The 144179-nt window shown below is 43.6% G+C and overlaps 2 protein-coding genes across 2 annotated transcripts; one reads left to right on the top strand and one right to left on the bottom strand.

The window, feature by feature from the left end:
- Window positions 1-38011: 38011 nt before the first annotated feature.
- On the top strand, window positions 38012-85214 carry HDGFL3 (HDGF like 3). Its single transcript, XM_088472842.1, has 8 exons — window positions 38012-38447; window positions 49671-49747; window positions 61515-61653; window positions 65360-65371; window positions 66803-66961; window positions 76266-76409; window positions 82227-82313; window positions 83661-85214. The coding sequence occupies exons 1-7, from the start codon at window positions 38364-38366 to the stop codon at window positions 82284-82286; spliced, it is 675 nt and encodes a 224-aa protein (XP_088328968.1). The 5' UTR covers window positions 38012-38363; the 3' UTR covers window positions 82287-82313; window positions 83661-85214.
- Window positions 85215-101040: 15826 nt separating this feature from the next.
- Window positions 101041-132683, bottom strand: TM6SF1 (transmembrane 6 superfamily member 1). Its single transcript, XM_088472993.1, has 10 exons — window positions 132410-132683; window positions 130346-130449; window positions 126956-127053; window positions 122594-122697; window positions 119595-119677; window positions 118978-119099; window positions 116354-116458; window positions 108839-108931; window positions 104536-104655; window positions 101041-101246 (listed from the first exon to the last, which is right to left on the bottom strand). The coding sequence occupies exons 1-10, from the start codon at window positions 132499-132501 to the stop codon at window positions 101055-101057; spliced, it is 1113 nt and encodes a 370-aa protein (XP_088329119.1). The 5' UTR covers window positions 132502-132683; the 3' UTR covers window positions 101041-101054.
- Between the last annotated feature and the right edge of the window lie 11496 nt (window positions 132684-144179).

The raw sequence follows: 144179 nt of genomic DNA, 5'->3' as shown, positions 1-144179 counted from the left end.
CATATCACAAATTCTGGTAACTACTACAATGTAGAGAACTATAGAAACCATGAACCACAAAAAAAATGCGAATAGATCATTTTAAGAAGAGAGTACATGTCATTATACTGTATTTCTGTGTGGGTATCCAAGGCGAGCAGGCATATTTGAATTGGGTCAATGCAGACCCCATGGTGCTGTCATTCAATTCTAGCAGAGGTCTGTGTTTACAACCTTTTATGCAGACATCAAAGAAATCGGCTGTCAGAAGCGGAGTGCTAGTGATCTGCAGACTAAATCTACCTCTGACAGCATTTTTCTTTTCAGTAGTTATCTGATTTGGAATTATGCACACAGTTTTACAGGAGATGTCGCCAAATGAATAGGCTTAGAGGCAACTCCTACAGATCTGCCATGTAGCTATGAAGTGCTGCCCCTGTAATACAGGGCAATGTGAGGTCAGGAAAGGGGAAGCAAGGAATAGAAATTCTGTAATTACTACAGAAAAGTTCTGCCCCTAGAAGCTATGAAGTTCAAATGATCTAATTATTATAAAGCAACATATTCCAGAGTTCTGTACAATATAGGAAGTACAAATACAATTGCATGTAAAAAGCAAACAACAAGTGTAGAAGAAGTATTTGCCCCTAATCCACAGGTACAGTGAAAGGTGATATCACATGAGAGGAGAGATGGAGACTGACAGGGAACAGGAGATATTAGTTGGTCAGGCACAGGCTAGGTTTAGGGTTCATATAACCAGATGTCCAATGTCACATTCTTCTACATATACCAACCATCGGTTAACTTCTTGTGAACACAGATGTTTGTGGTAATTGCTTAAGATCATTTTAGTTGTGTCCCTGCATTTTATACACTGAGTGGCCACAATGTTATGATCACCAGGCACATTTATGCAAAGTAGCTATTCCATGCACGATGCTGACTTAGGCTGCATATGACCGGAAAGGCTAAGTTATGCAGAGAATAATGACGTGTGTTCATTCATGAAATAATAGGTAAAAAGCACAGTCTGACAGAATTTTAATATGGAATGATTGTTGCATAATTGCCCACAATCCTGGAAGTACCAGGAGACTCCCAAATTTGGGGGAGACACTACTGGCTCCCGGTAAAGTGGGCAAATCCCCTGCACCCCGCCATCCATCTGTGAAGTGGGCGGGATGCGGGTGATGATGACGTGTTTTGCTACGATTTGCCTTGTCCTCAGCAATAAAAAGACATTAATAATGACAAACCATTACAGGGGAGGGAGGGGGGGGGGGCTTGGCCGGGATGACGTGATCTGCCTTGTTGTGCCTCATTCTGCCCACACAAAGCAAGGAAAACTGGCAAACCAATCAAGTGGGCGGGGCTGTGATGATATGTATAGCAGTGCTCCGCCTCCATCCACCCACTCCTGCCAGCAGACAAAAAGCTGGGTCTGAGCAAAAGGCCTGTGGTCATAAACAGCTACTGGATGCTCGAGCAGAACGGAGCGTGACCAGACTTGTTCTGCCCCACAGATGAGCGACAGTGCAAATCACAGATAATCTGAATAAGTGACCAATTCAGGTGGCCTCTCAATGACCAGGGCACCGCATGTTACATCCTGTGGGCTACAGAAGCAGAAGGTCTGTCCATACGTCCATACACCATTGCTATCTTCTGGGGTGATGAATCATGTTCTTAATTTCACCATGCAGTAATATTCATTGGCGGGCTGGTCCAGGGAGCAGGGTGCCATGTGACCCCCGGGCCGCAGCACCATGCGAGCCGCGGGCCGCCTGTGTCTGTGTGACACAGCTGCTCCGTGCGTGTAGTGCTGACTGGACGGAGTTCGGTCAGCGCTACACAGTTACAAACACAGAGCCGCCGGCTCCGGCAGCTGTGTGTTTGTTTTGAGTGGCAGCCAATGAGAGTCTGTCAGACTCTCACTGACTGCCGCTGCTCCCACTGCAGGAGCCGCTCCATCTTCCGGCTCCTGCAGTGGGTAATGGGAGAGACGTCATGACGTCTCTCCCATAATGCAGAGTGGCCCGGCCCGGGAGGACAGACGGAGGAGCGGATGGTGGCGGCGGGAGCGGGGATTCAGGTAAGTGGGTTTTTTTATTGTTTATTACATGTGTGTGTGTGCGTGTACTGTGGGAGGGGGGGGACACTACTGGGGGCACTACTGGGTGCATTACAAGGGGGGGATTACTACTGGGGGCACTACAAAGGGGAGAGCACTACTGGGGGCACTACAAGGTGGGGACTACTACTGTGGGCACTACAAGGGGGAGAGCACTACTGGGGGCACTACAAGGGGGATTACTACTGGGGGCACAACAAGGGGGGACTACTACTGGGGGCACTACAAGGGGGAGAGCACTACTGGGGGCACTACAAGGGGGGGACTACTACTGGGGGCACTGCATAGGGGGTACCACTACTGGGGGCACTATATAAGGGGCTTACTACTGGGGGCACAAGGGGCACTGCACAGGGGGGACCACTATTCAGGACACTATATAAGAAGCTTACTACTGGGGGTACAAGGGGCACTGCACAGGGGGGACCACTACTGGGGGTACTGTATAAGGGGCACTGCATAGGAGGATCACTACTGGTGGCCTGTATAAGGGGGTCCTCTCCTGGGGCACAGGGGGCCCTGCATATGGCACCACTACAGGGGGCTGCCCCATATCTTTATTTTTACTGTACATTAATTCCATATGGACCCGCTTCCTACCTGGAACACTTGGGGGGGGGGGTGCCTAAGCACGCTCCGGGCACCCTGGCTACAGGCTACTCCTTTGCCAGGGCCACCTGCATGCATTTGCCCCCCAGGCTAAAAGTTGCCCCTGCTAATGATCCTAATAATTTGGCCGCTCAGTATATATCAGTAAGTCATGTAACTTGCTGATATACACTTGAGTCATGGCTTGTCATGTGATGAGATTTATTCAGACCGATGGATGCCTGACCATTCACTTTTGGCAGATTAAATAAATGGATGAGAAGTTAAATTTATACAGCTGAAAACCTGTCTATACATTTTAGCCACACCTCAAAAAGGATAGATTCGATATGCTTAACTGGGTAAGTTTTTAAAAAGATATACAGAATGGGAGTTACTCAAATCAATACAATGGTCTATCATACGTGCGTGTTAGGGAGGTGTTTAAGGGGTTTAATCTAGACTATAAAAGAAAGAAAATGTGCCCAGCACGCCATAATGGACCAGCAAAAGAGACTTAAGCTGGGTACACCTTAGACCAAGTGTACCCAGCCAATCTATCATGCGCGACGGACCCGGAGGGGGTGCCAGCATCGGCAAGTGCATACATGGGGTAGCAGGGGCTATGGTGCTTTCAGTAGCATGGCATCTGTAGCTACATCCTCAGATCTTTCTGCATGTACAAGAGATCTGAGAATGCGACAGATGACCTGCGGGAGGGCACATCAGCATCGTGCGTACACACTGGATGATATGAACGATTTGTCGTTCTGATACCTCAGAATCAGCCAAAATGCTCAAGATATCATCTAGTGTGTAGGGGCCTTTACACTCTACATGATAACTGGACTGTCTTGCTGACGTCAGGATAGTTGAGAGGTATTATATATAATTATGTTAGTTTTAGGGGGAGGGCAGGGTCGGAACAAGCAGCCGTGCAGCCAGGGCCCACCTGAATGCCAGCTGCATTATATTGAGTCAGACTGGCTCATTATACGCCACCTGCCTCTATGCTGAGGGCTGTAGCAAAGAACGAGGATGCCTGGATGCAGTTGGAGGAGAGGAGCAGGGGTGCAGCTACGGGGGGTAGTGTGTGTGTGAATGGAAGCCTCGACCGCGGCATCATTTTAAAATGAAGGGTGATGACATCGATCATCACCCCTCACATCGGCGTTGCTGCAGCTGTGTCTCTGCTTTCCGCTGTGAATGCTGGGAGGAGGGACAGGAGCTGTCTGAAGCTGCTGTGAGGAGACTTATGCTGGGTACACACTGGCAGATATATTGTTGGGTACACACTGGCAGATATATTGGCCGATCAATTGATCGGCCAATATATATTGTGTGCGTTGGCCAGTGAGTGCCAGTAATATGTCTGTGAACGACATCGTTCACAGACATATCGCGTCAACTGTGCTGCACATCTGATGACCAATATATCTGCAGACATATCTGTCCATCGTGCTGTGTGTATGGGCCGTCAGTCGACCGCCAGTTCCCTTGGAGCAGAGGACACGGGGAGGGGGGCGCCACACGGCCAGTGGGACCCGCAGACAGATGACAGATGATGGTTGTTCAGTGTGTATGAACAACCATCATCTGCAGATATATCTGTTAGATGTGTACCCAGCTTTACGCCAGAGCCAGTGAGGACAAGCCAGGCACCTGCCAGCACAGTATGTTTTAAAATAAAAATGTAAATTCGTGGCACACTCATTCGTATGAAATAAGACGGATCTCTGCATACAACCAACTCGGCATAGCCCACAATTATGCCTACATGCCCACAACATACCCTCACTCAACTTAGCTTATGTACGAATGCCCCATTACTATCCAGTTACACCCTTTCAACTGGAAGCGGAGATGCGACTCATTTGCGTACGGCCCAGAGTCACCGGTGTTTGCTCATAGTGGTGTATGCTCGGCCACAGAGCATGCGCAATCCTAAAAGTAGCCAGGTCTGACCGCAAAACAGACTTCAGTGCAACTCAGCATTAGCCCTATGTTATCTGCATGCTACTAGTTCTCCAGCATCTCCTTTCTGCTTCCATGGCCACCATGAGACATAGTTGAAGGCAGCATGATGTTTGGGACTTGGAAATGCCAGGTTGAGAATTTGGAACATTAATGGGTATCTTAACGCGTTTCGGACAACCACGTCCTTCATCAGAAGCATGGTGAGCTCTGTCACTAATGGCCTTAAATACCCTTAATACATTGAAGTCCCTCCCACTCAGCTAGCGTCAATTCTTGCCAATCCATGGGATTGTGTATACAGGAAGTGACATCATTCAGCTTCCTGAACCCCCATTCCGGATCACATGCGTTCCGCGAAACCAGAAGTGGTCATTGCGGGTTCTCTCATGAGTTCCAAAGACCGGAAGTGGTCATCAATGATTTTATCATGCATTTCAAAAGCCGGAAATGAAGGGTCTCCATTCAAATGCGCATTTTCTTCTCATGGAAGTAATCTCATCTAGTCTCCTGAGTCCATTTTATACAGTGCAGTGCCCAAAGTTCACATATAAATAAATACAGAAATATGCAATAGAATTAAAAGATGGGATAAATACTGTATGTAGTGTACATACATAAAATGATCATGGTCTTTCTTAAAAGAGGATTCATATATATAAAAAAATAATTCATATATATAAAAAAGATATAAAAAAATCATATATAAAAAAATTCATATACTGTATATATAAAAAATTCATAAAAACCACTTAAGCTCAAAATCCCCATTTATTCCATTTGGTACTAATGTATTGAGTTTATGATTCAGACATTTCTGACTTCGATAACCTGACCTCCACATCATTCGATCTCCAACTTGGAGAAATTTGTTGAATACCGAAATTTTTTTTAAAATAACAAGCATTTGAATCATGTACAATTTCAAAATGGGAGGAAACCGTATGCGTTTCCAGTCCTTTTTTTATGTAATACACATGTTCTGCCAGCCTCACTTTTAAAGTTGTACTGGTTTTATCCACATATGTTAACCCACATATACATTGTATTGCATATATAAAAAAAATTGAATTACAAGTAATAAAGTCATTTATGGGATGACTTTTACCATTGGACTGGAATTCCTTCATTTTGAGAGGATCCTTAACAGTTTTACACATCAAGCACATACCACATCGATGAAATCCCTTACGTCTTATACTTTTTATTTGGTTCAATGGAACTCCTCACTAATTTATCCTTTAGCAAGGGGGCATTCTTATAAATAAATGATGGGTTGATGAGTATTTTCCTCCTATTACAGGGTTCTCTCTCAAAATTTTCCAATGGGTTTGGCAGGCCAGGACCCCTGTAATCTGTAGTTTTGTTAGTTTTTCTCCTCAATTGCTTTGGTGAAATCAGCTTCCAACTAGAAGCCAATCCACCATGTCACATGAAATGTCAAAGAAAGCACAAATTACTTCTAGCCAGTGCCATTATCAGCAATACCAGTAACATCTAGCCTGGGAGTATGCGCTAAACTATCCACCATATTGGGGTGGGGACTGCTCTACACTAGTCTTTAGAATTGGGCAGAGATGTTAGTCTGAAGTGTGAGAGGATGTTTGCATGGTCATGTCTCTCAAGCTTTAGTGGAACGCTTCATGCACATCTCTAAATATCTCCAAATTTTGACTCCAACCCAAACTTTGTGTCCTTCACACTCATGTAAGGCGCATCTGTGTCCTATTCTGCATCTGTTCACATTTGCACGAAAACATTACTAATATGGTTGGCCCCATCCCGTCTATCCAACAGCAAACCGGGAAGTTTTGGAATAGTACAGATCTGCATGGCCACTGGTGTGTGTACTGTGCATCCACTTTTCTGGGCATGTGCAGAGCAATTTCATGCAAAATATTCCAAATTACATAGGGCCTGATTCAGCAAGGATTGCAACTCGCAATAACGATTACGCACACAGTTCAACTGCGGTAGTATGCCAATCCACTGAGATTTACCTTACACACGTCCATTACGCAGTGTTTAGCAAGAAACCATCGCTACCATCGAGTACTCTCGCAGCCTCATACACACTTGTACAAGCTCTGACATAACTCAGAAATTGCTAACTTCATCGCACGCCATGAGTACGGCATTGCAGTGGCTAATTTATGCACGCCCCTGCAACGGCATTTAAACGCCCTGGCACACCTGCTTTTTGCTCACCCCCCCATCACCTCCCACAAACGGCACTTCCTGGCAATCACTCTGCGATGGGTCCTTGTAGTCATTGTGATCGCAGTCTCGATCACAGTGGCCGGTTCACGCACGTACAGAGTACACAACAATCGTCTGATTGCGTGCGTAATCGCAGCTGCAATCGGTAGTGAATCAGACCCATAGCACTGAGTTCCTGAGGAAGCCAGAGCTGACGAAACGCATTATAATGTCCTGCAGCTTAAGCGTTTGTCACCATACTGTAAATCTGTTCCAGTCACAAACTCCCACTTTCCACCAGGAATTTTGATGAAATTTGTGATATGCTATGATCACATGTTATTGAAGTACAGTGTTTTAATCCCGTGTGTGTATATGTATATGCACAACTATATATATATATATATATATATATATATATATATATACTAGTATGCCTGTGGTGAACATTTCGCCAATATGAACCCAGAACATACGTACGGATTTAGGGAATTTTTTTATTGTAACATTTTGCCGATTTGTAAGTGCAATGATATATTTGGCCATGGACCCTGAAGCAAAATGGACCATTTCCAGAGGGTATTGCAAGCTGAGCCCCTATAGATGCAAATGATAATGCGCTGTTACTCAGCCTCACCGTTTCCCAGCAGCTGCTGGGAGCTCTTGTGGAAAGCAGAGAAAAGAGGTGTTACTTTTGAGGCGCAAACCCGGTGCTGATTGGCTGGGAGTTGCGAGCCTGGAATCGACTTGTTGGAGAAAGTAGGTGAGGGAAATGCGCCCCCTACGGCAGCAGCCTCACGTGTTGTGACGCCTGCATGCCCTACCTCAACCTCATTATGTAATAGCTACATCATGCAGTGAGGTGGCCAATCAGGAGCCGACCTGGGCAGAACGTAAACAGTGTCCGCACATAGCTGGGGAGCAGGTCCATGTGACAGCACAGACCACCAGTAGTGCGTGAGAACAGCAGCCAGCAGCGGTCACCCCCTATCCCGCTTCCCCGGGTCACTGTGCCGGCTCTGTGTTCTGGTAGATTTCTTGACATTTTCAGGTTAGCTATACCAAAGCATTTCTTATGGTTATTGGCGTTTTATTTTTTTTTCATCCGATATTATTGATTTATTCCAAATTCTGTAATTATTTGCTGATTGAATCTGTCGCGAAAGAATCACATATATCTTAATTAGTCTTTGAGATTTTCAAATTCAAAGAGCGTTACGGACAAAGGGACTAAAGGCCTGATTCAGAGCCGAACGCTCTGACCAGAGCGCTCGCTCTGAATCAGTGCCCTCCTCCATGAAAATGGAGCGGCCTCCTGGCTGCTCGCATAGCTGTGGGTGACCACCCACAGCATATTCGGGCATCCATGATGATGGTCACGATGGTCTTGACTATCGCGACCATCGGGCTTGCGACGGAGACCCTGCGGTAGGGTCTCGCTGCCGAAAGCCCAGGAGTGATTTTGGCTCTATCAGAGCCAAAATCACTCCCACTGACATCACTAGTGATGTCAGTGGGGCCGGCTTCAGACGGTAGGCGTTCCCATGGGAACGCTTCCGTCTGGCAGGCACGCCCCCCCACCAAAGGGAGCGTGCTGTCAATCAACATCGACAGCACGCCCCCTTTGGTGCGAGACCCGGAGCGATGGAGAGCCCGTCACTCGCCGGGTCTCGCGCATGCGCACGACGGAGCTCCCTCCGTCGTGCGCATGCGCAGTGGGGGAACATCGACCCGCTTGCGAGCGTCCTGCGCTCGCGAGCGGGTCTGAATGACCTCCTAAGCAAATTATATATATATATATATATATACACACATATATATATATGATAATATATAGTTGTTCATGTCCTCTGTACTAAAGATATTGTTCCATTTACATTGTGGTATCATGGCTCCACCTGTTGGTAGTATGATAGAACCTCTCATGGAGAATACAATTAGCAGTTTTCATAAGTAACAATGATTCAGGAAGATGCTACTTTTCTTCTACCTTGCGATGTTCCACTCACATTTGTCACAGTTTGTGTGCATTATAATAGTGACCTTGTTTTTATGGCTGTTTCTAGACAAAGTGGTGCCCAGGGAACACGAATTTCCTTTCGTGCCCCAATTCCGCCCACTCCCCCCACACACACTCTCACTGCTCTAATAGCCTCACACGCTGCCACCATAGCCTCAAACATACACACACACTGCCCCTATAGCCTCAGACAACACACTGCTCCCATAGCCTCAGACACACTTTTCTGTAGCCTCACACACACGCTGCCCTAACTAGCCTCGCACACACTCACTCCCACATAACCTCACACACACATTGCCTCCATAGCCTCACACATGCTTCCCCATAGCCTCAGACACACACACACACACACTGATCCCATAGCTCACACACTCTCACTATCCCATAGCCTTACACACATTCACACTGTCCCATAGCCTCACACACACTCGCAGCCCCATAGCCTCATACACTCACTGCCCCATAGCCTCACACACACGCTGCCCCCATAGCTTCACACACACATTGCCCCCATAGCCTCACACATGCTTCCCCATAGCCTCAGACACACACACACACACACACCTCCCATAGCTCACACACTCTCACTATCCCATAGCCTTACACACATTCACACTGTCCCATAGCCTCACACACATGCAGCCCCATAGCCTCACACACACTCGCAGCCCCATAGCCTCACACACACTCACAGCCCCATAGCCTCACACACACTTGCAGCCCCATAACCTCACATACACTGCCCCATAGCCTCACACACTCACAGCCCCGTAGCCTCACACACACTCACAGCCCCGTAGCCTCACACACACTCGCAGCCCCATAACCTCACATACACTGCCCTATAGCCTCACACACTCACAGCCCCGTAGCCTCACACACACTCACAGCCCCATAGCTTCACACACACTCGCAGCCCCATAACCTCACATACACTGCCCTATAGCCTCACACACTCACAGCCCCGTAGCCTCACACACACTCGCAGCCCCATAACCTCACATACACTGCCCTATAGCCTCACACACTCACAGCCCCATAGCCTCACACACACTCACAGCCCCATAGCTTCACACACACACTCGCAGCCCCATAACCTCACATACACTGCTCCATAGCCTCACACACATGCAGTCCCATAGCCTCACATACATGCAGCCCCATAGCCTCACACACACTCGCAGCCCCATAGCCTCACACACACACTGCCCCATAGCCTCACACACATGCAGCCCCATAGCCTCACACACATGCAGCCCCATAGCCTCACACACACTCGCTGCCCCATAGCCTCACACACACAGCAGAGAGGATGGCTGGTGATCACTGACAATGACGCCATTGGCACAGCGCCAATTCTGGGGGCATCTGAGCTGGAAGATGAGCCCAGCGTAATCCAGGTCAGAGGTTTATCCAGCATCTGGGGCACCGGGCTGTACCTTACCAAGCTATGGCGCCCCAGGTGATGGCTCTTGTCAGCTGTAACTTCAGCTGCTCCTGATGGTTTTTTTAGTAATTTCTAGATGAATGTGAAAAGTCCAATTCATTTGCTAAAATCTGTGAAGTGTTCTAAAGAGGACAAATTGAGAAATTTCCCACAGCAACCAATCAGCTTATATCTCTCATTTTATAGAATGTACTTGATGAATGATAGATAGAAGCTGATTGGTTGCTATGGGTAACTTCTCTACTCTTTAAAAAGTTTGTTACATCGCCCTCAAATATCCTAAAAACAGTCTGCACCTGAGAAGGTGGCGAGACATTTTATGCAGTATCAACTTTTTGGAAGAAACACCCCAGAACTTATTCGGAGCATGTAAACTGCAACTGCTGTAGTTTTTTCTTTTCCAATAGTAATAAATCACAGATATAATTGTCACTTGGTACGATGGTATGTCCTTTCATTATTATGGGCTCTCTTTATCATCTTAGCGAAAAGTCTAATACTTTGGGGCATATTCAATTCCCGGCGAAAAGTCCCGTACTTTTCACATGCTGGACTTTTCGCCTACTTCGCCTGTTTTGAATGGGAAAAAGTATTGCGCGCGTGCCCGCTTTTCGCCGTATTCAATTACAAATCGCCGAAAACGGGAGCCGGGAAAACTGTAACATACGAAAAGTACTGTCAGATTTGGGGAAATGAGCCTGACACCCCCCAAAAGATGCACTGACATTGGGGATCACTATAGAATAGGCCTGCTGAAGGTATTTGGGGTACTCCAATGCTCTCAATAGCTGCTATTTCGCATCTTTGCATAAGTGGTGAAGAATAGCATTTAGCAGTTTTTTAGGCTCAAAATAAGTAGTCCCAGCAAATCTGGGGAACCTGAAAATGGGTGCTGGCATATTATTACATTTCTAAAAACTTTAAAAATCCACCTTCTGCAAGCACCTGCAAACACCTGGGGCATACTTGGGGACCCCTCTGGAATCTATTTCGATAGTTTTTAAGTTTGTCCCCCAACTTTGGACTATTTCCGGCCCCAAAACGAAAGTACTTTTTTTGGGTGATCTAAAGACTTTTAAAATTTTTTTTAACGCTTTACCTTTGGGGGACTGTACCAAGAGTGCAGGGGGGTTCCCGCAGCTTTGCACCCCAAAACCCCAATTCTGCACTTTTCTTCAACACCTATTCATAGGCGAAACTTTTTCACAGGTCCCATTGTTTTGAGTTTCCGCACCGGCGGAAAGTCTTTGGAATTGAATACAGAGGAAACTTTTCGCATGGCAAAATGACTTATCGTGACTAATTGAATATGGCCCTTTATTGCTACGATAAAAATTGCCATAATTTTATCGCCATTAAAGGTATTAATAAGAGCAAAAATATCCAGAGCAATAAGAATTAACTTTTGATCTGAAGACCTTAGAGCCAACCCTGAGCATAGGCCATATAGTTAAATGCCTAAGGTACCATTGCTCCATGGGGCTCTTCTAGCTGACACAGCAGCCCTGCCCCGAGTCGTCCAGCACACACTAACAGGAGGAACCATCAGCAGATGTGAGTTCTCAGCAGCCGCGTTACAGTCAGTGCTTTTTTCTGCATTTTCACAATGCACAGAAAGCACAAAAGCAGCGCTGCTGGAAGAGGTCACATCTGCCGGCAGCTCCTCCGTACATCACTTCACCAGTGGATCTCTCTAGATTCTCATAGAGGCCAGGATGTACTAATAATGCGTTGGAGGTTGCGGTCACATCGCATCACTTACGACGCAATGTTGCCGCAGCTCCGCTTACCGCATGTGGCATGTTATCTATGGGGTCTATTCATGGAGCTGAGAAAAGTCCAGCTTTGTGTTAAACATGGAGAACTGTTTGTCTCTTCTCCAGTGGTGCACTTGCTCTGTGCCTAAATCGCGTCACCATACCAGGGACGAAACTAGGATTTTTATCACCCGGGGCAGGACAGTAATTTGGCGCCCCACCCCCCTACAAAAACAAACAAACAAAGAGCATGCAGACATAGTACATGTTTATTTTCTGTCCTGATATTAGTTACTATGTTTAGGGATGGGCACACTGCACTGACTAGTTCACGGTGATATTGTTTATTTCAGCTGCCTGCCGGAGGGAGAGATGCCGCAAGGGTTTACTATGGTAACTGGATGTGACCAGGAATTGATGTCACTCAGACTGCGCCACAGGACGGGCGTGCACGCCGCTCTCACCTCCGGAGACAGCTTAACCTGTACACAAGTTGATATAAGGTAAGCACAGTGTATATAACATTTTTACTGCTGTAACCTTGAGAACGTGACTCTGCGCAGTCCCGAAACGTTGGCACATGCTTTTTGCATAACATTTCTATTAAAAGCCTGGAGTGACCCATGTGGTTTGTGCTTTCATTAGTCCTAACCAGAGGCCCACGTGACCGGCAGCGCTATGCAGACTGATGGCGGCACCATCACCCACTGCTCACACCAATGTCACTGTGTGCCCTGTGCACAGACTGCTATTTAGCCTGTCCTATTCACCCACCACTCACACCAATGTCACTGTGTGCCCTGTGCACAGACTGCTATGTAGCCTGTACTATTCAAATGAATGCAGGCCCAAAGCACCTCTTACTGGCCACACATATGGTCTGTTTATTAGAGTTACGCAAATATTAATATTACACATCACTGCATATCACAGGGATTTTTAAAGTGGTTTTTTTTTCTCACCTCTTTATCAATCTAGGGCTCCAGGGCCACTGTGAAAATCCTTAGTTTTTTCAGTCTCAAAAGCAATTTAACAATTGGGGCACCAGCTAAAATGGTGCCTACAGAATGAAATTGGTCAGGGCCAGCTTTGGGAAACCCCATTCAGCGGTGCTGAGCAGGCATGAAACTGAGTGGTCTTCTTTGAATTACGGTAGATTTAAAAGGGAAATAATACGTAATGCAAAACAAGCCAGATTTTGCATTTACTATTATTGCCCTTTAAACTATGGCAGGCAAAATCTGTAATAATCGAGGGTTTTGAAAAAGCACTGCTTAGTAAATATACACCAGGGTCATTCCACGTCAATTCAACCAGGTGCTTCCACCACCCTTCTCAGATTTCTACGAACATTTTTAGTTGAGAGGATGTAAAAAAAACACTGTTTCTGCCAAATATCTCGACTGTCTGACTGTTAGTTTCTGAAATATAGATTTTTCAATTTATTAAACTATTTACTCATCGCAGCTTATTTATTCAGTTTATTTGAAGTATCACGGTTGTTTATTAAGGAATCAGCACAGAGCCGGCCCTAGCCAATTTGGTGCCCTAGGCAAAATTCTGGATGGTGCCCCCTAGCAGGTCATCCCACCAAAAATCTTAGTGTTTATACGTGAACACATAACTACAGACACAAGCACACATAGGTAAGGGCAGAGGAACATATAGCTACGGACACAGGAGTACATGGATATAGGCACACATGAGTATGGGCAGAGACATACATGGGTACGGGCAGAAGCACACGTGGGTACAGGGAGAGGAACACATGACTACAGACACAGACTACAGACACAAGCACACGTGGGTACAGGAACATTTAGCTACAGATACAGGCACACGTGGGTATGGGCAGAGACACACATGGGTACAGGCAGAGACACACATGGGTACGGGTAGAGGCACACATGGGTACAGGCAGAGGAACACAGCTACAGACACAGGCATAAGTGGGTACGGGCAGAGGAACATATAGCTACAGGCAGGTACACGTGAGTATGGGCTGTGGCACACATGGGTACGGGCAGAGGAATGACATACCTACGGACACAGGCACACATGGGTACAGGCAGTGGCACAGATGGCTAAGCAAAGACACATATGGGTACAGATACAGACACACATGAGTAGGTACAGATGGAGACCAGTGCAAATACAAAATCTGTGATAAAGAGTGAAGAGAGAGAGGCAGTGGGTGACACACGGAGGGGGGGGGGTAGGGTCAGGGAGTGGTGGGCACAGACCGTTGGTTAGACAGACAAGCATGCAAGAGTCAGGTGTGGGCTCAGCTGTGGATGAACAGATCAGGGCAGTTGGGCTCATGTGTGGGCGGGCTGGACTTGAAGCAGACGGGGACATCTGGTGACTGGTACCTCTTTAGAGCCATATTCAATTACAGGCGAAGTTTTCGCCTGTCCGACTGTTCGCTTCATTCGCCTGTTTCAGAGGCGAATTTATTCCGTGCTCGTCCCCGCTTTTCGCCTAATTCAATTGCAAAACAGGCAAACACGGAAACAGGCGAATACGGAACAGGTGAAAAGTATTGAAAGAATTGGGGAAATCAGTCTGTACCCCAGAAAAAGATGCACTAACATAGGGAATCAGTATAGCTGTGTACTAATAGCCCTAATAAAGCTATTTTGTGTACTTAAGTTGTGTAAATTGCTTGCTATTAGCGTTTTTGTAAAAGTGGTGAAGAATGGTATAAAGCTGTAGTTTTTGGAGAAAATAAGAATTCCTGTCAAATTTGGGGTGCTTGAAAATGGGTGCAAGCATGTTTTTATGTCTCTAAAGTGAACTTTTAAAAAACTTGAAAAATACACCTGCTGCATGCACCTGCAATCCCAAAAACACCTGACCCATACTTGTGGACCCCCAAGAAGTCTTTTTCGCTACTTTAATGTTTATCCCCCCACTTTTTAAATTTACACCCCAAAAATGATATGTATTTTTTGGGGTGTTCTTAGGTTTTAGTTTCTGTTTTTTTTGCGTATTTGTCCTTTGGGGGGCTGCCCCAAGGGGTCTGAGTTGTTTCCCCACGTTTGCACCCCAAAATAAAGATTTTGCATTTCTTTTCACCAGCTATTGATTGGAGAATCATTTTTGGAGAATTGTTTCCACTTAGGCGAAATTGTCCTGGAATTGAATTTGGCAAATTTTTTTTTAGGCGAATTTTTCACAAAAAAACAGGCGAATATGGCTTTTCGCCTCTAATTGAATTCCCCTCTTAGTTGCTAATCACGCCCCTTCCTGTACTGAGCACTGCGGTCCTGTCAGTGCACAATCAGATTTCAGAAAGCAGGGCAGGCAGATAAGTGGAAATCAGTCACTTTGACTTCCATGCCTGTTATTCAGTCCAGCGGCCAGCCAACTTAAGAGAGCAGAGAAGGAGTCCATGGCTCTACTGCATAAGGAGGAGCTGCGGTTGTGTTTGAAGTCATACTCAAATCGAGTGCTGACTGTGTTCTTTATTCTTAAACATTTCAAGGTGAAGGTTGATGGACTCGGCGCTGAGCAGCAGCAGCTGCATGACCGCTGGCCGCTCCCCTCTTCACACTGACTGTATGCGCGACATCACGTCTGCGTACTACAAGCAGCTTGCAGAGCTCAAGGAGGTGGAGCTGCTCAGCCTCCGAGCATGCTGCTCAAGCTGCTAAACAATTTTTCCCGGGGGAGGGGCTGCCAGTAGCAGCAGGGGAAACAGCCACCTGGCAGACCCACTATTTGAAGTATTAAAAAAAAATCCCCGAAAACGACAGCCTCGGTATCATCCCCCCCCCAGCGGGCAATGTAGAGGAAGGAGGAGTGGAACGCAATGTGGCCTGTGCTGTGTGGCTGAGGTGGAGTGTGTCACCGCACAGAGTGCAGAGTGCTGTGCTCCGCCTCCAGCCTTCAAGAAATGGCCGGCGGTGCTTTGAGCGGAGCGAAATGGCAGACAAGGGGGCTATGGCTCAGCTGACAACAGTCACCTGACTGCCTATCTGGCTGACTGCTGCGCTGCCCGATCAGAGCCAAGCTCCGTTCGCGGCAGCGGGGGGAGGCAGGGATGCAGAGCCGTAGATGCCCCTAGGCATTCCAGTCGCCCTAGGCATTTGCTTAGAATGCCTATGCCTAGGGCCGGCTCTGAATTAGCACAAAATGTGGACCCCTAAGGTAACTTTTCCTCCCAAATCCAAAAATCCAAACCAAACTACTTTATCTGCCTTACGTTTCGAGTTACGGCAAAAATGCAAGATTTTGGAATAGAAGTAAAACCGCTAGATATCCCAATTTTTTTTAGCTGCTTAACAAAGGTATACATAACTACCACAAAATATCAGCATGGTACTATAGACTTCATTTAGAGTCTCTCGCTAGATGCGATCGCTCGCCCCCAGCATATGCAAATTTGTCAAAGTGACGCCATGGGAAGCGATCGCTCGCCAAAGCATAAGCACACCCACCATGTCTTAGCGAGCGGCCAGCGTACGCCCAATCACACAGGCAGAGCCGCCCACCAGCACACATCATCTCCAGGAAGTGTATTAAAACATTGGTACATCGAGGACAATCGAAAGCGATTGCAGCGCTTGTGGTTGCCTTACCCTCCCGCAAGCACTGTGAGGACTTCAGTGTAAAAAACAGGCATGTGACGTGTACTATGAAGCTACGTGTTAATTATGCATGCCACTAAAACGGCGTTGAAACATTCAGGCACGCCTGCTTTCGCACCTCCACTCCCCTGTTATTAGTGTCCTGCCCCTGTTACCACCCACAAATGGCCTCTCATGTCACTCATTTCACTGGGCTGTCTTTGCTGGGCGAGCGAGCGGCCTGCGATCGCACAGAGTAGTTCGCGCACATGCAGAACGAAGCATGCGCGTACGCAAACCGTCGGGCCACTTGCGAGCGCTAGCAAGAGACTCTGAATGAGGTCCTATGTTTCATAGTGGAGAAAAAATATGATGAAGTAGACATTCGATTACTGTTGCACCACATACATAATCTGCACAAGAAACCATGCTGTTAAAAACCATACTAAAATAGTGCACAAAACTGAGAAAGAAACTGATGCGAAGGGGATTCCTTTTCCAAACTGAAACTATCCAGAGAAAGAGAGAGACAGACAGAAATATAGTCAATCAGGGCAGCTGCTCCTCCAAAGAGTACATTTGGTAATCTTTTAAATACTGACTGCCATTTTACTATCTACTCAAAGACCACTGGATTACATAACTGGGACCACTGTACAGATGAAGAAAACAAACTTTTGATTCTGAGAGCTGAAGTTTCACGTGTAGTAACCAGTGGGTGAACCTGTCTGCTACCATCATGAAAATGTACTGCTGTTAAAGTATGAATAATTTCATAAAAGCTACTGTAATCCTTTCTTGTCTCACAAAAAAGGAGCCAAAAAAAGCTTAAGAGTTGTGTCACTGAAATTGGTCAAAGAACATGGTGAGTGTCAACTTTATGCTGTTATAAAGCAAGGACAGAAACTTTGCCTAAAATGCAGAAGGTAACTGTCACACTTTAAAGAACATACAGACATAGATATGCCAACAGAAGCAGTTGAATCCCCAGTGAAGAGTTTACTAAACCTGCAGAAACACATGAGCTGCAGAAACAGATGAGCTGAATGAAAGTGTTACAAAGCTTGGTTGTACACCAGTGATATTAATGGGGTAAAGAGAAGACATCGGGAGGCATACGCTAAAAGAAAGAAAGGCAAGTAATGCGATTCAAGAGAGGCTTACACAAATATTGAATAGAAAATAAAGAATATACAACACCCTAGTGCACTTGGGTAAAGCTGCCTTAGGTGAAAACACGTGGGTTACCTTATAACCCAAAGGTAGTGAATACAAACTGTAAAATGTGTAAAAACCTAGTGGAGCTAAACTCTTAATATAAGAAATAAAAACAGTACACTTCTCTCATGATGGTCAATGTCAATGAAAATTCATATATATGGAGAACACATGGCATACTGGCAGAACCTGAAAAATATAGAGGAAAGCCCTTCCTGTACAAATCGTTCATCAGGTACAGCAGTTTTACAAGATGATGAATATTCTCAGATGTGCCCTGGAAACAAAGAGTTTGCTTCTATAAAAGTTCCAGGAGGAAAAAGAATTCACAAACAGAAAAGGCTACTCCTAGTAAACTTGAAAAGCTTGACTGTTTTCCAGACATTCGAATTGGATTGTCTAAAGCTGCGTATCCACTTGCCGACTATGGAAAGAAAGTACGATTACGACATCATAATCGTACAGTCATTCCTGATCCCCTGTAGTGCCTACACTGAACGATATGTCGTTCAGTGTAAGCATCCTTCCTCATCCCTGAACATGGCTAATCTGTTGTTATCGGCAGATTGACCGTCATGTTCAGGTGATGATTGATGTCGGAAATGACCAGCGGGAGCGCGTTTCCGACAGTATAGTGCACGATTAATGAGCGATTGAACAATTACAATGTCGTAATCGTTCAACGCTCATTAAAATCGCCTAATGGATACGCGGCTTGAGTTTTGTTCATGGTGTGTTAGCGTTGCTGCAAGAGGTATGCATTCAGTGTGTGTTTGCGAAACTTACCAAAACTTTAAATTATTGGTTGCTGCTCTACCACTGAAGATGGACTACGAAGACCTAACTGAAATCCTTGGATTGGAAGCACTTCAGAAAATAGTTGAAAAACTTTTTAAAGATAGTAGCATGGATGATGATGATTATAAGCAGTGGGTCCACACTGACCAAAGTAAATTGGTTACGATCACTAGTACTGTGGAACAAATTTGTAAATTATTTGTAGTGCTGTTGATGATGCAACAGCCCATCTGTACACAGCAAAGTCCAAGGCTGAATGCCTACACCAGCTGAAGGAAACCTTACAACCAGAAACAGAAGCTATTGTGTTACTAGAATTTGCTGAAAATTATTCATTCGTGTGTCAGGTTGCAATTCAAAGATTCCACTAGGTCACTTAACAAGCAACACTTCACTCATTTGCTGTATATTTTAGGCAAGATGATTATGACACTTTAAACTGTGTGAGTCTGTGCGTTATAAGTGATACCCTTGACCATGTAGCCATAACTGTGCCTGCCTTCATTACAGTAGTTATGAAACACTAAGGAGAACTATTACCAAAACTGGAGGATGTTCACTACTTTAGTGATGGTGCTAGTGCACAATACAAAAACTGCAAAAACTTTTTGAACTAATGCTTTAATAAGGATGACTTCAACATTCAAGCAGAATGGATTTTTGTTGCCACATTTCATGGGAAGAGTCCATGTGACGGCATTGGAGGGACAGTTAAACGTCTAGCCACCTGCACCAGTCTGCAAGCAGTGGAAACCGATCACATCTTAACACTTTTGGACCTGTACATGAAAATGTACATGGCATAAGTGAAATACAATACTGCAAAACCAATCTGCATAGCCGTATAGAAACCACAAAGACTGTGGCAGGAAAACTTACTCATCACAGATTTCGGCCTATTAGTAATGATGAGCTACACATATACCACTTTTCATCAGACGACATGAAGACAGCAGGAACCACAGTTAGTGTCACTATGGCCATAGTCACAAAAAATGTAGACAAAAGTGATCTGCAACAAGGAACATACATAGCAGCAGTGTATGATGGAATCGGTATGTAATGCCTCCGGATCTATTCCCGGCAGACCAAATACCGACACCGGAAGCCTGATTAGTGAAGATCCTGACTAGGGCTGGTAAGCACCCAAACCCTCCCCTCTCCCCCCTAACCCTCCCTTAGTGGTTCCTAACTTCCCCAGATTATTGCTACAAAATAGTAGTGCCTTTTTCAGGGCATCACCACTTAATTCACATAGATATTTTTTTCATCACCTTTCCATTTGTTTGTTTATTATTTATGTAATTTTAATTATTTCTTATTATATTAACACTTATTGATTATCTTGACACATCTATACTTTACACTTCACTATCACCTTTCTTCCATTTTTCGTGTGATGCCCTGGGAGTGGTCCTTGGCTGGGTTAATTTGGGCTGCTCTGCGCCTTGGATGTGAACCCCTTAATGTTAGGGACGCCGGTATAGAGGAGCCTTGACATTGGCCCGGCGCTTAATCACATATTTGCAAATGTATGCAACCAATACCTCTGAATTTCTATTATCATGTAGGATTCAAGTATTTTTGCAAATATTGCTGCAGTGTGCTGGAGGGAATCTTCTTTACTCTGTGGTTCAGTATAAACCCTGCCCTTTACAAGCACCTGAGCAATATCATTAAGCTTATGTGAGCGACCACCATACTCTCTATGTATTGAAGGTCGACATGCAGTAGGTCGACAGGGACTGAAGGTCAACAGGGTCTGAAGGTCGACAAACTAAAGGTCGACTAGTAACAAGGTCGACATGTACTGAAGTCGACATGGTCATTATGTCGACACTCCTATAGTCAACATGCAATTGATTGACACTGTATTTTTTTTATTGTTAGGGTTAGGCACTTACTTTGACGGTTAGGGTTAGACACTTACTCCGATGGTTAGGGTTAGGCACTTACTACGATGGTTAGGGTTAGGCACTTACCCCAACTGTTAGGGCTAGGTACTTACCCCGACGGTTATGGTTAGGCACTTACTCCGATGGTTAGGGTTAGGCACTTACTATGATGGTTAGGGTTAGGCACTTACCCCAACTGTTAGGGCTAGGTACTTACCCCGACGGTTAGGGTTAGACACTTACTCCGATGGTATGGGTTAGGCACTTACTACGATGGTTAGGGTTAGGCACTTACCCGGACTGTTAGGGCTAGGTACTTACCCCGACGGTTATGGTTAGGCACTTACTCCGAAGGTTAGCGTTAGGCACTTACCCGGATGGTTAGGGTTACTCACATACTCTGATGGTTAGGGTTAGCACTTACCCCGATGGTTAGGGTTAGGCACTTACTCAGACGGTTAGGGTTAGGTACTTACCCCGACGGTTAGGGTTAGGCACTTACCCCGATGGTTAGGCACTTACCCTGACGGTTAGGGTTAGGCACTTTCTCCGACAGTTAGAGTTAGGCACTTACCCTCACAGTTAGGGTTAGGCACTTACCCCGACGGTTAGGATTAGGCACTTACCCTGACGGTTAGGGTTAGGCACTTACTCCGACGATTAGGCTTAGGCACCTACTCCGATGGTTAGGGTTAGGCACTTACTCCGACGGTTAGGGTTAGGCACCAGGAGGGAGGTTTAGGGTTAGGCACCAAGAGGAGGGTTAGGATTAAAGATTATGTCGACACTCATATAGTCAACATGCAATTGATTGACACTATTTTTTTTATTTTTAGGGTTAGGCACTTACTCTCACGGTTAGGGTTAGACACTTACTCCATTGGTTAGGGTTAGGCACTTACTCCGATGGTTAGGGTTAGGCACTTACCCCAACTGTTAGGGCTAGGTACTTACCCCGACGGTTATGGTTAGGCACTTACTCCGACGGTTAGGGTTACTCACTTACTCCGACGGTTAGGGTTAGCACTTACCCCGATGGTTAGGGTTAGGCACTTACTCCGACGGTTAGGGTTAGGTACTTACCCCAACGGTTAGGGTTAGGCACTTACCCCAACGGTTAGGGTTAGGCACTTACTCAGACGGTTAGGGTTAGGCACTTACCCCGACAGTTAGGGTTAGACACTTTCTCCGACAGTTAGAGTTAGGCACTTACCCTGACGGTTAGGGTTAGGCACTTACTCCGACAGTTAGGCTTAGGCACTTACTCCGATGGTTAGGGTTAGGCACTTACTCCGATGGTTAGGGTTAGGCACTTAGGGTTAGGCACCAGGAGGGAGGTTTAGGGTTAGGCACCAAGAGGAGGGTTAGGATTAAAGATTAAGGAAAACAAAAACATGTGTCGACCATTTGCATGTCGACTATATGAGTGTTGACCTAATGACCCTATCAACCTTCAGTACATGTCGACCTTGTTACTAGTCTACCTTCAGTCCCTGTCGACCTACAATCCTAGTCGACCTTCAGTACCTGTCGACTTATTGCCTGTCAACCTTCAGTACCTGTCGACCTATTGTCTGTCGACCTTCAGTACATGTCGACCTTCAGTCCCTGTCTATCTATTGCCTGTCTATCTTCCATTGTCTACCTAAACATTGTCTATCTAGACAATGTAGATCTAATGATCCACACCCGGCAGTATACACTGTCTGCTGACACTTTAAAAAAAATTACAGACCGTTACAACATGTTCCAAACAAGGGGAAAGTAATGTTGATTGTCGACTCAACTTCATTTATGTTTAAAGCTGCATAAACACGTATCGATTTTGTAACCAACGATTATCTGTCAGATTACCTATCAGATTTTCTGTTAGATTTTTCCTTGAAAAGTGAATGATTTTTTGAAGTGTAATGAATGATTTATACAACAATGAACGAAAAATGTTCCTTCCATTAATGAAAATCATTATGTTGGACAGTCTAAAATGAACTTCAAACTACAAATGGGAGCGCACTTGAACGATTTTCGTTCATCATTATAACTCAGAAACTGAACGTTTTTTTGAACGATAACGACGTTGTTATAGTTAAATCGTTAAAAAAATCGTTACGTGTGTACGCACCTTAAGTTTTTACATTTCATTTCACTTGTGGTTCTGTGTGGAGACCTGGAAAACAAGCACTGTTAGTGCTCCCTGAGGAATGAGTTTGGGAAATACTGAGCTAGGCAAACTGAATTGCTGCTGTACAACGAAAGCAAAACAACATTACACAGATTAGTCAGAGGAAGGAGTCTTCATAAATCTCAGAGTAATGTGATAACCTTATTTAGCATTCAAAACTAGAGAAAGGTGGCTATAATTACAACTTATTGTTAAACAAAGCCCCATATAGTATAACTTTCTTAACAAATAAACAAAAAAATATTATGTGTTATTCATTGACATTCTTGAACTGCTATGAAATATCCACCAAATAACAGAATTTGCAAGCAATATGTGTAGAGCAATCAATTTAATCAACTTGTGCAATAAATTCATGGTTAAATAATGTAGGGGTCTATGTACTAAGCTTTGGATAAAATTAAAGTGGGTGGAGATAAAGTACCAACCAATTAGCTCCTAATTTTTCAAACACAGCCTGTAAAGTGACAGTTAGGAGCTGATTGGTTGGTACTTTATCTCCATCCACTTTATCTCTCAAATATAAAAAAAAAATGACATAGGGTCCCCCCCTCCTAAAGCTTAACCAGCCCCAGACTTGCCAGCCTGTCCTGGCTTCTAAGATTACGGGGAACAAATTGGGTAGTGTTCCCACGTAATTTAGAAACCAACACCAGGCTGCAGGGACAGTCCTGATTTTAAATATAGGGGGAAAAAATTGCGTAGGGTCCCCCCTATATTTAAAACTAGCACCAGACCCAAAACAGCTGGGCTGTAATGCCACAGCCCGGAGACCCTTTCACCGGGGCTCCGGGTCCAAAGCATTAGCAGCCCAAGCCGGTCAGGCCAAGCCGGGAATCTCAGGGGAGGTGGGGACCCCCCAAAAAAGGGGTCACCCCTTTCCCTTAACCGCAGTTTGGTCTGAAGCCTGGGGCTCTTCCCCACACCCCTGGAGCGTTGGGTACGGGGGTAATAAAGTGGGGAAATTTAAGTAAACTATTGTATTTTACAGCGGGACTACAGGTGCCAGCATGCCTGCCCTTTGGAACTTGTAGAACTACAAGTGCCAGCAGACAGGCGGCACCTGTACCCCCACTGTAAAATAAATAGATAAATAAACACAAAACACACACACAGTGATTAGTAAAACTTTATTACACACACCTACCCATTCACACATACTTACCTATACCAGATTGCAGACTGCATGCTGGTCTCCGCAGTAATCCATGGCCTTTGTAAAACAAATAAACGAACTTACCACACCACGCACCGGGTATCAGTTCCAACGGGAACTGTCAGTAGCCGGAGCCAATCAGCAGCCGCTCTACAGTCAGTGCGGCCGCTGATTGGCTGGCGGGACTTGCAAACCACGTGCAGTCCCGTCAGCTGGCATTCGGGAGGTATCAGTATGTGTGGCAACACAGATACTGATACCCGTTGCGTGGTGCCGTAAGTTCGTCTTTTTGTTTTACAAAGGCCATGGATTACTGCGGAGACCAGCGCCAGGATATAGGTGAGTATGAAATCTTTTTTGCAGTGCCAGTCAACACGGATTATACTGGAGAAGGTGACAGAAACATCTGGTATAGGTAAGTATGTGTGAATGGGTAGGTGGGCAGCACAGACGGTGTAATGGTTAGCGTTACTGCCTCACAGCACTGAGGTCATGGGTTCGATTCCTACTACAGCCCTGTGTGAGTTTGTATATTCTCCCTGTGCTTGCGTCGGTTTCCTCCGGGTACTGCGGTTTCCTCCCACACTCCAAAAATATACTGGTAGGTTAATTGGCTCTCCTCAAAATTGACCATAGTGTGTATGTTTGCTAGCATGTGGTAGGGAATATAGATTGTAAGCTCCACTGGGGCAAGGACAGATGTGAATGGTAAAATATTCTCTGTAAAGCGCTGCGGAATATGTGTGCTATATAAACTGGTAAATAATAAATAAATAAAGTTATACTTTGCACGGTTTGTGTTCATTTAACTCCCTTAACCCTAGGCTTCAGACCAAGTCTGGGGTTAAGGGAGAGGGGGCACCTCTTTTTTGGGGTGTCCCCACCTCCCCTGAGATTCCTGGCTTAGGCTGCTAATGCTTTGGACCCGGAGCCCCGGTGAAAGGGTCTCTGGGCTGTGGCATTACAGCCCAGCCGTTTTGGGTCTGGTGCTGGTTTTAAATATAGGGGGGACTCTACGCAATTTTTCCCCCCTATATTTAAAATCAGGACTGTCCCTGCAGCCTGGTGTTGGTTTCTAAATTACCGGGGAACCATACACAATTTGTTCCCCGTAATCTTAAGCTTTTGGGGGGGGCTATGTCATTTTTTTTAACCACTTTTAACCCTTTTTTTAAAGGTACAACACAAGCAGCTTACACATATCTCACTGATATGTTCAGGCTGCTTGCTCTGGAGAGTTTTGCAGAGAGAAGACACTGCAATCTCGAGTGAGTCATCTCCTGCAAAACCTGCTACTCAGGGGAGAAATCTCGTTCTGCTTCACCGTCGGCCATCTCACTCTCAGATAAACTTCCTTCTTTGGAAATGTGAGAGTCTCAGGAGCTTCAAATCACCCGAGTTTAGGTGAAGCTAATCGAGTTGAAAAAAAAAGCAAACTCTCCCAGACTCGATTCTTAGTAAATTTACCCCTTAGTCTGGAGATCACCCCCTGTGTCCTGTGCGGCAGCTGAGCTATGGACAGGCTGCCAGGTGCAGGGGGGTGGAGCCGGTGAGGGAGCCTGTCATAACAGGAGCTGTGAAGCTGATGGGGAGCCGAGGTACTCACCCTGCCAGAAATGGGGCAGCTATGGTCAGGTTGTCAGCGGCCATAGCGGCAGTGGAGTCTCTGAGGCTCCTAAGTTGGTTGTCAGCGGCGGGTGGTGATTAGAAACGTGGCGCCAGTGTGAGGTATGGAGGCCAGGACAGTTTTTCATAGGTGGCTAAGATACTAACTTCTTCCCAGAGGCAGTTTTAGTCACAGAGCAGGGACTGACAGGGAGACACTGCACAGCTGGCAGGAGGCGGGCTGAGGCAAAGCTGATCAGTGGTGATGCTGTGACAGCTGAGCTGACAGGAGGCGGGTGCTGCTGCACAGTGGCTGCTCTGCCTGATATCACAGCGTCAGCAGTGGTGAGCACTGTTAATGTAAAACTCTTAATAACACCATACCAGTTACTGAGTCTAAGGGGGTCATTCAGACCCTGTTGCAAGCACCGATGTGCTCGCAACCGGGTCGATGGGTAGCCCTGCGCATGCGCAGCGGCCGCACTGCGCTTGCACAAGCCCTGGAGCGAGAGAGGAACTCTCTCGCTCCGGAGCTCGCTACAAAAGGGGCAGCTGTCAATGTTGATCGACAGCTCACCCCTTTTTGTAGGCGGGCCGGGGGGTGGTTTCCAAAACGTAGGCGTTAAGGAACGCCTACCGTTTTGTGGGCGGCCGCACTGACATCATCAGGGATGTCAGTGGGGAGCTTCCTGCTCCATCAGAGCAGAAAGCTCCCTGGGGCTTGCGAGTGCCCAGACCCAATCTTAGGGTCTAGTCGCAAGCCCCGATGGTCACGATAGTGATCACCATCACGACCATCACCCTGGTCGCTAGCTAAGCTGTGGGTGGTAACCCACAGTTTAGCTTGCGACCAGGAGGCCGCACCAAAAAAAAAAGAAGTGCCCGCCCTCATTCAGAGAGCGCGATCGTTTCTTGCGACCGCCTCTGAATGAGGTCCTAAGTGCCAACCGTTTGGGAGGAATATATATCTATATAACTGGGTATTGGAACTAAGGTCCTGATTCAGGGCCGCTCGCACGATGTGTATGCAAATTGTGTAAGCAGTGCTACCGCACAGCAATGCATTAGCACACCCAGTATTTCTTAGAGCGCGATCACATAGAGTATGCAGACACCCACCAGCTTGTCTTAAGACGCCCAATTGTACACGTCATGTCTAGGAAGTGTATGCAACCATCGGTACATCGGATGCTATAGCAGCGCTTGAGGTTGACCGTACCCTGCCGCAAGCACTTCAGTGTAAAAACAAGCCAGGTGATGTGTGCTATGATGCTGTCTTTTAAATATTACCACCTACAAACGGCTTCCCCTGTCACTCACTCTGCTGGGCTGTCTTTGCACAGCGAGTGAATGCATTGTGAACTTTCACTAAGGTATGCGCATTGCGATGCATGCGCACAATGCATACAACTCCATACCATCGGCAGTAGCGAGAGTATGCATCTTAGCAAGCGGGTCTGAATGAGCTCCTGAGTTCACTGAAGCGCATGTGCAGAACGGGTTATATGTGATCACACGCAGTACTCCCACAGGCTGTGGCTTTTGGGGATGGTGATATAGAGCAATCCACCCATGTATTTGGGAAGTGCAGAGGAAAAGGGTCTGCGTCTTCTAACACAGATTTCCTGGTCCAGGCTAAACAGTTTTGGTGGTCATTCTGATGATCAATGCTGCCAACATGGCAATGCAACACTCAGGTCACAGATGCTGGCAGGAGGCATCTTTTTCCTATAAACGCCTACTGCCAGCATTAACATATTTACACATCGCTGCTGTGTTCAGCGTCCATCTATGATTCATCCCCACTAGTATTTTCTGTGCACCAATAAACTTTTTTTTGTGTGTTTCCAGACTTTACTGTTTATCTTTTTGTTTGAATTAACAAGTTTTTCCTTTAGTTTCATCTCAGGTTTATTGGGTCATCTAGGGTGCATGCAGATTATAACTGCCATGCACATTAAAGTTCAAGATGAACAGCAATAGTATTGTTACTTAATTAGGGCTAGCACAGGCCAGCATGATATATCTTGATAAAGGGGATTACAGTCTTCTCCAGTTCTCCTCTATACTCAGTGCACATTGTAAACGTGCTGCTTGCATAATTTATGATCTTATCTACAGCCATGGCCAAAAGTTTTGAGAATGACACAAGTATTGGTTTTCTCAAAGTTTAGTGTTTTTAGACCTTTTTGTCAGATGTTACTATGGCATACTGAAGTAAAATTACAGGCATTTCCAAAGTGTCAAAGGCTTTCATTGACAATTACATTACGTTTATGCAAAGAGTAAATATTTGCAGTGTTGACCCTTCTTTTTCAAGACCTCTGCAAATCGCCCTAGCATGCTGTCAATCAACTTTTGGGCCACATATTGACTGATGGCAACCCGTTCTTGCCTAATCAATGCTTGGAGTTTGTCTTTGTGGGTTTTTGTTTGTCCACCCACCTCTTGAGGATTGACCACAAGTTCTCAATAGAATTATGGTCTGGGGAGTTTCCTGGCCATTGACCAAAAATGTAGATGTTTTGTTCCCCCGAGCCACTTAGTTATCACTTTTGCCTTATGCTGGTAAAGGCATTGTTCATCATCAAACTGTTCTTGGATGGTTGGGAGAAGTTGCTCTTGGAGGATGTATCGGTACTAGTCTTTATTCATGGCTGTGTTCTTAGGCAAAATTGTGAGTGACCCCACTCCCTTGGCTGAGAAGCAACCCAACACATGAATAGTCTCAGGATACTTTACTGTTGGTGACGAACAATGCACGTCATATGTCTCTATTTTTGATTTTCAGAAATGCATTTTTAAGCTCTGTAATTTTAGTGATGGTTGAAAACAATGTGTTTGTGTGTAAATATATATACAGTGTATATATATATATTATATATATATATATACGTGTGGCTAAACGTACTTAGGGCTCGATCCAATTAGGTGCGAATTGCAAGTAGCGAGTTTGTTTCTTTAAACTCGCACACTTCGCCACGAAGCGCGCCCCCGAGAATTCTCCAATCCAATTAAAAATGCCTATTCGCACTACTCGCAGTGGAGGGGTGCGAATTGACTGCCAAATGAGATTTGCGAGAAATCCATCCTGGACCACCCAAAATTGATAATTTCGTTAGCAGGACTGTATAGACAGTTTTTGTGGCCATTAGGAAGTTACTGTAGGTTTTGAAATGGTGTCAAATGCCTGATTTGTTTTTTTTTTAAATGCAAGAAAATGATTAAAAAAAACAACTTTTCGTTTAATCTCAAAATGAAAAAAAAAAACTAGGAAAAAGGGTGAATTTAGGGTACTTTGAGGGCACCTTGAAAATTAATTACAAAAAAAAATATCTTTCAACTAAAAAATTATTGTAATGAAATTTGGGGTGGCTATACTAATGAAAAAGTTGATTTGGGGGTAATTTGAGGTCATTTTTTTTTTCACCTAAAAAAATTACGTAATTATTGGACTAAATGAGCTAATTAGAAACTTCCAATTGCCTAATTGGTCATTAAGGGTTGTGTCCAAGGGGTTCAGCACAGGGTCCCCACATTTTAACCTTAAAATGAAGATTTTCCTTTCCATCTCTCACCCTCAGGTGCGAGTGGAAATTTGCAAATTCAGTCTGACTGATCACTGCGAGCTGTTAATTGGATTGCAAAATGAGGGGTCTATTATACCCCTTTTACACCGGAGCTAAAACCCGGGTTTTTGAAGGGTTAACTTGGGCAGCTCCCTGGTGTAAAAGGGGAGAGAGTTGGATCGCCGGGTCGAGTGACCCGGCAATCCAACCCAGATAACTAGCAGGGTTTAACACGGGCTTAGCCCGTGAAACCCTGCTGTGAGAACAGCGCACTCCGGGTCACGATGACCTGGAGTGCGCTGCTAGCTGGCCGATTGGTCCGGCTTCAGTGGCGCTTGGAGATGACGTCATCTCCAAGCGACCACTTTCACTCCGCAAAAGCCGGGTCTATGCAGACCCGACTGCGGTGTGAGCGGCACTGACTCAGGAATAACCCGAGTCAGCGCCGGCAAAATTCCAGGTCTGATCCGGATAGGAACTTTGGCCCTCATTCAGACCCGGGCGCAAGTGGCCGTTCGTACGTTCGGCGTACGTACACACATGTTAATTCAAGCACTCGCTCGTATTTTCGAACGCATCTAAACATCCTCCCCAAACTCTACCGACCCCTCCTCTAACTAACGAACGTGCCAAATAGCGAGCGTACATCCCCAATGTGGCTTGAAGGGAATGCACGCACAAGTACAAACCGGAAGTGGGTCTGTCAGATTCCGATTACCTGCTCCTTTATTCTGCCTACCTCCCTCAATCGTATCATGCCAATCAATATATCAATTATCTTAATTGTTTTTTTTTTTTTTTTTTTGGACAATGCAATAAACTTTACTCTTGTCCGTGTTTGTGTTTACCCGCAGAATACGTACGGCTTAAACATTCGCTTTTCTTTGTCAAAATACATGTTTGAGCCAATTAAACATTTGTTTTATTTGTTTTTAACCACGCATATTTTCCTGGGTTCATTTCTTTATTTAAATTTGCTTACGCATGTCACTGCATCAAGCCTATCATAACTCTCAAGAGATTTGTGGCCCTGTCGAACACATGACTCATACACTAACCAATAGAATTGGTCCTGTTAATTACCCAAATACATTAGCCAATCAAATTTATTTTCGGGTCTTTATTAAAAATGATTTTTAGAAAATACACCATTGCCATCATGAGAGCCTCGGCATTCACCAGGCGCGAGCTGCTGGTGTTAACCGAGGTCATGGACAGGCGGATCACCAGCCAGCCTCCCCCCTTCACCAATAGAGAAAAGCGTTCCGTATATGCGGAGGTACGTGGCCGCCTGCGTTCCTTCGGCTCACGCCGCCAGATCGGCCAGCTGGAGCGCAGGTGGTCCGACCTGCAACGGCGGACGCCCCGCTTGCTGGCATGCTTTCGCATGCAGATCGCGGAAAGTAAGTTTTTGTGACTGTGGTTTTCATGTTTATCTTTGTACTCATATGTGCATGGCCATGTTTTCATGTATGTCCTCTTTATTCTTTGTATTCATATGTGCATGGCCATGTTTTCATGTATGTCCTCTTTATTCTTTGTATTCATATGTGCATGGCCATGTTTTCATGTATGTCCTCTTTATTCTTTGTATTCATATCTGCATGGCCATGTTTTCATGTATGTCCTATTTATTCTTTGTACTCATAACTGCATGGCCATGTTTTCATGTATGTCCTCTTTATTCTTTGTATTCATATGTGCATGGCCATGTTTTCATGTATGTCCTCTTTATTCTTTGGATTCATATGTGCATGGCCATGTTTTCATGTATGTCCTCTTTATTCTTTGTATTCATATGTGCATGGCCATGTTTTCATGTATGTCCTCTTTATTCTTTGTATTCATATGTGCATGGCCATGTTTTCATGTATGTCCTCTTTATTCTTTGTACTCATATCTGCATGGCCATGTTTTCATGTATGTCCTATTTATTCATTGTACTCATATCTGCATGGCCATGTTTACATATTTGTGTTGTCAAAAATTAGTGTTTAACTAGGTCTGGGTTGAAAATAACCACAACTTGTTTCCCATCTTTTAGGGGCAGAGCGAAGACTACGGCGTCATCGACGGCGCTCTCGGCCCCTCTCCCCAACCCAAACATCCACACCCCAAAATTCCCCCCTCCTCCCCAGCCTGCACAGACCCTGTTGAGGATGTTTCGGGGCTCCTTCCCCTCCATCCCAATTTCCCCTCTCCTCCAACCACCCCTCTCGTAACTACCCCCTCCCCTCAATCCCAAATCACCCCGCCAACCTCGTTGGGGAATGTTGGCACCTCCGAGGAGGACGAGGGTGTGGCTTCTGTAGCGGGCGTTATTTTGAACGGTATGTTTTTTTTTTAGTTTTTATAAAAAACTGTTTGTATGTAATCCTGTGTCTGTGCCTTTTTTTGTGTGGTTGGTGAGAATTTGGTGTAGATTTCTGTTTGTCTTTACCTTTTACTGCTGATTTCCCCATACACATATCACACCTGTCAGAATCTGATTTATTTTCTTGCAATTTTTGGGGGGTCCATTTTTGGGGCCTTGGTAGTTTTGGGGTAATTCTGCTTTTGGTCACAATATTGTCATTTTTGGTTAGCTTTGTTTGGCTTGTTTTTTAATGTGGTTTCATTATTTATGTATTAAGCCCCACACTTTTCTAACCCACAGAGGAACAGAGGCGTATGGCGGACTTAGCCGGATGTGTGCCTACGTCATCGGGCTGCTGGTGGTCCTTGACCATATGTCTGTCATCCTGCGTCCCTAATATTTTTTTATCCTTTAAAAATAGTTGTCTACAATAAAAATTTAATCTTAACGTTCTGTCTCATTCCTTGTCTCCAAATCTGAGATTGTTTACACTGACATAAGTAGACTCTTCCAGCAAGTATTTGCAATTATTGTCACTAAGATTGTGTGTTGTATTTTGTAGGAAAACAGGCACAAGAAAAACCTAACAGTAACAATCTGATTGGCCTTTATTTGTGTTTGACAATTTATCTATTACTACATTTTACAGGTTCCAATTTGGGGGGCAACCTGCTTAGGCCGAGATTAGAAAGCCAACTGATTGTACAGGATTCCTTTTGGTGTTGGTTTTGACCCAGAAAACATCTTTAAATTTAGCTCAACTTGCGTCATTACAGGATTACCCCTTATTAAATTTTAACGTGGGTGAACCTGGTTACACTTGCTTGTAATGGGCAATAAAATGACCGAAATTACACTCTCAAAACATTTATTCACAACATAACTAAAATAACAAACTGTTCACTCACAAACAATACACACAGTGATAAACAAAAATACAACCCATAAAACAACATTTGATAAAAAAAATGAAAAATCAAGAACTGGTTGATGAAGGACCATGCCAACATGATTCCACAAATGTTGCGTTGCAATATGGGTTCCAGAATATATATCCAATGTGTCCCCATGAAGGATTTTTTAGGGTAGGAGGAAGTAGTCATCGTTGGAGTCCCCAAAGATTATGAAATCAAACAGAAGATGTGGAAAAAAAAAGAAAATAATTAGATGTTCTCCAAAAAACCTTACCACATTGTGTCTAAACACTGTTGTGTTGCCAATAATTACCTAAAATATCTGGCCACCACATCATCGCGTATGGCCCCCCCACATACTGACCTCCAACCAACCTCGGGGGGGCCATCCTCAGGTAAGGCATCCTCTGGCTGCATTGGGACACCACTCCTTATGGCGATGTTGTGAAATATCCCACACAGGACCACAATTTTCGAAACCATATCCGGCAAATACATGAGCTCGCCACCAGAGCGGTGGAGGCATCTGAATCGGCCTTTTAAAAGGCCGATACAGCGCTCCACCACTTGCCTGGTGGTTGTAAGTGCGGCATTAAAATTACTTTCTGGTGTGGGAGCCAAATAAGGAGTGGGCAGCCAGGGCGTGCAAGGGTAGCCACTGTCTCCTGTGAAAAAGAAGTGACAACATCAGGATCACTGTGTATCAAGCTTAACATTGTTATGTACTAAAGGTCTCCACTTACCCAGAAGCCACGCATCAACAGCTTGTAGGTTGTCTAATTTGTGCCATATCCCTGATTGCCGGATGACGAATGAGTCATGTGCACTTCCGGGTAATTTTGCATTCAGGGACAGGATCTGGAGGGAGGCATCACATACCACCATTACATTCAGGGAGTGATAGTGTTTACGGTTGCGAAATATGGCCTCCAGCCGTGCTGGAGGCTGAAGTGGTATGTGAGTACCATCCACAACCCCTATGATGTGTGGGAAGCCAGCTATTTGGTAAAAATTGGCCTTGGCCACACTAAGGGCACCCATATCCAAAGGCATTTTAATAAAATGATGGAGGTGCTTGAAAAGTGCCTCCATCACTGCCCTCAGGATCCGGGAAAAGGAGGATTGTGAGATTCCCGCCACTATTCCCACCGTTGTTTGAAATGATCCTGAGGCACAGAAATGTAACACCGCCATAAATTGCATAAGTGGTGGTATTGCTGTAGGACTGTCAATTTGCCGCTCAAGATCACTCTCTATTAATGAGAGAGTGTCTATGATGATTTTGGGCGGAAGACGGTAGCGTCTTAACACCTCATCATCGGGCATTCCAAAAAGGGTGACACGTGTTCGATATATCTGGGGCCTTGCACGCCTACGCCTGGGATGAGATTGATGTTGGTCGGCTTCCTGGAGCATGGCCAGAACAATCCGACCAAGATCAACCTGAAATGGCAAGATTTGAATGTAAGGCTTTTTTCCCCCCCAAAAAATGAAATTTTACTTAGCTTGATGATACAATCCAATGATGCTTACATGCCGGGGTATTGTCATGATTGGCCAAACCTATAAATAATCACAATTTAAAAATGCAACAATTTAGGGTGGGCATTTAGGAATCTAAATTGGGTGCAAGACAAAACATAAAAGGGGAGAAACACACATTTGGGCAAAGAGCAAAACGACAGTGCGCAGACTACCTCAATTTGGGCCCAAATGTATTAAACAAATGCTAAAGGGAAAACACAACCAATTTCACGGGTCTAAATAAGCATTTAAAAATGCGCTAATTAGTTCGCAAATACAAGTCACAATAGAAACAGATAAAAATGCGCTAATTAGTTCGCAAATACAAGTCACAATAGAAACAGATAAAATTGCGCTAATTAGTTCGCAAATACAAGTCACAATAGAAACAGATAAAAATGCGCTAATTAGTTCGCAAATACAAGTCACAATAGAAACAGATAAAAATGCGCTAATTAGTTCGCAAATACAAGTCACAATAGAAACAGATACAAAAGCGCTAATTAGTTCGCAAATACAAGTCACAATAGAAACAGATAAAAATGCGCTAATTAGTTCGCAAATACAAGTCACAATAGAAACAGATAAAAATGCGCTAATTAGTTCGCAAATACAAGTCCAAAAATACGCAGATATAAAAACACGAATTATTTCATACATTTCTGACTAACAAAACCAAAGGTTAAAAGTGTAAGGTCAAACAAAGTTGCGTAAATACAAACATGAACATTTAATAAACAAGTGAAAAAAAAAACTTACCAATAGAGAATATATAAGTCTCCGGATCAAAAGGTCGTTGGGGCAGAGCCAAAAGAAACCTAACAAAGGCGAAAATTGGAAACATTAACGAGCCAAAATTCACGAAAAGAAGGAGACACAAATTGAACAAAAGTTAGACGGCCAAAAACTTATCAAATAAATACACGCCAAAAAAAAAAACCACCTGAAAAAAAGCGAACGGAAAAAAATTAAAGAAAAAGACAAACCAAAAACAACTCCCAACAACGCCAAATCCAAAAGCCGCCAACAATCCACTCCGACCAACGTAACCTCCAACAACCAACCGCCACCTCGACTCGAGACGCCCCAAGCCATAAATAGTGTTTAGTTTCTCGCACAAATTAAGGAGGGATCATAGGAACGCACAATCAATGATGCGGCCGAAAAATAAGGACGCATGTATAAATACGTCACGAGCCAAAAAAAAAACGTTCTGGTGTATTTCTTGTTTGGAGATAAGACATGGCTACAGACCAGGGAAACAATGGACAACAGTCTGGCGGTAAGTATTTCAGGCATTTAGACTCAATGATTAATTAGAAACATAATATTGTGCAAGTTGTGAAGTTGACAATTCACCAAATTTACACAAATAGGTGAGGAGGATGACATGGAAGAGGCTGCTGGGCCCAGTATTCCGGCCAAAGCTGGCAAAAAGAAAAGGCAGCCACAATTCACAAGAAAGGAGATGGAGGTTTTGGTTCAGAAGTGTGTGGACATCCTGCCACAGGCAGACAGGAATATGAGTGCAATCCAGAAGTGGAGAATGTGGGAGGAGGTAGCCAGTGCTGTCAATAGGGTGGGTGATTATGTCCGTCTAGCCCGCGATGTCAAACGGCGGTAAGTAAAAACTTGACCCCGCTAAAACCAAAACCCATTTAAAACAAAAGGATAATGGTTCCAATTTCACCCACAGATGGGCCGACTTCAAATATTGCCTGAAGCAAAAACTGGCGGACAGGGCTAGGCATGCAAGGGGTACAGGTGGGGGACCCACCCCTGTGTCATTGGAGTTGAATGATTTAGAAGAGCTGGCACAGGGGTGTGTGCAGGCTGTGGAGGTGTTTGGCGTGTCCAACATGGATACGGACATGCCAGACTTTGCGGCTCCTCATGTTGTCCAAGGTAAATATTGTGATGTCACCAACTCTGAAATGTTATTGTGCCAATATGTAGATTCTAATGTGACTCTTTTCTCATTTTTCCAACAGAGACACAGGCGGATGAGTCTGCTCCAGAGGGGAGCCTTGGCCGCAGAATTTCTGCTGGCTCTGCAGGGGAGGAACCAGTACATCCGGCTGAGGACCCTGCAGAAGCCAGTCCAGGGCAATCCCCTCGCAGGCAGTGTCCCTCCTCACAGAACTCAATTTTAAATCGGATTCCCATACGGAGATTCTGCAGAGGATGGACGCCAGTCTGGTACGGGTGGCTGAGGCCCTGGAGCAAAATGCTGCGGCCAACGTGACCATCGGTCAGGCCCTGGCGGAAAATACCAGGGCCAACATCCGCATCGCCAATGCCCTGGAGCAGCTCGTTCGCCAGCACATGGTGGAGCCGACCTCCCTTCCTGCCGGAACATCAGGCTCCTCCACCTCTGGCACAACATCAGCCAATCCTCCAAATGTGCCTAGTCCAGAGGCCACAACATCTGCCTCTGGACGGGCCAGCCCGATGACATCCCGGACCCGGTCTGGCGCCCTCCCTCCCCCATCCAAACGGGGGAAAAAACGTTGACAGCACTGGCTACTTTTCCCACACTCCTTCTGTGCTTGCCCCATATTCCTTTCTGGCCAAAACTTCCCTCTCCTTTCTTGTGAATTGTTTTTAATTTTTAGTTTTAAGTTTCCATACCTTTTATGTTTGCACAATTAAAAAATTTTTTGGGAATAACACTGCAAAAAATGTTGGGGCCAAAAATGTGCATGAAAATGTTTTTATTTTCCAATAAAATTTTTAAAAATGTTCGACATTGTATTCTGACATTATTGTAGAAATGGTTTACATTTAATCCTGGCCCACAAGGCAAAAACGAGCTCCCCCAAAATTTAACCGAAAAAAAAAAAAAGGGCTCTTTAAGGAACACTTTAAAATTTACATAAGGATGCAAATTCTCCAGGCAAAAGCAAAATGGAAAAAAACACACAAACATGATGACATTATTGTTACAATAGCCCAAAAACCAAATATCAACCCAAAAAAACCCACCAACAAATGTACGCTAATTGTGTAATCCTGACATTAGCAGCTATGATTTCCACCTGCGTACGGTTTTGTGCTAACCCAAAAAACTGATTTCAAAACACATTCCAAGCCGGTTTTCAATACAACACTAATTGTTTTTCTGACAAGCCGTGATTAATCGATGCAACATCGTGGAGGGCCGGGACGGAGGAGGCCATCGCCAATGTGGTCGAGTAATCCAGACCCTAAGCTGTGCGAGCATTTTGAAGGGAAAGAGGATCATCCAGTGACGTATGAGTTGGTACGAACACATTTGACGTTCGCATCTGATAATGTATGTACGCCCCAAAAACGCCTCGCCACGCCTGCGTTTTTCCATCTCCACCCCCGTCAACGCCCAAAATCGCCCTGTTCTGTCAATCACATTTGACATGTCACTTCCTGTATGCTATTTGACGAACGAGACAAAAAAACCTTGCAATATGCCGTACGCACATGCGCAGTGTTACACCGACGCATGCGCGCTTTCTCAACATCGGAACGCAACGAGCGTACTGCTGTTAACGAGCGGCTCTGAATCAGGCCCTTTGTTCCAACTCCGGGTCAGACCCGGAATTTAGGTGGAAAAGGGGTATTACTAAGCAGTGTCAGGAGACAGAGTGAAAAGTGATAAGGTGCCAGCCAATCAGCTCCCAACTGTCATTTTTCAAACACAGCCTGTGAGATGACAGTTGGGAGCTGATTGGCTGGCACCTTATCACTTTTCACTCTGTCTCCTAACACTGCTTAGGAAATAGACCTATGCGAATTCGAAGTGAAAAATCGCAACTCGCATCTCGCAATTCACACCTAATGGGATTGACCCCTTAAACTTAAAGATAGTGCCCGAGCATATATTTGCCACTACTATTGTCAGCACAAGTACTATAGGTAGACGTGATGCCAATAGTACACCGCCAAAAAATTACTCTATGTTACCATTTATCCTGTATTCCATTTACATATAATTCTGTCAAAAATGAATGAAGCAAGAATATATAATAGGGACCAGTACTGGGCACCCCGACTTTTATTTATTCCACCAAGCCGTCTGTGAACCTAGAGAAATACCCGTAGAGACACCCCAGCGCCGCACAGTGAGAGATTATTATTTGTATTAGGTCTCTGCCCACTCTCCATCGCCGAGCGCAGCCCTGTTCTCCCTCCTCACTCGCAGCGCCAGGCTGTGGCAGTCCGTGTGGCAGGAGGACGGAAAGCGGCGGCGGCGGCGGCGGGTGTCCGGGGCTCGCACGTTGGGTAGGGCCTGATTAGGAGACGTCCTGTTAGGGGGGCTGTGTGAGGGGAGGCGGCTGCTGTCTGTGGGGCCTCTCTTGCCCCCTTTTGCTGCTGCTGCTGCTACTACTGCTGTACATCGCACACTCCCCCATCTCCAGCAGCGGCTGCCGCAGGACGGAGGGGGCGGAAGGGTTGTGTGTCGCTGCTGTTGCTGCTGCGAGGGCTGGAGGAGGACAGGATGGCTCGGCCCAGGCCCCGGGACTACAAGGCTGGAGAACTGGTGTTTGCCAAGATGAAGGGCTACCCGCACTGGCCGGCCAGGGTGAGTGCCCGCGGGGCGTATGTGGGCACGAAGCTGGGCACCACAAAAGGGCGCGAAACCGCCCCCACTACCCGTCTGTATATGGCACCCTGGGGGGGTGGGGCAGCAGCGGCTGCGATCCCAGGTGATGCATGGGGCCTGTGCTGGAGCATCCTTCTGTATGCCTGGCAGCATCCTCCATAGGCGGCCGAGGCTGGACCAGTGTACCCTATACCCGGAGAGCACACACTACACTGCATGAGTTTCCTATATACACATGTATCCTTTGTTATCAGTGTCATACTGAGGCAGTAGCTCTGCATGCAGAGACATTAAGGTCTCAGGTTACATTGTACACATACAGAGTTCTGCAACCTGGCAGCCTCCAGCAGATATGGAGCTGCCACCCCACCATGTTGTGCCAGACTAGCAAGGCATACTGGGACCGGACATATACCTACACTAGGGGAGCCACAGGTTACTGTGACTGGCAGGGCATGCTGGGTCTTCTAGTTCCACAATAACAAATGGTGCTGCAGGTGACAGAATACCTCTCTCCATAAGGAGGATGCCAGAGGGAGAGATGTTGGTTATTTATTAAAACTGACTTTGCCTAGCATAGCTAAGCAGGGTGAAGGGCATTCTGGAACTTCTAGTTCCACTGTAGCTAGAGAAGAGAGCCGTAGGTCGCCTAAGCCAACTTCACCAAGAAAGATTCACGAAAAGAGAGGTCAATTTATAATGCTTCTATTTAACTTCACTCAGTTACATTATAATTGTAGTAGAATTTACAGTTTCTTCTGTGGTAACATTGATACTGATTTTTGTTTGGCCGCAGGTAAACTATATGCTCTGTAACATGCAATTAGTTATTCCTGTAGTTGAGTATGATTATTATATACATATAAGACTATTACCTACATATTTACCATACATGTTCCCTTATGTAGAAATTTGACATGAAGCATAAGGGAAGCGTACCTATAATTTGTCTGATCATTAATATATGCTTTGGTCTAATGATAAGTTCAATGTAGGACACTTTGAGGACTTATTCACATTTTGCTCCCAGCAATGAATTTTTCGTGGACTCTCTAATGTCTGAAAACTGCATTAAAAATAGTATTAATGGACTCGTTCCCACCAATGCTTTGTAATATACTAATGGAACGTTTATAATGTTATAAAACAGCATATTCCCAGTTTCCATGCCCATATGTGTTAATGAGCCCTGATAAGTGTGATATTATAATATAATATGGAAATAGCATACATTATATATATCTATAGTGTATATAGAAATAAACATAGATACATAGATATATTGCATCAGAGTAGCTGTCATGGAGACACATTTGGGGATGGATTTGGAGACTGGCACATTTTTCGGTATCCAGAGAAAGAAAGGTGTCAGGGATGCCCCCTCCTGTTTCTCAGCAAAAACCTTAATTAAGGCTGCATTTCTCCTGTTGAGAATTTCACCTTGAATGCCCACCTGATTGTTCTCTTTAGACAAACTAATGTGGATAATGTCAATATTATTAAGGTAACATCAGTATTCTAGATATATGTTTGATATATCAAAAATGACGTCAGGATTATATATGACTGACAACATTTGTCTGCATTTACTGCTAATAACTTAAAAATCTCTGTAGTATAATTTTCTGAGGCACGTTGTTTGTTAGAGAAACAATACGTTTACCTCCCGGGTTGGATTAGCATCATAAATGGCATGTTTGCTTATTAATCTCAGGGTCCAAACTGTGTTTACTCAAGGTATTAGTGTTTGCAGTAGCTGTAAACATGTTCATCTGCAAATTCAGATACCCTTACAATGATTACCCCATTACCAAATGGTAACCCTGGTTTTCTAAACATTATACTGTTTTTATTTATCTATGTCAACATTTGTAAAACAAGTGCTACATTTGTATTATAAAAATAACATTTTTTCATGGATTAAAAGGTATCTCTGTACAATCATCTTATAGTCAAACATTGTATATGAAATGACAGTGATTTTTCCAAAACGACTTATCTCTGCAAAAAATAATGATCATCTCTCTTCCCATATACCTTCATTTCATCTTGTAATCCTTGATTTTTTCTTCAGGCTAATATCAGACTCACCATAGAGACGTGGGCTGTACATTTTGTTTGGTTTATACATTTTCATTTAAATCACTAAGTTATCAGACCTTGGTTCCTAGACACATAAGGATCTCTGCTAATATTATAATATATTGCATTATATAATATATGTAGCAGAAAAAATAAAATACTGCTAACCGCACTGTGTAATCAAATATGATAATGCCCTCTCTTTGTGGATCTTCCTAGTATATAATGTATACAGCCAAGGAAATATACTATAAGAAAGATAGCATAGCTTCAAAACCATAGGGATTTGATGAAGAGGGGATTCAATGATTGTCTTTGAGAATAGATAGGCGGCGAGGGGCGACTGCTTCTCTGGGAAAGCGGTCTGTAATAATGGAGATTCAGCAGGATCAGGCTGTACACATGCATTTACTAGGAACACCACACCTCCATGGCTTCCGCTGTGTTTTCTTTTCATTCACTAGCAGTGCTCAGCAGATACAGTTGTAAGGAGGAAAAACCATCTCCATGTTTGCTCACCCCTTCCGAAGCTGTATCTTATTGAGGAAAAAGGATTGTGACTTCAATCCAGACATAATTTAACTGAAATCGCATGTCTAGATTCTTTCATGTTAGTATTGGCAAACACCGTGCTCCAGAGCTTTCATATGTTTTCACTTTGTATCTACAGATGTTAGAGTGAATATATATGTTTGGTTATGGAAGCATGATTGAGCAATGCAATGTAAGACTGATCATCACATATTTTCATGCAGGTGTTTAAAGCAAGAATCGTGTGTTGCTTTGTTCGAAAATACAGTATTGGGGTTTGTTTTTAGCTAATTTTGTTATGAGTCACATTCATTTTCTTGTTTAATTGCTAAGAGGAATGAATAAGGAATAGCCTCCTTGGCATGCTTGGTTATCTAAGCATTGATCAAAACAAAAAAGTGCTTTCATTTTCACAATTTTTCAACTTATATAGGTGACAAATCATTTTAGCGGCTTCAATTAACAGAAAGGGTTCCGGTATTACAGTCTTCTTTTACTCCTACGTTGCTGATGATGAGTGGGATTTGTTACCCACATATATGTAAAAGTGTCCCACTCATAATCCGCATCAAGGGACTTCATAAGAAAAAAAATAAGTTACATGCCCCCCATCGGTACTGACCACCAGTGAGGATTCGCTAGCAGCAGTGGAGGCAAATTTAATTGCGCACCAAAATCATTATTGTACTTATTATGTGGTGATGATTATTATTATTATCCTTTATTTATATGGCGCCACAAGTGTTACGCAGCGCCTTACATAGTACATAGAACTAATAGGTGAACAAGAAACAACTAACTTACAGTACATTACAGTGCAGGACAAGGACACGACTTATATACATTGCTGCAATAGTGATTAAAGCACTCACAATAAGCTGCCGGGAGTTGGCGCCCTTATGGGGAGTAGAGCAGTGATTTTCAACCTTTTTCAACTCGAGGCACACTAGGCAAGATTTTAAAATTGCCAAGGCACACCATCCGGCGATGCGGCGTGCGTGACCTATGCAAAAACATACACATTGGCTCTCACATAAAAAAACACGCATTGGCCTTCACAGGAATAAAACACACATACAATGGCCCCAAAGATATAAAACACACATACATTGGCCTCCACATAAAAAAACATAACATAGGCCCCCACAGAAAAAAAAAACATAGGCCCCCAGAGAAAAAAATTAACATAGACCCCCACAAAAAAAAAAACATAGGCCCCCACAGAAAAAAATAACATGGGCCCCCACAGAAAAAAAAATAATAGACCCCCACAGAAAAAAATAACATAGGCAACCACAGAAAAAAAAAATAACAAGGACCCCCACAGAAACAAACAAAAAAACAGCAACACATTGCTCTCCACAAAATCAAATCATACTGGCTACCACATCAAAAATAAATGTCAATTTTTTTAGACTTACCTGTCTGTCATCGGCTGCAGGTTCCCACGGTGCAGAGCTGTCAGCAGTGGCTGGCTGGTCGCGGGCGGCTAGGAGGAAAGGGCTTCCTTGCCGCTGGAGGGAGAGATGTACTGGCTGGCCATTTGCGGGTGGGAGAGGAGTGGCTGGTCGCGGGCGGGTAGTACTGGTTGGCCGCAGGCAGGAGTTAGTGAAGGGGTGGCTAACCGCTGGCGAAGGTGGGAATACTGCCTGGTCGCAGGCGGGAAGGAGAGAAGGACTGGCTGGCCGCGAGCGGGAGGAAAGGACTGGCTGAGACTCTGTTGGGGCGGGCAGGCAGGAAAGGCAGGCAACGCGGCATGCGTGACCTGTGATGTCACGCTGCCGCGTTCAGGCAGGTCACGGCCCGGGCGTGCCCCTGAGCCTCCCAGAGGAGCTCAGTGGCAGCGCTGCCCGGGCCGCAGCTCTTTAATGTGACCGGCGGCTCTAGCGCTGCGGCACACCTCACAACCGCCCGCGGCACACTACTGTGCCGCGGCACAGTGGTTGAAAACCTCTGGAGTAGAGAGTAGAAGAAAATGTAAAGAGAAGCACATGAGGGAAGAGGTCCCTGCTCATGAGAGCTTACATTCTAAGGGGAGGGGCAGACAGACAGGCATGACACAGAAGGGGAAGATAGGAAGGAAAGAGCATGAGGTGGGTTAGGATGAGTGCTGAAAGGCCTTGATGAATTGGTGGGTCTTGAGAGCCCGTTTGAAGATTTGTAGAGAGGTGGAGAGTCTGATAGGGAGAGGGAGAGCATTCCAAAAGTAGGGAGCAGCACGGGCAAAATCTCGGATGCTGGAGTGGGAGGAAGTAATCAGTTGGCAAGAGAGGCGGCATGCATTAGTTGAGCGAAGTGGACGGGTGGGAGTGTGAAGGGAGAAAAGGTCAGAAATGTATGCGGGAGAGGATTTGGTGAGGGCTTTGTAGGCGAATGTAAGAACCTTGAATTGGCATCTGAAGGGGAAGGGGAGCCAGTGTAGGGCTTGAAGGAGAGGGGAAGCAGATGTAGAACGTCTGGAGAGGAAGATTAGCCGAGCATTGATCACCAGACAATGGGCCTGATTCATAGGTTAATGCATTTGAAACAAGCCAGACGTTTTAAAATTGCCCATGTGTATGAAACGCACTGCACATGCATCCCGATGGTTAACGCTGGGGTACCGCACAGGCAATCCTGTGCGGTGACTGGGGGGTGGCTTTCGTTGGCAGGCGTGTCAGGTACATGCCGGTGTCAGAAGACGCATTTCCACTGGCACAGGCGGTCATGTACCTTCGGAGATTCTGAGTAACCATAGGGTTGCTGTGATGTCCGATGGTGCGGTTAATGTTTGCTCGATGGTGCAACTATTTGCGCACTGCAGCGGATTACAGCCACAGCTGGTGGATATCTCAACAGACAGCCCATTGGCTGCAGTATTAGCATAAATTCACAGTAACTACAATAGCTCCACCTCTGAATCAGACCCAATATTACCGAGCACTAAAGAAAACTTACTTTTTACAGTGGATGGCACCAAATGTGCCCTATCTTCCCTATGGAGGCCCTGAGGTTTGAAAGAGTGGAGTAACCTCTTTCAAACAATATTACCCATTTTTGTCTGTGGCATTGTTCTTTCTTTCAGATGATGTGGTGCCGTAGTAACTATTGTCTGATGATCCACTAGACCAGGCATGTCAAACTCGCGGCCCGCGGGCCACATGCGGCCCAAATAAACACTTTATGCGGCCCAACATAAATTATGTGGCCCAGTCACCTCTTCCGCTTTCGGAGCTGCGCTCCGATCACGGCAGGGCTGACTGGGCCACATAATATTTGTGTTTACTCTATTTAAAACTTGGAACGCTGGTCTCTGAAGCGATCAGAGACTAAAGTAACCTCTGATCGCTTCTGTGGCCAACGTTCCCAGTGATTCAGTGCGCGGGTGACGTCATGACGTCACTTGCGATGAGAGGAGCCTGCCCTGTTAGATCCAGGCAGCGACTACGCGGGAGCGGTGCCCAGCGACCAGCATGAAGAGAGGTAAGTACTGCACAGGGGAGTGGGGCCTGTTCTATACAGGGAGGGGCCACAGTATAAGGGGCATTACTGGGGGCACTACTAGGGGCATTACTGGGTGCACAACCTAAGGGGCAGTACTACGGGCATTGCTGGAGGCAGAGCATAAGGGGCATTACTAGGGGCACTGCATAATGGGCACTACTGGGGGCAATGTGTAAGGGGCTCTAATACAGGGGGCATTGCATAAGGGGCACTACTGGGGGCACTGCATATTGGACACTACTGGGGGCACTGCGTAAGGGGCTCTTATAAAGGGGGCATTGCATAAGGGGCTCTTATACAGGGGGCATTGCATAATGGGCACAACTACAGTGGCATTGCATAAGGGGTTCTAATACAGGGGGCCTTTCATTGTATATAAGACTTTTTTCTTCTTGCGGCCAACACACACTTAAGGTGCGTACACACGCAGCGATATTTTGGACGACTGAACGATACAGATATCGTTCAGTTTTTGCCCCAAAACGATGAACGATAACTACCAATGCGCGCTCCCGTTTGTAGTTGGTAGTTAACTTTCATCGCCCGAACCTCCTGTTCAACCTGACGATAATGTCAGGTTGAACATGTTCGGGGATGAGGGAGGGAGCCCGGCACTGAACTAAATCGTTCAGTGTTTCTGTTCAGTGTCATTAACGACACTAAGCACACCCCTGCTGGGGACACGGGACAATTTAGTTCATGGAGCGAATCGTCCCGTGTGCATGCACCTTTAGACCTTGAATATTCGGCCTGGTTGGTATTTTGAGTTTGACATGCCTGCACTAGACAATATTACCCTGAGCTACAGTAAAATGATGTTTTCCATAGATGGTAGGGAGGGCACATATAAATTCTGCTGCTATATTGCATATCCAAATGGATGTAATTTGTTTTAGTTCTGTACTTTGATGTTACTGTGTTTATATCAGGTATATTTATACTGTTTACATTAATTATGTATGTGACTTCATGTTGCCTACTATTTTATTTTTATCCATTGTTTCATTTGCTGTGCATAGGTATTGTCAGCAACAACTGTTTTTGTATCAAGTTACTGTATTATGTTGCATTTTAAGTTTTAACAAAAAACAGATCGAAACAATATTCTTAAATATGTATAAAGTCTCAGATTAAATTATGATCTGTTCACAAAGGCTAAATTGCAATGTATCCATCATAATGGGAACATAAATACATTGAAACAGGAAAATGGGGGGAACTGGTGTCTAGGGGCCTGATTCATTACGGATCGCAACTGCGATTGCAATAGCGATTACGCACGCAGTTTCACTGTGATGGTATGCTAATCCATTGTGATCGCTATGCCGTCGCAGCACAACACAAGGACGCCCACTTTACCTTACACACATCCGTAATCTGAGCAAGACTGTGAAACCATCGGTAACATAGAGTACCATCGCAGCCTCACGCACACTTGCACAAGTTCTGACCTTACTCAGGAATTGCTAACCTCATCGCACTCTATGAGTACTCAGGCTGCGTACGGCATCGCAGTGGATAATTTATGCACGCCCATGCAACGGTGTTCAAATGCCCTGTCATGTCTGCGTTTCTCCGACCACCCCCCGACACCACCCACAAACGACACTTCCTGTCAATCACTCTGCGATGGGTCTGCGTGGTCACTGCGATCGCAGTCCCGATCGCAGTGGCCGGTTCACGCACCGCGATGCATACGTATGGGCAGTACGCAACAATCACCCAATTGCGTGCATAATCGCAGTTGTGCTCGGTAATGACTCAGGCCCTAGGTGAATTATATACGAACTTTGTGAATTATGTAGAAAAAATATTTTCCCCAACTACATTTGGACCAAACACGTGTACATTTTGGAATAACATTTCTGATAGTGTATACAAAACGTTCATGATTAGTAGTTTAATTGACTGAAGCTAGCCACTCCTGGAAGTCAGAGCCCACCAAAGCCATCCAAGTTCTAGCTATGCAGATTAATCACATATGCTGTCTAGATAATTTGTTTAAAACTGTAGTTAGTGTTAATCTGATCATAGCTACTGGGGGAATCTGCAAATATACAGAAATCCCAGTTCTGTGTATGCATTGCAAAGGGATCGGTATGAAATACTGCCGGACGCATGTCAATCCCGATGCCGGAAGACCGGCAAGAGAAGATCCCGACAGGTGAGTTTATTAAGTATTACTAACCCTATTCCCCCCCCTCTAACTCTCCCTTAGGGGTGCCTAACCCTAACCTCTGCCCCAAGTACTTTACCCTATCCCCCCCTGTAAGTGCCTAAACCTAACCCCCCCTAACTTAAGTCTCCCAGGGGAGTGCCTAACCCTAACCTCCCCCCAGGGGTGCCTAACCCTAACCTCCCCCAGGGGTGCCTAACCCTAACCCCCCCTTCCCCTAGCCTAACCGTCCCGGGGGATTGCCTAACCCTAAGTCCCTCCCTGGAGCCCTAAAACAACCCCCCCTCCCCCCCGCAGCTGTCCGCACCCGGCGCCCAGCTTACCTTCGTTCGGTATGCCAGGCGTCGGGCTCCCGGCATAGGCCTATTGACAGGTGTTGGGATTTCGACGCCTGGCATTAGTCCCCTGGCATTTCGGCCATCGGCTTTCTGACTGCATCCCATTGCAAAGTATCTGGACCCTGCCGAATTGAATAAATGGTGAGGTGACGTATAGCAGCCCCACTTAAGTACTACAGTAGTAGAAGGGTGTAAATAATATAATTATCATGAAAGAACAACTTTAATTATGTCCATTTACATAAGCTACCATTGTTAATTATAAGCAGCTTTTTGGGGACAGGAAACAAAGCTCATCAACAATATAGTGGATCAGTGTAATTGTACTAAATCAATTATCTATATACTACTCATATTGAGCTCTAAAGATGGATCTGCTCAATTTCAATGCTCCTCCAGCACTGAAATACATTTTCATATTGCTGCAGGATGTTGGAGTTATGCAAATGTTTAATTGGAGAACAAGACAGGCTAATCCAGGGACAGCTCAGGATCAGCAAGAAACACCAGGTAGCAAATTCACTAGTACATAGCATAAGTTACACACCAACTGTTCGCTAAAAAAGCAACATCAGCACTTGGTGAGGTGATGGTCTTCTACACGCCCTGGGCTTGTTTGCTGTTTTGTAACACATAGCAACCAGGCTGTATTTAATTAGTCCTAGTTTTGATCAAGTTAGGCAATTAGAGAAAACATGTTCGGTTGCTGTAGGTTAGTGCACATTTACTCTTGGTTTGCAGCCTCACTTTATCACAATTTCTAGAGAGCAGTAAACGCTGTACACATGGTATCTGGTTGATTGGTTGACATTAAAAAGGTCAACATTCACAAGGTCAGTACATTATGAATGTAGACAGTGAAAAGGTTGACATGGTCATTAGGTCAATCATCATTCTGCAGACATGCATTTAGGTTGACAGGGATAAATGGCCCACAGATTGAAATGGTTGATATTTAACACGTTGACACTAAAATGTTTTTTTATGATTTTTAGGGTTAGGCTAAAATAAAAAAAAATTCTACATTTTAGTGTTGAAATGTTAAATGTCAATCTTTTCAACGTGTTGACCATTTAACTCTGTCAACCTAAATACATGTCTACAGAATCATGGTCGACCTATTGACAGTAAACCTTTGGCATGTCGACCTTTTCACTGTCGATGTTGCATGCCACACATGTCCTCACACATCTACAATACCGTGGGGAGAGCTGCGTTTGTGTGCCATGATGAGAGGAGCAAGAACTGATGTGAATGATTAAACAATGAATACCCCACAAGATCACCCCATACCTGTATACTCTTTTTTCTAATTTGTGTAAACTCTCTCGTGTTCAGGGCCCTCCCTACAGTTTGTTTTCATGTCTGCAATCATTTTGTCTACCTTGTTGATATCTGCTTTATGTATGTCCTGCGTTCTTCACTCCATTTTCAAGCAGTTGTGTTGTCGATGCTCCCCTTTATGAATGTTTTATTGCAGAGTAGCATGTATTTTCAAATAACTTATTGAACTCTATCCAACACAAAATTGTAAGTTGTAGGTGGAATCAAAGTTAAAGTATTTTTCTAGTACAAAATGGTTCTTGCTATTCTAAAAGGAAATTTTATGTTAAGTACAGTTTTAGGAGGTCATTTTTTCTTTTCTTTTTTTTTTTTGTTTGGGGGGGGGCAGTTTTACACAGTTCAGCAAGATGTGCTCCTCTCTAAATACCATGTTATAATGAAATGGGCAATATTAGCAGGCATTATTAAGAACTCATGTTAAGACTGCTATCTAAGTACTATGTAGCAAAGTACATAGGGCCTGATTCAGAGCCGTTCGCTATTTGTGGTCGTTCGTTCAAAAACAAGGGGTGGCTATTCAAATGATCCGTTCGCAAATTGCAGTCTGTTCCCACCTCTAAGTCTGAACGAGCGAGCAAAACATACGCTCGTTTTTTTGATAAAAACGCCCCCTGGCCGCACGCACCATACGTCATGTCCGCTATTTATTAGATTAATCGAGTACATCGTACAGCGTATGAACTGCTCGCTATTCTTGTGGTTGGTGTTTTCAACCGCTATTTTGCGAGCAGTTCTGAGTTAAAAAAAACCAAGTGACGTGGTCAATGACGCTGCTGTATTAATTATGCACTCCCTTAAAACGCCCGTTTTGACCTTTAAGCACGCCTGCGTTCGGATCTCCACTCCCCGTTTTCAAGCACCTTCCCCTGTTACCACCCACATACGCCTCATTCTGTCACTCAAAATAGCAGGCCCTCGCTATATTGCGTACCAACGATTTTTGGCCGCACTGACTGGTTCGCGCATGCGTACTAAAAACCGTACGCATGCGCAGATGTGCGAACATCGCTCGGAACGAGCGTACTGCCGCTAGCGAGTGGCTCTGAATGAGGGCCATAGATTTCACTTTGCTGCTCATGTAACTACAGGTATAATACGACATGAGATAATGAAAGCTACATTGTCTGCATCAGAGCCAGTAACTCATTCTAACACAAAGACATCGGTTTTGAATACTGTTGCCACTAACATAAATTCAAAGGAAATCACTAGTTTAAAAAAATCCAAACATGTTTTATTGTTCCACAGATTGATGAACTACCGGAAGGAGCTGTGAAACCACCAGCAAACAAATTTCCGATCTTCTTTTTTGGAACCCATGAGACGTAAGTTTTTCCAGATTTGTAATGTGTAAAACACATAGGCAGTTATGCCGTAGGTTGCGAGACTATAGAACCAGCGAGATTTCGGCAAATTTTCCACAAAATGTAACTATATTGAGAAATCCTATTTGAGTCTGCATTAATGTTTTAATACACAATTTTATTTATACCATTTTATTTATACTGTACCACTACATCAGACTGGGATGTGAACAGCCTACTGTGACATTTAGTGATGAATAAAAATGAATATGTTAAAAAATAAATCTTCCCATGTTATTCCTACTTCTGGTTTAGGCAGACAGCTTTTATAAACGCTCATCTTTTACTGATAGTTGACAGAAACAAAAAGGTGAGAACGAAGAAGAATCTGGTACAAAAAGTCAACATTGATAATGTTGACAGTGAAATTGTTGACTGTACAAAATATTGACAATCAAAATGTTGACAGGTGAATATTATGTTAGTATTTGCCATTAACATCTTACTGTGAATTAATTAATATATAATAAAACAGAAAGGGTGGGTGCTATGGGGCAAGGGTGTGTTCTGCGTTGAAAGTGATGGGTACAAGGCCCACTAGGGGTGGGTGCTAGGGTGTCGATTTGTGGTCTAGCTAGTAAGTGGTGGGTGCTTGAGTCGCTAGGGGTGATCTGGGTAGCAGGGAGAGGGCACTAGGGTGGCATGGGTGTGTTCTGGGTTGCAAGTGTTGGGTGCTAGGCCCCATTAGGTGATGGGTGGTCTAGCTAGTAAGTGGTGAGAACCAGTCACTGGGGATGGTCTGGGTAGCAAGGAGATGGTGCTATAGTGGCAAGGGTGTGTTCTGAGTTGCAAGTTGGGTGCTAGGCTCACTACAGGTGCGTGCTAGTGTGGCGAAGAGTTGTCAGTGGAAAATACAGCTCATAGAAAAAAGATAATAGATACAGCCAATTCATGGGTAATTGGATTCAGCCCCAAGTATCATCCTACCACATTACAGAGGTAGAAGCAGTTTTTCATTTTAGAATATAACTTAATTTTTAAAACTTTAAGTAATATAGATGAAATGAATTTGTAACAGCATACATTTTATTTTATAATAATTAATCTATACGAAGATATGAGTGGCAAATACTAATATAATGAAATGTCAACATTTTGAATATGTCGACATTTTGAATGTCTACATAACAGTGTAGACATTTTTACTGTCAACTATTCATTGTTGACATTGTGACTGCATACACTAATAAGAAACGAGCCCTTGTAGATAGAGGGCCTGATTCAGCAAGGATCGCACTTGCAAAGCTGCACGCAGGCATATACTGTAGTGTGTAGTGCACGCAGGAAGCTTTGCAATGTGATCCTTGCAATCATGCAAATGCAGCAGGAGGTGTATGACACCCCCTGCTGCATTTGCGATCCCAGCACTACGACGGAGGTCACAGTGTTGGGATCACCATCGCGACCATTGGTGGTCGATGGCGAGTTTCGGCAGTGCCGGGTGGGCAGCCAGCTGAGTACACCTCAACTTACTCTGGCTGGCCGGCTTGCGAGCCCAGCAGACTGTGTACGCCCACACGATTATCGCGACCATCGGGCTTGCGTCGAGACCCCTCTAATAGAACAGGAAGTCCACTACTGACATCACAAGTGATGTCAGTAGGGCCGCCCACAAATAGCAGGCGTTCCTAAAGGAACGCCTGCTTTTGTGCAGACAACCCCCCTCCCCACCTATAAAATGGGGCGAGCTGTCACTCACCATCGACAGCCGCCCCGTCTTGTAGTGAGCCCTGGAGCGACAGAGCTACCGTCGCTCGCCTGGGCTCGCTCATGCACAGGCCGGAGGTAGCGCATGTGCAGTGGGGGAAAATCAACCCGCTTGCGAGTGCTATGCGCTCGCGAGTGGGTCTGAATCAAGCCCTGTGTCAGCTATCGTTACAATTAAACCAACACAACTGTGTTTCTTTTGGCAAAAATGGATAAATATATTTTTGCGCAGGCAGTTAAAAATGCATTATCTGTGGAATAACCATTCAGAAAAATGAGGCAACTACAGTATATAAAATAGCTTATCTTTGTAAATATAATGGGCCTCTTTTACAGTTGGACACATTTAGGCATATGTATGTAGAAAAAGACATAATCCAAAAAAATGTACTAACGAGTGTACTGGGTCCTAGTTAAAAATAATAGTACGTGTCCCATGTGTTAAGACGTAACATCGTAATCGTACCGTCGTTCCCCATCCCCTGCAGTGCCTACACTGAACGATTAGTCCTTCAGTGTAGGCCTCATCCCAGAACATGGCCAATCTGTGGTTATCGGCAGATCGACAGGCATGTTCGGGCGATGATTGATGTCGGAACCGACCAGCGGGAGCGTGCATCGCTGGTCGTTTCCGACATTATAGTGCACGAATTGTGCATGATTAATGAGCGATTGAACGATTACGATGTCATAATCGTGCAATCGCTTATTAATATCGCCTAGTGGATGTGCGCCTTAAGCTAGGTTTACAAACGTGTATTTCTACTTCAGGGTCCATAGGGTATCCACAGGATACCTTGGGGTATAGGTGTGACGTCAGTCGCTGGGCACCATAGAGTTAAGCTTTTCAGCCTCCCAGGATGCACTAGGGTCCCCCTCCTATACCCCGCCCCCGAGCCAAGGCACCTCAGTTTAGTTTGGTGCCCGGCCGGCGTCGGGTGCACCTGTCGGAGTGGGGGCTAGAAGAGTCCCTGAAGCTTTCTTCAGTGCAGCTGTGGCTGCACATCTGGATTTACAGCATGGACAGTCAGTCCTGACGTCCATGCTGTCTTCCCTACACCCCCGCCGGTACCAGAACGCCGGTACCGATCCGGGGATGCTGGTGAGCATCTGGGGTCACAGCTAGCGGTGACCCCAGATGTTCCGGACCATGGCCGGATTCAAGGGGGACAGCAAGGTAAGCAGCGGGGTCCCGCGGTGGGTCCACGCTGTTACATGGTCCAGAGTCCCCAGGCAGGGGGCTCCCTGGGGACTGGCTGCAGCGTGGAGCCAGGTAAGAACCTGCACTTCCACTACCCCCCTGGGACAGCGGACCGCAGCAGAGCGGTAGCGCTGCGGCGTCCCGGGGGTTAAATGCATGCCAGGGGAGCGCGCCTTCCCTGTCTCACAGCCGGCGCCTCCCCCGCTGCACACAGCCCTCTCTGCACACTGCCGACTGGTCCTGTAGCAGCGCTCCTCCCCCAGGCCAGCCTCCTCTCTGCTCCTCGGCGGCCATCTTTCCTCAATGCATGGTGAACGCTGCTGGAAGCACTGGACGGAAGCATCGTGGTCTGGGTCCCCCCGCATACCTCTCCTCCGCTGTGGCAGGTCTGTGTATGCAGCGCTGTGTCCTACCAGGCCCTGTGTCTGCGTAGTTGAGTGATCAGCGCTGTTAGTGCAGGAATTGATTTTTCTTTGCATTGTATGTGACTGTGCTAGCGCTGCTGCCTGTAACTTTTCTTCTGACTGTCAGCTTTAATACTGTCCCTGTCCTTTCTGCTAAGCCCTTGCGGTGCGGTGCTGCAGGGTGGTCTCTCGCCTATTTAATATATAATTGGTGAGAGGGGTCACATACTTGGTGCCATCATGTCTGAAAGTGATTTTCCTCTCCGGCTACAGTGTACTACGTGTAAAGTACCGTTAGCGGAGGGGGAGGGTAGCGCGGAGGGCCTCTGCCGGCAGTGTTTGTCAATGACGCGGCCTATTACGGTTACAGCACCGGTACAGGAGCCGCCCTGGGCTTGTTTCGCTCAGGCGCTTACGACCTTAGTGGGCCAGTTAACTCCGCAGCCCGCGTTTCCGCAGATGGGTTTGTCCCAGCAGTCAGTGGTGTCGTCACCCATGCAGGGTTTCCCACGACAATTGGTGGTACCCCACAGTCTCCCTATTTCCCCGCTCCCGGTTTCTCAGGAGCCGGCATGGGTTAACTCCCTGACGAGTTCTGTACAGCACTTGTCGGATGTGTTGCAAGGGGAGTCTGTGATGCGGCCACATAAACGGCCGGTGGCGTCTCTGTCGGCTCCTTATGAGGATGACGAAGGGACGTCTGATGATGGGGAGATTCTGGATCCTTACGATCAGGAACCTCTCCATACTAAGGACGCTGACGCTAAGTCCAAAGTATATATTCCTGGACTTATTCGGGCAGTCCGCACAGCCTTGGTGATTGAGGACAAAGTTCCCCCAGCGGCTAAATCCAAGTATGCCTTTTTTAAAGATGTGAAGGGCGATGCCACAGTCTTTCCTCTTTCGGGTCAGTTAGTGGACCATTTAGAGGAGGCGTGGAAACAGCCTGGCAAACGTTACCAGCAGCAGAGGCGCCTGGCGGCGGCTTATCCGTTCGCGGATAATTATTTTGCAAAGTGGGAATCCCCTCCACAGGTGGATTCTCACGTGACCCGTCTTGTCCGTAGTGCCACATTGCCGATGCCATCCATGTCCTCCCTTAAGGATGCTACGGACCGCAAGGTGGAGATCTGCCTGAAGTCCGCTTATTCCCTTGCGGGGGGGGCAGCACGGCCGGCTATGGCCATTTGCTGGGTTGCCAGAGCGATAGAGCGCTGGGCGGATTCATTAGAGGCGTCTTTTGATTCCGACTGTCCAGCCGATCAGGCGGAGTTGATTGGTAATCTCCGTGATTCGGCCACTTATATCAACGAGGCGGCCTTAGACATTAGTACCCTGGTGTCTCGAATTTCTTCAGCAGCGGTGGCTGCTTGTCGCACCTTGTGGTTGCGATCCTGGAAGGCGGGCGCTGATTCCAAAAAGGGTTTGGAGGCGTTGCCATTTACCGGAGAAGTTCTCTTCGGTCCGGATCTGGACAAGATTGTGGCCACGCTGGCGGCAGCCAAATCGGCATGTCTTCCGTCGGCCGCTGCTCCTTCTGGTTCTGGACCATTGTTCTTTCGGTCTTATAGGGCCCAGGGCAGGCCCAAACCACAGTCTTTTCCTCGACAGGCTGGTCCTAAGAATTCGGCCAAGCCTCGGAAGCAGGCATGGAGTACCAGATGTCCGGCCCCTAAGCCAGATGACAAGCCTGCGGCCTGACGGTCCGGGCCTCCCTTTGGGGGATCCCAAAGTGGGAGGCCACCTGCTGCAGTTCGCCCGGTGTTGGTCGGTTACCACGACAGACACTTGGGTTCTCGAGGTGGTCTCCCAAGGGTACGCCCTTTCTTTCCGGCACAGACCCCCGGCTCGATTCTTCACCACGGGTCTACCATCAGACCGGAACAAGGCCATGGAGCTGCGGAAGGTCTTGCACACTATGCTCCAGGCTGGAGTTATAGTGCCTGTTCCATTCTCCCAGAGGGGCCAGGGTTTCTATTCAAATCTTTTTTTGGTGCGGAAACCCAATGGGTTGTATCGTCCGATTCTAAACCTCAAAGCTCAAGTCTTTGCGGGTGCCGAAGTTTCGGATGGAGACCCTACGGTCCATCATTCTGGCGCTGGAACCTAGGGACTACATGGTGTCATTGGACATACAGGACGCTTACCTGCATGTCCCTATTCTTTCGCGCCATCAACAGTTCCTCAGGTTTGCAATCCGCATCGACCACTTCCAGTTTCGGGCATTACCTTTTGGCCTGGCGACAGCACCACGTGTGTTCACCAAGGTGATGGCGGTCATGGCGGCTTCTCTGCGGCTGCAGGGAGTCCGTATGTTGCCGTACTTGGACGACCTTTTATTAGTGGCAGGATCTTCCAAGCTCCTTCTACGCCACTTGGACCTGACCATTGCACTACTGCAACGGCACGGCTGGTTAATCAACTGGCAGAAGTCCACTCTAATCCTGTCTCGGCGGATTCTGCACCTCGGAGCCTTATTGGACTCAGGACAGCAAAGGATCTTCGTGACGGGGGAAAAGATCTCTGCTTTACAGTCGAGGGTGCGCAGTTGTCTGCACAGCCGCCGGGTGTCTCTACACTCGGCGATGAGGTTACTGGGCTCCATGGTGTCGGTGTTCGACATGGTGGAATATGCCCAGTTTCACTCCAGACCTCTGCAGCACCTGATCCTGTCCAAGTGGAACGGGCTGCCTCAGTCTCTGAAGTCCCAAACGATTGTGCTCAACCCGGAGGTTCGCCTGTCCCTTGCCTGGTGGTTACAGACGACCCATCTCAGCAAGGGATGTCCGTTCCGGGTTCCAAATTGGGTCCTGTTGACAACGGACGCCAGTCTTCGGGGCTGGGGAGCAGTTTCGGGTCCACACTTGTCCCAGGGCAGGTGGACGCCGACAGAAGCGGAGCTTCCAATCAATATCTTGGAACTCCGTGCGGTCTTCAATGCTCTCCGGCAGGCACATCGGGTTCTCCAGGGTCGTCCGGTACAGGTCCAGTCGGACAATGCTACCACCGTGGCCTACATAAACAGGCAAGGAGGAACCCGAAGTCGGGCGGCTCTCGTGGAGGTCTCTCGGATCCTGGTATGGGCGGAGCGCAATCTTCCGGCCATATCAGCGGTCTTCATCCCGGGAGTGCTAAATTGGGAGGCGGACTTTCTAAGTCCCCAGGACGTTCAGCCGGGGGAATGGTCCCTGCACCCGGACGTTTTTTAACTGCTGGTGGACAGATGGGGTCTTCCAGAGATCGACCTCATGGCGTCCCGGCACAACAACAAGTTGCCGGTGTACGGGTCTCGCACAAGAGACGAAGGGGCGTCTCTGCTGGATGCTCTGTCCGTCCGGTGGATGTTCCGGTTCGCATACCTGTTTCCTCCGATTTCCCTTCTTCCACGGGTAATCCGGAAATTCAAACAGGAAGGAGGGACGCTCCTGTTGATAGCTCCCGCGTGGCCCAGACGGCACTGGTTCTCAGTCCTTCAAGGTCTGTCCGTGGACAGTCCTCTGCGGTTGCCGCTACGACCGGACCTTCTGTCACAGGGTCCCTGTCTTCACCCGGACCTGACTCGGCTGTCTTTGACGGCGTGGCTGTTGAGACAGCCATGCTGAGGTCCAGGGGGTTTTCCAGCTCTGTGGTGCGTACCATGTTACGAGCTCGGAAGCCGTCTTCCGCGAGGATATACCATCGCGTGTGGCATACGTTCTTCCAGTGGTGTCGACCAAGAGGTTATGCACCGCGGGAATTTCGTCTGACTCGGATACTCGCCTTCCTACAAGCGGGACTAGATCATGGGCTTCGCCTTGCTTCTTTGAAGGTACAGGTTTAGGCCCTGTCTGTCTGGTTTCACCGTAGGATTGCTACAATCCCGGATGTGCGCACCTTTATGCAAGGTGTTCTCCGCATTCAGCCCCCCTTTGTTCCACCTGTGGCGCCTTGGGATTTGGCTGTGGTCCTGAGGGCTCTCCAGGGACCGCCGTTTGAACCACTGGGCTCAGTGGATCTTAAATGGCTAACAGCTAAGACTGTTTTCCTTCTGGCCATAGCTTCGGACAGACGTGTTTCTAATTTAGGGGCTCTCTCTTGTAGACCCCCTTTCTTGATTTTTCATGGGAACAGGGCAGTGCTCCGCACTCGACCTGAATTTCTTCCCAAAGTTGTTTCCCAGTTTCATGTTAACGAGGAAATAGTTGTTCCGGCCTTTAACTCACCTGGTCTTTCAGTGGGTGAGGCCACTTTGGATGTTGTGCGGGCCTTAAGGACTTATGTTGACCGCACTTCTTCGTTTAGGAAGTCGGACGCCTTGTTTGTCCTCTATGGTTTCCGTAAAAAGGGTTGGCCTGCTTCAAAGCAAACTTTGGCAGCCTGGATCCGTATGGCTATTTCTGAAGCTTATCTTCATGAAGGTCTGCCGGTTCCTCCTTCTTTGAAGGCTCATTCCACTAGGTCTGTGGGTCCTTCGTGGGCAGCTCGACGTGGTGCCTCTGCAGTCCAGATCTGCAAGGCTGCTACGTGGTCCTCTGTCCATACCTTCGTGAGGTATTACAGGTTTGACACCTTCGCCTCTCAGGATGCTTCCTTCGGGCGGCGAATTCTCCTTTCAGCACAGGAGCGTCCCCACCCTTAAAGGATACTGCTTTGGGACTTCCCCAAGGTATCCTGTGGATAGCCTATGGACCCTGAAGTAGAAAATATGAGATATGGTAAGAACTTACCTTTGTTATCTCTATTTCTACGAAGTCCATAGGGTTCCACAGGATACCTTGGAGTATAGGTGTGACGTCAGTCATCGGGCACCATAGAGTTAAGCTTTCAGCCTCCCAGGATGCACTAGGGTCCCCCTCCTATACCCCGCCCCCGAGCCAAGGCACCTCAGTTAGTTACCAAGCCATAGGCCGGAGAAGGAGAAGGAAGAGAGAGAAAGAAGATCTGGATACACACAAGAATCACACTCTCACCAGAGTTAGACGGAAAAACCGGTGACCAGACCAAAGCCCATCTGCAGCACAGGTGCAACAGGGCGGGAGTAGAGATGGGGGTTGACAGTGTTAGTATTAAATGCGAAAGTCACACTACCATATTTGTATGCAATATAATAGTGTAATGAAATCTCATATACACAATATAATAGTATAATAATATAAGAGAATAGTGGGGGAAAGGTATTATAACGGATAACTCTTTCTGCTTCACATCTTTACCAAGACGAAGCAGGAAGCACTACCGACGAGATGTATACACATCTCGTCTGCATAAGTGGGGGAGTGAAAACTCCCTCCGGCGATCCCCGCCAGAGCTCACAGCTCATCAATCTAGTGCTGATGCGTTGTGCCTCCCTTCCCAGACCGGCTCCACTGGACATGCAAGAGATCTAGCAAGCTTCGTGAGATCTCACGTGTAGCCCGCAGCTAGCAGCCGCCGCAGCCAGGGACACTGCTGTCCCTGCTGTGGTGATAGGGAAACTGTATCTGTCGAAATCGATAGCTGCAGCTGTCAGAACAGTCAGTGCCACTGACCGTTTGTACATTGGGTGACACATCAGCACGCTATCTTGTAGATAGCAGCACCAATAATCACAAGGGCGCATAGTGCCCCTGTCATTTACCACCCAACCCCACATTAATACATGGGGGACATTAATACATGGGGGAGAAGCGGTATCAGTGCACATAACGTGCGCTGGTACCACTCCTCCCCTATATCGCCCCTTCATACATCTCCCCTAGTGTCTCTACAGTTATTGAGAACATCTCCATATCTGTTATTTTATCCTTTATCCGAAAAGGTAGAGTAATACATTCGCCAACTATAAGCGGCTATATTGTGAGATAGTGCAGCTGGTATCCTCATCATCAAATATATTTACACCAGGGCAACCCCACACATGAATGGTCTCAGGATGCTTTACTGTTGGCATGACACAGGACGAAGACTTTTGGAGCATGGCCTGATGTCAAAAAAGGGCAGCAAAGAAGCCACTTCTCTCCAGGAAAAACATCAGGGACAGACTGATATTCTGCAAAAAGTACAGGAATTGGACTGCTGTGGACTGTGTCATGCCAACAGTAAAGCATCCTGAGACCATTAATGTGTGGGGTTGCTTCTCAACCAAGGGAGTGGGCTCACTCACAATTTTGCCTAAGAACACAGCCATGAATAAAGAATGGTACCAAAACGTCCTCCAAGAGCAACTTCTCCCAACCATCCAAGAACAGTTTGGTGATGAACAATGCCATAAGGCAAAAGTAATAACTAAGTGGCTCGGGGAACAAAACATCGAAATTTTGGGTCCATGGCCAGGAAACTCCCCAGTCCTTAATCCCATTGAGAACTTGTGGTGAATCCCCAAGAGGTGGGTGGACAAACAAAAACCCACAAATTCTGACAAACTGCAACCATTGATTAGGCAAGAATGGGCGGCCATCAGTCAGTATGTGGCCCAGAAGCTAATTGACAGCATGCCAGGACGAATTGCAGAGGTCTTGAAAAAGAAGGATCAGCACTGCAAATATTGACTCTTTACATAAACTTAACGTAGTTGTCAATAAAAGCCTTTGACTCTTATGAAATGCTTGTAATTTTGCTTCAGTATACCATAGTAACATCTAACAAAAAGGTCTAAAAACACTGAAGTAGCAAACTTTGTGAAAACCAATACTTGTGTAATTCTCAAAACTTTTGGCCATGACTGTACATGGAGTGTAAACAAAAATAGGAATGTAACTGTAAGGTCCAGCCTAAGACCATCCAATTTATTAGATTCTGCAGGCTTATTTTGTCCCAATTTTGCAAGTTTAATATTGGATTTGAATTTGAAAATGAATGTTGATTACCTAACAGAATAAGGTAAATATTTATTATTATCATAATGTTCCGGCCTGTAATATCCCTTATCATGCTTGGATATAGATATACTGGAGTGACTGCAGCCAGGTACGTGGGGCACTCCATAGCAGAGTGTCAATACTGAGACATCTATAATAATTATGTAAGGTCTGTTCCATTTCCAACATGCACACACAGTGGGAGATAGGGTGCATGTCCTAATGGTTCACACTACTAGAGAGACGTGACAGACCTAGCCCAGATGGAAGATCTGGTGTAAGTAGGGGAGGGTGAGCTTCCGATAGGGGAGAGGTGGAGGGCATGAAATGCTTGTAATTTTACTTGAGTATACCATAGTAACATCTGACAAAAAGGTCTAAAAACACTGAAGCAGCAAACTTTGTGAAAACCAGAACTGTAAGAAAACACTATTTGTCTTCCAAAAACTGTATTATTATTTTCCTTCTTAAACATTGCTGCATAACACTTAAATAAGTAGCAGGGCATCAGCAACCAAGTGTTAGGTGCCGTGGTGGGGAGTTAGGAGTAAATGAGGGAGGAGAAGCACATAAGGAAAAATGGCCCTGCTCGTGAGAGTTTACATTCAAAAGGAGAGTGGTGGACAGACAGGGGAGATACAGATGGGGTAGATAGTGAGGAAGGTACATGGAGCAGTGGGTTACCTGGAAAGCTGCGATGAAGAAGTGGGTCTTGAGAGCCCATTTGAAGATTTAGTAGAAAGGTGGAGAGTCTGAGAGAGAGGGTGAGAGCGTTCCAAAGCTGGGGAGCAGCACGGACGAAAATCTTGTTGACGTGAGTGGGAGGAAGTAATTAGCTTGCAGGAGAGGTGACATGTATCTGTGGAGCGAAGTGGGCGGACAGGAGTGTGAAAGGAGATAAGGTCAGAGATGTAAATAAGAGTAGATTGGGCGAGGGCTTTGTAAGTGAGTGTGAGAAGTTTGACTTGGGTTCTGAAGGGGAAGGGGAGTCAGTGTAGGTCTTGTAGGAGAGGGGAGGCAGATGTAGTGCATTTGGAGAGGAATATGATTCGAGCAGCAGCTATGGGGACAGATTAAAGTGGAGAGAGATGGGAGGCAGGAAGGCCAGAAAGTAGGAGGTCACAGTAGTCCAATCTGGAGATGACCAGTGAGTGGATGAGGGGCTTAGTTTCCTTCAGGGTGAGAAAGTGTCTGATCCTGGAGATATTTATGAGATGAAGAAGGCAGAACTGCAACATGTACTAGATGTGTGGTTTGAAGGAAAGGGAGGTGTCAAGGATAACTCCAAGACAGCGCACTTGTGGGCTAGAGGAGATGGTTGTGCCTTCATAGGAAGTTAATCTTGGTGCACAAACTGCTAATATGTTATGAGTGGCTTAATCAGTTCAGAAACTGTCACAACTGAACTGAGAAGCTTGAAGTAGTTAAACTCTGTTCACCATTGCAAGGTTGATATAAAGTATAGGACATTTCTGTTCATTGATTCAAAAAAATTATCAGTAGAGAAACGATTTGTAATAATGTATATTATATTTTGTATTTGGCCCTCCAGTTCCATTATATATATATATATGTGAGTTTTACTTCTTGCTTCACTTCAGTGCATTTTTGGGACCAAAAGATCTTTTCCCCTACAAGGAATTTAAGGACAAGTTTGGAAAGTCAAACAAGCGGAAAGGATTCAATGAAGGATTGTGGGAAATTGAAAACAACCCTGGTGTCAAATTTACTGGTTATCAGGTAATCAAGGTTTCTAATTACTGGTAATTTACAGTAGTAATAAATGATAGAATCATCTAGAGCTAAAATAATTATTTAATTTTAACTAAACCTGAAGTAACTTATTGAAAAAAACGCCCACTAACATTCACTTATAAAATTATTGATCTGTAAAAGTTTACATATTTTGACAGAACTGGACATGTGTGCTTTTACATTTACCATACATCGGTTTACATTTACTCTGCAGTTTAGTGCAAGCTGTTGATCTTCGGCTAATGGTGGCTAAAATTGTGGCCTTCGGTGGGATTAGTGATAGCCATTTTAATCTATGGTCTCAGTCGTCTGAGAATGTTCTGTCCTAATAAGTGTGTGAACCATTTACATATATATCAGTAAATGTTAATAGTAGCTGTATTCTATAATCCTAGTTTAGATTTAGTTACCATTTAATCAAAATGAATAGCTTATCATATCTTAATTGATACTACACTTTTGTTTATGAACTAGCTAAATGCAAGCAGTTGTCCTTTATAGAATAAGTATGAAGTCCCAGCGGCTGAGTAGCCGCCGGTTAATATCCCGACGCCGGCATCCCAAAGGGATAAGATCCGGACAGGGCAGGTAAGTACCCCCCCCCCCCACTAACCCTCCCTTAGTGGTGTCTAACCCTAACCTCCCCCTGGGGGTGCCAAACCCTAACACCCCCCCCCCCATTACCGCACCCTAAACCTAGCCCTACCGGGGGGTGCCTATCCCTAACCTCCCATGGGGGTGCCTAACCCTCCCACCTAGGGGTGCCTAACCCTAACCTCCCCCCCAAAACCTAACCCTAACCCCGCCACACTTCCTAAACCTAGACTTACCTCATTTGGGCTGGCTTCCTTCGGCGTTCCGGCGTCTGGATTAAGATAGGCGTCGGTATTTTGACGCCTATCTTAAATCCCTTGTCGGGATTCAGATGTCGGTATTGAGACTGGCGGCTAACTATATCCTCTCCTTTATATAGTTAGTAGTATCTTATCTGTTCCTTGTAGCTTCTTGCTAATGCTTTCAGAACATACTGTTTAGCAGAACATGAGTGTATAGAACTGTTGCCTTCCACAGATAGGTCACTTCACATTGACTGATCCAATTTTTAATTACCTTTTTACCTTAGTTTTCCCAAATTTTATTGCACTGTTATACTAAATGGAATGTTGAAGCTGACTACAATTCTTCCATTTAACATTTTTATACTATGTAGTTTTTGAGTTATAAGGATTTGAATATGTCAAAAATGCATTTGTGAGTATGCAAAATCCTAATTTTCTCAGTCCATGGATAAAATATATATATATATATATATATAAATAAAAGTGGTCAGAACATAACAGGCTTTTATTTGGTATACCACATTACCAGGTTTAAGGAATCAATATTTCAAGGTCACAAACTCAAACATTTAAAACAAGATTTCCAAAAACACATATGGTTTATTTTCCATACCAAATTTAAATGTGGACTCTCAATGGGTTCTTATATTTTTAATCATGCTTGTTTATAGTAACATGTGATAACTTCTAATTCTGCATTATAATGCAGTCAAATATCAAATACATTTTTTTTTAATTTTTGTGTGCTGTTAATTTCCTTAATCAGTTGTTTTTTTGTTTTTTTAATAAATTGGTTTCATTAACGGTCTTGTACCTTGGAGACAGCAACATTTATATTACACATTAAGAATTTATTTATCTGAAATTGAAAAAAATAGAAACATGATAAATTATTTTATAAATCATAAGAGTGAGCTGTTTTGCCAAATTTAAATACAAAAATATCCAGAGCTCTTGTGTTGGTAGGGACTTATAGTCTATAAAATGAAAACAAAGTATCTCATTGGTTGCTAGAGGTAACATCACTACTTCCTTTTCACTAGTTTTGATAAATGCTGGAGTGCTGTACCTCAGTCATGTCAGTCATATGAAGACAACACTTCCACTTTTCCAATTCAATGAATTGTCAATGCATGCAGTACCTAATTCCAGAGTCCTGGATACTCCTACTTTTAACTTTGTCAAAACAATGCACTCAGATGATTTTTAATACTATGTAAATAATTTATCAGATATTTATTTATTTTTCAGTTTCAGAGAAAGAAATTCTCAATTTATAATCTAATGCACACTTAAATGTTGTGTTTCCAAGGTATGTCAGTTAATGAAACCAATTTCTGAAATAAAACTGCAGACAATTAAGATAATTACAAGCACAAAAAAAACTTTACATTTTTGTGCTTTGACTGTCAAATCTTTTACTATAAACAACTATTACTACAAGTATAAGATTCCATTGAGATCCCAACTTGAAACTTGGTTTGGACAATTTTAAAATATCAAGGAAAAAACACATTGTTTTTTAAATTTTAAACCATGGTTTTTTTTGGAAATCTGTTTTATATGTTTGAGTCTGTGACTTTGAAATGTTGACTTCCTTAAACCTCATCATGTGGCATATCAAATTAAAGCCTGTTATGTTCTGAGCAAAATGTTGTTGTTTTTTTATTTCGTTTTTTAATATTTATTCCTGGCCTGAGAAAAATAATTTTTTTTGTATACTCACAAGTGGCAAAATTAGTAAATTTTTGATATTTTCAAATTCTTATAACTCAAAAACTAGATGACATTTAAGAAAAAATATATATTTGAGACATTTTCTTAAATATGTGCACACAATAAAATTAAATAAGGTATTTGAATGGATCACCACATGGAATGACCCAGGTATAGAATTGGTGTTATTTACCTACTGGTGGTGCATTGCTGATTAGTGCACTATTCTATGTCCTCAGAGTGAGCAATTGTTGTCAAAATAGAAGTATATTACAAATGCTATTCATTTTGCCCACCCTATAACGATCAAGCTAACTCGATTTTTCAGAGCAAATCTATATGCCTTTTTTAAATCCCTGTGCATCCCCATACAAAAGCATTACAATGGAGAAAAATATTTATTTGCTCAAATGCATTGCACATGTGGCTGCAAATGGCACCCATACTTTTTTGACTACATCAAGCACTTTATCAAGGAAACTTAATGCTGCCTTATTCTTTAGCTAGGGACAGTGGCATTATCTCATTAGTAGCTACTGTAAGAATCGTGAGAATTTAGGATAAACTAGTGATTTAAAATTGTCACTAAACCAATACAAATGGAGCCGATGTGGAAAACATGTCTCCAGTAGTATGTGAATGGTGGCTTATTAAACACAGGCGCATCTACTGGTTAAATTAGAATAAATTTATGCCTGCTGTTTTAACTAGCACAAAATGAACAAAAAATTGTAACAGTATGTATCAATTAGAGTTTCTACTGAGAGTATGGAAATGTATATTGTGGTAAAGTGACCTATTGGCCACCACTGATTCTATCTTATGCAACAGGAGCAGGGTGGTTTTAAATATTTGGAAAACTAGCTTTTCAGAGACAGGAAACATTTACTTGGCCCCCTCAGTGAGATTTATTGTGACGTCAACCTTAGACAAGTTAGTGAAGCGAAAGAGATTTCTGGACAAGTAATCGTGAGTGTATAACCAAAGCAAACACTGAGAAATTATGTATGTTCATATAGTTGGTAAAGTGATGGGATTGCTCATAAAAAGCGGTCTAAATCATTTCATATATATAAGTAATGGAATAATAAAAAAGAATGATATGTAAAGGATAATTCTTTCTTTTTTTTTCACAGATGCATCTGAAGGTGAGCACCGTGATATATGATACAATACATGCCTGCTCAGTGGACACATGGTCATTTGCTGTGGAGGGAGCTGTAATAAATCACTTTGCATTAACCTATTAAGTGGGTTCAGGTGGGATGCACTCATGAGTGTTTAAAACAAAAAAACAAGAAAATATTTTCAGAAATGTCCTACACTGTGTTTCTTTTCCAATGTTTCTGAATAGCTGTGGCCAGAACCCTCTCCATCTAGTCCTGTGTGTTGAAGACAGAAACCCCTACAGTACTTACCTTAAAACTACAGCACTTCCAGAAGCAGACAAGGATCTGCTACATGGCACATTTAATTATTGTATTTATAACACTGTGCTGTACACAGGAATAAAAATCCCTGATATCTGAAATGCAGCAGAAGTATCTTCTGCCCTAGTAAGCAATATCCTATTAGTAGAGGGTCTTCTTTGTATAGCATTTGAAGCTCATAGTGATTTCGGCATGCTTGCTTAACGGAATAGCATGCTGGTGAAAAGTAATTGATTTGTAATGGTGTATCTACCATTATTATCCCTTGGGCTATAATTGTATTCAAATACAGAAAGGAGGAAGCATGGATAGTCTGTATGTATGACAGTGGTGACTTGATTTAATACTTTTGCAGTGATTGTAGTTATAGAAATAAGTCCTTCATAAATAACACTCATTGAGTTTTGCATTGTACATGAAATGTATTTATGCAGTTTGAGTCCCTACTGTTTACTTTCCCTAGTGCCTGAGACGCTGGAAAATGACAGTTATGGTGCATACACGCAGTCAGATCTGTCAGATGAACGATTGAACGATTTTACAAACAATTTGAACGATTGGACGATTTCAGACAGTATTAAAATGAATGAAATCGTCCAAATCTAACTGCAAACACATCAGATGTCAGATATCGTTATCTTCTTTCAGATATGAACGATTTTTTAAATCGCTATAGTTCAGATCTGACACAAAATCTGACCGTGTGTATGCACCATTAGGGGGGAATTCAATTAGCCTTGATAATTTTTTTCGCCTGATAAATTATCTGTTTTCGGACATTAAAACATAGGTCGCGGAACTTTTCCCAGATTCTCTGTGTTAACCAACTGTTACGCCCGATAACAAGCTAATTATCGCATATGCTGTATCTTTTCAGGTCTGCTCAGACCCGAAAAGAAATACGGGTTAAGTGCAGCATGCGAGCTGACTTTGGGGCTAGTTGGATAGCCCCGGGGGATTTATTGGTTCGCAGTAAATGACAGCTGCTAATTGAATTCCCACCTTACAAGGAAAGTAACTTTCTCCTGCCACGCATTTACTATACTTTACTAATAGCACTGCCCAGAGCCTCCTATTAACTATGGGCAGTTTCAAACTTTGTTTGAATTATATGTTGGTAGATCTTTGCATTCTTCTGATGTATTCAAGGCAATCCAACAACAGAGCTCTTCAGAAACAGAAGGAGAAGGAGGCAACGCTGCTGACGGCAGCAGCGAGGAAGAGGGTGATCAGGTGGAAGAAGATGGAAAGGGCAAAAGGAAGAATGAAAAAGCAGCTTCCAAGAGGAAGAAGTCCTACACTTCAAAGGTGATTAGAAATAAAGATAAGCTGTTACCAATTATGTAATATACTACAAAGAAATGTACCAGAGATGTAGAAATCTGGCACTGCCCACTAGTAAAAGACTGTACTTTTCTGACCAATATATGGTTCTTTTCATCCATTAAAAATGGGGTAGTTAAAACTACTTGCTCATTTACCTCAGTGGGGTTGCTAGGGTGACCTCTGTTCTTACAACTCCAGGCTGCTTTTGTTGTTGCACTTTGGCCACTTGTACCCCATTTATTAAAAATGGGGTACCTGCAGAGATAATCATTGTCCATTAGGGTGGTTCATTTATTATATGTGACAGATCTATTGAGGCCAGTAGGGAACTAGGAAACTCTAGTCACAGACTTTGCTGCTTACACATGGGCTGGCGTCAGCTTGGAGGTGTATTAGTGTCCTAGGGAATAAACTGTGAGGAAATAAAGGGTATTCATGGAATGAATATCTGTGGCAACATAAACTTTATAGTGTTGTACTATTATTCCAATGCAGCATCTTGAATTGTTTATTAACAGCATATAAACATGTTTATGTGCTAGCAAAATTGCCAAGCCTGAGTGATTAGAGTTGGACTTGCTGGTGTTATGTGACTTCTGTTGGATCCCTGGATCATAGCGTTCCCGCTAGGCTGTTTTAGCAGGGTGCGGCACCCTGCCCTCCAGAAGGAGGGCAAAAAGCACCCTGCCCTCCAGAAGGAGGGCAAAAAGCACCCTGCCCTCACAGGCTGTGGGTGCAGTCTTCAACCGCGGGACGCAGTGTCCCGCGGGTGGAGAAATGTGCGGTGCCCCGGTCACCACCGGAGAATAGACGCCGGGCGCATGTGCCCGGCATCTGTTCTCCCTGTCTGCAGCGCTTGGGGGCTGCCCGGCATGTCCGTAAGTGCCGGGCATGCCCCCAAGTATGATGAAAAAGGTGACGCGTCTTATAGACACGCCCCCTTTTATGGCCACGCCCCCTTTTCGCCCGTGCGCACAAAGTTGCCCTCTCTAGCTTCGGCACCCTGCCTGCCGCCGGAGCTAAAGTGAACACTAGGATCATATTCGTTATCTCCAGCAAAGTTAGCCTTTTGTTAATTCAAGTTAGAAGAAGATTGGTGAGATATAAACACGTAAACAAATAATTAAATTATGTTGTATTTGAAAACATAATTAACCAAAAGCTAGGATCCATACATACCTACTCCATGTTTTCCTATCACAATCTAATGATATGCAGCCACTACAGAATGATCTTGGAGCATTTCCACCAATGTGAATTGGGGGGAGTCAGCGTCAGAGTTATATCGTCACCAAAGTGATGGTATGGTAGAGGGAAATGTGGTTTAGAATATGTGGGCAACAATAACACCTAGACAATATCTTAGACGGTGTCTCTACCACTAAGACGCTTATGGGCAGATAAAGAGTTGAACACAAGTTAGTTTTATGGAAGGAACCACAGGTGATTTAAAGTTATATGTGACCGTTCAACATCACCTCATGTGTCTGGAAGGCATGTAATTGGGCGTTCACACGTAGACAAAGTTTAGGTAGGGTGTGTCATCGGAAGTGCAAGCTACTTTTTGTTATGCATACACGTAGTTACGCCTGTGTTCAGATTGATCTCTTGCTCTAAGGATAGGGAGGGGGCAAGTGTGCACTGATAATGACACTGGCTATTATATCAAGCATATGGATAGGGATGATGCGACTCATAGAGACGTACAACTCAGCATACAAATATCTTTCTCCCCATGCATGCAATGCGGGTGTATTTATGGCCAACTTGCGTTCCACTTTGCATCGGATCCTTCATCATCAAGCATGTGTAACTTTGGCCAGGCCAGGTACCAAGCTTCTATGAAGTAGGTTTTGCTATCTTCTAAAATGAATGTTTAAATAATGGAAATTGTATGTTTGGGAGCTGAAGTAAGACTGCAGAGAGTCACAACAGTCTACCAACCACAGCCACCAAGAGTAGATTTTTGTGAGAAATCTACTCTTGAAGAAAAGGCGTATGCCTCCATTGAACACCCCACTTTTTGTCTCTGTTGCAATCCAGAAGGAAAGTCAAGTTTATGAATTAATGGGGTCAGGGAAGAAATACGAGAGGAAATTCTCCTACTTGCATTGAAGTTTCTCCAACACTCCACTGTCCGTCTAATTGTAAGATGAACCACTTTAGTTAACTTAAGAAGCCAGGGCACTATGTTTATTTGTGTTTCTAAGTGAGAGCTTGTATCTTGCATTTCTAATTTACAGCCTTTTTTCCTCATCCTTCTGGACCAATCTAAAATTCTACTGAGCATAATTGCCTGATAATAACTCAGGAATTGGGGAAGCTGTTAACTACTACTGAGATATATATATATATATATATATATATATGCCTGAATATAATATCGTACTCAAATATTAGTCTTCATCGCCATCAAAGTCCCTAATCACCTTTTGTAAGCCTACAAAGGATTTTTTAGTCTTCTTGAGTGGGACAATTTGGAGGTTGGGAGGACTTATTATTTTGATGATATTGATTCTTCCTAACCATGTGAATTTGAGTGGAGTCCATGGTCTCATGTTTCTTTCATGAAGTGTTCCTCGCCAGGACTGTCACGGTGACATCAGTATTACTCAATATTTTCAGATGTTTAGACTCCAATTGCAGACATTCAAAGGTGCAGTAACAGTGGTGATCAAAAAGGATTTGCTCACCTGTGTTCACTTTAGTCGTCATTAGTGCCACATAATGGTACACATATGTGACTACAGAAGTCAGACAAGGTTAAGATTGGGGCACATACGTTTGCAAATCCGAAGGTTTGTTACACATGTAATCCTTCAGAGGGGATTTTGCCAGAGGTAAATCCAAATAACCGTAAACCGGTTTAGTACACGGGAATTCACTGAAGGAGTTGCGCAAGTGGGTAGTCAGAAACCAGAGACAAAGGTCAAACCAGCAAACAGTGAGTACAGCGTGATGCAGCATGATCTCAAAGAACTAATCACCTAATAAAGTATGCCTGGTTCAAATCCGTTTTCTAATATCAGAGAGTGTAGCTTAGAGTAAGGAATGCCATCACCACTGCACATGCATTCACAGCATTCTGTCCATTCCTATCTTCCGACACAGCTTCACTGGCCCGACATCGTGAAACTACCTATCCTCGGTAAATGGAGGATTACATAGATGACCGATGTTCATGGAGATGATTCAATGCTGTGTCTTCTGACGCAGCAGCGAATCGAGAAAGCCGGCAGGAGGCATCTATTTACACAATACTAAAAACAATTATAGAATATCACTGTGCACTCCAGGAGCTGCAATATGGAGTTATTACAAGTGTGTCACCTGTCACAAATAAGCTAATATGAAATACAACCCACATTCGGCGCTCACTGTATTCCTCAGAAAAATTAAAAATATAGGAGGGAAAGAGATAAATAAACACAAGTGTTAGAATTTCATATAAAAAAAATAGTACTGACAAGATGCAAATGTTCCACACACCGTGTTACCCTAGTGTGGTAATTAAAACATCACCATCCGAAATGCCCAGAGTGCTTCCTGATGTGATCACCAATTCAAAAAATACACAGGAATAACTTCACTATCCGTGCTTGGAATATGAAAGAAACAAAAAATAATACATAGTATAATATTATATCTGTATTAGGTGGGTGGTCACACTCACCCTTTTACGGGGGGAAACCAGCCCTGAACAATATGTGTCTTTATCTTTTTCCCAAATGTACAATAGATATTCAATAAATGGTCCAGGTCCGTTCCCACATACATGGAGAACCTGGACCATTTATTGAATATCCATTGTCCATTTAAGAAAAAAGATCAAGACACATATTGTTCAAGGCTGGTTTCCCTCCGTAGCATATTATTGCACAGCTGCTGCATACAAAGTGCAGTGCAGTAACATCCATCTCTGAATCAGGCCCTAAGTTGTGTCAGAAACCTTATTAAGGGCCTTATTCAGAGATGTACAATGTTCTGATATTTACACAGTTGACAGATTATCGGAATACTGAGTATGTGTCTAACGGTCTGATTCAGCAAAGTGAGTGTCGTGGACAGCGTTTGGGGGAGGTAACGGAGGGGTGGTTTAGTAAACGCAGACGTGTCTGACCGTTTCATGGGCGTGCATAAACTAGCTATAATGATTGCATTCATAGCATGAGACCTCTCTGTGGGGAGAGCTGCAGTGTTTGCGGCTGGTCAGACCTGCTATAGATGCTGCATGATTGCTTGATGTGCGTTGGTGGTACCGATGTTTCCGCAGGAGTGTAACATTAGATGTATATGAGAAGGCAGCAGTGGGCTTGTATGTCGGCTGCGCTTTGTCAGGCATTAGCATATTTTAGCAACTGCGATCCGTAAGCAATTGCATATGCGTCCGCTGCTGAACCAGGCCCTAAGTTACACAGTACATTAACGTAGTCTCTCGCAGAGACTATTTTCACGCAGGGTGATTGACAGTTGTGCACAGTTTGGGGGAGGTAACGAGGATTGGTGGCAAAACACAGGTGTGTCGTGATCATTTTTGGGGAGGGTCGCAGCTTGGGTCTGAGATCTAGTACACAAATAACATGGCTCTGGCGTCTCAGTACACGCTGCCATTCTGCGCAACCATAGGGCTACTCAGAAGTTAAATTATTGAAGGATCTGCAAACGATGCTGCGTCCTTTGCATGCAGTCGATTTGATTTGTGAAGCCTCAGGTGGGCATCTCAATACATATCCTGACTTCTGCGGCATTTGCATATATTCGTACAGCCGCAGTGTACAAAGAAGCAGCAGCAATGGCATTAGCATACATCTCTGAATCTGGCCCTAAATGCTGATAAGAGAGCAGGCTGATCATATCTATTTGGATGCCTTGCAATAAGTTATGGAGAACCCATCCGGCCCCAGACTTTTCCCCTATGCGGATGATAAGAAAGGTTCATATAAGGCCTATTTCATCTCTTGAGGTATCCCTGGTGATTGTGTTACATCTGCATTAGTGTTTCTCAACAGAATTAAACTACTAGACATCAAGGGGGCAATTCAATTCACCGAGATCTTGAGAGTGTAAATTTGCGACTTAAATATGGCATACATAGCAACTGATTTTCATGAAGTGCGCTCCCACTCACCTCGCAATTTAATTGTAAATGCTCATTCTCTGGAATTGCGCCAATATCGTGTGTTTATTCTACAATGTGATACCTGGGAGAAGTCGATGAAAAATCCCTAAAAGTGCCAAAATACCATAGCAGAAAAGCATTAGAAGGCAGTTAGTGGCCATAACCAAATATTGTTCTTAAAAGGTGTCGATTGGTTGATTTTTTTCATGGTTGAAATATGGTAGGCAGCAAGTGTTTTCCAGCAAATTAAAAGTCTGTACAGTATGTAGGGGTACAGAAAAATATTTCAATGTACTTTTTCAGTGTTTTATGAAAAGTTTCCAGGTTGTTGAAGAAAAGCTTTTAATTCACACCTGTAAGTTCAAAAGCACTTTCCCATCAATACAGCACCACCACATACCTGTCACATTTACTAGTATGTACTGTTGGATGAAACTTGAGTGCTTGATGAAACCTTTGCAAATATGGCAACATACAAATTCCACCAGATAGTGCCCTAGTCGGAGTCGATCTCTTGGTCAGACAAAAAAAGGGCCATTTAACACCATATGATGTATCTCATGGAGAAGAAATCACTTCTGGTCACTAAAAACACACCCATGAAAATATGGTGGCTTAAAGTCTCTATTTAATCTAGATTCACTATATAGCCAAAAGTAGAACATCACACTCCTATGTGACTGTTGTACATCTGATTCCAAAACCACTGCTATAACAGGCCCCACTCTTCTGACAAGTGCTCCTACTCCATTTTCAAAAGTGGCTGTGAGACTTTGCGCCCATTCAGCCACAACAACATTAGTGAGATTGGGCACTGATGTTGGGCAATAAGGCTTAATTTGCAGTTGACTTTCCAATTCATTACAGAGGTATTCGGTGGGGTTGAGGTCAGTGCTCTATGCAAAACAGTCAAATTTTGCCCAACCAAACTCTGCTAACCATTTCTTGATGGACTTCGCTGGAACTGGACCATTATTCCACCACCACCAAACTTTACAGTTGGCAATACAGCTGGGGTCAGGAAGCGTTTTGGCATCTGCTAAGTCCAGATCCATGTGTCAGATGGGGAGGTTCAGGGGTATGAATCATTGCTACAAATGTTTCCACCTCTACTGAGTACAATGGTGGTGTGCTGTGCACCATGCCAGCCAGCACCTGCATTCTGCAATGGTGATCTCACACTTGTGTGCAGCTGCTCTGGCTTGGAAAACCAACTCATGAAGCTCCTGACAAACTATATTCACGTCACAATATCAGCACTCGCAGTGATCGAAAAGCTCTAGCAGTGCACACACTTGACAAATTCATAGGCAAACGCAGGGGGGGTTTCCGTCTGCCTGGAAACCCCCCTCCTCAGCACACACCATGACCACAATAGAAATAGTAATATAATAGAATGTTACTAGTGCTGCATGTTCTTCTCAGTATCACAAATTAAATGATTAGCACCACCTGTGGATCTTTTAAAATGTGTCATCCAGTAATATATACACCTGTGCACCAACTAGGAGATGTGGAAAACATTTCACTGTTAAGCTGCATACACACACAACGATTTAGTTAATGAACGATTTTAGTAAACGATTTTTTCCCTTGAAAAAATTAACTAAAATCGTTTACTAAAGTTGTTCATTTACTAAATGTAATGAACGATTTTTATGAACTACAAACGATTTTTGCATATTAACTTAATGAAAATCGTTGAGTTGACAAGTCTGACTGAACTACAAACTACAAACGTGAACGCGCATGAACAATAATCGTTCATCGATTGACTCAGAAAGTTAACGATTTTTTCAAACGATTATCGTTAAACGATATCGTTTAACGATAATCATTCAAAAAATCGTTGTGTGTGTATGCACCTTTAGGGGTGCACTGCTATAGACCATCAATAGGGTTAATTATTAATACTGTATAGTAATACACTATCCAGTACATAAGGTGGAGACCGATATGTACATATATGTCCAGGACAGTGCTAGGTTCTTCTGCTGCTCCCCCAGACTCCGGGACTTGCTCCAATACTCTGGAATGGTGCCCACATCTGAAAGAAAACATTCTGCTCAGACAGGATGGCCCTACTGCCGCATCTAATGGGTTACTGTGATCGCTGGTCATGTATATGCTGGAATTATGACACACAATACACTATGTATGACACATATAATGGGTTACTGTGATCACTGGTCCTGTATATGCTGGAATTATGACACACAATACACTATGTATGACACATATAATGGGTTACTGTGATCACTGGTCCTGTATATGCTGGAATTATGACACACAATACACTATGTATGACACATATAATGGGTTACTGTGATCGCTGGTCCTGTATATGCTGGAATTATGACACACAATACACTATGTATGACACATATAATGGGTTACTGTGATCGCTGGACCTGTATATGCTGGAATTATGACACACACTACACTATGTATGACACATATAATGGGTTACTGTGATCTCTGGGCCTGTATATGCTGGAATTATGACACACAATACACTATGTATGACACATATAATGGGTTACTGTGATCTCTGGGCCTGTATATGCTGGAATTATGACACACAATACACTATGTATGACACATATAATGGGTTACTGTGATCTCTGGTCCTGTATATGCTGGAATTATGACACACAATACACTATGGGTCTGATTCAGAGCCGGACGGTATTTGCGCTCGCTCGTTCAGAAAAAGGGGGTGGTTATTTAAATTGACCGTTCGCTCTTTGCGGCCTGTTGACGCCTCCATGTCTGAACGAGTGAACAAAACATGCGGTCGTTATTTTAAAAAAATGCCCCCTGGCCGCTCGCATCATACGTCATGTCCGCTATTTATTAGATTAATCGAGTACATCGAACAGCATATGAACTGCTCGCTATTCTTGTGGTTGTTTTTTCCTACTGCAATCATGCGAGCAGTTCTGGCTAAAAGACACCCCACTGACGTGGTCGATGACGCTGCTTTGTTAATTATGCACACCCTTAAAACGCCCGTTTTGACCTTTTGGCACGCCTGCGTTCTGATCTCCACTCACCGTTTTCAAGCACCTTCCCCTGTTACCACCCACATACGCCTCCTCTTGTCACTCAAAATAGCAGGCATTCGCTATTTAGCGAGCACACGATTTTCGGCCGCACTGACTGGTTCGTGCATGCGTATTACAATCCGTACGCATGCGCAGATGTGTGAACATCGCTCGGAACGAACGAGCGGCCGCTTACGAGCGGCTCTGAATGAAGCCCTATGTATGACACATATAATGGGTTACTGTGATCGCTGGTCCTGTAAATGCTGGAATTATGCAACACAATATACTTTGTATGTAACATATTAAAGCTGGATAAGTGGTAATTATGCCCTCTTCATGGACCAGCCACTCTCACTCAGGCATATGGAACCCCCCCTCTAGAAATCCTGCGTTTGCCACTGAAATTGACTTGTTTGAAAATAGCCATCCTATGACAGTGCCACATTGAAAGTCGCTGAGTTCTTCACTATGATCCATTCTACTAATAATGGTTGAATATGGAGCTTGTATGACTGTATACTTGAAATTATGCAACTGTTAGCAATTGGTGTTGCTTAAATGGCCAAACACGGATTAGAAGGGTTGTCCACACACTATTGGCTATGTAGTGTACTTTGGTGTACATGCTTGCCATGTTATTTATTCCTGAACCTGCTGAAATATATGTGCAGTGAAGATTCACTTTGCTGTGATGCTTACCTTTAAGACAACTGTACAGGACACTGAATCATTTTATATATGAAACATGAAGTTATAACATTTTCACCTGACTCACTGCAGCTCTGTTAAAGTTAAAAAAAACCATAAATATAATATATTTATTTAGCTTCCATTGCAAATAGCTGAAATCCACATCCGATAGCATATAATGGATAGAAGCAGGTTCATGTAAGATAAAAGCTGAAATAGCAAACCATACGACGTCACTTGTACCTGCTGTGACATAAGCAGGGATACAGCTAGGGCAAATCCATCAGTCTTCACAGAGGCTTCATGTGTAGCAAAATAGACAAACTGCCTCATAACGTTTGTATGGACTGTGATATATTTGCTGAAAGTGTATAAATACATGTTTTAAATTCTACATCTGTATGTTTCCCTTTTGTAACCATGTCAGAAACCATCCAAGCTTTCTCGGAAATCTTCGGCAGATGAGGGAGAAAAAGACAGCAAAGATGAAGACAATAAGAGTGGGTCAGAGGCAGGTGACGCGGACAACGACACAAGAAATGCTTCAGAAGTGCAGAAAATCAGTGCAGGGGTATGACTGCGTACATGTTTCTGTACAACAGAGGGGTGTAAATGCATACATGTTACTGTATAGCAGAGGGGTAAGGCTGCATATATGTTACTGTAAAGCAAGAGGGTAGGACTGCGTTTATATTATTGTACAGCAGGGGGTAGGACTGCATACGTGATGTGACTACAGCACCTTGGTATGACCACATGTGTTACAGTACATCATGGGTGTGATTGCATACATGCTACTGTACAGTAGAGGGGTGTGACAACATAAATGTTTCTGTATAGCAGAGGGGTATGATTGCATACCTGTCACTGTATAGCAAAGCGTTATGACTGTATAAGTGTAACTGTACAGCAGAGAGGTATGAATACATGTTATTCACAGGCAGGGAATAGCTGCATTTATTTTATAGTACAGACCTATGACTACTTGTGTTACTGTACAACACTGCTTAATCTTGGATCCTTAACTTGTGCAAACTAGTCTTAGTAGTAATGTAAGGTCTATATTAGTTTATTAAAAGGGGTGTATAATATCACAGATTGTCTAACTTCAGTGAACAATCAGTGTTGCCTTTATTTCACAGCCATCATTCTAGAGATTTCTTTTTATGTAAAATACACATTTTCTTACAAATATACATGCAGACGTCTGTATAGAAATGTTTGCGTTGATGCAACTTATGACTACTTGTGAGGTAAAGGGGAGGGGAAATATAGATTACGTACGGTACGGACATGCTCATGTAATTGTGAGCATATATGCAGATACACCTGGAAGGAGGCATGTATCTTTTGTGGATGCTGGAGTGATACACTGGAGTGATGGTGCAGTGATACACCGGAATGTTGACTCTCCGTAGCATTAGCTAAACACTTCTGATTAGTTGATTACATACTTACCCCTCCATCTAGCATTACATCTACATTATGTAACCCGTAGCCATCTGTTTGCATTGACATTTGCACTAGCAGGACAGAAGCTTGTCACTGGACTGGATTTTTCTTTAGGGGAAAACATTATATTGAATATATGACTTTCATGTTTATGAATGAAAGTCATATATTTCATGTTTATGAATGAAAGTCATATATTTCATGTTTATGAATGAAAGGTTATATATTGAATATATGACTTTCAGTTTAGTAATTTTAGTAATAACATTGGCAAGATACTGTTCACTCAACTACATTAGTACATTGCAAATACATTATTTCTAATATTAGAAATAGGTACAGTGTCAAATGCATCTCTATGGTATCCTTACAGTATTGCGGGCCATGAGTATAATCATTTGCTACATATGACAAACAACTGAAGCACCTGCTACAAGTCCACTTGTTTTACCTTTATTTACCCTGTCTGCATTCTGAGTACATACGTGTCCAACTTTGATCCCCACTGTATATCAATGCTAACCAAAACATGCCAGTAACTTGCTGCTTCATACTTACTGTAAAGGTGCCCATATACTGTGCGATAAAGCAGCCGATCTGACGGTTTGGTACGATATGGCTGCTATATCGTACCGTGTATGGGTATGATATCGGCCAGTGCGCGCTCCCGTGGAGTCGTACATCGCACCTCCAGATCTTACTGCAGGTTAATTTGATCTGGGGATGCGATGTACTATCCCATGCAGCGCTATGCGGGTAGGGGAGGGGGGTGACGGCATATCAGGCGGGGGCCACCCGATCGCACCGTGTGTGGGGACCGCCCGATATGTCGGCCGTCAGATCCCCCGTCGCGTCGCTTAACATTTGCCACTTGTTGGGCTTGTCACTTGGAGTACATTTCATGAGATGCAGCCAATGTAATATTTAAAGACACTAAAGTGTTAGATAATAGAGTAATCCTCCAGTCACTATTACCCCATAATCCATGCACCCAGTTTGGTATCAAAGCATAGAAATGGAAATGCTGACACCACAGGTGGTATATTTACTAAAGTCAGAGGTTTTAGAAGTGTAGATATTCCCCATAGCAACCAATCAGATTCTACTTAACATTTAACTAGCACCTTCTAGAAGATAATAGCTAGAACCTGATTGGTTGCTATGGGCAACATCTCCACTTCTAAAACTCTCACTTTAGTAAATTTACCCCTTAGACCTCAAAAAAAAATGCATCAGCCACGTATAGTAAATGTACGACATTGGTACTGGACAGTAAGTATTTAAATTCATATTACTCATACATAACATTTGGGGGCATAAATCAATAATCAGGGCAAAAAGACACTCCCCTGTGGCTTTATCTTAAATTGGCAAAAGTCAGAATAGATATGATGTTAAGCACAACCAGGAATATCTGGTCATCAAAATTCCATTGTTAAAAAGCAGGTAGATTTAACTGTGACTTTACTGCTGCTGGGGTCTGACCATTAACAGCATGTGTCCTAGCAATGGAGCATACAACAGTAACTCTTTCTGGTCCTCTCAGGACTGGAGTAAATGAACATCAGAAATAAATCATTACAGAAGAGACGACTCAATTCTGAGTGGTGTACACTATTTTCCCAAGAGACAGTGTGCACATACCATTTGATGGGAATGCAGGGAGCTGCCACCAAGGACAGGAGGGTACAGGGCAGAATAAAGGATATGGTCAGGTCGTGATTAAGGAGGAATTGTGATTTCATCTTTGGCAGGAAGATCAGGACAAGAGATAAAAGGAATATTTCATGGTTACCCGGGAAGAAAAATTGTCAGAACAAAGGTGCCAACTCTAATGCCCACAAAGCACTTGTCACCAGGAAGCTTTCTTTTTTCAAATTAAGAATAATTAAAGACATTAGATCTTATAGCTAAAGTACAAATTCAGATCCTGGGCAAAGAGGTAACTGGTACCTTATTGCTTATCTTCTGGAGCTAGACTCGGGGTGCAGCAATACCAGGGGTCGGGAAACAATACTGCCTTTTTTTTTTTAGCAAGCTTTTAGCTTAACCCAAGGACAATAACCTCCAGAGAATGGAATTGAAGGGTTAAAGTTACAGCATTACATTGGGATACAGATTATCCATTTCAAGAGGAAAGATGTCACAGTTTTTCTGCTAGGAGACCAATGATTGCCCTGGCCATTCTAGAGCTATTACAATTGCTGTGCTTCCTTGACCATGGTTAAGTGGGGAAAGACATACAATAAAGCATGGGCCAAATAATTACCAAGGCATTTACTTCTGTACTCTGCATGCAGAGCCAATGCGGCAGGTTCCATCTAATATAAGCTGACAAAGTTGACCAGCCAGTTCGCATCTTCTGAGGTGTAAATGGCTGATATAGCAAGAACATAAACATCCAGCCAAAATATAATCATGATCCATTGCTCCCGAATTTCTTTTGCCTCCTTGGCGACTGATGCCATTGCTGTAGTAATGTCATAGCCGATGGGTTGTCTACTGGGATGCTCACCAGCTGCTGCACTAAACAACTGTGGTGCTCAAAAAGTCACATCAGTAATACATCGGCCTCACCATACAACTTCTGAGCAACCCTAGGGTTGCTCAGAATTTCCAACGGAATTTAGCCTGGAATGGCCTCTTTTAACGCAGTCCCCGACACCAACATGCCCGCTGATGCAGGATGTTCTACATTCGTCCAGCTCTGAATCAGGCCACGAGCCATCTTGTGTGGTAATGGATCTTTGCAAGTAAAGACAATTTCTGAAAATTAAGAAAACTGTGGACCCACAATGTCTTTTTATTTGCACAATGTGCCTACTGGTCAGCCCATGTAAAAGATGTGCGACACTACACTTCAATTACTATGCACTTTTCAACTTCATGAATGATCCTCGGTGAGCTGCAGATCATCCACCTCAACACCTCAATCTGAAGATGAATTTCAGCCCCCGGCCTTTGATAGTCAAATATTTTGACTGTGAGACTACAACTCCCAGAAAGTCCTTACAGAAAAAAGTACTTTTACTCAATGTAAAAAAAATAAAATCATAAATATACAATAATAAAATAAAGGTATTGTGGACCATTAGGCTGGGTGACATGATGTTGCAAAGAACAAGAAAATAAGACAGAGGAGAGCACCAGTAGTATGAAAAGGCTACAACAAATGAGTAGTAGTAATGTGAGATGATCAGAATGCAGAGGGAAGGAATCACAAGCTCCTTATACCAATGGAAGCACAGTCCGCATAACACTGATGATGCCACTGTTACAAAGCACATTTAGGAGAAAAAAACACATAATATCCCTGTGATCACTGCTATCTGTCAATGTACATGCAAACAGATGCATCAAAATGAAACAACGATCGCCCTTGAAATTCCTGTTGTGCTGGATGAACGATATTGTTCATCCACATACCTACGATGAACGACCAACGATCGTTCACCCATATAGAAAATTAACAATATCGTCCAGATTGGCCTGCATGCATGCCCGATGGACGATATCATTATCGTCCAGCCGGTGGGTGCATCATTGGTCGTTCATTGCATACAAACGGAACGATATATCATTGAACGATATAGTTATCGTTGATATCGTAACGATATATCGTTCCGTGTGTATGCACCTTTAGACAACCATACTACAGCACTAGAAGGTCATTATACAGAGGTGGTGCCTCTAATGAGCCTCACACTGCATACAGCCAAGTAACCTGGGCCTTCCTCCCAAAATGCAGGCTTTGCTAACTTCAACTGACATAGTAAAAGTAAAAAAACGGTTTACTTTCAATCTTTCATCAAAGACGCTTATGTGGGAGGCAGACTCTGCTCTAACATCTCTCTAAGCAGCCGTATGCATGGGCACTCCATAGAAATCAAAAATCTGTATACAAGTATTTGTGTCTCCTCAAAGTCAAAGTTTCTAGAGCACCATCTATAAAGGTATTGCCTCTACATGCCTTGCGAAGGATGTAGCCACCACTTAGAGGAGCCTCTAAACCTTATTGTCCATACAAGACACTCTGTCGCCCAATGAGAATTAGTTGCAAATGAGATAAGTGTCTACACTCATCACCAAGTTGGACTGAATGCATCACAATTTATCAATATTGGGGAGTATGAGGCTGTGCTTTCGCTATGGAGCACCCACCTCTGGATGTCACATTGCATGTTAGAGGGCCAGAAACTAACTCCATCTTTATTATTTTGTCTCGCTGAATGTCATTTATGACAACACAGCACACTGCAATATTTATGGTGGTCACTTTTCTGGGTGTTGTGTGTTATTTTACCTGGTATTCAACAACATGGCAACTTAGTTTTATAAAACACAATCTTACTTTCTTCATAACATTGGTCTGATTATATGAAAGTGGTAAACAACATGAAAGATGATACAAACGTTTACCTCATTAAGTCTTCACATTGTAATCAGCAGTGAAGAGCACTTATAACATGCAGAGTGCACTTTACAATTACGTTCATCATAACTTTCCAGTCGTTATGTTTAAGTTTTCTATAATTCATATCATTTTCATGCAGCCAATATTTACAGCAATGAATATGCTTGATTTTGTTAGTATGATGGCCTTGGACTGTAGCATTGGTACATAATACTAGCCAATTCATTCTGAAGTATCTATCACAAACTTCCATAAACATTTCAGTTGTTACAGATTTTCCATGTAATATATTTTGCTCATTTACTTTTCCAAATGGCTCTCCAGTAGATGAAGGGTTGGGTGTATATGATTGCAGAGTCAGGTTTTGGGTGAATATATGTGTAATGTAACGTTTTCCTTGGAGCGTGATGGTGCGGGAGTACTGTACAGCCTCATAAAATGCCCATCATTAAAAGTACACCTTCAAAACATTGTCTGCTTGAACAAAAGGTTTTACACAGATGTTCTGTGATTTTCCTGCAGAATGTTTATGCGAGAGTTGGGGCCCGTAAGAAATGCACAGATGCTAAAGAAAAATTATAATTCTTAGTGGCACACATGCAAGATTTGGTGAGCATACAGTCAATTACCTGTGTAACATGAACTGAGGCACTGCAACAATCTAATTACCAAATGTCGTTATGTTATATTGCAAATAAGCTTAGAACTGTAAAACATACTACACCTTATTACTCACTGAAATCCCTCAAAAGGATCTTTTATTTCCCAACAGTCCTTAGAACAATTCAAGTCATGGATTAGTACTGCAGTCATCATGATATTTTGATATCTGCTATCCTGTTCAATGTGAATAGCTCAACAACTATATATTACATAAGACTTCTATACTTTCTTGAGCTACATTGTAAAACAGGTAAACATCATCTTATTAGTTAAAGTATCCCTTTCCCCGGATGTATGTGTGCAAATTATGTTCCTAACATAGCTTTTACTCATAGAAGGATTCTGTTCTGTGATCAAGAATATAGGAGACCGATCTGCACATTCTGCTAAAAAGACAATTGAACCTTATATAATATTTAATACATTTAGGTGTTATCAATGTCGTTCTATGATTACCATTATTAATCTCTTACATATGCTGGGATTTGTAGTTCAATGGAGTCAATTCATGACCTCTGGCATAGATATTACAACTGTAGGCCTAATATACCATAATGTTCAAAGACAGGATGCGTGAACACGTTTTTTTTCTTCATTTGTACAGAGATTGTGTATCCAGACTATTTATATAATAATGTCACACACACAGGAAGTCTCCATACAATACTTGTTGTACGTACAGGCTTTATGTTTACTATCCTTACATATAGAATATCATCTACAATACACTGGTGAAGACAAGCCGATGTTTTGGTATGTGCTAATGATATAGTAGCCTTCAGTGGCGTAAGTTCATCCCAGATGCCCGGAGGCAAGTTATAATTTGGTGCCCCCCCCATCACAGCCTCTGACACTGTAATGTAGCAATTTGCATGCAGACAGGCTATAGATAGACGAAGGCAGCAGCTGATGGTCTGACATGGAGCTCTCCACTAGTGTATGGTGGCTTCTCAGGTGCTGGGAAGGGGTGCCATGTATTGGGTGGCCATGACGGTACACTCCGGGTACATAGTTACAGCCCTAAGTGGGCTGAATATGTTGTGGAGGAGGTGCCTCTTCAGAGCTGGAGCCCGGCGGCAGGCGCCTCCATTGTCTCCCATAGTTCTGCCCCTGGTAGCCTTTATATGCATTTACTTGAGAAAGGTTTGATGGGACCTTGTGTTATGTCACTTCAGTTGGAACTAAGTGTCTGTATTAGTAATGCAGGTCCCCTTACACAGATCCACATGTAAATGTAGGAGGTCGTTTTCTGATGTAAATGTCCTGAAAATTATATGTCTATTTTCTTTTCAGACCTAACCAAGTACAGCATACCGTGGGAAGAGGTCCATGTTTCGCAGTTTAGTATTCTTGGATATGATATGACTCAACGCATTTATTTGTTGCCACCAAGAGATTGTCAGTTTGTATGCATAATACCATGTTCCTGTTTGTTGTGTTTGCTATCATCAGAAGTATATCTCCTCTAGGGGACAGCCTTTCAATTTACGTTATTCTGCTGCATGAAGTTGCCCTTTAAACAGGCTACTGTTATGTTTTCACAGCCTTCCATGTGTGTCATTTTATTTCCAATCTTGAGATCATTTAATAGATAATTGATTTATACATCTATTTTCCTACAGGGAGACATTAAAATCACTCTCTACTAAAGAGGAGAAGATAGAGGTTCTCAAATATAATAGTTACCTTGATAAAACAAACTATGATTTTAATAACATTAAATATAATGTACGGTAGATCATCTAATTAGATGTTAAATATGAATGTTTTCAATTATTGATTGCAGCATTTAGTTTTGTCAATCGTCCACAGTCTATGTGGGCAAGGCTTGCGGATAAAGATAATTACACCAGTACACAATGAGTTAAATCAATATATTACATGCACACTTTAGTATATGTTAGATGCTATTTACTGTCCAATGTTAAACATCTTTGTACATTCTCGGTACAAATTAAAAGGCAGCTTTGAACATGGTTTGTCGATAGTAGGACTGTACTTACTAGCTAAAACCATGTAAAACATGTAAGAGAAAGAGGCAACGGCTGAAAAAGGGAATTTAATGTTAATGAAAAATGAATGTTGTATTCTTAATACTAGTATTCTGCTATTATTACTTACAAAGCACCTTTTTTTATTTCTGTATTAAAATGTGTAATGTATTCTAGAAACATGCTCGCATTATGTAGTAAAATGAAGCAAATATGAAAAGCATCTTTATAAACCTTTATAACATTTAAACACATCACGGTTTGCTTGGTGTATAACTAAAAATTAGGGGGTACTTTGCAAATTTGACAATGATCTGCAGTGTCTGTAGTGTTTACTGACATAAGGGTGTACTCAGTACACCTTACCAGACCTAAAGGGTTCTATCACATCAGAAGCCCATTTTACTTCAGCAAAATGATGGTAAGACGAAACCATAATCCACCACTTAAACTCCCACCTTTATTCATTTAATACTCAATGTATTCAGATATACTGTAACAGCCATGACTAATGAAGCCCATGTTCTTTTTAATGAGACATGGCCCTTTAAATCCAAATTTGCTTCACGTTAGTCTCATATGATCCCTTAGTTTTCTCATCTTCACTGCAGCCCTCTCATTGCTGTTGAACTTCAGCTGAGACATCATCACACTCGCTGACCGAGAACTTGATAAAGAGTTTGGGAGCTAAAGTTCAAGTACAGAGGTAGGGACATAACCGTGAAGATTGTAAAGTAACTGTTGTTATCACATCTGACTCTCATCTGACAATGTATTGGCTTAAGGAGGATGATCCGATTATTTTTTACCCAAAAATTGTATTTACAATACTAATAAATAGTCATTCCAGAATGTATTTTCTTGTGGACAATACTGTTGCTATTGTGATAATAGATTTTATTTATTTTATTGCATTTTTTTCTTTTGGGTGAAAACATTTTCTCTGTATTTGTTCTGCTCATTCTCTAAAGCATTTGTAGCATTGCCAATGTTGTAGTTGAAACACATCGCATATAAAGTTGTATTGCTGTGTTAGCATAATGAACACTTCTGATGGGTGTCAGAAATAAGGTTAAAAGATTGTAAAGGAATAAAAAAGGTCACAGTCGACTTAATTTACAATATATGTAACGCGAATATTAAAACAAAAAATTTATGTAAATGCTGGCATTGGTTATTATTTTTTTTATTGAGTAATATTTTATTAATTTACCATTTTAAAACATGTACCATATAATACAAAAACATTGTGCTTGAGCAGGCATAACACAGTAACATAGCTAAAATTCAATCCTAATTCCAACATTCAGTGAATAGAACCAAAACACAATTTATAGCGCCTAGAGGCAAATTGAAATTCACTTCCACATTGAACCACTATAGCTATAGCAATATAAATGTTCTAAATATAGTGGCCTAAACATAACAATAACAACTATAACAATTAAACGTAACAATAATTATAAACAATTACAACTAACTTAACCAAAATAAATATTAAACCATGGTGAAAATCTATATAGTTATTAAACCACTAGCACATCAACTATAAATGTATTAACCTCAAATATACTAACCACAAACTTAATGACTATAAATATAGTGATCATAAATATGAAAGTGTACTTTACTGATTAGAAGTGCATTGATTATAAATGTGTTTACTACAATTATAACTATAAGGGGTAAATTTACTAAGATTTGAGTTTGGTCAAGATGGCAATCTCGGGTGAGTTTAGCCATTTTTTCAACTCACAAATATACTAAAGATAAACTCTGGTGAGTTTGGGAGAGATTTCTTTCTTCTCACTGGTAAAACTAGGGTGAGTTTGCAAACTCGAAACAACTCACCTTCGGACAAACTCGGAAGTACTTTTCATGAAATGGATGCAACTAGGGAATTTAACAAGAATCGAGATTACAATCTCGGGTGAGATTGTAGCAAACTCACTGTGAAAATGAAGTTTAAAACACCCCTCCTGAGCTGTGAGTTTGCCAGAAACATACGTAGATCTGTGTGATTTGTGTATGTTTCTGCCTGTATACCTAATCTCATTTTTTAAATGATGTACGGTCCCCCCCCCCCCCCAAAAGCATAACCAGCCCTTGGCTGCTCAGCCAGTCCTGGTTCCTAAAACTACAAGGAAAAAAACGAGTAGGGTACCTCGTTATTTAGGAACTAGCACCTGGCTGCAGGGCTAGTCCTGGTTTTAAATATAGGGGGGGGGAAATGCGTAGGGGTTCCCCTATATTTAAAACCAGCACAGCCAGGACACTTTGGCTGATGGCTGACAGTTCACATTGAGCAGTCAGGATCCGGTTAGCAGTGTATGTGGTTAAACACATACACCGCTAATGTAAGTGTCTGGTCCGGGTCACTCGGTTTGTTTGTTTTTTGCCAAGACCCGGGGATGCTATGGAGTCCGGCTCCAGGATGTAGGTGAGTATGGGATCTTTATTCCAGGTACTCCCATTGGATTCTACATGGAGAAGTGGACGTGAACAGCTGGCAGCAGGTAAGTATGTGTGAGTGGGATAGGTTTATGTATTAAAGTTATACTGTATATGGTGTGTGTACTGTGGTTATTTATTTATTTTACAGTGGGGGTACGGGTGCCGGCCGCCTGCTGGCACTCGTAGTTCTACAAGTGCCAAAGAGCAGGTATGCTGGCACCTGTAGCTCCACTGTAAATTACAATAGTTTTTAACTATTTTCTTTTTTTTTTTTTAAATTGAGTTTAGTTATAAAACTTTTTTCACATCAAAAACTCAATACAAGAAACACAATCCCCCACCCCTATGAAACCCCCCAAAAGATAAAGAAATAAATAATAATTAAAAAAAATAATAATAAACAGCTATTTACATATAGTCTCATTAATACCAATGCACAGTCAAACCCGATATATAAGTAATACCGAACAAAATATCTGCACAGAAGAATTCTCAGCTATTCAATGTAGCAAAAAAGTCATAAACAAAAAAACTCAGAATATCAAGACATTATTGTGCCGTCTCGCTGGTCGCTAACCCATCAGCATCTGAAATCCCCCCACCTCCAGTAACATAATGGGAAGATGAAATCCATGGGCCCCAAATACGCTCATATTTGAGAATACAGTTACGCTTAGTATATAAAAAACGTTCATGCCCCACCACTTCATCAACCCACACCATTCAGCAAAAGTAGGGCCCCTAGATGCCATCCACGTACGGGCAATACAAACCTTTGCCAGAGTCATTGCATTAATCACATACTGGACCGTCAAACGATTAGCCCTGTCCTCAAGACCCAATCCAAAAATACACATTTTAGGGGACAAAATGGGGATACCACGTTCCGTGTTAGTGACACAGTGACTTGGGACTAAAACACCTGGACAGCAGAGCACTCCCAGAGGAGATGCCAAAATGAGTACTGGGGAGTAGAGCATTTAGGACACTTATCTGAAGCTCCAGATCCAAATCTATTCAATAATATGGGGGTAAGATACACCCTGTGTAATAAAAAAAATTGTATCTGTTGAAATCGCACTGCAGAGGTGGCAGTCACATGACTATTCAACATTAGAGACCACTCATCATCATCTAATGGACCCAAATAATCCACCCATTTAAGTCTAAGTGGTGTTAGGGTGTCATAAGAATTAACGGTTAGGAGGTAGGAATAAAGTCGAGAAATCAATCTCTTACCACTAGTCGCTTGCAGCACAGCCCTAACTGGATCAGGAGTAAGTTGCGGAGGGCCAGAGGAAAACTGGACGGTTAAGGCATGTCGAAGCTGTAAGTAGCGGAAAAACATAGAATTCGGGACCCCAAATTCAGTCCTAACAGTGTCAAAAGTTTTTAAGACCCCATCACTATATAACTGTCCGAGGGAGAAAACCCCCCTCCTGGACCACAAAGAGCTACAATCTAATAGGGCCAGCTCTCCAAGAGAAGAAGAATGCCATAAAGATAAATCAGGATCAATACCTTCTGCCCCCACTAAAGCCCGGGCCTGTATCCACAGTTTATGAGCCTGTGTGACCAATGGAGCTCCCCCCATAGGGCACCTGTCATCAAGTAATAATTGCAAAGGGGAACATCTTCTAGAAACAGCATGTACCAATAAAGTAGGCAAATCCTGGCTCTCTTCACCCAAAACCCACCCCGTAGATGAACCAATTGTGAGGCCAAATAATAAAGGCGGAAATTCGGCAATGCTAGGCCACCCAACGCTCTAGGTCTACATAGGGTCTTAAGTTTTATTCAAGGACGTTTTTCTGCCCAAACTAAAGAGGAGATATAACTATCAGTCTAAATATACGAGGAGAGATATAAACAGGGGACTGCTGAAAAACATATAAAAATTTGGGGAGAACAATAATTTTTACCAAATTCACCCGACCTGTAACAGTCAAGGGAAGTTTATTCCAGACGTGCAGCTTGGATTTCAAGAAGTCAATTTGTGGCTGAACATTAAGTGGGACAAAGTCCGACATAGATGACGTTACCCAAATTCCCAAATATTTAAACCTGGAGGTCCATTCCAAGGGAGTATTCACAGCACCAACAGGAGTGGAAGGACCATGAACAGGAAGAATGCAAGATTTGTCCCAATTAATGTGCAGTTCAGAAAACCATCCAAAAGAATCTACCACGGAGAGAAGGGTGATCAAAGACCAATGCATCAGACAAGAATAACAGCATGTCATCTGCATAGAGAGCCACCTTGTCAACCCTTTGCTGTATCTGAATCCCCCGTATTGTGGGGTGACTTCTGATAAGACATGCCAAAGGCTCGATGGCCAGGGCAACGAGATTCGGGGAAAGAGGACAGCCCTATCTAGTACCTCTAGAGAGGCGAAAAGAAGGAGAAACATACCCATTAATACAAATCCGCCCTAAAGGGGAAGAATATAGTAATTCAACACAAGCTATAAATCTAGGTCCCATCCCAAAACAAAACAGGATCTCCCAAAGATAGTGCCACTCTACATAATCAAATGCCCCGGCAGCATCCAAGGACACCACCACTGCCCCGTCATCCACAGAGTCCGCCAGCTGCAAAATCAAATATAATCTAAGATTTTGTGAGGTAGACTTCCCTGGCATAAAACCAATCTGATCAGGATGCACCACCTCACTAATTACCTTACTAAGCCTAAGTGCAAGCATTTTAGCCAATATTTTAATATCCGTAGAAAGGAGGGAGATCGGGCGATAAGAGCCAGGATCAAGGGGATCTTTGCCAGTTTTAGGAATCATAACAATAATGGCCTCTGACATAGAACAGGGAGGAGCACCCAGGTCACACAGTTCATTAAAAAGGTCAAGAAGCCTGGGAAAAAAGAAAAGGGCATGTTTCTTATAAATCTCAATGGGAATCCCATCCACTCCTGGGGCCTTACCTCCCGGAAATGAAAAAACAGCAACCCCAACTTCCTCTACAGTAAATGGGGAGTCAATAAATGCTCTGCTGTCCTGGGAAATGGATGGGAGGGATATGTGTCCCAAATATTCAAATAATTCATCTAAAGTATAGTGGGCCTGGGAACAATAAAGACTAGCAAAATACTCATAAAACATCTTTGTAATAGCAGGCGTAGAGGAGTGCAAATTACCTAAGGAGTCCCGAATTTTAGCTACGACTGTGGTGTGTCGGACCTCTCTAGAAAGATACACCAGGAAAGCCCCAGATTTATCCGAATCTGAATAACTATGCCTAGCAAATAGCAGACATCTTCTGGATTTATCTAAGAGGAAATCAGATAAAAGTTTAGCGGCCTCCATATATGAGGATCTAGCAGTAATAGAACCCGAGGACAGATATCTCTGTTCCAACAAAGTACAACAATTTTCCAGCTCGGTCTCCTTTTTCTAATGAAACGGTTTAATATTTATCACCCTACCAATTAAAGAACCACGCAAGACGGCCTTAGAGGCATCCCACAAAATGTCAAAGGAAACAGAACCAGCGTTCTCAGCGAAAAAATTAGCCCATTGGGTTTCCAATTCCGAGCCCGCACCCATTAAATGTAAGCCAGAAAGGATTCAATTTAAAAAAAAAGTGACCTCGTGGAGCAGCAACATCAATAGTCAGTATTAAAGGTGCATGATCCGACACACCACGGGACCGGTACTCCACCTCTACAACCTGTGGGACCAGCCTCCCGGATATCAGAGCAAGATCAATCATAGAAAAGGAATGATGAGAGGCTGAAAAGCAAGAGTACCGAGCCAAGCGAGGATGCCGAACCCGCCAAATATCCACCAACCCAAGCTCATCTACTAAATTGGCAAAAGAATGAGGGGAGGGACCAGACACACTCGAACTTTCACGCCACCAATCCAGGGCAGGGTGTAACACATTATTAAAATCCCCGACACAGATAACCGGGGTATCAGGGGATAAAGAAATAAACTCAGCAGACTTTTTCAGGACCTCACTAGTATAAGGAGGGGGAATATAAACCGCAAGAATATGAAGTGGGGAGGAGTGAATAAATGCCCGTATGAAGACATATCTACCCAAGGGGTCAACTCTAACTTCATCCAGCACAAAACTTAGGGATCTACGAACAAGGACTGACACACCTCTGGTATACGAGGAGTGTGTGGAGTGATAAGCCCAGCCTATCCAAGGTTTACGCAAAGCCAAGACTTTCCCACCCACTAAATGTGTTTCCATCAAACAAATAATATCAGCCTGAGCCTTTTTCACCTGAGTCAATACTAAGGAGCGCTTGACCCGGTCATTGAGGCCCCGGACATTCCAGGAGAGAATTTGGAGAGGGGAGCCTAAACTAGTAGACATCATGGGGTTAGCCACACACCAGAGGAAAGAGGAGATACAGACAACTGAGATATCACAGCCGGGGGCAACCAGCGAGACGTGGCAGCACTACATAATAAAGAATACAGTAGAAGCTGAAAATATAATAAATAAAAGCATAATAGTTTAGAATATGACATTGCAATGGCGTAAAATAAAAACATAAAATAAATTCCCATATAATAACCCTGAAGAAAAACCCACAACCCACCCTGTATATCCACCCCAACCAGATATACCTAAATCCCTAATTTACCGACTATTAACCCCGAAACAAAATACCCAATAAACCCCTTATTTTATTTAGTTATAATAAAGAGTAAGAGAGAGGGGGGGAGCAATTCTTACCTCAGTCGTAAGGTGGAGTATCGGCCAGGCCCAGTATAAAACGGGTACCACAACGACATTACCACTTGGAGAGCAACTAAAATCTAATAATCATCAGACTATCTAAAGAACAAACACAGCTCACGGAATAACAAGTCCAGGTCAGTCCGGAGGAGCATCTTCACCACGGCCCCCAAGATCCAGCCACGACGAAGCTTCACGTGGGGAATCAAAGAAATGAGATCGTCCATCAGCCACCACACGTAGACGGGCAGGAAACAGCATGGCGTAGGAGAGGCCCAGATCACGTAGGCGACGTTTAATCTGTATAAATTGGGACCTAGACTTCTGGACATCCACAGAAAAATCCGGGAACACTGCCACCCAATTTCCATTATATTCCAAAGGACCACGTAGACGAGCCAAACGAAGGATTGAATCTCTGTCCTTGAAATGCAGGATCTTGGCAATTAATGTGCGAGGGGGGGGCGCCAGGAGGCAGAGCCCTACCAGGAATACGGTGCGCTCTTTCTACTGCAAAGTGGGCAGTGAAATCATCCCGACCAAAGGTGTCTACCAACCGTTTTTCTAGAAACGACTCCGGTTGAGAACCCTCCGACTTCTCAGGTAGACCAACAAAACGGATGCTATTTCTGCGAAGTCGGCCCTCTATATCAGAGATTTTGGTACGACAGGCCACCATCTGGGACTCCAAGGTTGTAAGCCGTCCCGCCACCGGAGCAGTGATATCCTCTAATGTGGAGATACGAGTCTCAGCCTCACCAACACGTTCTCGCATCGTCTGCATATCATGACGGATAAGGGAAAGCTCCACATGAACTTCAGAAATCTTGCCAGACAGCGTCTTCTCTGAAGAGGTGATTGCCTGCATTAAATTATGCATAGTGATCTCAGGCTCCGAAGGAGAATCCTCAGGAGCAGGCGGAGAGGAGGGCTGAGAGTGAGACTGAGTCCCTGAAGAGCTGGGTCCCGTAGCCCCGCCAGTTCCAGAATGGGAGAACCTCTCCAGCCGCGCAGCATCTGACTGCTGGGAGTTTTTTCCCATTATTACTGGATCACAGGGACAGATGCAGGGAACAGCATGCAGTGGAGAGCAGTACAGGGTGGTAGTCAGCAGCTGGGTTCAGGAGGAGGAGGACCTGTATTTTCCAAATGTCCCCAGAGATCCAGGGAGAGGACCAGCCACCCCCCTAGCCGCTCAGGACACTAACCAGTAGTGTGCTGCACCCAGCACAGAAGACAGGGGCCACAAGACAGCCTGACCCGGATCCAAGATGGCGGCCGCGATCGGGAATCGCGGGTCCGCGGCGGCAAGCAGGATACTGCGCAGGCAGTGAGAGAGGGTCCCTCACCTCCCCAGCCCTCCAGGGCACCCTCCGGACAGGAGAGGAGACGAGCGCCGGAGCCAGGAGCAGCCTCAGACACCGGGGGCTGAATCCAAAATGGCGCCCGCGACGAGGAGACGCTGCAGGGAGAGATCTTCAGCTCCCACAGCACAGCAGCCAGCGCACCCAGACTGATCCTAGGACTTCTGGAGCAGGTAGTGGTGAGTGTTGAGGGAAATAGTCAGTACCAGGGACCGGGTACAGGGATCAGGATAGTGTATAGGATATTAGGGCCAAGGAGCTACGTTATTAGCCTCCTACATCCAGCCCATCCAGGCCACGCCCCCAGTTTTTAACTATTTTCACCATTATTACCCCCGTACCCACAGCCCAGCAGTGCGGGGAAGAGCCCCGGGCTTCAACATAAGCCTGAGGTTTTGGGAGAGAGGGGAACCCTTCTTGGGCGGTTTCCCGCCTCCCCTGAGATCCCAGGCTTGGGCTGACCATCTTGGGGTGTGAATGCTTTGGCTGTGGAGACCGGGTGATAGGGTCTCCTGGCTGTGGCATTAAACCCCGGTCGGTTTGGGTCCGGTGCTGGTTTTAAATATAGGGGGACCACCACACATTTTTTTCCCCCCTATATTTAAAACCATTAATGTCCCTGCAGCCAGGTGCTGGTTCCTAAATTACAGGGGAACCCTACACGTTTTTTTCACTGTCATTTTAGGAACCAAGACTGGCTGAGCAGTCCGGGACTGGTTATGTCTTTTGGGGAGGGTCCCTACATCATTTTTTTTTTTTTTAACATTTAACCCTTTTTTTTTTTACAGGTACAACTTACAAGCAGCCTTCACATATCTCACTGATATGTGCAGGCTACTTGTACAGGAGAGTTTGGCAGAGAGAAAACACTGCAATCTCGGGTGAGTTATCTCATCTAAACTTGCTGCTCAGGGGAGAAATCTCGATCTGCTTCACCATCGGAAAACTCACTCAGCTAAACTTACTTCTTAGTAAATTTGTGAGTTTCAGGGACCTCAAATCACCTGTGTTCTGGCGAGGGTAATCGAGTTTAAAAAAAAAAACTTGATCAGACTCGAATCTTTGTAAATTTACCCCTAAGTGTATTAACTATAGGTGTAATATCTATCATTTTACTAATTATATAGTGACAATAATAGTGACTATGAATAACCTATTAATTACCGTTATTAAACCATATACAGGTTGAGTCTCCCATATCCAAATATTCCGAAATACAGAATATTCCGAAATACGGAATAATTTTGGCATGACTGAGATAATGAAATCTTAGATTTTTGGTGGGTTAATGTACACAAACTTTGTCTAAGGCACAAATTATTAAAAATATTGTGTAAAATAACATTCAGGTTGTGTGTATAAGGTGTATATGAAATATAAATGAATTTCATGTATGTACACAAATTTTGCTTGAGCCACAAAATTATTGAAAATATTGTATAAAATGAACTGCAGGCTGTGTGTATAAGGTGTATATAACACATAAAGGCATTCTGTGTGTATATTTGGGCCCCATTCCCAAGATATCTCATTATGATATGCAAATATTCCAAAATACGGAATATTCCGTTATCCAAAATACCCCTGGTCCCAAGCATTTTGGATATGGGAGACTCAACCTGTATATTGTGTCTGTAAATATAATAACTACATATATACTAACTATAAATACAACCTTTATATGCTTAATAATTATAAACAACCCAATTACAACCAAAATATATAATTCATGAAAACATATATAATATAATAGCTATCTCATTTTACAATATACATTTTATGCTTATATATAGCATCACTTATATATACAAAAACAAGGAAAGAGAAAGGAAGAGAGAAACAACAAAAAAATAAAAAATTAAAATATCTCAAAAGCTGCACTGACTCTCTTATCATTACTTAAATGCACAAGAAAGACATACACTATTATGTACAGCTAATTGTTTTTTATGATGAGGCATATCTGGACTCCAGCCATCCACCCCAAATCTGATTACATTTAATTTGCCCCTTACATGTAATATACACGTGTGATTCATGCTGAATAGTAAGGCGTATCAAAGACAACCAGGCTTCAACTTCCGGTCCCTCGGAAGCCATCCATAAACGAGCAATAGACACTTTAGCTAAGGCACACATTTATTATAAACTGTTTACTATTTTTATTAATAAAATTTCCCTCGATCGTTCCCAAACAACTTACTACTGGGGTGAGTGTTACATTAGGAATTCCCAGTTCGATTAAAACAGACTTAACCCGTTCCAGAATTGGCTAATTAATTGACATTCCCACAAAAAATGCCTAAATTACCCGTCCTCTGTGTGGCATTTAGGACAACGATCACTAGAGCCGCCTCCATATCTAACTAAACGGACCAGAGTAAGATACGTACGATGTAGAAAAAAACAATTGAATTTGTTCAAATCTAATAGATGCTCAAGTCTCATCTTTAATAGGACCCAAATCCTCTTCCCACTGAGATTTAAGTCTAGGTACTGTAGAGTTTCAGTATGGTGAAGGGATAGTAAAACGAATAAGAGTATGATAAAGGCTTACGGGGGCCGAGAGTCAGCAAAAATGTTTTTAATATAGAAGAAATTAAAACGGTTGAATTTGAAAACTGTGTCAATGGGGGGAATTCAATTCAGCGCGATAATGAATAGCCGTGGGAGGGAGCTCCCAAAGCTATTCAATTCAATGCACTGTGTGCCTTGTCGGGAAGCAGGTAAGTCAAAGAATGCCGGTTCTCGCGACTTAACCTGGGTGTTAAGGTGCAGTAACCAGCATTCTCCAACTAAAGTGCCAGGTGCGTGGCTGTTAGCGACGCGCTAAGCAGACAAACAGCTGCGTGCCCGGCACTTTTGTTGGATTTCTCCTCGCAGGGGGCTGCGGGAAGAAATCCTTTGCTCCGTCCAAACAGTGCGTTGAATTGAATAGCTGCGGGAGCTCCCTCCCACAGCTATTCTACATCTCACTGAATTGAATTCCCCCCAATAAGGCATAGCTAAGCTACAAATATCGATAGAAGTATTATATACCATTAGACTATTTCTATCTAAGCTGATCAAATGAACAAAGAACGGAGTTATCATACAACTGACCTATTGTAGAAATGCCCACAAACTGCCAGACTAAGATAGTCTGTTAACCAGCTATTTCGGTCAGTATACTCGTGCTACTCAAGGAAGTATCAGGGTCTAATCCAGGAGCCTCTATCATGCCGGAGATCTGCCTCCAAATTTTAATACTTGTTTTAATAAGGGCGGGCTAGATGCAATAATTCTACCTTCTAAGAATATTTGTAGAGGAGTAACCTCAGGGTATGACTGAGACACTAAAAGAACATGCAAAGCATCGCTAGACAGGTCCTCAAGCCATATCCACTGATGTACCATTTGAGCTGCATAGTAATAGTATTTAAAATTCGGCAATGCAAGACCTCCAGCAGATATAGTCCTAGTAAGAGTATTTAAACTAATACTGGAACGATGATTCGCCCAAAACAGTGAAGAAAGGAGACTATTTAGTTTCTTAAATATACCAGCAGAAAGAAAAGATGGAGAATGTTGAAGTATGTATAAAAGCTTGGGTTGCAGGACCATTTTTATTAAATTGACTCTACCCATAACTGTAAGGGGAAGTCGGCTACATACCCTCATTTTATCCTTAACATAAATAAAAAAAGGGTTTATATTAAGGGAAACAAAATAACTAGGTGTGTTTGTTGGGTAGACCGTGTTAAATAATTAGGTATTTGAATAACAAAGAGGAAGAGAGACTAAAGGGGTTACCGAGCAGCTTCCTCTAAGTGGCATAATATAGGACTTATCCAGAGTATACTTCAAATAAATCTATGACTTGAAGAGCTGCTGGTAGCCTGATTACATTATTAGATAAAAACAATAAGTCATCAGCATATAAAGCCACCCTATCCTCCCTCCCAGCCATTCGCAAATGTATAATGTCTGAATGAGACTGTAGGGTACTTGCCAGTGGCTCCTTCGCCAAAGCGAATAAAGACGGAGACAATGGGCACCCCTGGCGCGTGTCCCGAGCCAGTGAAAAAGAAGGGGAAGAAATAGAACCATTCACAGACAATCTGGCACTCGGTCTGTCGTACTGCAATTGTACCCATTTCAAATATATTGCACCAAATCCGAATTGACGCATGACCTCCCACAGGAAGGGCCACTCCACAGAGTCGAATGCCTTAGCCACATCCAATGACACTATAACCAAGGACTCCTGCCCATGGGATATCTGCAAGTGGGTATATAACTGACGGATGTTAACTGCTGTCGACATACCTGGCATAAAACCAGATGTTGGTCCGGATGTATCACTGATGTTATAACTTTATTTAAACAGTTAGCAAAGATTTTAGCTAAAATCTTTATGTTTGTGGGAAGTAACAAATAGGATGGTAAGAATCCAAAAGTTTGGGATTTTTCCCTGGTTTGGGAAGAACGATAATAATTGCTTCTGAAATAGATGAAGGGAGGCAGCCCTCTTCAAAGATCATTTTGAATATTTCTAAAAATTTCGGAACAAATATTTTGGTGTGCTTTTTATATACCTGAATAGGAATGCCATCAGACCCTGGTGCTTTGCCACCAGGGAACGATGCTATGGGTGCCCTCACCTCCTCCACTGTCAGAGGGGAATCAAGGTATTCTCTGTCCTCCTGAAATAACTGAGGGAGATCTACTGAAGTTACATGTCTGCAAAGCAGAAACATCACAGGTCAAGCGAGTTGCATATAGTTGCAATGTCTGGAGTAGAAGTAACTATGGACCCGTCTACCTTTAGTAATTCCAAAACACAGGTTGTGGTGTGTACAGACGTAACAGTAAACTACCAGTCTTATCTGCCTGCATATAAAATCAGTGAGATTGAAACAATAATCTACAGCTTGCTTAATCTGTTAGATGAGCACACCATGTCTCCTGCACATTCCAACCATTGAATAGGGGTAGAATCTAGTTTGTCCCCAAAATATTGCATCTCTAGATTTTTACAAGTAGTTTCCAAGTAATCTTCCATTTTCCAATATTGCATTTTAATCTCAGCCACTCGCCATATAAAGGACCCTTGAAGAAAAGCCTTAAAGGCATCCCATGCAATTGACATCGGGGCACTACCAACATTTACTGCAAAATATCCTTCCCACATATCTTCCAGCTCCAACACCCCCCCCCCATTTGTAGTAACCATGAGGAATGTAATTTCCATAATGGAAATCCTCTGGGAATGCCCCAATCCAATTTTGTTACCAACGGTGAATGGTCTGATACCGTAAGCAATATCTTGGGCAACAATGTACAAGAAACCAAGGCAAGGTCTATACGTGAAAAAGTGTGATGGGTGGAAGAGAAACAGGAAAATTGGCTAACCTCAGGATGTTTAAGTCTCCACATATCCAACCACCCCAATTCTTTTACAAAGTTTGAAAAACCAGAAGCACTCTGACTAAAGGAGCTCATAGAGGCCCTCCACCTATCTAAGACTGCCACAGGCTGGTGGGCGAGTTTAGATAACACCAACTGGAGCCTGCTATCAGCCTTCTTTTCCTCTCGGTCCAGAGCTGCTTTACGCTCTGCAGCCTCCAGGTCCATGGCAGCTCTGCGTTCAGCAGCCATGGCAGCAGCTTCCAGGTCCATAGCTGCCTTGTGCTCCGCAGCCTCCCTGGCCTCCTTAGCATTGAGCTGCTCCATAAGCTGCAGCATCATAGTCGGGTCGGGCTCTTTCACGTACTTAAGAGCCGCCTGTAGGTACAGATCAATGGCAGAGTTCCCACTGAAAGTATTAGAGGAGTCCGATGTACGATGAGTGGGCCCCGTAACTTCCAGTGCCATCTGCTCCTTGACAACAGACCTGGAATCCGATTGATCCCTTCCAGCGACTTGCTGCTGGTCTGCGTCCATTAGGGCGTTGATCAGCTGTTGCCTGGTTTGGTCCTCACTGACCAGACCCTTCTGCCTGCACCACGCCTCAAGCTCTTCCTTCCTGAGGTCTTTGTAGTTTCCAGCCATCACTCGCCAAAATAAAAATAAGAGAACAGGGGTAGGGAATCAGAAATTGCTTTCACATTGTGACCTTTTACTAATATAAGCTTTGAGTTCTGGTATCTGGTGAAATTGAGTTCCTCTCTCAGAGTACTCCCTTCTTCACTTAAGTTTTTATAAAAAAAACTATTATTATTATCCCACCACTGCGAACCAATTGTCACGGCCGACCCTCCAGATACGCCAATCTGAGAATCGCCGCCCTTGACTTTTACAGGTTACCTCATCACGTGTGGTTAACTAAACCTGGTAAGTGCCACTAGCAGAAGAAGAATATAATGCCTAAGCATAAGGTAGGCTTCTGCTCCTACCTGCATACACAATAATCAATACTTAGAAAGATAGGTAACATGAGCCACATGAGGCCTTGGGTCATAAAAACACAGATCCAGAACTAGAATTAATGTTTAATTCAATATCTTCGCGCACATTGCTATTCATTTCCGGCCTAAATGTGCCCGATACATGTACGATTTCAAGCAATTGAACGATAACGACATCGTTATCGTTCAATCGCCTGTTAAAATCGCTATGTGGATACGCACCTTAAGTACTCACAAGGCCAGGAGCAATTTCTTGTATGAGATCTAGGAATAATGGCCTAAGTGCTCCAAAGCCAGAAATTAAATAGTGAATTCATCAGTCTCCTACTGATATATTTTCATAAAAGTTAGTACTCACAAAACCAGAAGTATTGGCTTAAGTGCTGTAGAGAAAGGGAATTATGCAGGTACAATAAACACTCCAAGGCCCAACACTGCTGTACATTTATTTATACGGGCTCCTCCAGATTGCATAAAAAAACTAGCTTACTATGGGCCATAAATAGCAGCAAATGGAGGGGACTGCAGGACCATGCATCTAGGAGCTTCGTAGCAAGTCAGCCCAGCAGCATCGATCTCCGGACACCAGAAACTTTGCAGGACGTATGTAGGAGAGGCCAAGCTAGCCTGCTGCATACACCATTGCAGCCATGGCTCCTCTTCTCTAACCCCCTCCCCTCAAAAGGAATATTATTTTGATGTTGGTGGCGGTATAGTACAATAGGAAACATGCTTTCTCATAACAGAAGGTCACATATTGAGAGTTGCAATAATTATCAGATTGCTAAAAGAGTCACTAACTTATGCCGTATACACATTAGATGATGTGTGTATGCAGCGGCGGGCCCGACGGGGGTGCCGGCATCGGCAAGTGTATACACACTGGCCAATGCCGACCAACAAAAAATGACGGCGGGAAGGGGAGGGGGGCATGCTGCTTTGGCATCGCTCACAATATCCCCAGATTAATGACCCGTGGGAGCGCGCGTTGCTCGCCGATCAGTTCATAATCATTGGACGATTTGAACGATATATCGTTCAACGATATGGTTATAGTTCAAATCGTCCATCAAAATCGTTTAGTGTGTATGCAGCTTTACTGTACCAAGTGAAATTGGTACCTTGTATCATTCTGGTGTAACACTTCACTACATGTATACTTGTATATCAGCCATTTCATAACATGACACTGTTTAGTTCTTGCTTGGAGTAATCCATTACCATTCTAGTACTGGGCCATGGACTAGGGCAGTGGTTCCCAAACTTTCTTGAATCACAGCACCCTATAGTATCAGCATTTTTTTCATGGCACCCCTAGGACAAAAGTTTCTTACTGAGAAATTCATAAATATTAAATTAAGGAAATTTTGCATCCTTAGGTTCAGTTATGTGGTGGTGGACAGGGTTGCTCTTCTGTTTGTCCATATATATTATAATTGGCAGCCACTATCACTGTTTTTCCAATCACATTGACCATAAATAATTTGATTTGGTCCAGGTCCAGCAACCTGTGGCACCCTTGCAAGTGCCCCGTGGCACCCCAAGGTGCCATGGCACCCAGTTTGGGAACCACTGGTTTATGGTTTCACTTTGTACAGCATACATTGCCCATCGATTTTAACATATGGTTGTTGGCCCAAACCACTTAAAGCAAAGTGCTAATGGCTTAGAGTAGAGTTGTGCAGTAATCCCATAGCAAAGAAAGAAACATGTCTATATACAGTGCACAGGTATCAAGAATGTGATCCTCTTCTTGCTGGACGTACACTTTACCTTTATTCAACTTTGGCCCCTGATCTCTTTGTCACAAAAAATTCTGGCTTACTTATACACCGATGGGCTAGTAGCTGCGGAACTATCCCAAAGAGTATATTTGTGATTAAAACCACAAGCTTAGCCTCATCAGGAACTCTGTAGGTATAAGGAGTCCTTGCATGAAGTGAAGCACCAATGTGAGAGAACTGCGCCTGCGGAAAGGAGAGGAATCAATTATCAATAATCACCTTCCTCACTATATACAGGTTGGTTATCAATGAGCATAGCAGAATCTCTCACATATAAACATACATAAAGAAAACCGCATGACGCCCACATTGTACAGCAAACTGCTAAATCCCGTGCTATGTATAAACAGGTGCTCTCAGAGTAATGTCATAATAAAGCTATATACACACATTGCCACCTGTATAACACAGTCCTGTTGTCTCCTATAATCTCATGATTACCTGAAACCATAAATGAGGCCACATGGGACAGTATTTTAGAAGAAAAACTAAGTTTATTTTAAAGGAAGGGGTTGTATTAAAATTAGAGATGGTAGGACTATGTCGTTGTGACATTTGCACGGGGCACCTCTGGAGAGCTTTCCATTTACACACATTAGGTTTCAGAGCAGTCTCCCAAGATTAGCTGAAGATGCACCTTGATGTGTGCTGAGCGGATCCTTTAGACACTTTTAGTAATCACAAAAACACCCTTGCAGACTTTACAGCAAAATGAGCATATAAAACCAGAATAATTGTATCGGCTCATACACAATTGTACTATATGAAACGTAGGTGCATGTTAGAACATTCGCATACAGCCATGTGTACCTACCCTAAATGTGCAGGGATGCATCATTTTACTTATACTTGCATGGACATATAAAGTTGCAGTTACTGATTGCCCATATGCACCTGCTTTAGTATAAATCCTTATTAGTTTTTACCAAATGACTAATTTTTTTAGTAGTGTTTATAAAATGAAAGGTCTAAATTATTGCTGTGGGTGGCAGCACATGTTTTGGTCCTCAATGTTTCTGAAAGTAAACAAAAAATACCCGATTATCAGGGGCTGTATTAACCGGACAGCTACAAAAAAATTATATTTGGATGTGAACAGCCTGTTGCCAGCAACCATATTGGAGCATTGATAAAAAAAAAACATTTCTGTTGCCATGAATGAAATGTAACAGCTTAAGGGGTTTATGTACCAAAGCTTGATGAGAGATAAAATTGTGAGAGAAAAAGTATTAACCATTCAGCTCCTCACTGTCATTTTTCAAACACAGCTTGTAAAATGTAAGTTAGAAGCTGATTGGTTAGTGCTTTATCTCTCACAATTTTCTCTCTCTCCAGTCTTTGATAAATACACCCTTTAGTTTGGGAGCCAGAAAAAAACCCAAATTCAAGCTTGGGTACTTGTGGAAAAGAGACCCAACACCTGTGGCTGTTATTGCATGGCTATTGGGCATGGCGTACTGGCGCAGCCACCATGGACCAATGCAATATTAATGTCTTGTTGAAAGTCAGCAAGTTCTAAATGTGTTGTCAGATTTGTTGTGACAGATTTTCTTTGACAACTTTCAGCTTAATTTACAAAAAAAACATTGGTCTGCATCAGTCCAGATAAAAAAATAAATAAATCACCACCAAAAGTTGGACAAATACACGTAAATAATGGGTTCTAAGCTCTTGTTGCTTTATAATAACAGCCACTGAAAAATGCCTCATTGTTCATAATATTGCTGCGGAGGACAACAATTACCTTATTTTAAGGCCTGTTTTCTCCCTTCAACTGTAAAATACCTATCCTGAAAAAATATATTTTAGATTCAAATCTGCTCTTTTTAATTACCGTAATGTTGTTTGAAAAAAATTGGTTATCCTTCTTTTTTGCTTTTGGATTTCAAATATGGGCAAAAATTAACTGTGAGATTTGTGAGAGCAATTTTAGGTAACAGGATAACAATAGAGTCTGATGTGTTAGGACTCTGATGGAGGCCACTTGGGGAGTCAGCTACTGTACACTGATGTCATACTAAAAAAAATGAGATATAAGCAGCTGAATTCCAGATTAAGCTTTACGCAATTGATTTATTTTGCCTATTTTCACCTCATACTGTGAAAAAAGCAAAAGCATGTAAGACTCAGGACTGCAATTTTTTAAATAAGCGCCAAAAGTTATACAGGCGTCCACTTACACAACTTTTACTCCCCTAGATCAGACACACTAATAACCTGAACAATGCTGATTTTGCACTGCAGAGTCGGTGACAGTTGCACCCACTCCCCTGCTTACGGGCCATAGTATTATTGTTACTATTGCATATTGTGAATTAATTTTCCCAAAGTTATTCTGACATATATGCCAACCTTCATGTAACATTTTTATCAAACTTGGAGATGGTCAAGTGGGGACTATGTTCGAACTCGGTCCACTTGACATAGAATGACCCATACGTCTAATACGATTCTTATGACTCTATTGCTCTATCTTAAATCAAACTTTTCACTGTCTTTATTAAAAAGCCTAAATAATAGCTTCCCTTTTCATCACAAACTATAAAAGCTACATCCCAGTTCTAAGACAAAGTTGCTCAACTATATAGCGTCTTTTTGTTATCTTTGAGACTACAAGCGTATCACTGAGACTTTAGCTTCTGCACTTCTCCAGGGTGATGCATGACAAATAAGCTGTATCCTACTAAATATACAGTATATTCAGCAATAATATAAGTAGTGGTTGCTCAGATCAACTTATTAGTCTTTCACAGGTTCATGAAAGGGAGGGTTTTACTCTAGATTCGAAAAAAAAAAGAGAATAATGTCCCCCAGTACACTGCAATAAACCAGCAATTAGATTAGAATACTACCTGGTAATAGAAATTCAAAGATCTGTGTTGCATATATTTGCAAAGATACTGTATGTTTAAGCTTTCCGGCCACGCCAAGGTGTCTCTACGCTACATGATAATAGAACCCACTTTGGGTCATATAATTGCATACTGTTATGCCACATGTATAGGTAGCATATACATTAATATATCTAAGTTGAGAGCCAACTTACTTGGAGGTACCCCAGAATCCTCCAAATAGCACTACAGGAACCAGCACACTTTCCTAATACTGGTCCAATCCGGCCTCTCAAAACAGTATATTAGAGACACTTGTACAGAGACGCCTTGACGCGGCCCAGTGCTTAAACATAGTTTTGCAAATATAGTATATGCTACAAAGATCTCTGAATTTCTATTAGCATGTAGTATTCATATATTTACCAATGTGATTTCAACAGAATGATTTACTGTAACAGGTAGCGTTCTAAAAATATCTAATTATACCAAGAGAAGGAGCAGACTTATCTTGGCCTGCTAAGTCATACACAACCTAATAAACACATTTACATACTATTATGGGCAAGACATCAACAAATGATGGGGCTGCATTTAGCAGTTTCTTAAAAGACCTTTAGTGAAGGTAATGCTCACTCTACCTGAGCCAATCCACCAGCATGGATAAGAGTAAGGTCTAGCATCCACGTACATCCAGGAACAAGGAGACCATACAGTGTGATCATATTGTTTGGAACACAGTAGAACATATACACCAACATCTACAAAATAGAGAATTAGTTACCGAGTATTATTTATTTGTAAAATTTACTCTCATGCAAGATCTGAGGTAGGATTTAAATAATCAAGGTGCATACACGCACAACAATTTTTTGAACGATTATGGATAACGATAACGTTTATCGTTCAATCGTTGAAAAAATAGTTCACTTTCTGAGTTAAAACGCTGAACGATTATCGTTCATGCGCGTTTACATTTGTAGTTCAGTCAAACTAAGTTCATTAAGTTAATATGCAAAAATCGCTTGTAGTTCAAAAATATCGTTCAATACACTTTTAAAAATATTACAGATAATCTGACAGAAAATTGTTCATAAAATCGTTGGCAACAAAATCGTGTGTGTATGCAGCTTCAGAGCTAACAAGCTAATAAAAGTGTCAATCTTATAAGAAGCATAATTCATAAACAAGCAAGATGAAAATTACTGAAAAACGTAATGCACCCATTGAGAATATGGGGTTAGTGTTAGCAAAACTGCTAAAAAGGAAAATTGGATGTGCTGACTATAGCCATGGCGGTAGAAAGTCGGCCCGTGTGAAGGATGCGTGACCTATTCACGAGAGGCGTGGCCCAATGCGCAATTGCAGTTCTCTCCTGCCCCCTGGGTCCCATCTCCTACACTTCCTTTCCTACAACCTACAGTATCCACTTTCATATTTAATTTTGTTTAATTGACCTTCTTTTTTTAAATGTGTCTCCTCCCTTTCTGTCTATCTTCCTGTACCCTGCACGGTGGGGGCCCAGGTCCGACGCCGCTCCCCCCTCTCTGTTAGCAGCCCAGTGTGAGACTTCTCACTGCTGCTGGTGTAGGAGAGGTAACAGGAGAGAAGGTTGAGATCAGAGTGAGAAGGATGAGTTAGAGAAGTAGGTGATGTCACACAGAGAATACCAAGGTCCAGAGACATCATGGTGTTCGGGAAAAGAGGTCCACTGGATGAGACCATGATTGGAGGTAAGGGAGATGAGTTTGGAGGCTGATGTGAAAGTGGACTAGGCTGTAGGAAAGGAAGTGTAGGAGATGGGACCCAGGGGGCAGGAGATAACTGCAATGTATAGGTGAATAGGTAAGAAGGGACATATGGCGTGAAATTTGAAGCATGAGAAAGTGAGGGATACTGTAGTTCAGAGGGTATGATGCTGAAGGTGCAGTCAGGAGATAGTAGAATGAGTATGCCACCACATCGGCGGCCGTCCGGGAGTGTGTGTAATAAAATATACAGCCATCGGAGAAGGGAGGTAGTGTCAGAAAGTGAGATCCAGGTTTTCGGTGAGGGCAAGGAAACAATGAGAAAAAGGAATAGGTCATGAATAGGAAAAGCTTGTAACAGACAGATCTGGCAATTCCAGATTGCATAGGTAAAGGTTGCTAATTCTATTATGGAGTATGGATTTATGGTAGAATATGGGAGGAAAACAGTGGACAGGTGGTAGGGATAGTACTGAGGATCATCTGTAATTGGGAGGAAGAGGGTGAGAAAGCGGGCAGGGGCAATGCACATGAGGAATCAACTGTGGTGGAAAGGGTAGGTAGGGAGGGGTAAAACTGAAATGCTGCAAAGAGCATATGTAGTTGAGGGAAAGTGGCTGGAAGGAAAGGTAGGGATGAGGAGTTTGGGATAAACTACATGGAGGAAAATGACAGTGGGAAGACGAAAACTGCAGAGGGGATAGATAAAAAGGGATCAGCTGAAGAATTGGGAGAGTGCCCTACAGGTGGGTAAACTGTGATAGGAGGAAGAAGGTAGTACTATGCACCTGTGGTGAGGGATTAGAGGCGATTGACAGAAGAAAAAAAGGTCAGAAGAAAGGTAAAATGAGGCAGGACAGTGGTTCTCAAACTCAGCCCTCAGGACCCCACAAAGTTCACTTTTTGCAGGTCACCCAGAAGTTACACAGGTGTAGTCATTACTGACACATAGACATTAAAAGATCCACCTGTGATTCGTTGAGGAGAACTGAAAAACATTCACTAATTGGTGTCCTGAGGACCGAGTTTGAGAACCTGCGAGGTAGGAGGATGGCACCTAATGTGATGGAGGGAGAGTAGAGGACAGGCTTGATATGGGTGTAACGTGGGATTAAAATGCTAGAAAGTAGTTAGACAGGATGATGATGGTTGTCAGTAGAAAGCATAATGTAGAAAAGATACTAGAAGAGATAGAGGAGAATGTTGGTGTGGTAGAGATCACTGGAGGATATGTAGATTGTCCATTGGGGAATTTTAAATAAGCTCCAATGGGATGAAGGTGAGGAAGCCTGTGAGACTGTAATGTTTGCCTCCAGTGCAGGGTAGGTCGAGGTGGAAGGGGTGGCTGAGCAGTGAGCTGCACTGTAACGCGCGCATTAAGTTGCGTTTTGCTGACGTTTCTTTATGAAACGTCAGTGCAGCATAACTTTCAGCCACCTCACAGTGCCGGGCAGCAGGGAAATTTAGCTAGGTGTACCGCCTGAGAAATATTGCATGGGGAGAACACTGTGTATGTGCATACATCTGAGTCGCACCACACATGTCCTAATTTTGTTCGTACAGAGGGCCTGATTCAGAGCCGGACGCTATTTGCGCTCGCTCGTTTAGAAAAAGGGGCCGGCTATTTAAATTGAGCGCTCGCTCTTTGCGGTCTGTTGATGCCTCTATGTCTGAGCGAGCGAATGAAATATGCGCTCGCTATTTTGTAAAGACGCCCCCTGGCCGCTCGCATCCTATGTCATCTCCGCTATTTATTTGATTAATCGAGTACATTGAAAGGCATCTGAACTGCTCGCAGTGCTTGTGGTTGGATTTTCCTACCGCAATCATGCAACCAGTTCAGGCTAAGAGACAACCAAGTGACGTGGTCGATGACGCTGCTTTGTTAATTATGCACACCCTTAAAACGCCCGTTTTGACCGTTTGGCACGCCTGCGTTCGGATCTCCACTCCCCGTTTTCAAGCACTTTCCCCTGTTACCACCCACAAACGCCTCATTCTGTCACTCAAATTAGTAGGCATTCGCTATTTTGCGAGCACACAATTTCCGACCGCAATGACTGGTTCGCGCATGCGTATTACAACCCATACGCATGCGCAGTTGTGCGAACATCGCTCAGAGCGAACGAGCGGCCGCTTACGAGCGGCTCTGAATCAGGCCCAGAGTCAGAGTACAAAGTTAGATGCACGGTAATGGAAATGTATGGGGCGGGAACTGGGAGGTTACAGCGGGTTGTCTTCAATTAAACTGTTGTGGCTCTGGTAAAAAAAATAGCAGCATGTACAATAGGGTAGGGGGCACAGGGATGTAGCAGGGAACTAATGTGCCCTTTGATAGCCCCCATAACATATGACATTATAATGAGGGTCCAGGAGCAGTTAGCTGCGATCCCAATGTAACTCCAGACTGGAGGGTGACTTTTCAGGTGCCACTGGGGCAGACATTTGCCATCCCCATGGGGGCAGCACTGGTCACACAACTCTCCTTATGGCCCAAGGGTGCAAGTTAATAAAAAAATTTCCCTTTGCGGCAGTTCATGTTTCAGAGGTCAATTCTCAAATTAGTGTATTATACAACTCATATACAGCTTTGCAGAATAAGGTAGTTTTCTACAAATATTAAATAAAGCAATATTACGCTGTTTTCAAACATGTGTTATCTCAGGTCCTGATTCAGGACGGATCGCAAGTGCTGCGTAATCACATGCAATGCAGCTGCGAAAATACGCTAATGCCGGCCACCGCTCAGCCAGCATAGAGACGCCCACTTCTGCTTTCTCACATCCATAATACCTCGCAGTCCTGTGTATACAGTGGTAACATCGAAGCACATTGGCCCATCACACACAATTACAGCAGCTCTGACCCATCACAGAAATTGCAAGTCTTGTCGCACACAGTGAGTACTCAAGCTGCATAGGCAATCGCAGTGGCTAATTTATGCACGCCCATGCAACGGCGTTCAAACGGACAGGCAAGCCTGCGCTTCTGCAACAACTTCCCCGTCACCACCCCCCAAACACTCACGGCCTGTCACTCACTGTGCGATGGATTCCTGTCTGTGTGCATAATCGCAGTGCGGTGCATACACATGCGCAGTATACAACAATCGGCCGATTGTAATTGTGGTCCGTGCTGATTCGAACGCGGGACCAGGTATGTATAATGGCAATGTATGTTTTTATCAAAAGTTTACCTGGAGTTTTGGGTAAGCAGCAGGATCTTTAATATAAGGTTCTTGAAGTTGTATATAAAATCGACAAAGATCAGAAGGACAATCTAAGGCAATCTGTGAATCAATGTAAAATGCATACTTAATTGAATCTCATACTAGTAATATTAATGATCTATTCATCTAACAGTTACTTAGCATGTTGATTAAAGTAACATTTCCTCAGATACCAAGTTTAAATATTGCCTGGTTAAATGTCACAGCAATTGCTCAGGTTGATATGAGCTCAGGGTGGCCAAACTGGTGGCAAATTGGTCGTTCTTTCAATGGCAAACAATCAGATTTGATACAGTATGTGTGGGTAACTGCAGGGTTCACATACTCTGGTACGTGAATCTTTTAATATAAATCCCCAAATAAGTTGCATTTGTGTTTTAGTAGTGTTGTTTAGTAAAGTGAATTTGCAGCACATTACTAATAATAAATGGAATCGCTGAATCAGACAGACAGAACAGTAATGTAAATTTGGGACACTGCTTATGACAGCCTTGTGATCAAGGCTGTATTATTTACATGGCATCACAACAGAAACAGACTAGCCATGATATTACAGCTTGAAACCTCATGTTCTACAGTACTATTATCTAAAATAATCCTTCTGGTGGATTAAATAAAAATAATTCTCCACCAAACCTCTCTTTGCCTTTAAGGGACATAAGACTAAAACATATTGTTTTCATCTAACATGCTCTGTGTTCCTGCTGGTTAAAGCAATGAAGCACTTACAACTGAATGATACTTAAACAAAATATCTCCCAACCTGACCTCTCCGCTCAGCATAAGATCTGCGTCTCTCATCCCCATGCATTACTTGCTCCCATTCACGGTTACAGGACTTTCTTCGCGCTGCACCCACTCTATGGAATGAACTACCTCGCACAATAAGACTTTCCTCTAGTCTCCAATCCTTCAAGTGATCCCTGAAAACTCACCTCTTCAGGCAAGCTTATCAGATTCCAGAACCTCCCACATAACCTTCATAGCTTCCATATCTAATTACATCCCATTTTTACAGTCCACACACAATCTCACACATTGTCTCTCTCTCACATCCTCATGACATTTGGTCGACATTCCTGTGTGACTGGATCATGCAGCCAACCAAGAAACTGTGCATTCTGGCTGGACCAAAATGCAATATATAGCACCTATCCTTGTGTATCAATGCCTATTTCCCTATAGATTGTAAGCTTGCGAGCAGGGCCTTCCTACCTATATATCTGTCTGTTATTACCCAGTTTTGTTCTATTAATGTTTATAATTGTAAAGCGCAACGGAATATGCTGCGCTATATAAGAAACGGTTAATAAATAAATAATAAATAAATAAAATTCTTGCATATATTGATAATATGGCCACTACGGGCATGGCGTTATTGGAGCCTATGGTGTTCGTACAAGCATATACTGTACATACACTTAAAGCTCCTGAGATTTTCTTTTTACTTTTATGCCCCTAAATTTTTAAAACACACATCATCTAGTTATACAAGTACAGTAGAGATGGTAATTAAATATTATTTAAAGCCTAACAGCTTGATTTATATGAAATCATGTTTACGCAGATTGAGCGATTTTTAGCCATTGCGCATGCGTGTAAGCCGCACTGCGGATGCACAGCAATTGTTTTGTGACTACACTCCCACAAAGGAATCACTCACAAAGTGAGTGACAGGTAGTCAGCGTTTGGGGGAGGTAACGGGGAGGCTAGAGAAACGCAGGCGTGTCAGGTCCATTTAAATGATAAAGTGTTTTCTGGGCGTGCAATTAATAAATTAGTCACTTAGTTCTTGCTCGCAGCAGGAGAGCCCCCTGCGTGTCTGGAGACCCGCTGTGTCTGTGACAGCTTAGACTTATTAGGAAGGCTGGTGGGCGTCTGATCTGCATTGATATTACCGATGTTTACGCTGTTGTACATCGTCAGACAGATATGAGAAGGCAGTAGTGGGCGTCCCTATGCTCGGGGATACTTTGGATATGCATCGCAGCTGCTGTGGCATTGTCGTGCGGATCTGAATCAGGCCCAAAAGGCACCTACGCAAATACAAGACTTTTTTCTTCTCAGAATGACATTATATAAAGGAGCTGAGCATTTTGCAGTACTTTCTCCATTTACTCTGGTGGTTTTTCTACCCGCAAAGGGCTTGATTTTACCACACCCTCTAATATGTAAATGTAAAGTTAATATAATGTGATTTTACTTCAGAGGTACGTCTTGTGTCACCTAGCAAGGAGGTTTTTTACATTTTTTGCTGAGTTGTCTAAATGTCACAGATTATGGAGGAATATTCTTTCCCCCTTAATCTGTGGCATTTAATTAGCCACAATAATTTTTCGTGCGGTAAAAACGGGACAATATTTTTTGGGGGCAATTCAATTACCCTCTGTTTCTACCACACGAAAAATGTCCCGTTTTCGAGCGAAAACACATAGGATCCGGGATAAGTTCCCAGATCCATGTGTTTTCGCGATCACGGCCGCAATAAAACGGCACTTACCGGGAATTTTGCTTCACTTGCCTCCGGGCAGGTGAAAAAGATCCCCGATGGCGCCAGCTTCCTGTCATCAGCCCAGCACACGCTGCTCTGTGCTGGGCTGCAGTGGGTTGAAAGAGACTGCTGACACTGATCGCGGCCCCCCTGGGTCTATCCCTGGCTGAGGTGCTGACAAATCCTCCCTCTTTAGTGTTGCCACGCTTCCCCGATAAGGCCCCCGATAAGGGAAACAATTAGATGGCGATAAAGTACCGCGTCTAATTGAATACCCCCCTATGGCCTATTGCACCACCCCATGGTGCTAAAAACGGGGAATTTCTTTAACAGAATGGACTAGTGAGACCCCTCCACAGGTGTTACGCATATTCAAATATTGAACACAATTAATCAAAGCACCTCCTTTTATAATTCATTGTTTGGGAGACCTCTGTACATTATATCTATATATACTGTACATATATATATTAGGGATGTGCGCCGGACTATTTTTGGCGGATTTGGATTTGGTTCTAATTCGTCGTCCGGCTTTGGATTTGCCAAATTGCGGTGACTGGCTTTGGATTTTTTACAAAAATTGACAAAAAAGCTAAAATCACATAAATTGGGCTTTTTTTTCTTCCTAGAGCATTATTTACGTCAATTATTTACCTTATTTCCAGTCATTTACTGTCAATTTAGACCACCTCATAGCTTATAATATTGTTTTCATCATTATTGGCCAAAGGTTGCAGTGAGCTGACTGGTTACTAAGCGACAGAGTAGCGAAACAGACACCACAGTTTAAAGCACATCTATGAAACATTACCACAAGCAGTGGCAGGAATGAAAGGTAGTGCAAGATGGAATTGTCCTTGGGCCCCCTCACCCACACAGTGGGGTACGGCCAGCAAAGTCACAGTACTTGTTTACACAGTGGGCTACGGCCCAAGGAGTCACAGTGCACAATCTTATTCACATTACACCGCACATAGGGCCTATTTCAGACCCGCTTGCGTGTGCTGAGCGCTCGCAAGCGGGTCGATGTTGGCCCAGTGCGCATGCGCACGATGGATCCGGCTCAGTCGTGCGCATGCGCGAGACCCGGATAGTGACCGTCAAGCCGGCGCTATGGGTCTCGCTACAAAGGGGGCGTGCTGTCGATGGTGAGTGACAGCACGCCCCCTTTGGTGGGCGTGCCGGGGGCGTGGCTGCCCAGACGGAGGGAACGCCTACTGTCTGGGGCCGGCCCCACTGACATCACAAGTGATGTCAGTGGGAGTGCTCTCGGCTCTAATAGAGCCGAAAGCACTCCAGGGCCTGCGGCAACAAGACCCTACCACAAGGGTCTCGTCGCAAGCCCGATGGTCACGATGGTCTTGACGTTCCTTCAGGAACGCCTCCTTTTGTCCAGCCCCCCCCACAAAACAGGGCGAGCTATCAATCTACATAGACAGCCGCCCCGTTTGTAGCGAGCCCCGGAGCGAGTGAATTTGTCACTCGCTCCTGGGCTTGTGCTGCGGGTGCGCAGGTCCTCACCATCGACCCACTTGCGAGCGCATAGCACTTGAGAGCGAGTCTGAATAAGGGCCATAGTGCCCCTGATTCACATTACACCATAAAGTAGTGTCTCTTATTTATGTTACGACACACAGTAATGCCCCTTTTACACAATGTCCACATTAGTGACCCTTATACACAAAGCCCACAGTAGTAATGCCCCTTATAAAATGCCCACAGCAATAGTGTCCCTTACACAATGCTCTCAGTAGTAGTGCCCCCTATACAGTGCCCTCAGTAGTAGTGCCCCCAGTAGTATACCCCCACTAGTAGTGCCACCAGTAGTATGTCCCTATTAGTAGTGCCTCTAGTAGTATGCCTCCAGTAGTATATCATTAGTAGCACTCCCAGTAGTATGCTCCCATTAGAAGTGCCCCCATTAGTAGTTCCCTATTAGTAGTATGCCCCCATTTAAAGTGCCCCCAGTAGTAGTGTGCCCCTAGTAGTATGCTCCCATTAGAAGTGCCCCCAGTAGTTTTGCCCAAAGTAGTATGCCCACAGTAGCACCACCCCTTACACACAAAGAAAAAATAAAACTTACCTGAATCCCCGCTCCTGCCCTGACCGCAGCTATCCTCTCATTCTCTGCATTATGGGAGAGACATTATGACGTCTCTCCCATCCCCCGCAGCGGGGGGGGGGGGGGAGGGAGAGCGGGAAGGAAGAGCTCATGAGTGAGCTGCAGCCGACTCCCTACGTGGACGCAGCAGCCAATGAGAGTCTGTCTGTCTCATTGGCTGCTATAACAAACACACAACCGCCACTGGCGGCTGTGTGGAGGGTGGGCCCTGACGTCAGATTCTATTGCGAGGATCCGACGTCAGGAGGCTGCCGTTCGGCCTTGAAGTGGGATCCAAGGCAGGCGGGGAACACCGCAAGATTAGAAATTATATGTTGTACAACCAAAGAAGGATATCCTAATTATACAACTTATTACTGAAAATTTGTTAGAACAGGAAGGGCCATAAAACAAATTAGCTTAAACACACATACTTCTTTCAGTGAAGTCAAAAGGAAAGGGGCTTTGCTTGAAAGACTGCTTAAAAAGTGTTCAAATGGTATTAGGAAATGTCAATTCCTGGAGCTCAGTTGTCTACTGATGAATTGTCCATACCGTCTGACCTTGCACAGGCAACAAAATACAAAAGTGTATGTAAGTGTGCTATGTTTCTGTTTTTATGCCCAATTTATTTTAAATAAACTTTTGCATATTTATGTATGTTTATTTGTTTATATACAATGAGGATTGTGACTATTCTTGTCATATTAAACTGTCATAAAGACTGTTCTGTCTTTGTGTTCTTAAAGATTCCATATGTCTCGTAGACCTAGTATTGAAGCACTACATTTAAGACATGATTATTTGGTCTACAATATATATTTCAGATTTTTTGACTGGCATGCTTTGTACAAATCCTCCTCCTGAATAAAATAATGATACACTTACATCCAATCATTACCAACTGGTAAACATTCTTGAACTTACTGGGATTAAGTTGTTATTGTATTTTGGCACAGGTCAGGAAGTAACTAAGAAGTGTCAGTTCTTAAACTACTAAATCTTTGTGGTGGCAGAACTGGATGTTTAATAGTAAGTGTGAAATATAACCATGGGGTCATTATTAGACAGACCAGGTAGTTTTGTTTTTATTAACTTTTTCACACCAACATATTACGCAATCTTGTCTTATCTTGACATGCACTTTGTTAGGCTTTGTGATTTATACATGTCTAGCTATCTACACATATAGCTGATTTAGGGGGAGATTTAATAAAGCTTGGAGAGAGATAAAATTGGAGGTAAATAGCACCAATCAATCAGCTCCTAACTGACACTTTACAGGCTGTGTTTGAAAAATGACAGTTAGGAGCTGATTGGTTGGTGCTATTTACCTCAATTTTATCTCTCTCCAAGCTTTATTAAATCTCCGCCTTAGAATGTAAAGATGCCCAGGTTGTTTATGAATGAAGATGCTTCTACACACTTGCATTTCCTTTTCTTTATTTTAAAATTCATGCATATTATATTATATACTGTATGCAGCCTACATTCTAGATGTGTCAGGAGCAAAAATGTAACAATCATATAAATCACTTGAAACCTAACTTAGGGGACAATTAAATTAAATGCGATTATGAATAGTGCCAGGAATGAGTTCCTGGAGCTATTCAATTGGCCGCGCTATTAACCCGCGACTAGAGGATTTCTTCTTGCACACTCCTGAGGTGCGAGCAGAAATCCAACTAAACTAGTGCAGCAATGCTAGTAGTGGGCTTAGTGCCTGAGCTAGCAGCATTGCGGCCTAAACACCTGGCATTAGGTGCTGTAAACGGCATTTCCCGACTTAGTGCAGCGTGCACGGGGGACAATTGATAAGCACCATGCACTCATTCCCGGCTATTCATCATCACATTTAATTGAATTGCCATCTTAGGTTTGTGTAAAATGTATATCTTACAGCGAATGCATTTCCTGATTTGTGTAACTTATGTCTGTATGCCCTTCCTGCACTGTATCTACCCATTAACACCCCTGAATCGTCTCTCCAAGCTCGAGATGCTGCAGGTGCTAGATAGGTGCAATTTAAAATTCTGCATTGTTTCTTATTTGTGATTGAATTTGTATACAACCTTGTGCATTGAATACAGTCCTGTATTTAGGGCAATTTTAATTCTCATTTAGCAGCTACGTAAATATCAAAACTGCCAAGATTTAAAGATAAATCAATTTTGTTAGCAACATGACAACAGGTCAAGACTTGATCTGCTGTCATATTGATTTCAAAATTGATAAAAGGCAATATAATAAATCATCATCTGAAGGTTTAAATCCCCTTTAAAAGCTGTGTAACTGTTATTCAGAATTCCTTTACAGATGTGTCCTAACACATCTAATCTCAATACACCACGCAGTGCGACTTGCCTGGCGTGAGTGAGCCGCCAGCTCTGATGCTACTTTGCTAGCATCTGGCTTTTGTTTGCCGAAAATGCGCCTTTTTTTTTTGCCAAAAAATGTTTCTTAGTCGCAGTATAACGAGACTAGGACACACCAGCAGACTGCTGATTAATTTGATATGTGACAATTGTATACCTGCGTGCACCTGAATTTGTATATGAACCACAATGGAACTTGGAATGAAAAAAGCTACTGCTGCTACATTGTATACAGATTCAGAGAATCAGTCGCACACAGATATATAATTGTCAAATATCTAATTAATCAGCACAGTCTGCGGGTGCGTCCTAGTAGTAACGCATTACGACCTAGATGCATTTTTTGAGAAAAAAAAAGGTCACCTGTCGCTAGCAGAGTCTCACGGAACCTAGCGCGCTGAGAGGGGCTTTTTACCGCGACTGCAGCAAAGATGTGTAAGGACACATCTGTACATCAATACCCTCACTGACTGATTTACTGGCATTTCTGTGAATGGGATCTGTATATAACTTACCAATCCTCGGAATATACAAAAGACTGTGGCAACAATGAGATACACAGCCAACAGGAGGTCAGATGGTCTCTTTAGTATGTTTTTTTGTTGAATATTTTGTATGACCTGCAGAAAAAAATAGAAATTAAAATTACATTAAACTTGGAAACAAGAAGAAAAAAAATCTCTTGTTGCAGAATAATAGAAATGAATTCCTTTTGTATCTATAAGGTTTCTTCTTATTATTTTGTAATTAATACAAAAGGTCGGGTGTTGTAAAATGATTCTTGAATGCTTAAACTTTAGCAAACCATCACCAGATACATAGTATAACAAAAGCAGTAAAAAGATCTGAAGTATGCAGACTGTTCCAAGGATCAATACAATTGCTGCACACTATAAATAACTTAGTGAACACTATGACAGAGCTAACAGGATATGCGGCTTGCACATGAAAGATTCCCATTATGATTCTTGGCAATAGCATAATGCTAAACAGCTTTCAGTCATACACTGGAGGCGACGATAATGCTTACCCATTGTGATGGGTTTATGACGTAAGTATACATCTTACTAGTTTTCCTCTGACATATTGCACATTTATACTGTATGTGAACAAATATATCTATTCAATGTTGCCAAGGAAAACTAATCAGACATTAAATACAGTTGTACTTCTCTAGTTGTAGGTTACAAGTTATTACTTCACAGCAGGGCCGTAACTAGGGTAGTGCGACCAGTGCCATGGCACAGGGCACCACAGGAGATGGGGCGCTGTTTGGGCCTGTCAACTTTCTATTAATTATCATTCTCACTTGTAGCTTCCTCTTATTTTATCCCCAGCATCTTCTTGCCACCCCTATCTCTTCCCTGGCCCTTCCCAATGAGGCCATGTCCCTTTTTCGGGTGCGTTATGTCCCTATTTGAAATATAGGGGGGGGTGGGAGGGCACCAATGCTCTTTCTGGCACAGGGCACCAAAAAGTCTAGTTACGGCTCTGCTTCACAGTAGTGAAAAAGTAAAGACAACAGTTTGAAATACATTCATCTGTCAATACAGTATATTAATCTATTTACCGATAATCAGAAAATAATCCATAAATTGCTAGGTGAATTATGCTATATTTCTGTGAATGTTTGTCCCATGGGGCTAAAATTACTATGCAGCGATTTATGTTTTAATTAGAATGCCTAATTGGGAGTATTTCTTAAGCAGCGTTTTTGGTGTCTGTACTGAATCCGCTGTTGATCCTGGCCAGATTCTAAAGGGCAACCCACAGTTGCGTGTTATATTTGGCGACGATATCTATTGAAACCACTGTGGAATATAAATTAAACTATAGACAGGCACTGCACAGAACACTATGATCTGTGCAGTCTTTGTTAAGTTCAAAAGCATAGAAATAGTTACAAAGAAACAAAAAAAAACTGTGGGGTGCCCCCTCAAGTGAATAATCAGACCGTTAAGCCTAGTCTGGTAGTATAACATGGGGGAATGGCATGAGGTTCCCCTATTATCCAATAACCAGCACCAAACTGATATCGCCTGGTGGATAACGCTATGGCAGGGAGACAGCCAGTGGGTGGTCCCCCTGCCATAACATTAACCAGCCCCAAACTGGTCAGCCCAGCTTTAGCCAAACTTGCCAGCTACAGGCAGTTCTATTGTTTTGGCAGGTTTGCTGGCGGATATATGGTGGTTTTCTAAACCGCTGCTTCATAAATCCGGGGTATCTGTTATATTCTTCTATGGTCTAAAAAATTGATGGTTCTTTGATATTCAATTCTGTTCTATTCTAAAGTATGCTTTCTCATTGGATTTAGCTTTAGTAAATTGGTGGATTGTAAAACCACCACAAAACTGCCAGGAATTGCAATCTGCAGTTTAGTAAATTTACCCCATTGTATTTGTATAAATGGACTGCTCTTATAGATGAAATATAAGCTGTAACAATATTTGTTACCCCCTTTGCTTGGTGTCTTTTATATGGTAAAAAAAATGGTCATCATTCAGTTTCCCTTGGATGAACAGGGCATCTTTAATTTTCGTATTTTTTAAATAAAAATGATTCATTTTGGGGAAGGACTTACAGTTCTCTTTAATTAAACTGCTTTCCCAGCTAGCATTTACTTAGGACAGCCAGCATGATTTCTTCCATATGACTTTTATACACTTTATTGTATAGTATAGTTAGCACACGCAAAGCTTCATATTGTGATGTTCAGTCACAATAGAGCTATATTTTTAATATAATCTCATCTCTTTATTTACAAATGGGATAATGTATCCTGGATTGAAGATTGTAAGAATAGAAATTACAGAGGAGTTCCATATGCATACAAAATATAAGGCCGTAGATGGATTATTTCTTTAAAAGTCATGAACTTTGCCAAATTCTGTCTATAAATCCCTTTAAACAATATTTATTCCAGATGCGGTTCTTAGCAACTAATATTGCAGACAACTAAAGTAAGTTCAAAGCCTGGACTAGGGATTTTTTGTCTATGCCAATTAGTATAGGCCGGCATGGCAGAAATAATGCACAAAGGAAATGTAAAGTCTGTTTGAAATTAGAAGATATGTGAATATAGCCAAATAAAATATCTATAATTGAAGTACAATAAATCACAGTTAAAATATATTACCTTTATAGATGGGTTGTGAATTACAGATGGCTGTTTGTAGATCCTGAATCCAGCCCACAATGGGAGGCAAATATATGGTAAGTTCAAGAAAAATGCAGGACATATTCGTTTTCCATATTTACCTATTAAAGAAAAGCTATAGATGTTTTAAAGAGTATTGCATAATGCTTATGATATATATTCATGAGTATTTTACAGGTTATGTGTTAAACAATATCGTTACGGTTCATATCGTAACGATATATCTGTCTGTGTGTACGCACCTTAAGCTTATACAGAGTTCTTTGTTCACATATAAAAATATTATATGGAGTTAAGAACTAAACATTAAGAAAATAAACTGGCCGGTAGGTCATTCATTGCTGTGGTAAATCAAATGCCAAATCCTGCACAGTACAAACATTATTATAGAGTGTTCTGAACAATCTGCATTAAATGCTTTTACTAGTTCTATTATTGGTAGTCAGTATATAATCCATTAGAATATATTTACTCTGCCTTTAAAAGCATATGAAGTAGTTAAACCTCAATTACCTGCAGATGTACTGTGTAAGAAGGGAGTGTAAGTTTAAACAGATGAGTGAACATTAATGCGTTTACAGTGTCATGTTACTTACCCACAATGCTTCCAGGAATAAACACAATCATACTCATTATAATGGATCCCACCCAGTAGAGGCCGATCATCCTGTAGTTCTGACTGACAGACAGAAGAAAGCTATAAGAAGCAGCAACATTCCTTTGAAATGCATATAGCAATTATAAAGTCATTTTTTTCACAAATAGTGTATAGAAATATTACTTATTCAAATACACAGACAAACATCCTTCCGCAGTCTGCATACAAATAATAAGCCTTCACAGAGGTGCATATTTAGAACACTCAACTCTTCTCCCAGTCTGCAAATGTAACATCTTTTAAAAGATTCTGCCACATATGCACAAGAGATTAAGATCATTTTCATGTATTTGCTGAAGAGTTGGAAGTAAATTGGGCATAAATTACTCAAAAAGTGTATTGTCACCCATATGCAGGGCTGTACATCTCTGCGTTGGTAGCATATGAGGATGGTTTACTACTACCGTATCTATCATCAATGCATACTGTACTAGCACCTGTCCTATACGAAAAGTAATAGATATTCATCCTAACAAATGTACCTCCATTTATTTGCTGCTCTGCATGGCCTGCATTTGCATGAACATGCCTTCACTGAGCTTTAACAATGTAAAGAAATGACGCTTCCCACAGCAGTTCTGTTTCTTTGGTCGTAAAGGTTGATGCGTACGACTATGCAAGTCAAATTCCCACAAGATATGCTACACAAACAGGTGTACCTTAAACTCTGAATCAGACCCATTTTCGCTAACCTATCTAATTGTGATCTGCAGGTTTCTTGACATGCATAAATTACTTGCTGTGAATGATTACTTCAGAATAGCTATTGTGTGCGCCCAAGATGGCTGCCTCACCCTCCGCAATAATGTAAAGTGGTTTAAGTCCTATTGGCAAAAATAATCTATTTAAATAAAGAGCAATAATAATAATTATCTATAGGGTACATTTAAAAGATTGTTACATGTGCTCTGAAATCCCTCTCTCACAAGCCGCTGTAGCGCCTTGTTTGACATCAGTGCTCCCGATGGCTTTCTCGTGTCTGTTGCCAGGAGACGAGGACGCCGGGCGGCTACTCCATTAGATCCTCCTACCTGACTGCTCCGATTAGATCCTCTTCCTTTTTCATCACTGCTGGTTCTCTGCTCTGATGCCGGCTATAGCGTTCAGTACGTGTCTTCCGGTTCCGGTGTAAGGAATTCATCCTTGTGTATGCTCCAGCTCCTCCTGTCCAGCATGTATCTCAGCAGTCTCAGCCGCACGTCAGCGTCTGAGTGGATTATCTGTTACTAATATCTCATCCGTATCAGCCGCACATAAGTGTCTGAGTGGACCACCTGCTACTAACATCTCAGCAGTCTCAGCCACACGTCAGCGTCTGAGTGGATTCTCTGTTATTTACATCATGGCAGTCTCTGTCGCACTGCGGCATCTGAACAAACTCTTGTACTTTATATCCCTGCTGTTTCAGCCCTCAAGGCTGCAACCAGCCAAGTACACATCAGCCCTCAAGGCTGCAACCAGCCAAGTACACATCAGCCCTCAAGACTGAAACCAGCCAAGTATACATCAGCCCTCAAGGCTGTAACCAGCCAAGTACACATCAGCCCTCAAGACTGCAACCAGCCAAGTATACATCAGCCCTCAAAGCTGCAACCAGCCAAGTACGCATCAGCCCTCAAGGCTGCAACTCGGCTCCAAGGCCACACTTCGGCCAAGTTCACATCAGCCTCAAGGCTGCAACTCAGCCCAAGGTCGCACCTCAGCCAAGTACCCATCAGTCCGCAGGACTACAACTTGGCCATAGGACCGCACCTTTATCTAGCACTCATTTGGTCTCCTGGGATTCATTACTACCTCTAAACCGTGTGAATCTTCCCAGAGATTCTTAACACCCTCTCTCTGTTCACTGCAATCAAATTTTTTTGAAAGCGTCCAAAACTACTTTTGGGGCCCAGGCTCTTTTCCTGCATATTTTATCCTCTTTTTCCCCTAGAAATTAACCAAAAAAGGCAAATATGTTATTCTATTATTACAGTCATAACAATGCACATAGACTACTTTACTGTGCATTTCCTACCTATAGTTATTGTCTAGTTTTAGCAATGTAGTTTGCTGCAGGATTTATTGCTTTTTTTTTAAAATGAATCTATGGTGACAGGCGCATTTTGGTGGTTTATGTGCAATAAAATATATGTAAAAAGGAAATAAATAGGAAGGGTAAAGAATGCATACAAAGTTTACAAACGCATCATACAAAAAGCACAATAACTGCATTTTTTATCAAAATGTATAATAAATGGAAGTAAAAAAATATGCATATTAACATGTCATTTCTAAATATCTAAAGGAAAGCACCCATGTATACATATCCTTAGTTTTTTACTTTGTTGCAACAATGTTGTAATGCAAATGAACAAAACTAGTTAAAACATACATATATAACGCTCAAAATTGCAGCTAGGTATATCTAAAGAGAGAACCCATTGTTCCAAATGACCCCCTCCTTTTTGCAATGTTATACTTGTTAGGTATAGCAGCGGTTTTCCAAATGATGCTTTCGCTTCAAAATAGCACTTCCATTAGTCATTAATAGAATACCATTATAATGTGTAAATTTAGTAATGGTACTGTATAATACCATAGCGTCAATCCAATTAGGTGTGAAGGGGTGAATTGCCATTAGAACGGCATAGAAACACCGGCAATGACAGGAAATTCGTCCCCCCTCGTGGCCCGATCTCAGCTTAGATTGTCAAATTGAGATGTGCGAGTCCGGAGGTACCGTATGTGCATTATACAGTCGCACTTACTCGCACCGAATTGAATTGACCCCTATAAATTACATTTAATTAATAAATCTGGACATTGCCCAGGCTTGTCCCCTTCCCCTCACCCCCAAAATATCACAACTAAAAATTTGTTTAATTTCAATACAATTTTTTGTTTACATTAATCATTTTGTAATATAGTTGCTTATCTAACGTGAAAACCACTTACTCCCAAGCGATCGCTGCCACCATAAGTAAATACATCAGGTAATGTGCAGTGCCGTCCCAGTAACAGATCATGTGACCATGCGCTGTGTTCAGGCACGGTTCAGCCTGAAGAAAATACATTAGGTAAATTAGTATTTATATATAACAAATGTACTTGATATTATCTCATTGCAGCCTCACTTGATTGCAAATATTGAGGATTATTAAGAATCCAAATTTGTTTTATGTTACACATACAGTATATAAGAGCATTGTGAATTGGAGGTCATGTAAGCATGGGGGATCATATGTATTTCCGCTGCTATTATAGATTATTAAAGTGCACTCATTGCCTGTGCAAATGGGAGCAATTGTGTGTGTATAAGAATACATCTCTGACAACATGTGCTATTGCTAGGGACCGAACCTATAAATTCACGAGTAAGCTGCCCCTGCCCTGAGGTTATTAATATTATTATTATGCTTTATTTATATGTCGTCACAAGGGGTCCACAGCGTCTTACAAGGTACAACAACAGAAGAGTGTGAACAAAAAACACAGGAATGAAAATTACATACAATACAGAACATTGCAGAACATGGACAGCAGAGATTCACATATCATGGCAAGTGCCCACCAGCTGTTTAAGATGCCCACTGGTAGCTTTCTTCAGTGGCAAATTTTAATTTTTCATAATCACACAGTTTATGGTTGGGAGTACTATCAATACACTCATTACTATCACATTTTTAAACAATGAAATAAAATTAAATACATTTTTACAAGTAAACATTTATACAAAATATAACATTTGCTGTTGAAAATATGTATGGTTCAAACAAGTGTTAATATGTCTTTTAATTCATCTATAATCTAAACTGAATTCTTTCCATTCTCTATTTATAAGTAAAATCAAAGTAAATTAAATCATAAAGTGACTAAGATTTATTTTCTAGATCAATGAGCTTAACAATAAAAGCTGGAAGGAGGATTAAATATTTTCCTCTGAAATAACAAAGAATTGGCTTTGTATCCAACCACCATACAGCATATGATGCAGTAATTGAGATTTGTTGTTGGGCAAAATATTAAAATCAGCTTCAAGCTGTGGCCACAGAACCTGTCCCCAACCCCCCGCAAAATAACCTGAATTTTACACGTGCTTTGAGGGTCCGGAAATCATTGCCCATACTGACAGTACAGTAGCATGACTTTTAGCAAGGTTCAGTGATATGGAAAAGCACATGTGTATGTCCATCGACACCAATGTAATAAAAACATTCAAATCTATACATGTTGTGACACATACTAACTCAATCATAAGAGTAGGAGTGTAGCTAGGCACGATTTGAGATGAAAAATATACAAATTCAAATAAGTGAATTGGTTAGTTCAAAAGTGGGTATTTCTACCATTACTTGTGGTATATGATCAGGGCGACGTGCCACCGCACAGGGCACCGCAGGGCAGGGTGCGCTGTTTGGGCCTGTCAAATTTCTGTTTATAATCATTTTCACTAGTAGCACTCTTCTTTTTTTATCCCCGGCTTCTCCTGGCTGCCCCTATCTCCTCACTGGCCAACTCCCACTCCATCTGGCCACCTCCCCAAGCACCATAGTCACATGCTCTTATATTTAACACACATTTCATAATACTGTCATACCCGGCACTTGAATCTACCACCTCTCACATAGCACCTTACCCATGGAGCTATCTGCCCCACAATTTCTACTGGTGAGTCCAGATGACATTGCAAGATACATACATGGACCTCTCCGCCACTGATATTTGCTGCGATAATACTATAAATAGCACTGTTTCTTTACCGTCAGTCGTTGATCTACACTGCTGGCTCCAGGCTTGTGTATGGCTGTTCTGATGGACAAATCCTGCTGCAGGTGCAGCTTCAGCTCTCTCCTACATCTCGGAGGCATAACAATAGCCCCTGCAAACAATGCGGTAGCTTGAGGGCGCAGTGGCTTGGGGGGGTGCGATGGCTTGGGGCTGCAGATTTCATGCGGACTAGCTGTCCGCATGGAATCTGCTGAAAATGTCTCTCCAAATATGTCTGCCACCTAGGAGGAGACAGATGCTGGCGGTCCTACTGGACCTCTAAAGTCTGTCAGGGCAGCACATAGCATTAACTGGAAGTGCCAGGAATGTTAGCACCGCCGGGAGAAGATGAACAAATGTGCATCTACCCCTGTGAAACTCCTGACAACTAGCATGAGATCTCTGACAAGGAGCATGAATCCCCTGGCAACGAGCATGAGACCCCTGACAACAAGCATGAAACCCCTGGCAATGGGCATATGGAACCCAGAGCATAAAACCCCTGACAACAAGCATGAGACTTCTGACAATGACCATGAATCTCCTGGCAACGAGCATGGAACCCCTGACAACGAGCATGAGACCCCTGATAACAAGCATGAAACCCGTGGCAACGAGCATTGAACCCCTGACAACGAGCAGGTAATTTAAAAGTAATTAGAAGCCTTACTGTGAGGCATACAATAGTGTCAGGGGTAAAAATATATGTTGCATAATGTGTAATGGGCATTACAGTGTGTGGCATAATGTGTACTGGGCATTACAGTATGCGGCATGAGTAATGGGCATTACAGTGAGTACCATATTGTGAAATGGGCATTACGGTGTGTGGCATAATGTGCAATGGGCATTACGGTGTGTGGAATAATGTGTAATGGGCATTACGGTTTGTGACATAATGTGTAATGGGCATTATGGTGTGTGACATAATGTGTAATGAGCATTACAGAGTGTGGCATAATATGTAAGGGGCATTACAGAGTGTGGCATAATGTGTAAAGGGCATTACTATAAGGAGGAAAAATGACAAATAATGTAAACTGTCTATGGGGGGTGGGGGTGCATTTTTAACTCTGCACTGAGAGCCAAACTGCCTGGAAAGAAACAGCCCTGTATTAGTTTTACTAAAATGCCATGGGGGAAGGGGGGGCTCTAGAAACTTTTTTGGCAGGGGGGGCAAAATTTATAGTTACGCCACTGCTACATCTAGAGCTGGTGAGTTATACTGCATAATTATTGTGTATCATCACTGCAGCCATTGGATTCACACTGTATTTGGCAATAATACCTGGATATCAGTGGTATAACGGGATCGGTACCCCTTCATCATTGTACAGGACAAATCATGCCCCTTCCCCATGAGGCCATGCCCCTTTTTGGGGGCGTGTGTTTTATGTCCCTATTTAAAAAATATGGAGGGGGGTGCCAATGCTCTTTCTGGCCCAGGGCACCAAAAGTCGGCTCTGCATATGATCTGGCATTACTATCACTATCACTCTTGGCATGATATGGCATAATATGAAGGTATGCTTAATGGAGGTAGGCAATTTGACACTTTGCTGCAGGCAGCAGTAACGCTGGGACTCCCATGATCACTGGTCCTAACAGCTAAGGGGCCCTCATATTTTGTGTTTTCAGCAAGGCACATCAAGGGCACCTGCCAAGCAACATCATGCCTAAAAAAATTGTATTAAATTTATGTTCTCAAAATGAAACTTACTTTTACAATGGTGTACATTGATTTAGCTTGTTCAGTCTCTGCTGCAAGTGGCCAATGTAAAGTCTCTGATCTACTGACCTATTTCACCTGGGTAATATAAAAAATGGAAAGGTCTCGTACATGGCACTATATACAGAAGTCTACCGATAACTGCATCTTGCAGATAAAGATCCATAAGGCATAAGATCCCCTTTAGAATGTAAGCTCTCACAAGCAGGACCCTCTTGTGCTTCTCCTTACTTCATACTTGCCTACCCTCCCAATTCGGCCGGGAGCCTCCCAAAAATAGGGTGCCGCTTCCGGCCCCTCAGAAAGGCAGCCCCCCCATACAGTTATAAGAGAAACTCCTGCAACAGGGGAGGCCGATGATGCGATTTATGCTGAATTGGGTCATTTTGACCCCGCCCCCTGCTTCACTATGCAGGTAATCTCTGCATTGTGTAGCGGGGGTGGGGCCAAGATGACATGACCGTGTGGCCACGCCCCCTGCAATGCCGATCTGGCTGCCACCTCCCGGAAGGGGCAGCCAGAATGTCGGCAACCCTGCCTTACATATACTTTCATCTACTCCTTACTCCCCACTAGAGCAGCTATCACTTCGTTGCTTACGCCCTGCTGCTTGTTAGCTAATCGCTAATACAGCAATGTGTAAAAACCGTGTCCTTGTCCTGTATTGTATTGTAGTGTAAGTCACTGGTTTCTTGCTCACTTATTTGTTTATGTACTTTGTAAGGCGCAGCGGAACACTTCTGGTGCCATATAAATAAAGGATAATAATAATAGAAAGTATTAGTTAGGCAATTGTACATAGCTTGTGTAGTTATTATTACCTCCTTTAAATAAAGGCTCATGAATCCGTCAATTATTCCATCCTGTTCCAGTCCAATGATAAGCCCCACAACACTGGTAAAAGCAAACACGGCATATACTTGAATGGAAAAAGACAATAAATAATTAGCAAAATATAGACTTTTTCTGCCAATCTGTCCATAAGTCCAGAATATATGAATTCTCAACACTTCAATATACTGTTCACAAGAGATACTATAAAAGAAAATGCTATGGCACTATGAATTTAAAAGCACTTTCTACCATTTCTGAAACATGCAGTTAACTTTAAGGAGTATATTTATCATTAATCACCATTTTTCTGCACTAGCTGCTAATTCTCACATACAGTTTTTTTACATTTGTCTGTAAACATTTTGTGCATTATATTGTGCAGATAAATGTGCTGGCTTGCAAAACTAAGGGATATATTTACTTAACTTTCACTTATTTAAGTCTTAAATTACTCCTGACAATGAGGCAGTGATTACCAACCAGTGTATCAGAGTAATTTGTGTATCACAGGTCAACGGTGGATGGGTCACAAGAATTTTGGGGTGACTGGTAAATAGTCTCATCAAAACAGAAAAGTTAAACACGTTCAATGAAGGTGGTATGTGACACATGTCCTATCGCTAATGAAAGGGAATATCTTATTGTCTTGGCTTTTCACATTTTCCCATTATGTTTATTTTTGTCACAAAATGTTATGATCGATCTATCACAGAACAATTATTCTGAATCCAAAATTGCAGCAGGTGAATCCCAACATGGAAAATGTTAGGATCAAGCTGAAATAAATGAACATGGCAGGTACCTGCATCAAAACCACATTGACTGTTTGGGCAAAGTGAAGGTTATCGCAAAAAAACATGGAAAGGAAATCCCAGGTCCCAGCGCTAATGAGAAGTGTAATATATAAAAATGTAAACCACCAGCTGCACGTCAAATCTAACCAGATGCTCACTAGTCTATAAAATTCTAAACACAAAAACACAGAGACTGCACTCAGTGGAATACTATACAGTGTTATAAACAGTATACCTGTGTTCAGAAAAATAAATGTATATACTCTTGGCTTTTATATAAAATATTTAATACCATATAAACCACTTAACAGATGTGGTAGTATGGGATGCGAATGCAGCCAGCTGTGCTTCAGGTGACAAGGTGCGACCGTACCACCCTGCTGTGTTTTTGAAGAGGAAATTCTACACATGTACAGAACAGATCTCCTCCGACTCCCAGGACTATCCTGTGGACCCGGCAATTAGTGACCAGGTTTGCTGGAAAAATCAGTTGTCAGTGGTTCCCAAACCTTTTTAAATCACGGCGCACTAGAGTATCAGCACTGTTTTCTCGGCACCCCTAAGCTAAAAGTATGTTATTGAGAAATTCAGAAAATAATTTAGTAAAGTATTAAAGTGAAGTAAATTGTGCTGACCTGTCGTCCTTAGGTTTGGTTATATAGTGGTGGACAGGTTTGCGCTTCTGTTTGTCCACATATTTACATTGCATTGACCATAAATAATTTGATTTGGTGCTGGACCACCAACCTGAGGCACCCCTGCAAGTGGCCCAAGGCACCCCAGGGTGCCACGGCGCACAGTTTGGGAACCACTGAGTTAAGTGGTTAAATTAAAAAAATTATAATCATTATTAGGTATTAGTACTTAAAACTCTGCGTACTGGCTCTAATTAAATGTCAATAAGCAATAGAGACTCAGTTTGTCTAAAGGAACTCACCACCGTGTATGTTGTAATCCCTGCGTCCAGGAATAGAGAGAGGGCTATTTCACAACTGCCAGTTTTCACCGGCCAGCAAAAATCCGGGCCTTTTTTTGCCATGGATCACTTTTAATACAGCATGAAAACAGATGGGTCCTTTCAGGCAACACGGCACGGTCGCCGTGTTACTGCCGAGAATGTCCACTTACATGGACGGCTGCTGTCAATGGTTTCAGTGTTAAAGATGGGAAGAAAAAAAAATACACAAGGCAAAAGCAGCACACATGGCACAAAACCATTGTGTGTGAAAGGAAAATATGCCCGGATTTTTGCTGGCCTGTGAAACAGCTCATAGTGTCGGTGAGCGGTGCACTCAGCCGGGTGATGTTACAGAGCTCAGGCTGTATCGGGAGCTGCGGACCTCTCTGTGGGCCAGCACCGGCAGCTGATTCCCCAGGTGGTTGCAATATGTCACGTTAGTCCTTTAGCAGCCCCGTATCTCGTCTGCTGGAGTGACCGCTAGGCAGGCAATAAATTGCGGCAGCCGGAAATAGTGCTCGGTAGCTCACAGGGTAGTAAATGGGTAGGTAGGAAAGCAGCAAACGTCAATGCGTTAGTAACTTTCCAAGAGAACTTCTACTTCCTGGTCTGTCACTGGACCATCTGACTGTCATTGTGAGAAGAACCTATAACATTGGCTTGCATGGTATCCTTAGGAAAAGGGAAACCCTTCAGGAGGCAATACATTGCTCAGTGCTAACCTGATATTTAACAGCAGTTCTGTTAAAAGTCATATTACTTCACCTATCCATAACAGGAAGCTGAAAGATCATTTTTTTAGAGGTCGAAAAGCTGAGACGGGATGTAGTCAGGAAGCCGGCAGTCGAAATGCCTATCGCCGGCTTCCCGACAGTGAAAGCCCAGCATGGGACTAAAAATAGGCATCTAAATACCGACGCCTATCATTAGCCCCACGCCGGAATTCCGACGCCCAGCATACCGAACGTAGGGGGAGGTTAGGGTCAGACACCCCCGGGAGGGTTAGGTTTAGGGTGCGGGGAGGGGGGGTTAGGTTTAGGCACCCCTGGGGGAAGGTTAGGGTTAGGCACTAGGGGTGGAGGTTAGGGTTAGGCACCACTAAGGGAAGGTTAGGGGGGGAGAGGGGAAGGGATAGTCTACTTATCTCCCCTGTCGGGATCTTCATCCGCTGGGCTTAGGTCCGGCAGTGTTACATACCGATTCCGCTGAGACTATAGTCAATTGAATTGCTGTGATATCACTGGCCTTGTCTCTGTGTGTCACATCAATCAGTCCACACAGTTAATTTCTGCAGAGCAAGTTTACAAGCTTGTCAGTCAACATCTATACACTCTCTTATAGAAGGATATTACTCTCAGCATGGCAACCCACCACACAAGAGTAAAGTATAATTATTTATTACTCAACTCAATATACAATATTTGACGTAGATTAACGTACCCATTATTAACTTGAAGACAAGTTGAGGTTGGAAACGTATCTCTGCTATTGTAAAGTGCATCACTGTCTGTTCAAAATTAATTTCTTTCAATAAATTAAACAAAAGAATGAAACAGTGAGAGACCCTTCATCTCTATAACAGTACATAGTTTCATCACACAATTCTTATATATGCCCATACATACCATAAAACAAAGGATCTCTGGGTGGTTTCTGAATGACCAAGAGACGTGATAACAAGGCTATCAGCACTAAAATCACAGCACCAGCAATAGCAACCAGCCAGGAACTGGAAAATACAAATTATATGTTGATGGCCAGTTCAACTATAACATGGTCCTTAAATCAAGCTCTGCTGTGATTAGATTTTATGACTGTGATGTTGGACATTGCTTCAACCAAGGTTTTTAGATGTAGTTTGCACAAATGTAAAGATATTAACCTTTTTTCAATTGGTAAGCCTGGGATGCTATTGGTGAGTAAATTACATAGTTGTACAATACTAGCTGCAATTTGCTGGACACCCAAAGCTAATAAATGAAAACTACTTGTATAGTAGTAACTAATACATTAATAACTGTACTATTTTTTTTACTATTAGTCCGCTTAAATGTATTCAGGCAGAACACACTGAAGCTATACCCTTAAATGAACAGTGACACTGATTAATAGATTCAGGGTTTCATTAATTGACTTTGCTATTTGTCTACCAAGCCTTCCTGTGCCTACCTTTAAAGGAAGCAATATACGTCTGAAACCCTGAACACACTGGATGATGTGTGTACTGAGCGATGGTGGGTGCGGTGGGTCCAGCAGGGGTTCCGGCAACGATGAAAAACGGCGTTGGAGAGTGTGGCAGTACTGCATTCGGCAGCATGGCATTGCTAACGATATCCCCAGATTGGACTGCATGTACAGATGACTGGGGAGCGCACATCGTTCATCGGGAAGTGCATACACACTGGACGATTTGAACGATATATCGTTCAAAGATATTGTTATTGTTCAAATAAATCATCCAGTGTGTATGGGGCTTAAGTTTTTGCCATGTATTGTGTCCAGCTCTACACGAGTCCTATTATGTGCGCTTTATGTACAGCTGGCCTGACCCATCTACTCAAATAATGCTTAAACATGATGTTACATTTGTAATTATAATAGTAAAAATAATAATAAGCACATTGCTCATCAATGTTGCTTTGGCTCACCCTCCTCCCTCGTTAGTTATATGACCATATTAAGCTGGGCATACACGGCCAGATAAAATGTCTGTCAGACCGACAGACATTTTATCTGGCAGCCTGCCAGCCGCAGATATCCGCGCCATACACTGTGAGATTTCTCTCACAGTGTATCAGTCTGACATCTGCGCTCCGCCCCTGGGGAGGAGACATTTCCCTGTTCCTTCCATGGGAATTGTAGTGTGTATGGCCAGCTTAACTGACACAGTATAATGGCTTGTTACTTTTTTTAATCAAATTGGGAAATTAGGGGACAAAGATGAGATGTTTAATTTATGTTCTATTTAAATGTTGATTTTTCAATTACAATGGTTTTATTCCATGCTTACAGAGCATGACTCATCACTAAACATTAAATCAAAGCGGACTTTAGACTTGATCTCTACCTGGTAAAAAACACAGGCTTGTCTTGACCGTTTCGTGGGCGTGTCACATCCTGCGTCTATGATCCCGTGCGCAGTTAACATTGCTTCGGCGTCTCAGTTATGGCTGTCATTCTGAGTGACCATAGACTCAGTCAAGCAGTCGATGTTTGCCTGAGCTGCTTCTGATTCTGCGTATGTGTACGCAGTTGTAGACAGATACAACGGCTTAGGTGGGTGACTCAGTACAAGTCCCCATTACTATTGTATTACCATATTTTCACATCCACAGATGCGAAACTCGCAGGTGCGGCAGCATTAGCGCACAACCCTGAATCAGGCCCAGTATCGCTGTTTAACTTTGTAAGTCACAAACAATGTTATCCTATCTGCAACCCCGGCAGTGTATGGCATGAGTATGGTATTTCAGTTACTCCTCTGCATTAGTCAAATACATGAAGGAGACATCAATGGAAGTTGTGTATGTGATAATACCATATAATAAAACAGTATCTGTTTTATTTAGCAACAATATAACAAACTTCAATGAATATATTGATCAACATAGAAAGGTCTTGATAACAAGAGCACATAGAAACGTAAATGGGAACAGTATACTGTGCAATATGTACTGATTGCCACTTACCTATGAGCTGTAGACACATAGTTGAAGAGATAAGTGACAGGGATGGCTGTGAGAGACAATATAAAAACACCAGTAGCAGCAGGAGCGCTCATTATTAGGACTTCTGTCACCTTCAGGAAATATCCACTGATTCCAGCCCTTTGCTTAATCAGAAGGCACAGTTAGGATTTGGTGCACTTCATGTAATAGCTGTTATATGGCAATGCTGTTAGGGTACTCTGCACTGTGCATTGTACTGTAATCTTCACAGTTCTCTTCTTGATCCAGTGCTGGCTCTTCAGCTCACAAAAGGTTACACACAAGACCCCCAAGCCTCCCCTTGTTCTATGTAGTGACACAGCTGACTGCTGTTTTCAGAACTTCAGCTGATTCAGATTCCTACAGTGAGTGGCAGGCAAGCCAGTTCTAATACAACAGATCCAGCAAGCATTGATTTAGGCAAACTCAGAGCATACTGTATCAGCAGGTGTTAGAGAGTTGTGTGCAGTGCTTCAACAAGAAGCAGGCTTTTTCTATTTAATTTCCCTTCTTATTTCATTTTTAAATAGTTGGAAATGGATAATGGAAATGGATAATGGGACTGAAAGGGGGATGGGACTTGGACAATACAGCTGTCAAGGTTAGAGCCAGCACAGAAAATTAAAGTAGACATGCCAGAATGTCACACAAATGTAGGTTATACAATCCATCCATTTATACGACTTAAATCCAAGTTAACACCTCATGCTGTGTCTACAGCAAACCAGATGAACATTTCTGAGTCTGTTTCTAATGAATGGCCCAAAGCCAACTTAAAATTAACAAAAATGTATAATCTGTCCCAATACTGCATGACAAGACGTCAACCGATAATTCCGGTGGTGCAAAGAAGTTTTATTTCTTCTGTCTCCTATTTCTTCAAACGGTATAAACTCTTTTGCTAAAAACGGCTATTTCTTCAGTTGGAATATTACCAAGACTTCTGTATAACCATTGAATTATCTTTAATTTAAAGCTAAAACTTAATCCTTTCCACACCATTCTTTAGCACTGCTAGCGACTGCCAAGAAAAACTCACATTTTATGCTGCTAACCTCTGGAACTCCAGGTCTCAACACGACACAAGTTCAAATGTATTCTCTTCAAACCTAATCAGAAATCTTTCTTACATTATAACATTGTAGCACTTATTTCATTTTTATTTAATTCTGAGGAGCTCAATACACCAATATATTCAATATGGTTGACCTGTCATTCACTGGTTCGCTATCTATTCTGGCTGCCACAGTCTCATCCCCTGTGTCTCTCCAGTACATTCTCACAATGTTTTCTACAACTTCAAGCCCCCATGTGTCTCTCCAGTCTCATGCCTCCCGTGTCTTTCCAGCCTCCTGCCTACCACATCTCTCCACAGCCTTATGTGTCTCTCTAGCCTCTAGCAAAGTCTGCATCATGCACTGAGCTGAGTAGGCTGTGCTCAGCCTGTACTGTGATCGGAGCCTGTGTAATGCGTGTCAGTGACATGCTGTTATCGAGGAGCCGAGGAGGGAGAGAGCACAGAAGGCTCCCCGCACCCTGCTGCACATGCAGGACTGACGGCTGGGTGTCAGGCAGAAAGTGCTCTCAGTAGCTCCGACTATAGCAGCATCAGAGTGGCTGGGCAGTATTCTCTGGCTGTTACCCAGCTGCCTGTCACATCTATGCAGCTTGTGGCTGCACACTGAGCAGTGCTCCTTCTGTGACTGCTCTGCTGCAGGAGCAGTACTGGTACACTTACACTACCTTCTCTGTGTCTGTCCCTTCCCTCGGGCTCCTTCTTGTCTTGTCCCTGGCTAAGATCCCGCCCCCTCACCGGGAGGCCACGCCCTCTCTCCTACCATGTCTAACTATATTAATATATCTTCTGTCCCTGCCAAAGACCCCGTCCCCTCACCCCGAGTCTCCGCCCCTTCACTAGTCTATCCTGTTTGTGTCATCTCTTTCTATACCCTGGAGCTCCGCAGGGACCAGAGACAGAACAGCCTTCCAGACGGTATGCAGTCGGGATGCCGACGGTCTAAATGCCGACCGTCGGCATCCCAACTGTCTAATCCCGGCAAGTGTCTAATGACAGACGTCGAAACCCCGACGCCTGTCATTACGACGCCTGTCATTAGACCTATGCCGGGAGATTATCAATCGAAGGTAAGCCGGGCGCCAAGTGGGGGGGGGGGGGAGTTAGGGTTAGGCGTCCCTAAGGGAGGGTTAGGGTTAGGGGGGGAGGTTAGGTCAGTAAATAGAAAAATTGCTCACCCGTCGGGATCTTCACTGCCGGCCTTCCGCTGCAGGGATTTGAACCGCCGGGTAAGCAGGCAAGTGCCAGGGGAGGTGTGAAAATGTTTAAATGATATTTGAGGGGGAGTAGGGGAGGTGGAATACTCATGCAATGTGAGGGTCTACTTGTTTTTATTTTGGGGGGAGGGGGTTGTTTTATTACTGTAGGTGCTGAGGGTGGTGTTATAAGGTGTGTGTGTATGTGGGGGGGGTATTCATGATATCTGTGTTATATGTGGGTCACTGATGGTCTTTGCATTATTTGGCAATTACTGAGTTATCTGGCATTATCTGGCACCCATTGCGATGCTCCCTGATCTGGCAGTCACTGCAAACCTATCTGCATTATAGGACAGTCACTGTGAAGCTCCCTGATCTGACTGTCACTGCGAACTTCTCTGTATTATATGGCACATCTCTGTGATGCTCTCTGATCTGACGGTCACTTCAAACCTCTCTACATTATATAGCACATCACCGCAACTCTCCCTGATCTGACTGTCACTGCGAGCTTCTCTGTATTATATGGCACATGTCTGCGACGTTGTCTGATCTGACGGTCACTTCAAACCTCTCTGCATTATATGGCACATCTCTGCGACGCTTCCTGATCTGGCGATCACTGAGAACCTCTCTGTATTATATGGCCGTTTCTGCAGTGCTCTCTGATCTGGCTGTCACTGCGAACCTCTCTGCATTATCTGGTAGCCTCCGGTTTCTGGTTTGGGATGGGGCTGGTCGTAGTACTTGTTTATAACTCTCTGACATAACCATTTTTTATACATTTCATTGACTATTTAAAGCACACCCACATTAAGCAAATCTTACCTACAGAGACTATTATCATGTGTCTTTTCCCCATTGCAATGCACTGGTGGAGAAACCGGGCCACTTACTTGTGTCTGCCAGGCTAAAAGTTGCCAGCCAGCCCCTGCTGCTTCTGCCCCTGCACAGACGAGGGGCATGGCTTCTGCTGATCTTGGACAGAGGAAGGGGGGAAGCAAGGAGATGGCTGCTGGTGCTAATACTGTGTATTCACACATAGTGAATATATAACCATATACATTGTAATAATCAATGTGGCCACAAAAAAAAACTGTAAAGGGGAGGCGGGACCAGAAAGGGGAGGTGCCAGTACAGGAAAGAGGAGGAGTCATAATTAATCATTAAATCGCCCCCCCCTAAAAGAACAGTCTAGATCCGCCCCTGTCCCTCCTGTGTCGCTCTAGCCTCAGGACACCCCCTGAGTATCTCCATTCTCATGTCCCCTGTGTCTACTTCATCACTGTCCCCACTGAAATCGCAGTTATCTGCCCCCTCTCCCCCATCTGTCTCATCTTTGTCCCCATCTCCCCCGCTTTCTGATCTCTGTCAGAGGGTTTTGTGTGTCCGCATATGGGGATGTTACTGTTGGGAGGGGGTCGGCAGTGAGGGGCATGAAGGGGGTTGCACCAGCTTCAAGCATTGACAGGTGCCTTCCCCAATCTACCCCTCTTTGCCCCCTACACCCGTCTGTGCCTTTGTTCCCCCTGTCTCTTGCTTTCATCCTTGTTCCCCTCCTCCCCCATCTCGCTCATTGGTCACTCTCCCTCTCCCCAATCTCTCACCGCTATCCACCCCATCAGAAGGGGAATGGGCGCCTCGAGTGGGAGGAGGGGCCGAGGTGCTACAAGTGAGGATGTGTGTGGGGGGCCATGGATGTAATGGGTCAGGTAGGTCGCGGGTGCCACATGTGTGGGCTGAACTCCAGCTTCAGTTGCTGGCAATAGTCTGTGGGGGATGGGCAGGACTGCACTGTTTGTATAGCAGCCACTGAGAGCTCTGAGGGGAGCAGGCGTCAATTGTGTAAACAGAATTTAGGCTGTTTATATTACAGATATTAATTTATGTTTGAACGTGATACTTTTGTAACTCAGTACAAGAGTAGATAACCATTGCCAGCTATTCCAGCTCTTAATGCCCTATGCTTTGCCAGGACGTCTAAGCTGCTGGACTGGGGCAGAATTCTTGAAATAACCTTCCATGGCACACTAGAAAACAAGTCCCATAGGTGTATATAACTGGAGATTGCCCTCTCTTTAGGGAGCAATGTCAAACATAGCAAGCGTATAGGGTCACAGACAAGGAATTACACAAAATGAACCTACCAGATTAAGTATGTCAGGAAATTTAGCACATGAAAAGCAGGGTAGCTGGCTGACAGGGCACATCAGGTCCATGAAATAAGACAGAGCTACACAAACATTACTTGACCAGGGTGTCACACATCAAATCCCAGGGCCCAGCTACCGGGTCTGGTGGTGTACCATTTGGTCCTGTAAGTACCCCAGAGTGCAGCACCACAGCACCCACATAGGGCTGGCATCTTGTCTGGATCATGAGCACCCCACCATATTGGTGTGATGTTATCCACCTGTTCAACTAGATTACAGCAAGTCAAGATCACCTGACTTAGGGGGCCAGTAATCAGTGAAGGCCCCTATTTTAAGCAGGAAATCCTGGCAGTACATTACCAGTACAACTACTCTCACAGAGGCTTAGTACCTCGCATCAAGGTTCATGCTTTGCATCCTGTACTTCAGTTCCTGCACTAGTGTCCCAACACTGGATATTCCAACCTGCCCCAGTGTTCCTACACTGAAAATCTTGGAACCAACTCCTGTCTTCAAGTGTCCACATACAAGCAACCCCATATACTTTTGTTCTGCAACAGTGCCTACACCTTGGCTAAATTCCTCTGCACAGCTGAGACCACTGATCCTATCTGCAATCATAGAATCTCAAGAATTGCTCCAGTGTCTGGTTATCCCGCTCAGTCTGTCTGTTGCTCTAGGGATGGTATGCAGATGAAAAACTCAGGATAAAGGCCCCCATACATAAGCAATCTGAAAACCACAATTGAACAATTTGAAGATTTATTGCCCGATATTAGGATTTCCCAATCTAGCAATCTGCGCCCATACATTACAGATCTTTTTCAGTGATTTGCAGATCGATTGCAGCAAACACAGACCTGCCAATCTTGAAAGTTCCATCATTTTATTAGTAACGGTCTGCAAATCTGCTGATCATGTCCATACACTAGCAATTTACAGCCCCAATCGATCTGTGATATCCAACATGTTGGGCAATCTGATTGAACAATTCCAATCACTTTTTGTTTGTAGTCTGCGATCTGTGAAGCCCATACATTGCAGATTTTTATACATAATCGATTGCAAATTGCAGAATTGCCACAATCGATTGCTAATGTATGGGGGCCTTAACCCTCAACAACAAACAAAAAGACCTCCAAAAACTGGTTACAAACTGAGGGCATGATTCAGAGCCGGACGCTCTGACGAGAGCGCTCGCTCTGAATCAGGGCCCTCCTCCATTAAAATGGAGCGTCCTCCTAGACGCTCGTATAGCTGTGGGTCACCACCCACAGCATATACGAGCGTGCAAAAAGATGGTCGCGATGGTCTTGACCATCGCGACCATCGGACTTGCGACGGAGACCCTGCGGTAGGGTCTCCCTGCCACAAGCCCTGGAGTGATTTTGGCTCTGTCAGAGCCAAAATCACTCCCACTGACATCACTAGTGATCACACGCCTCCGTCTGGCAGGCACTCCCCCGGCACGCCCACCAAAGGGGGCGTGCTGTCAATCAACATCGACAGCACGCCCCCTTTGGTGCGAGACCCGGAGTGACAGCTTGGCTCTCACAGTTCGGGTCTCGCGCATGCGCACGACGGAGCTCCCTCCGTCGTGCGCATGCGCAGTGGGGAACATCGACCCACTTGCGAGCGTACTGCCGCTTGCGAGTGGGTCTGAATGACCCCCTGAATTCCTTAAATATACAAAAAACCTCAAGATTGAGGCTAAACAAGAAATTCCCTATTTGGGGCACACTTATAAAACATGAATCATGAAATAATGGTATATTTAAAACTTAACCTTTAATTCAGTTATAAATAAAATGTATAGGGTGTATTAGAGACTTGAATTATTAATAATATAATAATGAGCTCATGGTGAACAAGCCCGCAGGGCGAAACGCGCCTCCGGCTATTACTCCTCTCCTCTCAGCGGGGAGTTACACGTGGCAGCCCATTTCTGGCCCCGGCTCTGACAGCCTCCTCATTCAGGTATTTCTCCGGTGGATAGTGACTTTCTCGGCGGCGAATCCTGTCCTTGCGCTGCTATGGCAACAAGGACAGCCTAACACCGCACACGAGACAGTGTCCTTCCACTTACCTTCTCTTTCTCCATAGGCGCTGTCCGGGATCCCTCTCTCATTTGAGGTCCGCTCAGGGAAGACCTCAAACAGTAGAAGGTTATCGGGGCATTAGTGCCGTACTTTGCCCTACACACAACCTTTTTTTGAACCCGAGTTGACACATTATTTTAGTCTTAAGTGATGGTCATTGTACCCAAAATGTGCAGGCTGTGATGTTTGTTCATGATTGACATTTGGGCAAAGTGCAATTATTTATTTATTTAAAGAGAATGCAAATGTTTAGTATTCTGTTGCATTAATTGCAGGCTGTCAGGATTTTCCTGGCTTAAACTTGCCTCTGCTACTCTTATAACGGGCAAAGTGCAATCCAAACGGAAATATGTTGATTTCATTCATTTATATGTATTGGGTCACGTGCAATTAATTCCCTGACTGTTTAGAAATGAATTATTGAGAGATTCCGGGAATTAAGATTGCACACAGTTTGTTATTCATACACTGCAAACCAATGGGCTAAGTGCAATATTTATATTTACACCGGGCCAAGTGCAATCCAAGCAGTCATATGTTGATTTCATTCATATATATGTATTGGGTCAAGTGCAATTAACTCTCTGATTGTTTAGAAATATATTAAAATATTTCAGGTACTAAGACTGCAAGCAGTTTTCTATTCATACACTGCAATCTAATGGGCCAAGTGCAATATTTACATTAATTAACCAAGGTGGACTATATGAGCTTTATTTTTTATGACCATCAAACATTCTTTTTATTTTATTTTATGTAGCTTATATCCACCCATACTGTATTATTGCAGGAGTATGCTGCCACAGCACTCTATTAGGGAAGATTGAACCCCCTGAGATTTCTCTTATTATAGAGTGCTACCTGTTAGAATTGACATTATATTTCGCCTAAATTAACACAAATTTTGTATGTTATATTGGATTAGGGGAGACTAATAATATAATATATATTATTAATAATTCAAGTCTCTAATACACCCTATACATTTTATTTATAACTGAATTAAAGGTTAAGTTTTAAATATACCATTATTTCATGATTCATGTTTTATAAGTGTGCCCCAAATAGGGAATTTCTTGTTTAGCCTCAATCTTGAGGTTTTTTGTGTATTTAAGTATGATCTATACTTTTCCCTGGGAGCACCACCAACATAGTGGATTTTTCTATTTTTTATTGAATCTTTGTCAATTGTTGGTTAGCAAATTGTCTATTGCAGACTGGTGCAGGATCTATTTGTTCGTTTTCTATCCCCTGAATTCCTTGTCAGAAACAATATTGCAGGGAATCCCATGTAACTGGAAAATATTGGAGACTAGGTTTAGCCCGCTATTTAGCTGTAGGTAAATCTATAATAGAAAATCTGTCAACTACTACACAACTTGTGGTGAAACTCATGGATTCAGGGATCTCTACAATAAAATCCATTGACAGGTATGTCCATGGTCTGGCAGGTATGGGAAAAGAAGTAAGGCTGGATAAACAAAGGAGCTTATTCAGAGGCGGCCGTACGGTCTACGACCGCACGGCCGCCTCGATGTTTTGCCAGTGCGCATGCGCACGAGGGAGCCGGCTCCCTCGTGCGCATGCGTGAGACCCGCTACGACCGACAGCGCTGGTCGTAGCGGGTCTCTTTCCAAAGGGGGCGAGCTGTCGATGTTGATTGACAGCTCGCTCCGTTTGGAAGGCGGGCCAGGGGGGTGGCAGCCCAAACGGAGGCATTCCTATGGGAACGCCTGCCGTTTGGGGGAGGCCCCACTGACATCACAGTGATGTCAGTGGAGAGCTTCCGGCTCAGACAGAGCCAGAAGCTCTCCGGGGCTTACGACAAGGGAGACCCTACCCTAGGGTCTCGTCATAAGCCCCGATGGTCGCGATGGTCTCTGACCATCGCGACCATCACCCGAGTGGTTATTAGAGCTGTGGGTGTTAACCCACAGCCTTACGACCGCAACAGAGGCGGGCAGTCAGGATGCAAGTGGCCACCCAGTTTCTGAGCGACCGCTTGCATCCTCCGACCGCCTCTGAATGAGTCCCAAAGTACTTAGGTGTCAGACGTTAGATCTTCTTAAGCTGGGTACACACGTAAAGATTTTGAGCCTGTGTCGCTAGTTTTAACCTGGGAGAGTACTGCACCAGCTCTTAGGGCCTCATTCAGAGGCGGTCGGAGGATGCAAGCGGTCGCTCAGAAACTGTGCGGCCACTTGCATCCTGACCGCCCCCCTCTGTTGCGGTCGTTAGGCTGTGGGTTAACACCCACAGCTCTAACGACCGCTCCGGTGATGGTCGCGATGGTCAGAGACCATCGCGGCTTACAACGAGACCCTAGGGTAGGGTCTCCCTTGTCGTAAGCCCCGGAGAGCTTCTGGCTCTGTCAGAGCCGGAAGCTCTCCACTGACATCACTAGTGATGTCAGTGGGGCCGCCCCCAAACGGTAGGCGTTCCCATGGGAACGCCTCCGTTTGGGCTGCCACCCCCCCGGCCCGCCTTCCAAACGGGGCGAGCTGTCAATCAACATCGGTCGTAGCGGGTCTCACGCATGCGCACGACGGCGCCGTCGTGCGCATGCTCTGTGGGGGGCCATCGACCCGGTCCGAGCGCATCGGCGCTAACGACCGGGTCTGAATGACCCCCTTAGATCGGAAGTGTCCACCTCTATAAAGAACGGTAACTCCATGTCCGGATGAGTTAATAAAGGTGCTAGAAATGCCCTTTCTGCTTCAGGGGTCCAGGCTGATGGATTAGAATCTTTATTTCTTAGTCATCTCAGTGACGGGAGCTATGTTTACAGAAAAGGACTTAATAAATTATCTAACGCTGTTCCTCACCCCTATGGGGGGAATTCAAGTGTGTTGCCGGCGCTTACATTTCTACTCGCAGCCCCCCAAGCTGCCAAGCAGAAATTAACAAAAAGTGACCAGTTTGAGCATTCAAACGGGACTTTTTCGCGAGTGTGACAATGTCCCATTGTTTTGACGGGCTGCTAACTAGTCTGTAATAATTTGGAAAGCCTAAAAATCTTTGAAGAACTTTGAGATTCAAGGGTTTCGACCAGTCAGTTATGGCTTGGCCTTGAACCTTTGCTTCAACAAATAAAGAAGCCAAGAAAAGTTACCTGTGACTTCTCAAATTCACATTTCTCCAATTCAGCATAAAGGCAGTTCTCACAAAGTTGTAGCATAAACTAGAGGACATGGAATCTGTGTTCTTCTAGATTTGTAGAAAATAACTTGATGTCATCTAAATACATCACTACAAACTTCCCTAGAAATTATCGAAAAACATCATTAATGAAATCTTGAAATACCGCTGGGGCATTACTAAGACCGAAAGGCATCAACTCATAATGTCCTGTATGTATAATAAATGCAGTCAGACGTACTCGGTTGCCCACAGGCAGGGGCGGATTGGGAATTTAAAGTGGCCCTGGAAAAAAATTTGAAAGTGGCCCTATGTGCGTGCGCCGAAAAAGTGGGTGTTGCTTCATGGAAAGGGCTGTGGCCTAATGTGAAAAGCCATGCCTGCAAGCCACTCTCCCTGTTTCAGTCATGCTGGGGGCATGCCTACCGCTCCAGGAGCTGATGGGCTTGTCCACAGTCCCTCTCTTCAGTGAATAAGCACAGCAAGCATGTGAATGAGCATTTTCTTACCTATATGATTTCTCTGCAACGGGGAACCTCTGAAGAAATTGATCCTCCCTGGACAGGCAGTGTCTTGAGTTGGTATTTACTATTTATGCACGATATCCTATGGTCTGGAAGCCGCCTGTATGTGTCGCAATAAAACCAATGTCATTATCGCCTTAGTGTGTCTCCAGACCATCCCCCCATGTGTCTTTTCAGCACCATCCTTCTGTGCCTCCCCAATACCATCATCCTGCGTCTCCCCAGCGCCATCATCCTGTGTCTCCCCAGTGCCATCATCCTGCGTCCTGCCCTAGCATAGAATAACCCTCCTCCCCACAGATCATCATCTCCCCTTAGCACAGAATAGCCCACCACACACAGATCATCTCCCCTTACCACAAAATGACTCCACCTCACAATCATCATCTCCCCCCTAGTATAGCAGACCCCCTCTCCTCAACAGAAAGACCATGTCCCCTTGGCACAAAGGGCCTGATTCAGAGCAGCTCGTAAACGGCCGCTCGTTCGTTCTGACCGATGTTCGCACATCTGCGCATGCGTACGGATTGTAATGCGCATGCGCGAACCAGTCAGTGCGGCCGAAAATCGTTTGTTCGCTATATAGCGAATGCCTGCTACTTTGAGTGACAGAAGGAGGCGTATGTGGGTGGTAACAGGGGAAGGTGCTTGAAAACGGGGAGTGGAGAACAGAACGCAGGCGTGCTTAAAGGTCAAAATGGGCGTTTTAAGGGAGTGCATAATTAATCCAGCAGCGTCATTGACCACGTCACTTGGTTTTTTTTAACTCAGAACTGCTCGCAAAATAGCGGTTGAAAAAACCAACCACAAGAATAGCGAGCAGTTCATACGCTGTACGATGTACTAGATTAATCTAATAAATAGCGGACATGACGTATGGTGCGAGCGGCAAGGGGGCGTTTTTTTTAAAAATTACAACCGCAAGTTTTGCTCGCTCGTTCAGACTTAGAGGCGTGAACAGACCGCAAAGTGCGAACGGTTCATTTGAATAGCCACCCCTTTTTATAAAACGAACGACCGCAAATAGCGAGTGGCTCTGAATCAGGCCCAAAATAACCACACCTCACAAAGATCATCTCCCCCTAGTATAGCAGACTCCCCCCCCACAGAAATATCATCTCCCCTTAGAACAAAATGAGCCCACCCCACAGACAGATAATCTCAGTATAGCAGCCCCCCCTCTCCCACAGAAAGACAATCTCCCCTTGGCACAAAATAACCCCACAGAAAGATAACCCCCCTAGTATACAAGACCCCCTCCCCCTAGTTCAGCATCTCTCCTGATGATCTCATTCTCCCCTTAGCAGGGCCCCCACCCCAGACATCCCGAGTCCAGTTTCCATCTCCCAGCCAGCCCCCATTGCCCTGCACTGCTGCAGCTAGCCAGATTGTCTCCTCTCCGCTTTGCCCTCTCCCCAGGCTGTGAAATTAAACTTGACACTTCACAGCCTGGGGAGGAAAGAGTGGAGAGGAGATAATCGGGCTAACAGACTGCCTGCGCTGTCCCCCACCTCCGTCGCCACTTACCTCCCTCGCTGTCGCGCTGACGGTCGCTGTAACTCGC

The sequence above is a fragment of the Taudactylus pleione genome, unplaced genomic scaffold (genome assembly GCF_031769625.1).
Source record: "Taudactylus pleione unplaced genomic scaffold, aTauple2 ptg000129l, whole genome shotgun sequence".
NCBI classification, from domain to species: domain Eukaryota; kingdom Metazoa; phylum Chordata; class Amphibia; order Anura; family Myobatrachidae; genus Taudactylus; species Taudactylus pleione.
The sequence above is the reverse complement of the archived record's forward strand: the minus strand, read 5'-3'. Positions and strand labels throughout refer to the sequence as shown.

Bases quoted from the DNA above. Each gene is read 5' to 3' on its own strand.
- HDGFL3 (XM_088472842.1), top strand. From the start codon at position 38,364: ATGGCTCGGCCCAGGCCCCGGGACTACAAGGCTGGAGAACTGGTGTTT. The intron at 38,448-49,670 runs GTGAGTGCCCGC...ATTGTTCCACAG, and splicing joins ACCCGCACTGGCCGGCCAGG to ATTGATGAACTACCGGAAGG. The intron at 66,962-76,265 runs GTGATTAGAAAT...TAACCATGTCAG, and splicing joins AGAAGTCCTACACTTCAAAG to AAACCATCCAAGCTTTCTCG.
- TM6SF1 (XM_088472993.1), bottom strand. From the start codon at position 132,501: ATGAGCGCTCCTGCTGCTACTGGTGTTTTTATATTGTCTCTCACAGCC. The intron at 130,450-132,409 runs GTAAGTGGCAAT...TGTATTTTCCAG, and splicing joins TATGTGTCTACAGCTCATAG to TTCCTGGCTGGTTGCTATTG. The intron at 119,678-122,593 runs GTAAGTGGTTTT...TCTGTCTGTCAG, and splicing joins GTGGCAGCGATCGCTTGGGA to TCAGAACTACAGGATGATCG.